The 144,179-nt window shown below is 37.2% G+C and overlaps 2 protein-coding genes across 2 annotated transcripts; both read right to left on the bottom strand.

The window, feature by feature from the left end:
- Nucleotides 1-64,713: 64,713 nt before the first annotated feature.
- LOC104590861 (uncharacterized) lies at nt 64,714-98,305 on the bottom strand. The gene is made up of 3 exons (XM_088896559.1): nt 96,150-98,305; nt 81,539-83,191; nt 64,714-64,980 (listed from the first exon to the last, which is right to left on the bottom strand). The coding sequence occupies exons 1-3, from the start codon at nt 97,870-97,872 to the stop codon at nt 64,889-64,891; spliced, it is 3,468 nt and encodes a 1,155-aa protein (XP_088752685.1). The 5' UTR covers nt 97,873-98,305; the 3' UTR covers nt 64,714-64,888.
- Nucleotides 98,306-119,831: 21,526 nt separating this feature from the next.
- Nucleotides 119,832-123,367, bottom strand: LOC148803073 (putative disease resistance protein RGA3). Its single transcript, XM_088902630.1, has 2 exons — nt 120,524-123,367; nt 119,832-120,087 (listed from the first exon to the last, which is right to left on the bottom strand). The coding sequence occupies exon 1, from the start codon at nt 123,350-123,352 to the stop codon at nt 120,581-120,583; it is 2,772 nt and encodes a 923-aa protein (XP_088758756.1). The 5' UTR covers nt 123,353-123,367; the 3' UTR covers nt 119,832-120,087; nt 120,524-120,580.
- Between the last annotated feature and the right edge of the window lie 20,812 nt (nt 123,368-144,179).

The raw sequence follows: 144,179 nt of genomic DNA, 5'->3' as shown, positions 1-144,179 counted from the left end.
CATTTAATAAATGAACCATGCCCATCAAAAGAGGGCCTAGTAATCTTGCTTGACATGTTATGCAATCCACATTATATATATATACTATCTATTATATTTTATTAATTTTAGTGATTTTTATTTTATCTATTCTATCCTTCTCTCTCTTTCTCCCATGTCAGCACCCTCTCTTTCTCCCATTCCCCCTTATCTGATGTTTCCTTGAACCTCTCACCATAGTCTCTTGGACTCTTATTATTTCATTCATTCTCTCTTTTTTTTTCCTTCCCTTGCCCATGCAACCCATTAAGCCACATCATCAAAGTTCTATAATTGTGATAAAGAAGGAAACTTCCTTATGATGCGCAAACTGGTTTTCCTGTTGGTAGACAGTTCAGACGTTACACTAAGCAGGTCGCCTAGTCGAACTGTAAGAAAGTGATTATTAAAGTGTTTGGATAGCTTAACCCGGGGTAGGCATTCCGATGCTTAATTTAGCGAGGTGGTAGTTGTTTTGTAAGAAAGCAAGAGAGCTAGAGAATTACTTGAACTAAATCGTGCATACCTTATGAGGTTGGAGGTTAGGCTATTATATAGGCGAGTTGTCACAAGCCTCATGAAACATGTCCAAGATTTTCAGCTCGTCTAGTTCGAAGGTGGTTTCAAACATGGAGGTGGACTCCGCCTAAGTAGGTAACATTTATCTAATCCCACACGAAGTGGGTGGGGTGATTATCGGCTCTTCTGATGTGGCGTTGTGATCTCGGGGAATTCAAAGGTAATAGCCCGCTTAAGGGGAAGGTTGCTCGACACGTCAAAAAGGTCGCTAATCAGAGTCGGTTCAGATCAGTGGAAGTAGGTCGCCTCTTACACCGACCTAAGGTCTTGCCTAGTTGTTCGCAGTTTGACCTACCAGAGTGGTGCAGAGGTCATCAAGGTAGTTATGAAGTGTCCAATGTGCTCCTAAGGTCTGCTTATGTGGTGTTGAGATGTCACTCCACTGTTCTATAAAGCCACGTGTCGTGATATCATTGGATGACTAAATTACCCCTCATCAATTGCCCTCCACACTGGAGTCCAGTGTGATTAATCCAGTGAGGTAGTAGTCCTAACCCGAGGTGATATGGTTTGAGTTCCATACTCGATCATAGTCCAACCAATGGCTCTTGATCGAGTTGGTTCGATTGGTCTGGCCTAGGCACGAGATAGCGTACTAGGGCAGGGACGCGTGGATGCCTCGCAACCATTAGGTCGCATAGGCATAAAAAATGCACTAAAATGATTTTGCCTCAAAGTACGAATCGTCGTGTCCTTGGGAACTTGTTGGACCCTATTGATCTCAACCGTCCATAGTTCGGTTCAACTATCTATTAATAGGATCCTCAGGGGCCCATTTCACTCACGAGTAGCATCTCGGTGAATTAGGCGGATGTCGAGTCCACCTTGATTTGTTCTTTGCTTTTATCATGTTGGATGTCGAGTCCGGGGAAGAGAGGGGTCTGTCGTGCTAGGCCGAGGAGGGGTCCTCAGCCCAGGAATGACAATGTACCAATAAGGATACTAGATCAGTTTGGTTCCACTGAACTAACTGCCAAGGACATTTACGAGCTTGTAGACTGGTATAGGATACCAGACTAGTTCAAATATTCCCTTACCCTTGGGCATTTCCCATGGGAGCATGAAAATGACAAGGTCACTATCTTCAAGGAGGCCTTGAAAGCGGGTCTTTGGTTCCCCCTTCACCCCCTTATTCCCAATGTACCGAACTACTTCAATGTTAGCCTAGATCAACTTCACCCCAATTCTATTAGGACTCTGGTCAGCACCATCTTCTTTTGTCACCATGTTGGCTTCCCCTAGTTCTCAAGACCTTCACTAGCATATGCCACATAAAGTGAAATCCCTCTAGTACTCCTGAGATGTATAGCTATTACCTGTCCTACCAGCCTAGGTGTAAATTGCTGCACAACTTTTCTTCCAAGGTACCAGACTAGAAGAGGAGGTATTTCTTTCTCGACCGAAATGGTGGATGGTTGTTCTCCAAGACCTAGAGAGTGGGGACTAGGGATTCCGGGGAGGATACATGAGTAAATGGATGCAAATTAGGGAGCAGCTCTTAGTGGAGAGGAGGTCAGAATTGAGTGAATTCTTGACCAAGGAAAAGCTGATCCAGGTTGGGCTGAGTCCTCCAGGTAGGTCATCTTTTCAAGTTCTAGCATACTTCTTTCTCCTTTTGGTCTTTACTTATCATTGGACTTCTCGTGTAGGATGCATGTCAGGCATGCCAACTTCTAGGTTGTTCCAAGCTACGAGTAAAAAGAAGAGGAAGGAGACTCCCCAAGAAGCTCCTTAGGTCGTAACTTCTGAGCCCATTGGACAGAGTGCAACTGAAGCTCTGTTGGTGGTTGACCTCGTCGAGGAGGAATGGCTAAAGGGGAACTTGCTCAAGCCTAAGGCTGCTCGGACTTCTGAGGAGCCTCTTCCATAGCTTGGGGTAGAGGCAACCACTACTTCGAACGTCATGGCCACTTCCCATGAACTTTTAGACAGCCCTTAGTAAAGAGCAAGGAGACCATCTTTTCGAAGGAGGTTGCAGAGCACCGTGAGTCGCACCCCGACGAACTAGGCGGGAAGCTTGTGTGCTGCCTCGTGGTGGTATGTACCCGACCTCTTCCTTCATACTTAGCCAAATTTTAGCTTGCTATTGATACACTATTTTTTTAAGGTGAACACCATGGCCCACACACTACTAGGGTAAGCTGAGAAGGGAGCTACTAGAGCCCAAGTTTTTGAGGAGGAAGTGGTGGAGAAATGATTTTGCCTAGGATGATCTACCTGTCTTGTCCATGAATTGAAGGTTGAGATTGTCCAAGAGCAAAGTCAGAGTTCCAACCTGGCAAGCGCCCTTGAGAAGTTGACCGACGAGCTAAAAGCCAGAGGCTGCGAGTTACGAGAGATGGAGTTCAAGCTTGCTGAGCTTCAAGGGAAACTCCTCGACGGCAATCGTGCTATCAAGGACTTCAAGACTTCACCCGACTTTCTAAAGGAGAGAGAGGAGTTCAGGATAGGCACCTTCTGTTAGGGCTTCAAGCTATATCGGATTCTAGTGGCCCCGATGTGCCCCGGCTTCAACTTGGAAAAGCTAAAGAGTTCAGTGTGCACCGATGAGATGTTGACCCATGTCGATCAGAAGCTTAACTCCAAGGAGGAAGACGAGGTTAGTGGGGGAGTTGAGGGCAGCGTAGACAACGGAGCTAGTACTGGCAGCAATGGGGTCAACAACGTAGGTATCAAGGAGCTTGTGGATATTTAAACTTCTTGCCTCTTTTCTTGGAGCCCCCTATATATATGTTATACACTGAACCTCGAGCCTAGCGATCTTAGAAAGATTTGTTTCTTTTTCTTCTTTTCATTTTTTTTTGACCTATTTACAATGTACTTTTACATTACTCAATGAAATTGACTTTTTTGCATTTACTATGCCCTTTTTTCTCGCCTTCTATTTTCAATCACTAGAAAATGGGCTAAGTGTTAAAACACGATCTTATGTTGCTAAGGTGCACCTATGCCTAGATCTCGAAGTAGCTAGGCTTATGATTTCAACTAAGTCAAAACGTTGCTGATGTGTTGAGCTGCCAACATCTTTTAGGTCAGCGTAGGGGACCTTAGAGCTAAAAGTGGTTTAGGTTCCCCCCTGTTCGTTTGACTAGGTCACCGTAGCGAGCGGTTATACTTTTGTTCTTGTGGATACAACTCGATACTTCCGAACTCCTCATAAGTTATCTCCTTAAGTTATCAACATTCTACACATGGGGTACTTGCCTCCCCTCCAATGTTTCAAGTTCATACATGCCTTCGCGGATCAGCTTGAGTACTCTATAGGGGCCTTCCCAATTTGGACTTAGCTTTCCTACACTGGGCTTAGGTATCATAACCTTCCTAAGTATCAAGTCGCTAACTTGAAATTGTCATCATTTAAATTGGGTGTTGTAGTACTGAAATACCGTTGTTGGTATGTTGTGGTCCTAATGTTGGCTAAGTCACAGACCTCCTCCACTAAGCCGAGGTTAGTGCACAACTTGTCCTCGTTAGCCTCCTCGTTGTACATCTTAGAGATTAAGATCGGCACTTTGATCTCGGTTGGGATGACAACCTCTGCCTCATACGTCAGGTTGAAAGGAGTCTCATCGGTCGCCATCCTTATAGTAGTTCGATAAGCCCAGAGAACACTAGGCAACCCGTCCACCCACAAACCCTTAGCTTGGGAAATCTAAGCTTTTAGTACGCAAAGGATCACCTTATTCGTCACTTCGTCCTAATCGTTTGCTTGGGGATGGGCCATTGAGGTGAAGTTTTGCTAGATTCCCATCTCGACACACTAGTTTTGGAACTTGATGTCTTCGAACTATTTCCTGTTGTCCATTACTTGTACTTTGGGGAGTCCAAATCTATAGACGATGTTCCTCCAAAACAAATTATGGACATTGCAAGTTGTGATGGATACCAACAACTCGGCTTCCACCCACTTAGTTAAATGTTTCATTGCAACCACCAAGAGCCTCCTCTGCCTGGTCACAGGTGGGAAGGGACCGAGAATATCTATCTCCCACTATGCGAGTGGCAACGGGCTAGTGAGGTACCTTAGGTCAGTGGCGGGTTAATGTGGTATGTTAGCCTGCCGCTAACACTTTCCACACTTCCAAACTAACTCCATTGTGTTCATCTTCATTGTGGGCCAGTAATAGGCTTGTCTTAGAGCTTTCTTGGCCAACGCCATACCCCCGAAGTGTCTTTCGCAAAGATGTTTGTAGATCTTACGTAGCACCTGGTTTGCTTCTATTGGTCGCAAGCACCACAAGTAGGGGAGGGTGAACAACTTGCGATAGAGTTGCTTGCCAATGATAAATAGAGAGCTGACTACCACTCTACCCCCCGAGTTGCATTTCGTTTTGTTGGTAGTGTCCCATAGCGTAGATAATCAATGAGCAGGTCGATCCAGGTTGGTTTTGCAGTCAAAACAGGAGTGACTTCTTCTGCCACCCTTTCTATTCTAGGTCATGGTAGGTCTTCAATGTAGACCATTCTCTTCATGATGTCCGTTGCAATAGCCAGCTTCGAAAGCGCATCAGCTTCAGTGTTCTAGGACCTCAGAACTTGCTAGATATACCAAGAGTGGAAGTCAGGCAAGACCTCTCTGACCTTGGCCAGGTGGTTAACATGACGGGCTCTTAAGCCTCATATTACCCATTCACTTGATTCTCCAGTAGTTGAGAGTCACTGCACACCACGAGATGTTTTGTACAACCTCCTTTGCCAGCACTAGCCCAACTATCAATGCCTCATAATCAATTTCACTATTTGAAGCTCAGAACGTGAATCGAAGAGCGTGCTCTAGTTTCACTTTTCTAGGTTCGTAGAAAATTAGTCCAGCTCCACTTCCGCATTGGTTGGAAGAATCATCCACATGGAGGGTTCAGGGCTCCTCGTCCCACGTTAGGTCGGGTGTTGAACTGGTAATGGCCTCCGAGGTAGTCATAGGATCCTTAACCTCAGGGGTTGGCATGCTAAACGTACACTCAGCGATGAAGTCTGCTAGGACCTTCTGCCTTGATCGTTGGGCGTGGCTTAAATCGGATATTATACTCACTCAGCTTGATTGCCCATTTTGTTAACCTTCACAGACCTCAAGGTTAAGGATTACAATGGTGTGGGTCTGGAAGTAAGGGCGTTGTTTGTGGGATGTTAGAACTAGTGAAAATGCTAGCTTCTCGATATTGGGATACCTAGTCTCAGTGACGTGTAGGACCTTGCTCACATAATAGACTAGTTGCTACACTCTGTCCACTTCATATATAAGGACCAGAAATTATGAATAATTATTCAAATTTACTAGAATTTAAATCTGGCTTCACAATGGTTGTGCATGGCATGGGGCTTCAATAGGGTTATTTTTATTATTAAATTTATCTATGGTAATAGAAAAAAAGAAGTAAACTAAAATAAATTCTCTCATGTCAAGGAGATATGTTCATTGATTCAGTCGAGTAATGGAGAGGGGTATGCTTGAATTTTGATAATCTTCGGACTTGGAACATGAAGCAATGACTTCTGAGGAGTCGATGGTCATCAGTGAAAACTTGTAGTACAGCTAGCTCATTACCAAGTGGAAGAGGCTCCAATGTCCACCTCCGACATTCTCTAGAAAACTGAATTATCGATGGAGCAGGGTGTGGATGAATGTCAAGATCCACATGAGCTTGGGGTGAGCTAGAGCATCGACTTGACACACTGTTGTGATCGTTCTGACGATCAAAACACCATAGCAGTATGTCGGGTCAAGAAGATGAAGCGTTTTAGGTCGGCAAGTTGGCTCTTGGGTTGGCGGGTTGAGTCATAACTAATTGTAATTTTAATTAACAGTAATTTAAATTACTGTAATTAACATGTTACAAAATTTAATTAAAGTGCATTAAATTTAAATTACTGTTAATATTGAATTAACAGAATTTAACAAGTGTTCACACTAATATTAATAGTAAGTTTAAGAATAAAAGACTTAAATTAATATACCCTGAGTTTTTAGAAATTGACTTAATCATAAACTATAATATTAAAATAGACTTAAATATACCTATGGGCCGAGCCCACAAGATTTAAACATACCCTAAAGTCATATATACAGTCATAAAAATTTTAAAATCCTATTTTGTTTATTCACTCAAATCAATTGCCTGTGGATTCTTTCTTTTCTTTTCTTTTTCTCCCTCCTCTCCTGTCGTTACTTATTTGACCTGGTGTTGAAAATATTATGAGCAAAGTTAACCCGGTGGGTGAATTAATAATTCAATATATAGGATCTTCGCCGGAGAGAGCAGCACATGACCATCCACCCGTAGATCCTAATCTTTAGTCAATTGGACGAAAAGCCAAATTTGATGTGTCAATTGGAATGAACAGTACAGTTGTGGGCATATCTCATGATTTGATGAAGCCCCATTTTCAATCTAATCTAGTCAAATAGATTGAAGTAAGTCTGGTTTGTGGAACAAAAAATTAAAAAAACAGACAATCTTATTGTCATGCTTAATTAAATAATTAGCACAAATTAATAAAAAATAATAAAACCTGTCCAACCTAAAAATAAGGATTGTACTTCCCCTTCCCTTGACAAAGCCTGTACATTGCACATGGCCCCATTAATATGTATATATATTAAACCAAATAGATAAAGAAAAGCAACATGACCCACTAGCTCCTTTTATTTCATGTCGTTTTTACAAGCAACAAATAGAGAAAGAAATCTGATATCTAGCAACATGACACCATCATCTCCCACTTTCTCCTAAATATCTTTAATTCTTATTTGTCTCTTAAAATAGATAATTAAGAAGATAAATATCTATCTAAAGAAATTTTGAATTAAAAATTTAAATATTATACTAAAATTATGTGATAACTTTAAAATATCTATTAAAAATAAAAAATAATTATAATAGATTTAATAATATTCAAATTATTAATAATTTTATATTTCTATAAAATTCATAATAAAATTATTTAATAACAATATAAATTATAATTTCATGAATTATCAAATTTAATAACTAAATAATATTTCAAAACTTTAAACAACAAAGTTATCTAAATGTTATTTATATAATAATAATTTTAAAAATTAAAAAGAATATTATTTATAGGGTATATCTCTTAAACTACCCCTACTCTTCATGAAATTGACAAACTGTACCCTTACCGTTTACATTTTGTCTTAAGCTACCCTTAAGTTTTCTGACAATTGACACGCCATTAAACACTAATAGAAAAAAATGAAATATCGAATTTACCCCTTCACTAATCATCAAAATTTCAAAATAAAACCCAACTGGCTGTGTAGACCAGTTCATTTTGCCCTTGTTCTCTACTCAATGAACACGACTCCATTCTCGGTGGCCTCTTCTCATTGAGCATCTTCTTAGTGACCTCAAGAAAGGATATTATAAGTTGTAGGGATAATGATCAGCTAAGGCTCCTTTTCGCCAGGCCTATTCTGTTTTTGAGACCTAACCTTATCGTGAGTACAAGAGATTGTCCATGGCAACGATCATGGTGGACCAACCAGGAGGGTCGTATAGTAGATATCCCCGCTTCCATGCCTTGCCAATCTTCTTGTAATAACCTTTGCCTTTGCTGAAAGTGAGATCATCGATGATCTCTTGCTTCTTGACGGGGACCATCGCCAATGTGTTGAAGGCATGTTGTTCGACCATGCCTTGCCCGTAAGCTTATTGTTTGAGAGATCTATTGATTTCAAGCTCTTCAGCTGCCCTAACTCGGGTGTAAAACCCCCAGAAAGGCCATTCACCTGAAGAAACAATGTGTCCAATTTTTTAAGCTTACCAAGCTTAGGAGGAATCTCACTGGACAATCCACAATTGGTCATATCCAATCGAACCAATTCCGTGAGGTGAGCTACTAAAGCTTGGTTAAGTTGTCGATTTTGGGTGGTATAGTACCACCAAGCTCGCTTCTAGAAAGTGCTAGATACACAAGGAACTCCCAGCATTTGTACTTGGACAGGATTCATCAAAGAAGAAGTTGCCGCCAAGGTGGAGATGTCACAGATTGGGCATCTCAGACACACCGATAGGTAAATCTCCAGTCATGTTATTGTTGTACAAATTGAGAACTTCTAGCAACTTGAGACGAGAGAACTCAGAAGGAAAGGGGCCATTGAAGACATTATTGGAGAGGTTCAACAAACGGAGGTCGGAGATGTCAGAGACCTCTGAGGGGACGGGTCCAGAGAAGAATTTAGCAGCGGTGGTTAGGTTGATGAGGTTGCGAAGCTGGCCCACATCAGGTGACAAAATGCTAGAGAGGTTCATATTGGAGAGATCAAGAGAAACGACTCGATTGAAGGAGTCGCAGGAGACACTGGTCCATGTGCAATGGCTGGTGGAGAGATTCAAATTCAAAAGGGAAGCTTGGGGGTTGTCAGAAATGGCGGTTTTGATGGATAGTAAAGCATGGTATTCCGGAATGCGGAGTGGTCTACCGGTAATGCGGTGGTTGTTAAGGATGTAGAGGAGAATTAGAAGAAGAAGATGGAATCGCATTTTTATCCCCTATTTTTGTTATTTTTTCGAGGGAGCTAAGAAGAAGAGAAGAAGGTAGAGATGGAAGAGTAAGGGGATGGAGTGATAGAGTATAATGGGAGAGAGTCAGTGAGCAGAAAGTCCCATTTGAGTAAAAGAGAGACTGAGAGAGAGAGAGAGAGAGAAAGAGAGAGAGAGAGAGAGAAGAGAGAGGGGGTGGGGGCGAGGGCGCACTAGGAACTAAGTAGGCAGACATCAGAATTTAAATCAATTGATGATCTCTGTTTGTTGGCAATGACATGTTGGATTGAAAGACGGGTGAGGTGAGTTGCTATCTCAATACCAAGGTTGTATATCCGGCAATAGTATCATTCTGTACCAGGAAATCCAAACAACGTCATTGATGTGTCTTTCAGCTTCCAGTTCCAACGATTCATGGGTGGTGGCATCATTAGCTTGGTCTTCGCCAGAGCCTCTACTTAAGAAGAGCAGAGCCCATGAGCAGCATATGGGTTTGCCTCCTTTCAGCTGAGATCATGGACGTGCTTAGCAGTCCTAGTTAGAACATAGAAATTAGAAAGCAGGTCATGCTGTCTCTTTAGAGACATCAAGGTGGTCGTGGTGTTCCATCGTCACTGTAATTGCCACCGGTGATGGTGTTCCAATAGCGCCAATGAACAATAAGGGCATTTTAGGAATTTTAAAATAATTAACACTCACGTGATGTCACATGTGAATGGAGTGTGGTGGAAAATTAACTGAAAGGGAGGTGTTAGACAATTGTTAGAAAATTTGAAGGTAGTTTAAGAGAATATGTAAACAATAAGGGTATAGTTTGTTAATTTTGTGAACAGTATGAGTAGTTTAAGAGATTTACCCTTATTTATATACAATTAAATAAATATTTTAAATAACAAAATATTTAATATTATGTAACAACTTTAAACTAAATGAAATTTAAATAACAAAAACATTTAAATATTTTAAATATTATTTAAATATTCAAATAACAAAATACTTTAAATAACCAAATGTCTAACATAACTACATTTTAAATAGTTAAAATAACAAAAATATAAAATAAATTTGAGAAGAAAATTTCTTAAAAATAAAAATATAGTTATAATAGATTCCATAGTATTCAAATTGATAATAATTTTATATTTTACAAAATTAAAAATAAAATTACGTAATAATAGTATAAATTATAATTTTCTGGATTATTAAATTTAATATATAATTAACACTTTAAATATTTAAATAACAAACTTCTTTAAATAACTAAATAATGTTATAAATAATGAAATTTTAAATATCAAAAAATTTAATAACTAAATTATATTTGAAATATTATACACAAAATAAGAAGTAGATTAAATAACAAAACTATATAATAACTTTAAGAAATTATCCAAAAACACAAAAATAATTATAATAGATTTAGTATTATTTTATAATAAGACTATAAAAGATGAATTAATTTAAAAATTTTAAATATTATTGAAGATTTGGAAAATAGATTTAATAATTTATAGGTATTTATTCTTCCAAAAAACAAAAATATGTAATAACTTTCAAAAGAAATATTTTTAATAGATATTAAAAAAAGAATTATAATTGCAATTATAAATGTACTAATAATAAAAACATTATTTCACTCATATCGATTAATAATTCTAGAATATAATTTTCAGAAAAATTAATATTTATTGATAATAGTTTTAAAATCTTTATCTATATCTATTATACATTTATATATACTAAAATTAATATTTATTTTATTTTCAGTAATTATTTATTTTATTTTTGTGATAAGTATATTTTCAATAATTATATATAAATCTATTTTTGTTTTGTTAGTTAATAGTAAATCTTCAACAATTTTGAAGTATAAATGATTGTTATTTAAAGTTTTGAAATTTAATTTATTATACTTATTGGATTTATTATATTTTCTTCATAAATGAATTTTCAGAAATTATGTATTTTTTTATAATTTATTGATTAATAATTATTAGATATTAAACTATTGTTGGAGATTACCCTAGTTGTTGATTAATTTAATATATTTACAATATTTAATCTATTTTTATAATTATTGTAATTATTGTATTTTTGTTATAAATTTATTTTCAATAATTGTATAAATTTTCAAGGTAAAATATAAAAATCTCCCCTATAGTTACCAGACCTACAATTACCTCCCTTCAATCTTTGTTCCAGTAATAAAGACTTATAAATTATGTAATTACCCTTTCAACTTATTAGGGAATCTTTTAATATAATTTAAAACACCAGATTTACCCTTCGAAACTTCACTAGACCTAATGTTTTTATAGAGTAAAGTTATTTTATTCTTTTCGGTTTAAATCAGAGATTTTTATTAATTAAAAGTGAAAAATTATTTTAGAGTATTTTAGTAAATTTTCATGTAAATTGATAGATGTAAGGGTAAAATGGGTATTTTTGAAAAAAAATAATACATTAGACCAACATCTTTTGTCCATCACAATAAAAAATTGAAGATAGCTGCATGTTTTTTCAATACTTATAAAAAATATATATAAGTAGTGTATAAAATATAAAATATAAAAAATTGTCTTCTCTTATCTGTTTCTATTGTTTAATTATCGCTTAATGTTAAGTTCACGCATCACATGGGCCCTGCTAGTATATATATATATATATATATATATATATATATATATATATATATATATATATATATATACAATTATATTGTCATATAAAGCCTCTTCTGGAAGAGAATCTTATACAATCCAGGCCAAGTTGCAGACTAAATATATGTTTTTCAGTGAGAAGGTGATAGTTTATTAAACCTTGCACATGCAAAAGAAATCTATCCATTAATTTGCTTTCATTGTCAATATTGATGTTTAAAAACAGATGCAGGCATGTCAGGCCACCCCAGTGAAATATGTATTAATATATTTCTTTAATACATTTCACCAGTCCCGATTACTAATAGATTGGGATTGGTTTTGATTGTTTCAAAATATGAACAATATTGTATTTGATATTGGCATTAGTACGTAAAACGATCGATTAAATGAAATGTTTATAACGTATCACCAAATACTAAAGAAAAAGAAAAAAAATAACACCACCCTGCCATATCCAATGGTTAAATTTAAATGAATATTTTCAGATGGTTGACTTATCATTATCTATGGATTAACATCTAAATGGCAGATTTAATGTTCTATAGAACTAAAAATAGTAACCTTCTAATTTTATTTTAGAAGTTGCACCATTTCTTCTTTCCCCAAAACCCCCTCGCCTATGTTTTTAGTAGAAATGTTCTGACTTAGAACAATCTCAACAAAACTGAATGAAAATTGAAGTTTAAACTCAAACAAGAGCTTTGATCAATCAACCTTGACTCTTGTGTACCTTAGAGTGTTGGACGGTGAATCTTAGACAAGATTATCTTTCAACTAATGAAAAATAAAAGTAGATAATGATAGACGGGGTCGGGGTTATGGGACATTATTGATAGGAAAATATATGATGGAGACATGATACCAACAAGTGGACAAAGGAGTTATGATTTAGAATATATGAAAATTGAAGGAGAATATATTAATAGTGAAAACCAAATCAAATAGAAAGGATATAAGGTCATGTTTGAGAGTGCTTACAAATAAGTGTTTATTTGGGCTAGGATCACATCATTAAACATTTATGGGTGTTTAGGAAATAAGCCTAAAATAAGTGTTTATTTTAAAAATAAGGGCTTATTTTTTTAAGCCCAAATTTCAAGCTTTTTTTGAAGTGTTTATACAATAAGCACTCATTCAATTTTTTTTCAAAGTTATCCCTAGTTGAATTTTAAAAATAGCACTTATAAAGCTATCACTAATTAATTTTATAAATGTACTTTTGTAAAAGTGCTTTCGTATAAGTATTTTTATAAAAGTGCTTTTGTAAAAGCACTTTTATAAAAGTGCTTCCATAAAGTGCTTTATAAAGGCACTTTCATAAAAGTGTCTTTATAAAACCACTTTCATAAAAGTGCTTTCATAAAAGTATTTTCATAAAAGTACTTTTATAAAAGTGCTTTCACAAAAGTGAATTTATAAAAAATGTTTTCATAAAAGTACTTTTGTAAAAGTGCTTTTGTAAAATTACTTTTCTAAAAGTATTTTTATAAAAGTGTTTTCATAAAGTACTTTATAAAAGTACTTTTAAAGTACTTTTATAAAAGTGTTTTTGTAAAATTTGAAACAAAATGAAAGACAAAATAATTACAAATGATTATTTAAGTGTTTATTGGAGAAAAAAGACTACTAAATGCTCAATATGAAACAAGTGCTTATTTTAAAAAACAATCACTTGAAAATACTTATTCAAATAAACACTTGTTTTAAAACAATTATTCTATAAACACTTATTTTTAACACAAATAATTCCAAACACAGCCTAAGTAATACAATAGATTAATGTTGAGAATTGACATTACTGTAAGAAAGTCTAGAAACTTGAACAGTCAATTAAAAACCCATTTGATTAGATAGATTGAAATGTTCAATGGAACATGAGACTTAGCAAAAGAATAAAATATAGAAAAAAGATCAATAGAATAAAGGTCCCCCCCCCCACAGTTCCAATTTTAAAGTTGTTTTATAGGAGAATAAATTTTAAACAAATATTATAAATTATGCTAATTTGGACAAAAAACAAAAGAAAAGAAGAGATCTATGTGTAAAGCGCAGATATGACAAACAAGTGAGCAGATTAGAACAAACTTATTAGGGAAAATTTTCTATTAGTATCCTGTACTTTGGCCCTAATGCCACTTTGGTCCCCGGACTTTAAAATGCGACAATTCAATATCTAAACTTTTAAAGCGTGACAATTCAGTATGTCATTAACTAGCTGGTAATCAGCCGTTAAGGGTCATTTGAAAAAGATACAAATGCCCTTCAAGTGTAATTTAATTTTCTTTATCAACCATCTAAACGTTGACAAAAAATTAACAGCCCTAAATCTTTGCTTTTCCATTCAAGAAAGTTGGAGTCACGTTTGAGTGGGCATTCTGGTGACCCTAACTTTCTTGAATAGAAGAGACAAAGATTGGAGACTGTTAATTTTTTGTCAATGTTTGGATGGTTGATAAAGAAATTAGATGATACTCGAAGACATTTGTGTTTTTATCAAATGCCATTTAACCGCTGGTTAATAGCTAGTTAACACTAGGTACTGGATTATCATGTTTTGAAAGTTTAGATACTAAATTGTCACATTTTAAAGTTTAGAAACTAAAGTAGCACTAGACTAAAAGTACAGGGTACTAATCAGGAATTTTTCTGACTTATTATTATTATTATTATTATTATTATTATTATTATTGTTGTTGTTGTTGTTGTTGTTATTGTTGTTATTTATTATTTGTGGTTTGAAAATTTCATGATTCTTTTATTTGATATTTATAAGACCGGCTTCAGTTAAGGGAAATCCACCCTTCTAACAATCTTTTCCAACCTTGCATTGAGAATATATCTCTATTAAATAAAACATTGAGATATTTGCCCTTACCGAAGCCGAAGGGATTCATGAATTGACTTTATTAACTGAGCCACCTAGCATCTATTTTTTTTTTGTCACATCATTATTTTCTTCTGACTCAGTTCATTTCTGCGTATATGTCGGATATGTACGTTAGAAATAAAAAACTCCACGAAATAAGATAGTATCTTGGAAATTAATTACTCTATTATTTTAACCAGAAGCTAGAAACCTTATTAATTTTAACCAGAAGCTAGAAACGCTATTGGAAATAAATTAATCCGATCCAGTTATTACATGATTCATGATCTTAGATTCTTAGCTGATTTAGAAGCACAGATGTGACACTGAATTGTCAAATTTCCCTCATCTCATCCGTTCAAATGTTTTTCATTGTCCCAACTCCCAATTCCCGGTTGGCCAGTCTCTTTTTACAGCTAGGCTAGATTCTAGAATCCTTTTTCTTTTGGGTTTGCTTCTAGAGAAAATCCTACATAAGTTAAAGGCCACTGAGCAACATTGCACCCTAAAATGTTAGACACTCCACAATCTCCCCATCATCTATACTTATCCCAACTATGCAACTCTTGTCAAAGTTGATTTTAAGCTTTGACACTCAGAAAGTTGCACCAAACATTCTAGGTTTCTAATCCAATCTAACTCATCTCCATCGTAAAACAAAATGGCATCATCTACAAATTGTAAATGAGTTACTGGCTAGTGCAAGTCGGGCAGGTTGAGTTGCATCCTAAAATTTAGGCTTAAGGCTCAAGCTCAAGGTCAAACCCGATCTTCCCATCCCGAGCCCAGTCCACACTATAATTTAATGCACTTTAGTTGGGTTTTAGGCCCAAGCTGGGCTCAGGTTGACTAATGAACCTGCTCTAAAATTATAAATGTATGCATGCATTTATGCAAATATGTATAGATATATGTATGTATATATATAAATATGTATATAAATGTGTATATATGTAAATATGTATGCAAAATTTATATATATATATAGTTGGGCCTGGCTCGAGCTAGGTTTGGGATACCTAAGGGCTAGGCCCAGGCCCCACCTGAAAAATAAAAAGGCCTGACTTCTTGGGCCCGAACCCAACCCGATGATCGAAAATCCAAGCTCATCTCTTGTAAAATTTCAAGTCGGGCTGATTCGGGCTTGGGTTAGGCCCACGCAAGTTGCACCCCTAACTGGCACGTTGTCTCTCCCCACTCTCCAACCCCAAATTAGGCACCTTGAATCAATTAAGATGAGTCTACTTAAGACATCCACTACTAATGTGAATAGAAAAAGGAAATAGAAGATCTCCTTGTCTAATACCACGTCTCGCAAAGAAGAAATCCATTACTGTGTCATTTACTAACACTGGATAATGACAAGTTTTTAAGCATCCCCATATTCATTTGCACCATCTCTCCCCAAACCCATATTGCCTTAAGACTTGAACCAAAAACTACCAATCAACCAAATCATAGGCTTTCTCTATATCTAATTGTTGTATGATTTATGCATAGTTAATTCAGGCAAGTGTACCTTAGTCAAATGTGCGTATAATGATGAGAAAAGTGTCGATCCCACAGAGACTAAATCACAATATCAAATCAATTTTAAACTAACCTAAGTTGAACTCGTGAATCAATTGAATGAATAAAAACTAAAAGAATTAATGCAAATCCAATAATTTAATAGAAACTGAATTGATGGATGAATGCAGCTAGGGTTTAAATTTCATTAAATCAAGGTTATATAATTATCTATTTAATCCAACTCAAGACCGAAATTACCCTAAGATATATTAAAGTTACTTGCATGTGATGGTGGATTTCCCTAAATTAATTAATAAGTTTTCTCAAGTCATGTTAATCCTTTATTAATCCAATTCTACCATCAAATTTCTAAGTGGTTGTCAAAAGGAAAAATAAGTATTAATTTCTTTGGAAACCTCTAATCGTAGAAGGGGATTTGACTCACTAAGCTTCCTTGATTCCCACACATGAGCTAATCATCTTTCGATATCATAGTCTATCATGCGATTTTTATTGCCTAGGGATGTAATTAATAACAATCCTTTGGTCAGTCATGCATGAATCATCAAATCATTAAAGGATTGGCCAATTCTTTTAAAGCATTAAGCATAGCAATAAAAAATTCCTCATGCAAATAATAAAGGTCTTGAATTGAATTAAACAAATAATTATATAATCTTAAGATCAAAATCCATATAAACCCTAACTAAGAGAATTTAACTAGACATCATTAAATTCAACATACTCAAAAAAAAAATTAAAGGGGAAACATAGCAAGAACACATCAAAGAATGAATAGAATAACAAGAAAACTTTAGCCTTTGAAGGTAGAAGACAAGTGCAGCAACTAAGCCTTTCTCCCTCTTGAATTCAGATTCTTCCTCTCCTCTCGCATGCTGAAATTGCTTCCTTTTCTCTTCTAATGTGTTGAGACTGCTTCCTCTTCTGTTCTCTGCTGAATTCTCCCTAAGGATGTGCCCCTTTGCCTTGAGTATATGGTCCTTTTTATAGTCAGCCTCCCCTCAATTTTTTCTCAATGCAAACTCCTAATTCAACACAAATTAAGTCACTTAGTCTTTATCTCAGTTGAATTCCTATCTCTTCTTCATTGCCAATTGCCAGACCCGAAACTTGTAACTCGAATTTCACTTGGTTGGCGGCGAAATCAGGTTGAGTGATAAACACAAGAGTTACAGCCCTATTTCTTAGCTTTAATTAGCCATTTGAATCACCTCCATTCGAGTTGTAGGTAAAACGTTATGCCCAAAATACGGGAACTATATCAAAACAGGAAATTTCCCGATTTTTGTGCATAACATATCAAATCCGATTTCAATGGATTCTCTCCTTCATGGCTATATCATAGAGAATCATTGCTGCATGGTCCTCATCTATGATTATTTTGATCAATTAAATCGAACTCCTCCTTAAAATTGTATAATTAAGTTCCGAATCATCTTGCAAGACAATTTCATCATAATTAGTGCAATACCATGCTAATTCCAAAAACATTATTACCCAAAATCATCAAATTAGAGGTATGAAAATATGTACAAATATAGGCATATCAAATACCCCCAAACTTAGCTTTTGATCATCCTCGATCAAAATATGAATAAAATCATACCTAAACTCATGAATTGATCATGCATTGTTTATCTTGATTTTCCAAAGTATGTGCCTCAAAGATTGTATAAGGTATATAACTTAGAAAGCATTCAAAATACCATCCAAGAATTATCATAAATCTTATGCTAACAAAATCTCATCATGAAAATTGAGTGTGTATGTGTGTTTTGCCAATTTTTGAGTGTCCTGCATATTTCTTAGCTCAAATTTTGCAAACCAATGGGTCTTTAAAATTTTTGGATATTCCATAGGTGTGCTCTTCACATTCCTTCTCCATTAATGTAGACAATCATAAAACTTTAGATCAATAGGTCTTTATTAAGTTTGTAGTTTGAGGCCTAGGTAGGGGCTAACAAAGAAAGGATAAGGGATTACAAAGCAGGAGAGAATAGAAATGTATGCACATATAAATGTACTCTCTAGATATCCGCATATTCTTTATTTTTCACATGTATTACAACTCCCAAACTTATTTCTTTTGATCTTCTTAGGTAGTGAATAAATTTTTTAGCACATAATTTTAGCCTCATGATATATTTCTGATGCCTCTTTTCTTTCTTTTTTAACACTTTTTTTTTTCATCTTCCCTTCTTTCATTCATCAACATCATTGTGCAAAATTAAGCTCTCTTGAATGGTAGATCATGGTTTTTCAGGTTTGATAGGTTAAGTACAATGAATGTTAAAGAAAAGAATTTGAATGGTGGCTAATCATATGCTTTGCAAATGCCATGCTTTTGAAAAAGCTCAAAAGGGTAACTAAGGATTGAAATATATCAATATTGGCTTGAAAAGGCTCAAACAATCCAAAAATGGTCTAAATCATCTCCAAAGTAATATGTTGTCTAGGATTTCGCCTCAAAGGCTAATCAAACAAGTTCTAGAATATCACATAATGATCATATTGTTCCATATAGCTCACATAATCATTCACCAAGTTGCACACAATTCACAAGATCATGACATAATGTGCTCAAGAATTTCAACTTTCATGATACAATAGAGTTAACACGAGAATCAATCAATCCTCAGGATTAGCATTTGTTTTCCTTTTCTAAGTCATATTCGATTTTAGTCAAGAATTTATCATAAGCTTTTAGTCATCAAGAAAAATTTAGCAATCACAAAATTAAGCTAAAGCATATTTCAAAAGGATTTTTTTTTTGTGCAATCATACTATGCTCTCGGGTTCACAAAAATTTTCACAAAATTTGCAATCTTCTCCCCCACAAACTTAAATTTAACATTGTCCTCAATGTTAAGTAAATTAAAGGGCAAAAAGAAGGGAAAGAAGCTTCCTTTCGAGTTGGTCTTGGTTTCGGCTATACATGCTGAAATTTCCTATCTATAGACTCCAAAATTGCAACTTACCTTTCATCAATCAAAAGAGAAGAAGGAAAAAAACAATAACAAGAAAAAGCAAAAATTAAAGCAAAACTTAAAAGAAATAAATAAACATGAAACAACTAGAATTCCTAAAGTGCATAAATGAAAAATATAATTCTAAGTTATAGTCGTTAGCTTGACTCTATTTCCATTTTCATGGATCTTTCAAGTGAAAAATTGCCTAGACAAAGTAGCTAAGAATCTTGCCTCGAAACGTTTGGGTGATAGGGCTTCTGAGGCCCGTAGGAGGGACTATCAGGAATGGGAAGAAAAAAAATCCCTAGCCCGCTACTACATCATTGCCTCCCTAGACAATCCGATACAACGACAGTTCGATCAGATCGAATTGTCCAAGGATATCTTGGATAGTTTGAGGACGATGTACGAAGAGCAGAATCGTTCTAATCGATAAAAAGTCTTGAAGCAGTTCATGACCGCGCAGATGTCCAAGAACCAACAAGTTCATGACCATTGTATTCGGATGATGGGTTATATCAATGAATTTGAGGCCCTTGGATTCGGGCTTGACCATGTCACCAAGGTGGATGCCATCCTAAACTCTCTACCTCCTTCATTCAATTAGTTCATCATGAACTACAACATAGCATCTAGGAACTCAGCCATATGTTGCAGAGGGCCGAGGAACTGATTAAGAAGGATGAGCCCATTGCTATGCTTGTTGAAGCCGGAAAATCGTGCAAGAAGAAGATGAAGGCAAAGAGAAAGCCTCAGAAGAAAGCTACTAAGTCCAAGAAGCAGAAGAAAGACAGAGCACCGGATGCTTATCACTTCTGCAAGCAGACCGGCCACTAGAAGAGGAACTGTCCTCAGTACCTGGAATCCAAGAGACAAGGAAATTCGAATCCTGTGTCATAGAAACCAATTTGTTGGTAACTTCTGCTTCCTGGTGTATTGACTTCGGGGCTTCGACTCATGCATGTAACTCATTGTAGGGGTTCAGGATAAGCAAAAGACTGAGTGACGGAGAAATAACCCTTTACTTGGGGACTTCTGCAAGTGTTGCAACTGCGGTAATAGGAACCGTAGAGTTATTTTTCAGAGAATGATCAATTATACTGAAAGATTGTCTTTATGTACAGAATTTGAAAAGAAATTTGATTTCTGTTTCAAAATTGTGTACACATGGGTATTATGTTTTCTTTAGTAATACGATTACTATCAAAAGAAATGACAAATTCCTCACATACGGAAAACTTGAAAATGGTCTCTATGTTCTCTATCCTTCTCTGGAGACTAACATAACTGAAACTACGTCGGGTGATATCCCCAAGAAAAGAACCCGTGATACAGTTAATCCCACGTGCTTGTGGCATTACAGACTTGGCCATATTAACATAGATCGTATCACAAAGTTGGTAAAGGATGGTTCTTTGGATTTTCTAACTGTAGAAGATCTTCCAACCTGTGAACCTTGTCTTCAGGGTAAGATGATGAAACGACCATTTAACGGTAAGCTTGAAAGATGTACAAGCACACTTGACCTTATACATACTGATGTATGTGGTCCCATGAGTGTTAGGACACGTAACCAGCATGTTTATTTTATAACATTTTCCGATGATTACTCTCGGTATGGTTACGTGTACCTAATGAGACACAACTCTGAATCCTTTGAAAAGTTCAAAGAGTTCAGACAAGAGGTTGAGAAATAGTTAAGGAGAGAAATTAAGACCCTTCGATTGGATCGAGGTGGCGGGTATCTCTTTGACGAATTCAGGGACTACTTAAAGGTCAATGGGATAGTATCACATCTACCTCCTTCTGCTACACCACAACTAAACAGTGTTTCAGAAAGGAGGAATCGAGCGTTGTTGGATATGGTCCGATCACTTCTCGTGCACTCAGAGTTACCCACATCCTTTTGGGGTTACGCATTGGAGACTGCGATATACATATTGAATCGGGTTCCAACCAAATCAGTTCCGAAGACTCCCTATAAGCTTTGGACTGGTAAGAAACCAAGTGTGAGACACTTGAAGATTTGGGATTGTCTGGCACACGTTAAAAGAACGAGTGTGGACAAATTCGAATCCAAGACCAGCCATTGCCTATTGATAGGCTACCCCAAAGGTTTTGTAGGTTACCTATTCTATGACCCAAGAGAATAGAAGGTGTTTTGTAGTCAAAATGCCCATTTCTTGGAAGATGATTACATCCTGAACAATCACCGTCAGGAAGTTTTCTTGATGAGGAGAGCTCAGGGGTAGTGGAAGGTATCCCATAAGTTCTAGGTAATGACCAACCTAGAAGATGTACCCAGGTTTCCAGGCCTCCAGTTCATTTCGGCTATGACTAAGATAGTTACTTGGTGAAAGTTAAGATCAGTGAGGAGGATCCCGTGACTTATATGGAAGCTATGTTGGATATAGATTCTTTGAAGTGGGTAGATGCCATGAGAGCTGAGATAGACTCAATGGAGACCAATGGAGTCTGGACTCTAGTAGATCTGCCCCCTGGGGTAAAAGCAATTGGTTGCAAATGAATCTATAAGAGGAAGAAAGGCCCCGATGGTAAGGTTGAGACCTACAAGGCTCGTCTAGTGGCGAAAAGGTACACTCAGAAAGAGGGCATCAATTATGAGAAAACCTTTTCGCCAGTGGCCATGTTCCTCTCTTGGACAGGGCGTCGACTCTCATGTTCTTCAATGGGACTTATTGTAAGGAGAAATGTTGGAAGTTGTGGGGTAACTCTTAAACTTTGGCGAGGTACATGGCCATGTTCTGCTCTCTAGCTTCATACTCGCCGTTGACTTGGTTCACCACCAATTGAGAATCATTGAAGACCACGATGTGATGTGAGCCGAGGTCCTTTGCGACCTGCAATCCGGTGAGGAGGGCTTCATACTTAGTTTCATTGTTGGATGTTGAGAAGTCAAACCTTAATGTGTACTCCACTTCGGCGTTATCTGGGGTGAGAAGGATAAGACCAACTCCACTTCCTTAGGCATTAGATGATCCATCAACAAAAACGATGGTTGCTTGCATACTACGAACTACGGTTGCAAACTAAGCCGCAACTCTGTGCACTGTGCTACGGTGATCAGTGGCAAGCAGTCGACGGTTCTATGGTGGCAAAAACGCTCGTTGGTTGGCGGTTGTGTTGTGCGACACTGTGGTTCTACGAAGGTTTTGTGAGCAAAGAAGTTGAACAGTGAAGTGTGAACTTCCGTCGACTAAATACAACTCTTACCCTAATAATTTTATACACTAATACACTATATATAAGGGGTATAATTGTAAATTATAACCGGGGTCGGGGCAAGTTTGGGGATTTATAGGTAGACTCCATCCTTGCCCCGTCCCCGATACGAGGCAAAAAAAATTCCTTGAACCCGACCTACATTCATTTATTACCGGGAAAATCCACCCCGTTTAGGGCGGGTCGGGTCGAGGACCCAGTTTTGTAGGTAAAATTGCCACTCCTACTGGCGGTTGTTGCCGGACTGAGTTGATTCTTCTTCCCTTCGGCTGGGAGGTCTTGCATCCCGAGAGGGCTAACTCCCACTTCGGCTGCTACTAGAGTCGGAGGGCTCATCCCGATGGGAGTCGGCGGAGGCGAGGGCTAGCTAGTCCATAGACTCCTGCTGCCCCCGCTGGCCCGATGCCCCGGCAGGGCGGCCTCCTGCCTGGGGATACACCTCCTCAACATGCTAGGCAAGGTGGTCCAAACGGTCGAGGACCACTTGAAACTGTTCACTGTTGACCAGGTTCTGGGTGTTCCTAGTGTTTCATACCATATTGATTGGAGGTTAGGATTGCTCTTGATTGCAAGTTAAATTGGAGGAAGTCTTAGCGACATTCCCATAGACGATGCCAATTGTTGATGCTCGGATTGGTCGAGGTCAACATTGTCAATTCACTCCTGAGTCCAAGTGGATCCAAGGCACTAGAGGCCCGAGGACCGATGTGACTGAGGAGCATAGTCCAATATGAGGATGATCTGAAGTCTGAGGTCCGAGGTCCATGGTGTCCGGTGTTTGGGGCGAGTAAGGATCTCAGTGTCAGTTCTGCAAGGATAGGAAATGTTAGAGGCCTCAGGTGAAAATCCGAGGTGAGGACTCCGATTATCAAATTAGCGAGGAGGTATGAAGTGAGTGAGGTTTGAGGTGCTAACACCCAGACGAGGCCACAAGAAAGCAAGTGATCTCAAGAGCAACCAAGGAAGCTTGAGTATACAATCCTTTACCTGGAGGGGGTTGCCTCCTATTTATACTTGAACTCGCTTGGAGGTGAGCTCGGATGGCGGGGATTGAGTCCGTATGCGGGGTGTGCAGCCATCGGAGGGCGCCAAATGACCCCACGCCATTGATTGAACACTTCCTGCCGAGCTGGGTAGCGCATGCTCACTGATTGGCTCTGCTCCCATGCGTGCCACCCAACACGTGTGAGTCACCTTGATTGGTTCGGGCCATCTGTGCCTACCTCACTTCCCTAGTTCCAAAACACACGCTTTGACATATGATAGACCAATCGCTTCGAATGAACTACTGCTTCGACCCTGATTATTTAAAAACCATCGATCCTGACCTGTCCTTGTCTCCTTTGAAGCATAACCTTGGACCTCATGAAGTAACCTTGACAACTAAGGTAAAAACACTAGAGAAACTTGGTAATCTGTCCAAAGATTTGGCATGGAGGTCTGGCTTGCTTCTTTCTACTACTACTGCGGCTGTTATTTGTTAACATTGGTATTTGGTAGTCGACAATCAAACCTCACCCAAGATGATTCAGCACTTAAAGAACAAACTCTCACTTGTATTTTGAATATGTTGACTTTCAACAAACTGGGTTATCTAGATATGCTCAAAGAAGAATATCATTTCGCAGCGTTCCTGGTTTTACTAGACCAGGGCAATCTCAAGATCAAGACCAGTTTGTGTCTCATGGTGGAGGCAATTGCATCGTCTTCAAAAACCAAAGAGCTTTCTCTGATGCTTGGAAAAACCTGAAACCTCTTGCGAGGACTGTTTATTCTCCTAACTCAGAACTCTGAAACAACTGATGCTGCAGTAAAAGCCAAACATAGCCTATCAAGAAGGGAAAGGCAAGGAAACCTTTACAAACTTTGTATAGATTTTCGTACCTTTTCCTTCCTTTCCCTACCTTCAAGGCAAACATAACCTATCAAGAAAATATTATTGAAGAAGGCGGAGTGGACAGCCCTCGTGTTTTAAGTTTTTTGTCCTTTTGTATCTATCCGGTTCAAAAGTTGGTGAATTTTAAACTTATCGATGTGGGCATTTCTGGTTAGTGGGTTCAGAGGATGTGAATTCTCAAAGAACGACTGGATAGGTGTCGTGTGGATTCAATGCTTTCCTGATGCACATGTATTAAGTAAATAGTCCAGTTATTGAGATCATGTCATGTTATTTTTGGAAATGAGACGTTAAATAAATTAAAACTGAAAATGAGCAAATTGGAGGAGGGAAACACAGATCCACAGAATTCCCAAGAGCTTCTTCTATCATTACGGAGGGAGTTCGATGCTTGGCTTCATAGGGAAGAATTGTGGAGATTAAAATATAGGGAAATCTGGTTATGTAAATAAGGGGATAAAAATACTAAGGGTCCGTTTGGTTTGCAGGAATAGGGGTCTGGAATCAAAATCGGAATGGGCTATTTCGATTCCAACTGTTTGGTTGGGCGGAATCGGAATCCCATTTTTATTCTTACTGGAATGGCATTCCCCCATTTGAGGGAATGGCCATTCCCCTTTCTTAGGAATGAAATTCCATTCCTGCTGATTTTAATTCCCCTTCCTATTTCTGTCTGAACCAAACTGACTATGGGAATGGAGCATTCCAATTCCGACTCTGACTATAAACCAAACGGACCTGAAGTTTGTTTTCACCAATGACAAACATAAAGAGAAGAACAAATTATTATGAGGGTATCAAGAATTTGAATGGTCAGGCCTTATCTATGGAAGACATCCCAAGAGCTCTCCAACGTCTGGCACAACATATAGATGGGGAGAAGCATAGAATTTGGCTGACTGACCTTGCCGAACTTAACCTTCCAGTCTTCCACAACTAACTAAAGAGAAGAAACAAGACTTACTATTAGTTCCATCATTTCAAAACATTTGGGTGGTGATTAAAAACATGGAACCACACGCCTCTCCCGGACCTGATGGGTTTTTCCCCTTCTACCAAAAAATTTGGAATATAGTTGGAAGGGAGGTTTATGAATTAATCATTGATTTCTATAGGATAGGCAATTTACCATGGGAGATAAATTGCACAAATTTGATTAGGGGTGATCCTTGTTGGCTTGGCCCAGCCTAGTCTACAAATTTCTAGGCTTGGGCCTAGGCTTTTGTGTTAGACAGTGTATGCCCTTAGCTCCAATCAGAATGATGTACATTATGACATTTATTGTAAATGAATAAACTACATATTTGATTCATATTATTGTGGTGTGTTTCTGTGTAATACTCTTAAACTGGACACATATGAGACTCGTGTTAGTTTAGAATCTTCATAGTCATTGGATAGATCTGGGGAGATTTATCCTGCCAAGGCTGACACTGATGTGCCGCCAAGTTGGTTGAGGTACATGCAGTGTGGGTTTTCTTGAAATCCTGAACCGGACCAGAATTCCAGTATTGCCCTAGACCTTGGAGATTGATGGGAAAAACTGGAATGTTACACCTGACCCCTAGACTCGATTATGATACTGCACTAGGTGTTGGATTGGGCTGTCTTTGATATGCCAATCAGTGAGATCCTTAGAGGGGGTCAAAACTTTGGTATGTTGGGACAATATGAGAATTCATCTGAATGGGTGATCATAGTGACAAGATCAGCCCCTTTGTCGGACAAAGTGAATGATCGGGGATGCACTCTCTCTGATGGAAACCAAAGCTGCCGGCAACCAATTTCAATCGTTGAAATTTGTTTTTGCAAAATATATTTATATAAAGATATACATATATATTTCGGTTTCAAAATATTTGCAAAAGGTTTTAATTCTTGGGATCCATGTGAGTAGAGAGTGCAGCATTATACCTTGCAGTCGATGGAGAGGTTCTCTCTTACCGGTCAGTGTTTGATTATTATGGGCTGAGAGGTTAAATGTAAAACCATTGAGGGTAATATCTGATGGGCTAATCTTGCATCTGCCCACAGTCCTTGGGTTTTTATAAGGTGGCTTGACACAGGGACCATTTAGTGTAAATGTTGGGCCCATTAAGAGCCCATGGCGATGGGCTCAGGGGTTCACTGTCACCTATAGTGAATTCGGCCAGGCCTTGTAACAGAGGTTGGGCTGAACCCATGTAGCTAATGTGTAGATCAATGTTTGGGTCCCACGCCATACAAGGATACCCAACTGGGCATCAGTTTGGAGGATAAGGGAGCACATGGACTTAATGGGCCTAAAGCCCAAATCGAACTGGTTTAATTTGATTAATTAAAGAGGGGCGGTTCTAGGATTTAGATCTGCAGATAGGATAGGGAGTTATCCGTATCCACTCAGAGAGTCTAAATCCAAATAAAGATTTGGATTAAGAAACTACTAATAAGATTAGGAGGGTTGATCTTTATTTGTAGATAAGATAAGGATTTATCCTTATCTCTTAAAGGGAGTCCAGATCCAAATAAGATTTGGATTAGGAAACTCCTAATGGGATTACGAGAAGATCTTTTTAAGGCTATAAATAGAGGAGGAGAGCGAACCCCAGTTCACCCCAACAAGATTACAGACTCAAGAGAGAAGATAGCTCCAGTGAGACTGACGCCACCTTCTGCTCTTGCCTCCTATTACTACCGCCATAGCCAGTTCGATCTCCACCTGTAGAAGCGATCAAGAAGCGTTCTTGATATCAGTTTTTGGTGAAAAACTGATCTGAAGTCGTGCTCACTCACCTTCCATCGAATTTTTGCTGAAGAGTTCGGTTCTTGCTGAAGAACCACCAGCTGATTCTGCTCTACCCTACGCTGTGTCATTTTCAGTGGGAGCGGTCTTTGACGTTTTCCTTGGGTGTGAACACCTTTGTTGGGAGTTACTGTTACTCCGTATCAGATACATCCCTCTCCTACCTTTTGGTTTCAGATCTGGTCCGGTTTAGGTTCAAGATTGATCATTGAAAATGCATTTTTCTAAAATAGGGAATGTGATTCCCATATGGGAGAAAGATAAATTTTTTAAATTTCGCCCTACCTACCTGTAGGGTTCGGCTATCCATAAGATGGATCTCTCATCCCTTCATTTTGTGTGTAATCTTGGCTAGGCCCTGTCCCACATAATGCCTAGAAGGGGATCCTTTATCCCCTCCATGTTTATTTATAATGGCCATGCAAGTCATCTCTTTGCTTTTGAATGATGAAGAAAGTCAATGAAGTATAAAAGGGATTAGTTTGGAAAGAAGTTGCACCCCAATAAACCACTTTTTTTGTACAAATGACTGCATTATTTTCTACAAAGCATATATGGAAATGCTACATGTCTTAAAACAAGTGATTAATAAATTTGAACTGCTCTCAAGGGGAAAGAGTAAATAACCGAAAGAGCTCCATCCTCTTTAGTACAAACATACACCGAAGGAAGAAGAAATTCATACTTCAGTCGTTTGATATGAAATAGATGAATATAAATGATAAATACCTGGGATCAAGATTATGGATTGGCGCAGAGTATTATCACGCCTACAGGGAATTCTTCTTATCTCTTGTAAATTATCAAGTTGTATTCTGATTTATCTTGTGACAACCCGATAGGGTTTGATCATTCTTGTATATAAACTCAAGGAATGAAATCTTATTAGAATTACAAATCAAGTTACATTAAATATTCGTTCATGGTATCAGAGCCCAGCTCTCACACTCTTGACATGTCCAACAATTTGAACAATTCCAGCGAGATGATCACCTCTCCTTCTCAGGTATCTTTCGGCACTTCCAATCTTGTCTTTGCTAGAGGTAATCTCAGCAATCTCATATTGGTGAAAATGGACGACCGAAATTACCTACTATGGAGATTTCATGTCCTACCCATTCTCAATGGTTTGGAGCTCACCGGATTTGTGGATGGTACTCACAAGTGCCCTCGTCACTCATCGGAGAACAACTCGGCTGCCAACCCTGCTTACTCGGACTGGGTCAAGCAAGACCAGCTATTGATGGGTTGGCTTTTCATTTCTCTCATAGAACTTGTGATTGCACACTCGAGAACCTGTATGCCTTCAAGTCCCGATCTCATATCACCCAACTTAGGAATGAGTTCCTCATCCTAAAAAATGATGTCTCCACCAACATGCAGACTTATCTATAGAGTATTATATAGCTCCTGTACTACAGCAAAATGGGGCTATAGCTACTATATTTTAGCTACGGACATCAAAACCATAGCTAAAAGTTGGGCTATAACCACGGATTTCTTCCTGTCTGTGGCAAAAGCTTGAGCTTTAGCTACGGTCATTCTGTCCGTAGTTAAAAGCAGTTTGTCCGTAGCTAATAGCTACCTATAGCCACGGTTTGTGTTTAGGCATCCGTAGCTATAAGTTAAGCTGATCTATTACTACGGTTTCTTTTCCGTGGTTAAATACCACCTTTTTCGTGGCTAAAAGCTACTTATAGCTATAGCCACGGATTTTAGTTATCCGTGGTTATAACTATGAAACTGATCTTTAACTACAACAATCTTATTGGTGGCTAAATAACACTTGTCTGTGGCTAAAAGCTATTTATAGCTATAGCCACGGATTTTAGTTATGAGTAGCTATAAGGTCATATAAATATGATACCATAAATGTTTAACAATCCTACCCTTGAGGAACAGAATATATTTGGAAACTATTTAATAAATTAATTATAAAATAGTATAAAATATTAAGAAATAAGAAATACATTACAAAATAATTAAATATTAAATAACGAATAAATTGATAAAAAAATAGTAAACTAGTAAATATTTATTGTAATGGTTAAAAATGTAATTGATGTATGAAAAACTAATAAATAATAATGATATATTATTGATTAAAGATACTAAGTATTTATTAATTACTATTAATAGTTGAGAAATTATTAAAATAAATACACGTGATTAATAATTAATAAATTATTATTAATTCAATATTGATGAAAACAATAATAATTAATAGTTACTATTTAATAATAACTAAAACCGAAAATAAATTATTAAAAATTTCATAAATACATAAATAGAAAGATAATAATTTATAGAATACAAATAAATATTTCAATTATTATGTAATTAATTAAAAACTAATCATAAAAAAATTAATTTAACTATTTAAATAAATTATTAATGAATATCAAATAATTATATATGACTCATCATTGCTAATTAATTAATTAACTAATAGTAAACTAATAGTTAATTATTAATGAAAAAATAAAATTTATTATTAATTAGTTAATGATAATTAAACTAAATTATTAACAATTTCATAAATAAATGATTATAAACTAATAGTTATAAAATATAAATAAATAAATCACTAATAATTAATTAATTAATTAATTAATAATTAAATGTTGATTTAATAAATTAATAATTAATATAGTCATGTTTTGGAGATGACCATATCAAGGGTAGTCACTAGTTTGACTATTCAGTCCAAACAGATTGGACGTGACAATTTAAAAATAAAAAATGGCCCAAAATCGTTGCTGACTAATAGCCTATTTGCCAATGATTTTCAGTCTGCCATTGACCCAAATAGTCAAACTACTCAAACCATCACCTGACTACGGGTGCTTATAAAAAATAAAAAACTGAACCATCAACTAGTAGGTAATTAACAAAATTATTAAAACACAATATAATAGATACAAACTTAATAAATAAATTTTAATTAGTAATTTATACTTTATTAATTACTATTAATAGTTACTAATTATTCTTCACCAAATAATTATTAGTAATTAATAAATATTATTATTAGATAATTATTAACAAATCATAATAACAATTAATGATGATTAATTAAAACTAATTAAATTAACAAATAAATTGTTAATATTTTCATAAGTAAATTACTAACGAACAAATAGTTTATAAAGTGTAAATAAATAATTAAATATTAATTAAAATTAGTAATGAATAATTAATTACTTTATTTAATGAATTATTAATCCAAAAGAAAATGATAATTATTAATTTATAATTAAATTGAATACTTAATTAATAGTCATTATTACTTAATTATTAATTACTAATAGTCCAAATAAAAGATTAACAAATTTATTAATATATTAATAACTTAGTAATTTAATTATTACTAATTTCATAACAAGTCATACGTAAATAAATAAAACATAATTATTATTTAATTACTTAAAAATTAATGATTTAGTTGTTTACGTATATATTATATAATTAATTAATTATATATGGACAATTTACCCATTCAGCAATGGTAGTTGAACTGGTGACTCGCAACCTAGAATGAAATGTGGTTCAGCTTAGGTTCAAAATTTCGTCACGTATCGGCCGATACGTACTGTATCTTAGGGTTTCTGACATGGGGAATGGTCCAAAATCAATCGTACTGTTCCTTTTCGTCATGCTGAAGGCGTATCAATGCCGTATTGGTATTGTATTGGTGAGTTTTTGTCGTGTATCGGTCGATACACTATTAATATGGTAGTGTATCAGCCGATACATGACAATTTTATTGTTGTGAAAACACAAATAGAAGTGTTTTCAAAAGAGGGCTTCTAAACCCATTTTAGAAGCCCTCTTTCTTTCCCAAACCCTCCAAAAAGCTTTTTAACCTTTCTAAAGATTCAAATCTTGTAAAAATTTGCTAAAACATCTACAAATTTGCAATATTCAATAAGTTTTTCAAGGTTGTGAAAAAAGGAGAGAAAATAAATTTGTTTTTTCAAATTTCTTTTACATTTTCAGCCAATGTTAGAAAAGATAAGGGGAAGAAAGTGGTTTGCTCCATGTCCCTTCGGCTAGGGGGCGAAGCCCCCTAGAGCCCCCCGTCCCCCTTTTTCGATGTAGCCCAATTTATTTTTTTGAGTTAGGGGGGTCTTTCTCCGCTTTGGCCTTCGCTTCAAAAAGACCCCCCTTTTAAAAAATGTTATGCATTTTTATTTTTATTAAAGATAAAGAAAAAAAATGAAATCCCCCCTTCCTCCTTCCTCCTCTTAAGGAAGCTTATGCCTCCTTGTGTTCGAGAGGCTTACGCTTCTTGCATTCTGAACTATGCTTCACGCCTCTAGGTAGTGAAATGCCTCTGTGTTTTAAAACATTAATATTTTTTTTTTAATTTTTAGAATAAAATATGCAAAATAATTATTTCATCTATTATGTCCATAAATACATTCAAATTTTTGTTACATATTTATTTTTCTTAATTTTAATTTTATGTTTAGAATAAAACGTGCAAAATAATTATCTTAATAAAAATAAATAATTATTTAGTTTTTAGAAAATTAGAATAAAACATGAAAAATAATTACTTGATTTATTATCTCCATAATTAGATAGTATGTTTCTATTCCTCACTTCGCGTTTATTGATTATAATATGTTTTTTATAAAATCCACTAAAACGTGTTATTTTTATGCATGAATAGCTCATTTATGTCTTATATTTAGTGATATTGATGTTTATTTATGATTTATTAGAGTATTTATAGCATTTCCATGTGTTTCCATGCGTATCTTAATTTTTTGTCCGTATCCATGCGCATCCAAAGTGTATCCCAATTCGTCTCTTAAATTTGTCTTTCCGATACGCATAGCGTTCCGATACTTTGAACCTTGGGTTCAGCCTTAGGGTTGGTCATTGCACAACAATAACATTGACCCACAACCTGGTCACAATCTCGACTAGAGTTAACATATATGTATTGAGGCATGCCATATCCATATTGGTATACCCATGCATGGATATACACTGATACAATATGATTTGACAAATTTTAATGTTTTACAGATGTGGGCCATCCCTTTAATGATAAAAATGAAAAAGTAAAAAAAAAACTTTTAGGGCCTAAAAATGTATATATTTTTAACATAAAAACTAAGAATTGAAATAAAAATATAAATTAGACCTAATATAAACCATATATACATGTAATTATATATATAATATAAAATATATTTAGACATGTATATGATATATATTTATACATATATATATATAATATATATATATATATATATATGTTTATGACATGCCACAATCTCACTTGTCTGACCCAAAGAGTTACCTACGACCTAAAGGCATGTAAACCTCCCTAGTCCTAAACCTATTCATGGGTTTGGACAAACCTCCTTATAAATAGAAAATGACTAGATTCAAGACCAAGCCCGGCCTATATAAAGTACAAAGATTGATTTGGACAAATATTTTATAATATGCTAAGTATATATTATAACAATATATTATATATTTTATAATATTTTGTATATAATATTATTGGATTGGACTTATTTGGGAAAGCCCTAACTTGGCTCAAAAAGTAGTTGGACTTGGTGTTTAGAGCCCAAACCCAAGTTTGTGGAATTAAATAACACACAGACACACACACACATCTATCTATCTATCTATCTATATTTGTTTATTTAAATAATTTCTTTATTTAAATTATTATATTTTTTGTTTTTCTTTTAATAATTTATTATTTTTAAAAATTAAATCGGATCAGATCAAGTCTAAATATTCGACTTCCTCATCAGATTAGAATTCAAATCCATGTTTGTGAGATTGGATCGAATCCGCTCTCTGTAATATCAGATCAGATTCAGATATACTATGATTCAAATCTGATATGATCTGCTTACATCCCTAGATCCTATTATCTAATTTGATCCAAGGCCTAAAAGTTTTGTGTTTGTCCAAGTTCAATATAGGTTGGGATTAGACCTGTTCATGGGTCGGGTAGCCCAATGGACTGGCCTGACCTGTTTCGATATAAGTTGGGCTTAGACAAGATTTCAGGCCCATGGGCTCGGGCTAGGGCCTAAAACATTGGTCCCAACCTTTTTTCAGTACAGACTTAGGCTTTCTCTAAAAAGCCCAACCCAAGCCCGAGTCCAGCTAGGGTGCAACCTTTATTTATTTATTTTTTTTTTCAAGTAGGAGTGAGATGTTTTGTTTTTTTTTTTTAAGTTTTGAGGTCTTTTAATATAAATAAAATAGTTTTTAATTTAATAAAAAAGAAAAATATCTTTTCCAAATTTTTGGCTGGGATTAGGCTCAGGCTCAAGTTTCGGGCTTTATATGAGGGCCGGGTTCAGGCTCAAGACCTAGGCTCAATGGTCGGACCAGGCTCGGGCTCGGATTTGAGCATATTCTGTTAATGTAAAGACAAAACCCGGCCTGGCCCGATCCATGAACAGGTCTAATTGGGATAGGTCGAGCCAACCCACCGGCCTGTCCCAAATTCATTTCGTTGATGTATGGTAGAATGAAAAATGAAAAACAAAATATTTAAAATAGCCGCGCGCGGGCTCTACCTATACCACTTTTCCGCGAGCTTGCGCGGGTTACTCTTGTTTAGTCTTTGTTTCCCTCATGGCTCATCGAATCATAGTCTCTTCTTCGCTCTCTCTACCATCTCTGTTCTTCTCATCTCTGTCCCTCAACTTCCCTCCGTTCCTCTCTCTTTTATTTTCCTCCACCGAACACTTAAATGACAGAAACCCTATTGTGTAAGAAACCATGGTTATAGATTGAAACAATTGTGTAATATAACCACAATTATTTTCCTCCCCCGAACACTTAATTAGAATATAACCACAATTATTTGAAAAAAGTATGGTTATCAATTGAAATAATTAGCTACGATTGTGTATGAAATCATGGTTATAGATTGAAACAATTAGCTATGGCTTTGCAAGAAATCGTAGCTATAAATAGAAACGTTTAGCTACGGATTTTCCAAAAACCATGGCTATAGATTACATCTTTTAACCACGGTTTATCAAAAAACCATAGCTATATGTTGTAGTATTTAGCTTCAGTTTTAAAGAAAACCGTGGTTATATGTTACAACTAGCTACTGTTATATAACAAATTGTGGCTATAAATGGTAGTTAGCTACGGTTAGATGAAAATCCGTGGTTATAAATTTGGTTTATAGCTACGGACAATTTAAAAACTGTAGCAATATATATCCTTTAGCTACGGTTCAGTCTGTGGTTAAAGGCTAATTTGATGGTGCATCAATTTTTTAGCTACCGACAACTACCATAGCTATAAATAGGCTATAGCCACGGATTATTTGAACCGTAGTCGTAGGCTATAATTATGTGAATTTCTGTCAGTAGCTAAACGGTAGCTATATGTCTATAGCTATGGTTTTTAGACCTTTAGCCACGGTTTTGTCCGTAGCTAAAGGTCATTTTTTGTAGATTAAGAACATCTCGGACAACCTTGGAGCAGTAGGATGTCCTCTATCTGCATCAGAACTCACCCACTACACCCTCAATAATGGCCTGGGAGTTGAATATGATCCTATCGCTACTTCATTCACACTATCCTTATCAGGTCTGTGGAAGAAGGAATCACTCTGCCTTTTGGTGTAGAAATCGCTATAACAAGGATTTCACGCCAAAATTCCATGAGCCTGAGTCTTCTTCTTCACGGGCTGCCTACAATGCATTCACTAATGGATCCAGTTCAGCTCCAGATGATGGTTGGTACCCTGATTCAAGGGCAACCAATCATCCCACAGTCGATCTCAGCAAGCTATAGATTCACTCTGATTATGCTGGGCCTGATGAAGTAATAGTAGGTAATGGATGAGCAGGTATAGATTCACGGGCTGCCTACATTTCTTGGGGTTTGAACCTCTCTCGATGGCTGGCTTTGCAGACTTGGTCATGCATCTATTTCAGTAGTTAAACAAGTTGTTACAAAACATCGGCTTCCTACTTCATTAGATCGGTCTTCCTTTTGCACCTCTTTCCCGCTTGGCAAAAGTCATCGTCTTTACTTGCCACAAAGTCTAGTTCCTCTTTGTCTTCTCCACTCGAATTCGTTGTATCAGATCTATGGGGACCATGTTCCGTTGCCTCATCTAATGAATTTAAATATTATATTTCCTTTATGGATTGCTTCGGTAGATTTGTATGGATCTTCTCATTATTTTAGAAATCTGATGCTCTATTTGCCTTTTTATCAATTTTAAATTACATATTGAAAAGTTGCTCGGATCATATATTAAAATTTTACGATCAGATGGGGGAGAATTTCACAAATTCGCTGGTTTTCTTGCTCAACATGGGATCACTCATTGGTTTCTTGTCCCAGTATTCCTGCTCAAAATGGAAAAGTGGAAAGAAAATACAAATATAAATATGTACAATACAAATATATACCAAATAATACACTGTACATATTTGTATTTATACCCCCTTCCAAATTGAGCCTAATGTCTCATGGTTGGGTTCCTATGAAATTCTGGTAGGAGGCATTTGAAATGGCAGTATTCCTTATCAATAGACTTCCCATACCACTCTTGCATGGGAAATCCCCGTATGAAGCACTATTTTAGAAGTCGCCTGATTATTCACATGGTGTTTGGATGTGTGGGCGTTTTTTGGAATCGATTTTCACAAAAATGCTTCTGTCATATAGGCAGTGAGCAATACTATACTGTTTGGTAAGGTGATTTTCATCATCATTTTTCATGTATGTACTGACAGGTACGCACCACATAGGATACGCATCAGTCTTTTTGAGGCATGTCCAATTTTTTAATAATCGGCTGAATCAAACAATGAGATACATGGGCGTTTGTTGAAATACCTATATGGATCCAACATAACACCGTTTTTTTAAAAAACAGCCACGGTTCCAAACATCCCCTCATTTGTCAGAACTTTTGGATGTTAGCCTAGAACCTTATCCGTCCTCATAATATGGCATATCGATTAGTGGCTTGCATTTTTATAGGCTACAACCCTAATTATCATAAGGCTATAGATGCCTTGACCTACGGATTGGGTGCCTATACATCTCTGTTCACGTGCACTTCAATGAGACCCATTTTCCCTTCTCGTCGAACCCATTCACTGCTGCAGCTCCCTTGCAACATAATTCAACCATCCCGATTGGGCCTCCACCACTACCTCGGCCCACATTACCAACTTCCCGGACCCAAGCTTTGCCCAGTCTTGAACCCTCTCTCTCTTCACCTTCATCTGATCCCCCACCGTTCTCTATCGACCCTCCAACACCCGTCGAGAACCATCACACAATGGTTACAAGATCCAAGTCGAGGATCTTCAAATCTGTTTCTTGACTCTCCCATGGCATCAAGACATCAAAAACAACCGTGATCCCAACTGGTGTCCCGCCATACAAGAACAAAGAAATGCATTACTATCTCTTAACACATGGGAATTGGTGCCACCCGTGCCCCATGCCAATATAGTCGGTTGTAAATGGGTATTTCGAATCAATGAAAGGGGTTGGATTACATAGAGACGTTCAGTCCTGTAGTTAAACCCACCACCTTATGGGTTGTTTTTACTATGGCTATCTCACATGGCTGGCCTTTACATCAATTGGACGTTCAGAATGTGTTCTTATATGGTGATCTCCATAAAGAAATCTACATTTGCCAACCACCAGATTTTGTTAATTTTGATCGGTCCACCTATTTATGCAAACTGTGGATGTCCCTATACGGGCTCAAGCAAACTCTCCATGCTTGGTATGCCAAACTCAGTTCATTCCTCATCTCCTCGGGTTTTGCGCACACGTTTCAGACTCTCTTTTCAGCTATCGGTCCAGTGATCAGCTTGTTTTGACTCTCGTCTATGTAGATGATATTGTCCTCACAGGGTCAGATGCCACCTTCATCTCTCACATTCTCTCTGCCATCGGGTCCCACTTTGCTCCCAAGGGCAGTTGAATTATTTCTTGGGCCTTGAGACCACTCTCTCATCGACTGACTTTTCTTAAGCCAGAGACGTTAGATGGTGGATCTTCATCAGTCTCTCTCTTGATGGAGTGAAGCCCATCAACACTCCCATAGTCACCTCGATCTCTCTCTCTCCAAGCACGATGGTGACCCACTGCCTGATCCAATCTCCTATATCATAAAGCAGTTGGTGCACTCCAATACTTACTCATCACTCGTCTCAATCTGGCTTATGTGGTCAACAAGGTGTACCAATTTATCCACTTACTGACCACGACCCATTGGGCGTTTGTGAAGCGCATTCTGAGGTATGTTAAGGCCACATTCTACCTCGGCCTTCTAATTACACCATCCTCCTTGCTTCAACTGCATGTGTTTTCAGTCTCGGGTTGGGTTGACTGCCCTGATGATTATCGCTCTCAAGGTGGCTGTTGCGTGTTCTTAAGGCCCAATACTCTTTCCTGGTCCTCTAAGAAGCACACTACTGTACCCCAGTCCAGCACTGAGGCGGAATATACTGGAGCTTGGCCTTGACTACATCTGAAGTTCTTTAGACCCTTTTTCTTCTCAAAGAACTTTGGTGCAACCTACAACCCTGTCCTTCACTCGTGCACCCAGTTTGGATTTCCTGTTAACCTCTTTCTTCTCTCCTCTCCACTAACCCACTCAAATCAGGTCACCTGTCCCTATCTGTCCAACCTCCCAACAAATGTTCAAAACGTTTTAGTACCCTAATTATTACAATTGCAGAGAAGCTTTAATGCACGCTAATTATTACAAAAACAAATTGCCATCTCCAACCTCTCACTCCTATCAAACACTAGCAGTCTAAAATAACTTGGCCAGAAACAGTTCGAATCAGCCCCCACAAGACTGCCCCCCACAACTGGCGCAGCGTGAGTTGCTCGAACAGCGATGGTTCCACGAGCGAACTCTACGGCCGAATGTTGGTCGAGAGACCGACCTCACTCACGAAGAAAACTCAATGTACGACTTCGATAGAACAGCAGAATGAACTGATAAAGAAAATATTATTGTTGTTCTTAAAACTTAAAACAGAAAAAGTATTTATAACGTGTCTAAGGACAAATTGTAGAATAAGTAAAATAACAGTCTTTGATACTAGGTAGAAGTCTTTGATACTAGGTAGAAGTCTTCGATGCCCCTCAACCGACGATGGATATCTAGCATAGGAATTCCTCCCTAAGACGGATCTGGCGTCGGCTGGTCACAAGCTGGCACTCCATCATTCACCTCCACTTGGAAAAGACTCGACCTCGAGTTATGATCAGGATATGCAAGCGTCACCTCAGGCAAATAACGATGAAGATCAGCCACATTAAACGTTTTGGAAATACCCATGTGATTTGGCAAGTTCACTACGTAAGCGTTATCATTGATCTTCTTAATAATCTTGTACGGCCCATACTTCCTAGGCTTTAGCTTGTTATGCTTCCCAACAGGTATGCGCTCCTTCCTTAAGAACACCATGACTTCATCACCGACTTTGAACACCTTGTACTTTCGATGCTTGTCGGCTGCCAGTTTATACTTCTCATTGGCTCTTTGAAGTTTTTGCTTTACTTCCTCTTGTACTGACTGAATCTGACCTGCCAACTACTCAGCTGTAGTACTAAGACTTGGTACCCTGGGTAGCTTCACCAAATCCAAAGCATGGTTAGGTACTTTCATATAAACAATAGAAAATGGTAACCTACCTGTAGAGCTATGAACTGCATTGTTGTAGGCAAACTCTACTTGAGCTACAACAAAGTCCCACTGCTTTGGCCTCTCTCTACAAATACTACAAATCAGATTACCCAGAGTTTGACTCACCACTTATGTCTGTCCATCAGTCAGTGGATGAGCTGTACTGCTGAAATTCAAAGACGAGTCAAATAACTTCCACAAAGTCATCTAGAAGTGACTCAAGAACCTCGTATCTCTGTCTGACGTAATGGTCTTAGGTACTCCATGCAAACGGACAACCTCCCTGAAGAATAGTTTGGTTGTTGTTGTTGCGTCCGCGGTCTTCTTACATGGAAGGAAATGCGCCATCTTGGAAAACTTTTCAACCACCACAAACATGGAGTCCATGTTTCGTGGATTTTTTGGCAAACCCAACACGAAATCCATCGAAAAATCTTCCCAAATAGCAGTAGGAACTGGTAAAGGCATGTAAAAGCTAGTATTCTGAGCCTATCCCTTAGCTGTCTGACATATATAACACCTACTCACGATAGTAGCCACATCTTTCCTCAACTTGGGCCAATAGTAACGCCCCTTGACAACCTCAATCGTCTTGTCCCTCCCAAGGTGTCCTACTAAGCCACCACCATGCAAATTCCTAATGATTTTCTCGTGAAGGGATGTGCAAGTAATACACAATTGGTCTCCCTTCATAAGAAACCCATCATGCACGTAAAAGTCACTTGATGGTTGCCTGGCCATGCACTTCTCCCAAACCTGCTTGAAGTCTTCATCTTGAGCGTACAAATCTTTCAAACACTCAAAACCCACAATCTCAACGCTAAGGGTCTTAATCAGAGCCACACGTCTACTCAAAGCATCCACCACCGTATTCTGCTGTCCTATCTTATACACAATTTTGTATGGGAATTTATCAACAAAAACAGACCACCTATCATGCAGATCACTCCTCAATTGTTTTTGATTGCTTAGATACTTAAGGGCTTGATGATCGGTGTAAAGGACAAATTCTTTAGCAATCAAATAGTGTTCCCATGTCTTCAATGCCCTCACGACAACATAAAACTCTTTATTATAAGTAGACCACTTCTTTCTAGCCTCACATAGCTTCTCACTAAAGAAAGCAATTGGTCTCTTCTCTTGTGATAATACAACCCCTATGCCCACTCCACTAGCATCACACTCGACCTCAAATAACTTGTCAAAGCTTGGCAGAGCTAAGACAAGAGTGGTACATAACTTCTCCTTTATTAGAGCAAAACTTTGCTCTTGTTCCTCTCCCCAATAGAACATACATTTCTTCAAACACTCAGTAATGGGAGCCACTATACTACTAAAATGTCTAATAAACCGCCTGTAGAACATTGCTAGCCCATGGAAACACCTCACATCGTTCACATTCTTTGGAGTTGGCCACTCTCTAATGGCTCACACTTTCTCCTCCCTTTCTACTATGTTAACTGCTTTCCTCCTGGGACAATCACTAGACCTATGTCCAATCTCATTACACTCGAAACACTTAAAAGGGGCAGGTTTTGCATAAGGATTAATATTTTTAAGAGGGTTTGAAGTGTTACCTCGAGTGCTTCCTCCCGTTGCAGCCTTATTGGTGTTAACTACATTAGGTGAGTTGGGGGGTTGCACCGCGACATGCCTATTACCGCGACATGCCTATTATCATTCCCACTATACCGTCGATAATTATTAGCCCGGGTCTTCTCTTGAGACATCAACTCAGCTTTCAAAGCTAAGTTCCTCGCTTCCTGTACACTCATAACCATCTAGACTCCAATCTTGTCTCGAATAGCGGGCTTCAAACCACTCAAATAACGAGCTGCTTGTTGATTGTCATTTTCTGACAATTGGTTTCTCTCGGCCAGTTTCAGAAACTCCGAGGTGTACTCATTCACACTCCTCATTCCCTACGCATATCTTTGATATGATTCAAACATGTATTGTTCGTAATCAGGAGGCAAAAACCTACCTCTTATTAATTGTTTCATGTGTCTTCATGTTCGAACTGAACCTCTTCCTTCTCTAATATGAGTCTCCCTCATTTGTTCCCACCAGACAGATGCTCCTCCCTTCAATCGAAAAGCTACTAGTTTCACCCTTCTTTCTTTTGGGATCTCCATGTACTCAAAGAAGCGATCTACCTCGGTAATCCAATCTAGAAGACCTTCTATATCCAGATCTCCATTAAAAGTAGGGATATCCACTTTTAGCTTAAAATCATCATTATTTCGGTGTCGATTAAAATTGTCGTGATATCGCCAATTCCTATCAGTCCTAGCATCATCGGGATTAACTAGAGCAATGCCGAACTCTAGCTCATCATCGCTATCATCATCAATAATAGGGCTCCTGGGTAATGAAGGTATAGGATCAATAATTGGTTTCTCTCGACCAGTCTCAGAAACTCCGAGGTGTACTCATTCACACTCCTCATTCCCTGCGCATATCTTTGATATGATTCAAACATGTATTGTTCGTAATCAGGAGGCAAAAACCTACCTCTTATTAATTGTTTCATGCGTCTCCATGTTCGAACTGGTCCTCTTCCTTCTCTAATCTGAGTCTCCCTCATTCATTCCCACTATACAGATGCTCCTCCCTTCAATCGAAAAGCTACTAGTTTCACCCTTCTTTCTTTCGGGATCTCCATGTACTCAAAGAAGCGATCTACTTCGGTAATCCAATCTAGAAGACCTTCTATATCCAGATCTCCATTAAAAGTAGGGAAATCCACTTTTAGTTTAAGCTCATCATTATTTCGGTGTCGATTAAAATTGTCGTGATATCGCCAATTCCTATCAGTCCTACCATCATTGGGATTAACTGGAGCAACGCCGAACTCTAGCTCATCATCGCTATCATCATCAATAATAGGGTTCTTGGGTAATGGAGGTATAGGATCAACGATTGGCCTACCGTGGTTGTCTCTGAAGGGGTGAGAGATCCATCGTATGGATGCCCAAATCTTGCGGAATAAGGTGGGCGAATTTCAAAAAAAAAAATTCTCTCCCTTTCAACTAGGAATCGAATTTCCTATTTAGAAAATCATATTTTCAATGATCAATCTTGAACCATAAACTGAACCAGATCTGAACAAAAGCAGTAGGAGAGAATTATACCTGATACGGAGAAGCAATATCTCCCAATGGAGGTGTTCACGCCCAAGGAAGAATCCAAAGACTGCTCCCACTGAAGATGGCGCAGTGCAGGATGGAGTAGAATCAACCGTGTTCTTTTCCAAGAACCTTGTCCTTCACAAGAAACAACAGGATGGCACGTGAGCACAACTTCCTATCTGTCCTTTCACAAAAAAACTGATATCAAGATCAAATCTTGACTTCTCCCACAACTGGAGATCGAACTAGCAAGGTAGGCAGCAAGAAAGAATTCTACAGGGTTGCTTAATTCTTTCTTCTGTGATTTTAGCTCTCAAGAGGATGTGAACAATGTGTCTTCTAAAGGCTGCCGCCCCTTCCTTCTCTTGTAACCCTAAAGGATCAGTTCCTAATCCAATTAGGACTTGCTGATCCAAATATGATTTGGATCAGACATCCCTTTAGGTGATAAGGATAAACCCTTATCTTATCTGCAGATTAGATTAGCCTTCTTCTAATCTCATTAGGAGGTTTTTAGATCTGAATCACATTCAGATATGGACTCTCTGAGAGGATAGGGTTAAGACCCTATCCTATCTACTAATCCATCTCAGAATTTGCCCCATATTTAACTCATTAAATTAGCCCAGTTTGAAGTGGGCTTAAGGCCCATTAAGGTTATGTGCTCACTTAACCTTCCTAACTACTGCCCAGTTGGGCTTCCTTGTATGGCGTGGGACCCAAGCATTGATCTACACATCAGCCACATGGGTTCAGCCTAGCCTTTGTTACAAGGCCTGGCCGAATACACTGTTATGGACAGTGCACCCCCTGAAACCCATCAAATGGGCTCTATGGGCCCAACACTTACCCTAAGTGGTCCCTGGGCCAAGCCACCTTGTAACACCCAGGGACTGTGGGCAGATGCAAGATTAGCCCATCAGGTATTATCCTCAATGGTCTTACACTCAACCTTTCAGCCCATAATGATCAAACACTGCCTGACAAGAGAGGACCTCTCCCTCGACTGCAAGGAACAGTGTTGCACTCTCTGCTTATATGGATCCCGGGAATTAAAACATTTTGCAAACATTTTAGAAACCATAATATATATACTTTTATATCTCATATAAAATATATTTTGCAAAACAAATCTTAACGATTGAAATTGGCTACCGGCGGTCTTCATTTCCATCAGTGAGAGTGCATCCCCGATCATTACCTTTGTCTCACAAAGGGGCCGATCCTGTCACTATGATCACCCACTCAGATGAATTCTCAGACTGTCCCAACATACCCAGGTTTTGACCCCCGCTAAGGATCTCACTGGTTGGTACATCAAAGACAGCCCAATCCGACACCTAGTGCAGTATCATAATCGAGTCTAGGGGTCGGGTGTAACTTTCCAGTTTTGCCCATTAATCTCCAAGGTCCAGGGCAATACTGGAAATCTGGTCCAGTTCAAAGATTCAATCAATCCTACACTGCATGTGCCTAGGGTTTCACCCAAGCAGCTGAGACAGGCCATCCCAACCGACTTGGTGGCACAACTGTGTCAGACCGACCCACTAGCTGTGAACATTCTAAACTAACACAAGTCTCATTAAGTGTCCAGTTTAAGGGTATTATACAGAAACATATCAAGGGAACATGAATCAAATATGTACTTTTATTCATTTACAATAAACTTATAAAGTACATCATTCTGATTGAAGCTAAGGGCATACAAAACTGTCTAATAGATCCCACTTGCACTTAGGTCCAATCAAGTACAAGCCGGAGTCCCATGCTTTCCACGTGTTTCTCAAACACTTTCTGTGATAGTGGCTTCGTCAATGGGTCTGCTACATTTTCCGCTGACGCTACCTTCTGAATCAGGGTGTCCCCTCTACCAACAATCTCCCGCAGTACATGGTAATTCCTCTCGATGTGCTTCGACTTCGAGTGGGCTCGTGGCTCCTTAAACTGAGCAATGGCTCCATTGTTATCACACAACAATGGGATGGGTGATGTGCTGGATGGAACTACTCCCAACTCATGAACGAACTTCTTCATCCACACGGCTTCTTTAGCAGCCTTACTTGCGGCAATGTACTCGGCCTCGGTCGTGGAGTTTGCAGTGGACCCCTGCTTGCTGCTTTTCCAGCAAACCGCACATGATCCTATCGTGAAAACATATCCAGATGTAGACTTTCTATCATCTAGATCCGACTGGAAATCGGCATCTATATACCCATGGATCTGTAGTGAACTACTATCGAATAACTGACAAAACGTTTTTGTCCTTCGAAGGTACTTGAGTATGTTTTTCACAACAGTCCAGTGCTCCTGCCTTGGGTTGGCCTGGAATCTACTTACCACACTCATTGCCTGAGCAATGTCAGAACGAGTGCACAACATGGCATACATGATGCTCCCTACGGCAGAGGCATAGGGAACGTCCTTCATGCCCTCAATCTCCTCAGAGGTCTTGGGAGACATCTTCTTGGAGAGAGTGACTCCGTGTCTGAAAGGAACATTTTTTTTCTTGGAGTTCTCCATGCTGTATCTTTTGACTATTTTGTCAATGTAAGTAGATTGGGATAATCCTATTATTCGCTTCGATCTATCTCTATAGAGTAAAAAACCTAGTATATAGGAGGCTTCTCCAAGATCTTTCATGGAGAATTGCTGTGAAAGCCATACTTTCACTATAGTTAACATTCCTACATCATTACCAATGAGTAGAATGTCATCTACATATAGAACTAAGAAGGAAATCTTATCTCCACTGTACTTCCTGTAAACATAGGGTTCATCCGGATTCTGCTTGAAGTCAAACGATTTGACAGCAGAGTCAAAATGGATGTTCCAACTCCTAGAAGCTTGCTTAAGTCCACAAATGGATCTATTTAGTTTACATACCATGTGTTCCTGACCAGCAGCAATGAAGCCTTGCGGCTGCTACATATAGATATCTTCAGTAAGATCTCCATTCAGGAATGCAGTTTTGACATCCATTTGCCAAATCTCATAATCATAGTATGCTACTACAACTAGTAGGATCCTAATGGATTTAAGCATGGCCACAGGCGAAAAGGTTTTTTCATAATCGATGCTCTCTTTCTAAGTGTACCCTTTCGCCACCAGACGAGCTTTGAAGGTCTCAACTCTACCATTGGGGCCCTTCTTCCTCTTGTAAATCCATTTGCAACCGATTGCTTTTACCTCGGAGGGCGGATCTACTAGAGTCCAAACTCCATTGGTCTCCATTGAGTCCATCTCAGCTCTCATGGCCTCCACCCACTTCTGGGAATCTATGTTCAACATAGCTTCCACATAAGTCACAGGATCCTCCTCACTAGTCAAGGTTTCTACCAGGTAACTATCCTGGTCATAACTATAACGGACTAGTGGCATGGATACCCGAGTGGATCTTCTAGGTTGGTCACTACCTGGAACTTGTGGGACATCTCCCACTGCTCCTGAGCTCTCCTCATCAAGAACTACTTCCTGACGATGGGTGTCCAAGATGTAATCGGTTTCCAAGAATTGTGCATTTCGGCTGTAGAACACCTTTTGCTCACTCGGGTCATAGAATAGGTAACCCACAAAGCCTTTTGGGTAGCCTACAAATAGGCAACGACTGGTATTGGATTCCAACTTGTCTGCACTCGTTCTTTTAACGTGTGCTAGACAACCCCAAATCTTCAAGTGTCTGATACTTGGTTTCTTTCCGGTCCAAAGTTCATATGGAGTGTTCGGAACCGATTTGGTTGGAACCCGATTCAGCACATAAATCGCAATCTCTAATGCGTAACCCCAAAAGGATGTGGGTAACTCTGAGTGTATGAGAAGTGACCGGACCATATCCAATAAGGTCCTATTCCTCCTCTCTGAAACACCGTTAAATTGTGGTGTAGCAGGAGGAGCTAATTGTGATACTATCCCATTGTCCTTTAAGTAGTCCCTGAATTCGTCAGAGAGATACTCGCCACCTCGATCTGATAGAAGGGCTTTAATTTCTCTCCTTAACTGTTTCTCGACTTCTTGTCTGAACTCCTTGAACTTTTCAAAGGATTCAGACTTGTGTTTCATTAGGTACATGTAACCATATCGTGAAAAATCATTTGTGAAGGTGATGAAATACATGTGTTGATTCCGTGTCCTAACACTCAGGGGACCACATACATTAGTATGTATAAGGTCAAGTGTGCCTGTACATCTTTCAGGCTTACCGTCAAATGACCGTTTCATCATCTTACCTCGTAGGCAAGGCTCACAAGTGGGAAGATCTTCTATAGTTAGAAAATCCAAATGACCATCCTTTACCAACCTTGTGATTCGGTCAACACCGATGTGGCCAAGTCGGTAATGCCACAGGCATGTGGGATTAACTGTATCACGAACTCTCTTCTTGGGGATTTCAGCCGACGTAGTTTCGGTTATGTTAGTTTCTAGAGAAGGATGTAGAACATAGAGACCGTTCTCCAGTTCCCCGTATGCGATGAATCTGTTATTTCTTTTAATAGTAATCGTATTACTAAAGAAAATAGAATAACCATCTGCAGACAGTTTTGAAACAGAAATCAAATTTCTCCTTAAATTTTGTACATAAAGACAATCTCTTAGTACAACAATTCATTCTCTAAAAATTAACTCCACGGTTCCTAAGGACGCAACTGCAACAGTTGTAGTAGTCCCCAAGTAGAGCGTAGCTTCTCCTTCACTCAGCCTTCTACTTACCTTGAACCCCTGCAGTGAGTTTCACGCATGAGTTGAAGCCCCGGAGTCAATACACCAGGACGCAGAAGCTACCAATAAGTTGGTTTCTATAACACAAGTTTCGAGATTTCCTTTCTTGGATTCCGGGTAGGCATGACAGTTCCTTTTCCAGTGGCCGGTCTTCTTGCAGAAGTGGCAGGCATCCGATGCCTTGTCCTTCCTCTGCTTCTTGGGTTTGGCAGCCTTCTTCTGGGGCTTTCTCTTTGCCTTCCTTTTCTTGCCTGATTTGCCAGTTTCAACAAGCAAGACAATGGGCTCATCCTTTTTAATCAATTCTTCAGCCCTCTACAACATATTGCTGAGTTCCTGCAAGCTGACGTTCAGCTTGTTCATGTTGTAATTCATGATGAATGGATTAAAGGATGGAGGCAGAGAGTTGAGAATAGCATCAATCTGTATTACCAGATCCAGCCCGGATCCAAGAGCCTCCAGTTCGTTGATATTACCCATCATCCAGAGACAATGGTCGTGAAACTATTGGCCCTTGGACATCTACGCGGTCATGAACTGTTTCAAGACCTTCTGCCGAGTAGAACGATTCTACTCTTCGTACATTGTCTTGAGACTGTCCAATATGTCCTTAGCAAGTTTGATCTGATCGAATTGCCTCTGAATTGAGTTGTCCAAGGAGGCAATGATTTAGCAGCGGGCAAGGGAGTTTTTCTCCTCCCATTCTTGGTATTCTCTTCACCGGGCCTCAGAAGCCTTATCTCCCGGACGATCCGGGCAGGATTCTTGGCTACCTTATCCAACTTTTTAGAGGTTAAGACCAACATAAGGTTCCTGTACCAGTCGGCATGGTTTGGGCCCTTCAGCTTGTTGTCATCAAGCAGCTTTGCAAATTGTCCGTTTGCCATTTTCTGATAAAAGAGTAAACATTAGTCCACTACCTAATTTGATTAATGTTCATTACATAGATATGGATTTTAATCTATGTTCCATTCCCATTTATTCATCTCTAAGATTTCCCTCCTTTCTCAGTGACGGAGACTACGGGTTGTCTCTGGAAATGTGGGAAATCACATAGGGTGCATGGAGCCAACTGTTTCAGCTGCATAATCCCACCACCTTTCTGTGAATGATCATATCCACTCATCATATGAGCTTTCCCTTTGGCCTTTGTCAGACAAGGTTCAGAACCGTTTTCAGGTAAACCTTTATGTCCAGTGAGTGCTTACCCATCATATTCGTGAACGCCAAGGTACCGTGAGAGAATTCCCATTTTCTGGTGAAGACCCTCTCACATCGGTCTATGACGCCCCTATCATCTTATGAAACACTCAGACAAGCCCAACAGCAAATGGATAGCCCATTTTCTGGTGTGTTTCCTCATTACTGAATGACCCATCCTCATGTTAATGATGGAAGGCCTTTAGAGAGTTCATCACATGAATCTCCAGAATACATGCACTCATATTAACTGGAGGGAACAATCAATTACGCCCTATTTTGATCTAGGTCAAACCCAAGTGGCTCCCACTGACTTTCATAAAGTCAGATTTCGGTGGGCCCAAATCGGCTAGGGTCCCGCACGTAACCTCTCCATGAGGTGTGGGGCCCACCACTGAGGGAGGTCATCCAATGACCAAAAGGGACACCATGGCAATGATGTGCATTCAGCCATGGTGTGCGCAAGAGCCACTGTCGATTGAGCATGGGCCAAGCACTTATGGCCCATGTACGTAGCACATCACACATCCATACATCACATGCAAGGATAAATTGATCTAATCAATTAATTATCTGTAAAGCCCATTTGAAGCACATATTTAAATCCATAATATTAACCATTAATATTATCTACGTATATGGGCCGAATTAGGGTTGAATCAGTTCGGTCCATATAGCTTTATCCGCAAAGTGGGCTTTTAGCAGTTTTAACAACTTAAAACTAGGCATTTACAGGTTGGGCCGAATTAACTATATAATTAATTATCAATCCTTAGGCCTATTAGTGGGAAAATTAGGGCTGACTTTCAGCCTTGATCGAACTCTAGATTCGGTCCAACCAATTTGAACCAATCTTGGTTCGAATGGGTGTAGGGTTTGATCTTTAATTAAATCTTTAATTCAAGAAAATAATCTGAAATTAAATACTGACAAAAGAAAAGCAATAATCAGTCTCATAGGGCTGTTCGCACACTCCATCCTGCAAAACAGAGGTTAGATCACAGGTTGCAGTTTCATAAACTACAAATCGCAGATTGCAATTCTCCCATCTGCGAAATCTCCTTTTCTGCGAGATCTCCTTCTTTGCGCTGCCATCTTCGATCCAAAAATAACATAAATAGAAATCCTAATTTCTATTAATAATTACATCAGATAGAATACCTCTACATTCAGTCTAAAAATAAAAAAAAATTATTTTACAGACCAAATAAAACAATCCATAAACTGCAAAATCACAGGTTCCCAGCGCAAATCAAGAATTCGATCTCCTATTGTACGAACAACCCATAAACCAAGAAAATCATAAAGAATAATTCTAAACAATAATCAGATTTATGTAAAAATTAATTTCAGATTATTCGCCCATAATTTTGGGAACAAATTTCCCAAAACCCTTATCCGCACAAATCGGGTAGAACGCCTTCTGCCCATTTGCGTAGATTCAGATCTGAAACAAATTGGTTCAAGATTTGAACCATGGCTCTGATACCACTGAAGGGGTGAGAGATCCATCGTATGGACGCCCAAATCTTGCGGAATAAGGTGGGCGAATTTCAAAAAAAAATTTCTCTCCCTTTAATGGGAATCGAATTCCCTATTTAGAAAATCATATTTTCAAAGATCAATCTTGAACCATAAACTGAACCAGATCTTAACAAAAGCAGTAGGAGAGAATTATACCTGATACGGAGAAGCAATATCTCCCAATGGAGGTGTTCACGCCCAAGGAAGAATCCAAAGACTGCTCCCACTGAAGATGGCATAGTGCAGGATGGATCAGAATCAACAGTGTTCTTCTCCAAGAACCTTGTCCTTCGCATGAAACAGAAGGATGGCACGTGAGCACAGCTTCCTATCAGTCCTTTCACAAAGAACTGATATCAAGATCAAATCTTGACTTCTCCCACAACTGGAGATCGAACTGGCAAGATAGGCAACAAGAAGAAGCAGGCGACAAGAAAGAATTCTGTAGGGTTGCTTAATTCTTTCTTCTGTGGTTTTAGCTCTCAAGAGGATGTGAACAATGTGTCTTCTAAAGGCTGCCGCCCCTTCCTTCTCTTGTAACCCTAAAGGATCAGCTCCTAATCCAATTAGGACTTGCTAATCCAAATCTGATTTGGATTAGACATCCCTTTAGGTGATAAGGATAAACCCTTATCTTATCTGCAGATTAGATTAGCCTTCTCCTAATCTCATTAGGAGGTTTCTAGATCTGAATCACATTCAGATCTGAACTCTCTGAGTGGATAGGGTTAAGACCCTATCCTATCTGCTAATCCATCTCAGAATTCATCCCATATTTAGCTCATTAAATTAGCCCAGTTCGAAGTGGGCTTAAGGCCCATTAAGGTTATGTGCTCACTTAGCCTTCCTAACTACTGCCCAATTAGGCTTCCTTGTATAGCATGGGATCCAAGCATTGATCTACACATCAGCCACATGGGCTCGGCCCAGCCTTTGTTACAAGGCCTGGCCGAATACACTATTATGGACAGTGCACCACCTGAAACCCATCAAATGGGCTCTATGGGCCCAACACTTACCCTAAGTGGTCCCTGGGCCAAGCCACCTTGTAACACCTAGGGACTGTGGGCAGATGCAAGGAACAGTGTTGCACTCTCCCTTGGCTGTAAGGAACAGTGTTGCACTCTCTGCTTATATGGATCCCAGGAATTAAAACTTTTTGCAAACATTTTAGAAACCATAATATATACACTTTTATATTTCATATAAAATATATTTTGCAAAACAAATCTCAACGATTGAAATTGGCTGCCAGCAGTCTTGGTTTCCATCAATGAGAGTGCATCCCCGATCATTACCTTTGTCCGACAAAGGGGCTGATTCTGTCACTATGATCACCCACTCAAATGAATTCTCAGACTGCCCCAACATACCCAGGTTTTGACCCCCCGCTAAGGATCTCACTGATTGGTACATCAAAGACAGCCCAATCCGACACCTTGTGCAATATCATAATCGAGTCTAGGGGTCGGGTGTAACTTTCTAGTTTTGCCCATTAATCTCCATGGTCTAGGGCAATACTGGATATCTGGTCTAGTTCAAAGATTCAATCAATCCTACACTGTGTGTGCCTAGGGTCTCACCCTAGTAGCTTAGACAAGCCGCCCCAACCGACTTGGTGGCACAACAGTGTTAGCCTTATCAGGATAGGTCTCCCCAGATCGACCCACTGGCTGTGAACATTCTAAACTAACACGAGTCTCATTAAGTGTCCAGTTTAAGGGTATTACACAGAAACATACCAAGGGAACATGAATCAAATATGTACTTTTATTCATTTACAATAAACTTATAAAGTACATCATTCTGATTGAAGCTAAGGGCATACAAAATTGTCTAACAGTCTCCTCCGACTTGATTCAATGTATTATTCCCATTCCTTGGAACATCCTCTCGCAACACAGTTCGTAGTTGTCCAGCGATCTCTGCCAACTGTTGCTCAATGTTACGAGTGGCTGTTCGCTGCTCTTCAATTGCTCTCCAAACAACTTGTAACCCCTGATCTCCGTCACGGGGTTGGTTGCGACTGCTACCGTCTTGGTTGGCCATCTAATTGGGCGAACTCCCACTCTGGTACCACCTGACGCAGCGTGAGTTGCTCGAACAGCAATGGTTGCACAAGCGAACCCTCCGGCCGAATGTTGGTCGAGAGACCAACCTCACTCACGAAGGAAACTCAACGTACGACTTCAATAGAACAGTAGAATGAATTGATAAAGAAAATATTATTGTTGTTCTTAAAACTTAAAACATAAGAAGTATTTATAATGTGTCTAAGGACAAATTGTAGAATAAGTAAAATAACAGTCTTCGATACTAAGTAGAAGTCTTCGATGCCCCTCATCCGACGATGGATATCTAGCATATGAATTCCTCCCTAAAACGGATCTAGCACCGGCTGGTCACGAGCTGGCACTCCATCAACAACCTTCCACGGCACATCCCCGCCCGTGAATTGGAAACATCTCCCAATAATAATATCAGGAATGATGATGTCATCATTGAGAAATATTCCTAATATTCGGCGGGGATGTGTCATGGGAAGTTGTGGGGGCTGATTCGGTCTCGGCCAGAAACCCCACTTAAATGCAACTTTATTTGCAGAAGACGGCAGTGCCGAAAACCAACAAAGGAAGGGTGAAGTGTCGAATCAGAAAGATAAAACAGACCGTTTCGGTACCATTTCGTCAAGGTTTGCAGAAAGACGGGGAGAAGAGGAAAAAGACTCTTTTATAGGCCAAAGACCGCTCCAAACGGTTCTGGCAAAATTTAATGAAGGATTTAAAATCTCTCCCTTTCTTCTGTTAGTCTCTGTAATTTTTGTATATATATTTGATTTGTAGCAGAAGCGTCCAGAGATCTTTAACTACTAAGTCACTGATTCTCTTCTCTTCTTCATGTCTCTTGTCTTTCTAACTACAAAGCATCCTTTCAAAAAGCAACGCTCAGATCCAAATCCCACTCAAATTTTAATTTCCCAATTAATTGTCATGGATTTAAAATAAAAATTTAAAAACCACTACTGCATATTTGCATTATATGTTCCTCATAAAATGAATTTTAATTGAATCGAGGCTCCATCAACCTCCCAGCTGTGGCCATGTCTAGAATCCAGTCCCAGTCGAGACTCGAGAGAGGGAGAGGTGATGGGTTGTGCATCATGGGCCGCCTAACCCCAGTTCGGATATTTTGCTAATCTTTTCCCAAAAGATTAATGCATAAAAAATAAAATTAAGGGAGGATTAATCTTTGTTGGATATTTGTTGAGAGGTTGAACAGATAGGGACAGGTGACCTGATTTGAGTGGGTTGGTAGAGAAGAGAGGAAGAAAAAGTTAACAGGAAATTCGAACTGCTCGTGCACCTACCTTGGCACTCTCCATGAAAAGTACATATCCACACTTTGTGTTACCGCTGGCCCCGCTGCGTTTGAAAGGGGTGATAACGATAAGAATCCTGACGTGCATGGATTTCTTCACCAACAATTAATGATTCTCTCCTATTATTATCTCTTACTGTTTTCTTTCATTTATCTTATGTTTGGAATCGTGGCCGTTTTTAAAAAAAGCAGTGCCATATCAGATCCACATAGGCGTTTCAATAAACACCCATTATCTCATTGTTTGGTTCAGCTGATTATTAAAAAATTGGGCATGCCTTAAAAATTGGGATCCCACTGATGCATGAAACGCCAAATTTTTGTGAATCGTTTCTCCCAATGATTGATTAATGTATATCCTATGTGGTGTTTATCTGTCAGTACATACATGAAAAACGGTGATGAAAATCACCTTACCAAACAACATAGTGTTGCTTACTGCCTAGGTGGCAGAAGCGTTTTTTTTTTTGTAAAAAATGGGTCTTAAAAGCATGAGCATTTTTTCTTAAAAATCGGTCCCAAAAAACACTCACGCTTCCAAACACCATGCAAGTTAAATTAAACATTTGTTAACAACTCCACTATAACGAATGTAAAAGATTTGCTCCATTTGGATGGTTGATGGGATAAACAACTTCTACTTCAACTCTTCCTTTCAAGCACAATTGTAGAAATATTGAAAGTTAAAACCTACCTCTCACTTATACCATGATTAGCTCGTATGCTTTCTCTCTCTCACACACGCACGTAGTAAAATCAGCCTAAACTACTTGTTTCTATATGGAATGGGCATCTTCCTAACAACTTGTACCATGGCAACTCATATGGAATAAAAAAAAAATCCTTTTAGGTTCCACATATTTCTGTGGAAGCTGTCCTCACTATAGATAAATTAAAGTTTCTAAAGGAAGAAAGAGGAATTAAGAATCCTGCATTGCAATGAAGCTACTGAAACAACCCATCATTTATTTTTCTTTTGCCTGTTTGCAAGGGCAGTTTGGGATGGATTACAGGTGGGATTCAACGTGGAACATGATGTTGCATGAAAATATCTCTCCAGATCCCATATCTGTTCTGAATTAATATAGACAACTATCTCTGTACATATCCCCCCTTGACAAGGAAAATATGGAGTATTCAACAAATAGAAGAATCCCAATTCTGCATTTATACTGACGGTTCATTCATGCCATCGTTGAATCGGGTAGCTGGTTCATATGTTTTGAATTCAATTGGACGGATTTGGTCCAACCCAATTCAGTCCAATGACAGTCCACTTATAAATGCACTGGATCCAATCCAGTCCAAATACAATACAAACCAAATCCAATCCAATCTATTAAAATGTAATTGGATTGGATTGGATTCAATTCAAACTGAATGAAATATCAAAAAATATATAAAAGCATTTTTAGCATTGAAAAAACACTTTCGTAAAAGTACTTAGATAAAAATATTTTTCATAAAGTGCTTTTACAAAAGCTCTTTATTGAAAGTACTTCGGAAAAGTTCTTTTGTAAAATTACTTTTATAAAAGCACTTTCGAAAATTACTTCCATAGACACTATAAAAGTACTTTTGTAGATGTGCTTTTATAAAAGTACTTTTATAAAAGTACTTTTGTAAAAGTGCTTTCGCAAAAGTATTTTTATAAATGTACATTCGTAGAAGTTCGGAAAAATGCTTTTGTAAAAGTACTTTTATAAAAATACTTTTGTAAAAGCACTTTTTGAAAAGTACTTCCATAGACTTTTATAAAAGTACTTTTGTAGAAGTGCTTTTGTAAAAGTACTTTTATAAAAGTACAAGAGCTTTCATAAAATTCATTTTCTGAAAGTGCTTCCATAAAACTACTTTCGCAGAAGTGCTTTTATAAAAGTACTTCTATAAAAGTGCTTTCGTAAAAGTACTTCTGTAAGAGTTTTTTTGTAAAAGTGATTTCATAAAAGTGTTTTATTCTTATTGTCTTGTTTATACATGGTGTTTTGGTTGGATGGGTGGGGTTTAAGCATTCAAGCCCTGAATATGGCCAATGACTTGGTTCTTTTTTCTTTCTAAGAGGCTAGTATATACATATACATATATATATATATATATATGTGTGTGTGTGTGTGTGTGTGTGTGTGTGTGTGTGTGTGTTTTGCATATGACAAATTTTGTGATGATGATAGTATATATTATGTTTCCAAAATTTTCTATAATTCTTTTTATATTTTTTATGTTTATAAATTAAAATTATTATTATTTGTCAAACTTATTATGGTTCATTATTATAGAGATATGCCCAAATAATTTCTACATAATTCATATATTTTTTGTATATTTTTGTGTTTTATCTTTCTAAAATTTTATTAGTTAATTATAACCTCATGAGTTGACACATTTGACCTAAAATGTTGAATTTATCTACCACCAAAAAGGGAAACAATTTCATTTTTAGGTTAGTTTTGAATTTTGTATTTAATTTATATCATCAATAAAAAATAAAAACAATTCTTGTTTATCGTGCCTAAATTTTAATATGAAGGTTGAACTGTTGACCCGCCACTAGGAAAACAATTTCATTTTTGGGTTGGTTTTAAATTTTATATTTTATTTCCAATATCAATAAATCAATTATTATTTATCATATTTCTTTTTAATATGATTAATATAAAATATTATATAGGTTCCTAAGGGTCTGTTCGTTTGCTTTGAAATCTAACATCTGAAAATGCAATAATTACATTAAGAGGTATATTGGTATTGGTAAAATTTTCTTTCCTCTGAACTCTGAATGCAGAGAATTTTGTTTTGAATTCTGAATTCTAAAAATTATCAAATGTCCATTTTGACCCCATATATGGGAGATTTTGTTTGTCTTTTTTGGGGTATCATTGGAAAACAAAAAATTGTATGATTGCACTTTAAGAAATAAGAGATAAGAGGAAATGAACAACCGGTTTTCTCCTAAAGTTAAAAGATTCCTCTTAAGAGATTTTTGGATAGTGCATTATTGACTATTAAGAGGAAACAAACAGGCCCTAAATGTTACTTGTAAAATTTTGTATTATTACATAATGTCTTTGTCTTTTTATATTTTTCTGTTTTTATTATATCAAGGGTTGACACAATTGACTAAAAAGGCTGAATTATTGACCTGCCATTACAAAAATAATTTTTATTTTTGGATTAGTTTTAAATTTATATTTCATTCTAACATCAATAGGAATAATTATTATTTATCATACTTATTTTTCATTAATATGATTAATATATATACAACATTAGAGATATGCTCAAATTTTCTATATTTGTTATTTATTTATATTTTAAAGTTTTTACTTAATTATGACATTATGGATTGGCCCACTTGACCTAGATGGTTGAATTATTTATTTGCCACCATGATGGAAAAATAGTTTTATTTTTGGGTAAATTTAAAAAAAAAACATGTATTTTATATCATTAAAAGTGTTGGATATAGATCTAATTGATAGAATTTATTTGTTAAAACCTTAAGAATGGGGGGTTAATTCCTTGAGATAAGACTTAATGAGAGGGAATTGAATGAGGAGAAATGTAGTAGCTCAAATTACATTTTTTTCCTCACAATTAGAGAGAGACCAAATTTAAAAACAGGGGTATTCTAGTCAAAAAATGATTCAATGAATATTAATGGGATTTAATAATTTAAATATAAGACTTAATGAAAGGGATATGAATAAGGAGAAAAGTGGTTTTTCAAATTACATTTCCATCCTTAAAATTAGACAACAACCAAATTCAAAAGTTGGGGTAATTTAGTCGAACAAAAGTTTCACACCATTATTTACACTTTTAATAATAGTATAAATAAGCATTAAATGAAAGATGTAAATAACATTTTTGATATAGTTTGTTTTCCAATTATTGAACAAAAGAAGTACTTTTATGTATTTTTATCAAATAAGCATTACTAAATGAAGATGTAAAATGACAATTTTACCTTTGCTTATTTTTCAATTCAAACTTTAGAGAGGGGGCATTTGTTGTCAAAATGGAAGATGCACTATTCGAATTCATAAGATATCATTTAAGGAAGAAATTCTCTAAAAAAAGGGTGTCCATCTTATATAAGCTTACTTGTTCTCTTATCATTCTAGCCAGATATTGTGTGTGGTAAATTGCTTAAGTTTGCAATTTTTATATTCTATAGGTGAAAGATTGTCTAGGATGTGGTACTGTATGGCAAAATATTTGGTGTCCAAAGTGGAAGCATGAGAAGAGGATGAGGTTCATGAGGAGATTGGACCAACTCAAAGTGAACCATCTTCTTCAGGACCTTCAATGCAAAAGCGGCTTAGAAACAGAGAGAGAGAGAGAGAGAGAGAGAGAGAGAAATACAAGGGTATGCCTTTCTCAAGCTTCCTCACGTGCCATTGATACTAGGGCAATTCGAAGTTCTGACCTTCTATGGTAAATATGCTTGTACACCATTATTTTACCATGATAGAAATTGTTTTGATAGGTAAGACTTGCATTCTTTTGTGAGTTGAAAATTTATTCTGGCTGAGATGGACCGTTGCATATTATCCTCCAAATATGTCAAATTAATTTGCCATGTGGAAGATTTTTAGTCATTTAGATTTCTTCACTAAAACACATAGCTTGGGCCAAATAAGCACTATACAAGGTGGGATTGTTATTAAATAATAATAGCATTAACTATTATTACATAAGTTAATTAACTAATATAATTAGTTAATAATATTAGGAATTGAGTATTACAATAAAGATTATAATCAATGTTCAGAGAAATAGACCGATCATTGAACCAGAGAAGGGAGTGGTTCATGGGTCAGAGGTTCAACCGGGGTCGAACCATGATGACATGGCATATACATATATACTATAGGTTATATAAATACTACATATAATATATTTTACAACTTTTAATGTACTTAAATATAGTGGATGGATGGTAATATTCTTAAACTTTTAAAACAAACGAATAGGGTTTAAGTCTTTTAACTTACACTAGTAATTACTTGTGTAATTTATTTAAATATATCATATTAATTACTTGTAATTAATTACACTAAAATTTCTTCATATTAATTACTCAAAATTTATATATATCATAGTTAAGATAGAAATTGAAATTTAATAAAAGTAACACTATAATTAAAAATTAACTTAAATGCTTGTAGTAAATGTGCATGTTCATTGCACATGAAAATTTTAAATTACAATAACAATTATTATTATTATTATTATTATTAAATTTTTTATTCCATTTCTGTTATAAATAAAAACAATTTTTATTTTAACAACTATTTTTATTTAATATGATGAATATATAACATTAGAAATGTTCCCAAATGTTTTTGACAAAATTCTATACTTTTTCATTTTTTGTGTTTTGACATCATGAGTTTCTTTGGAATTTTGGATCATTTACCCACCATGTAGATCAGAAAATAGCTTTGTTTTTAGATTAATTTTAAATTACATATTTCATCTACATTATATAAATAATTTTTACTTATCACACATAATTTTTTTTGATATAATTAATATATAATTTTTATATATTCTTTTGATTACTTATACATTTTTTATTATTTAACTATCATATTATTAATTAATCCAGTTTATTCAAACCACTAACTCACCACCCAAAAAGAAAAATAGTTTGGTTTCTAGGTTGACATAAAATTTTGTATTACATTTCCATCATTGACAAAATTATTTCTTATGTATAATACTTATTTTTGTTCAATATAATGAATGTATAATATTAAAGATGTACCCAATATTTTATTTGTATAAATATATAATATTAGATATGTGGCCAATTTTTTCTCTACTTTTTATTTTTGTGATTCTTTGTATTTTCTATTTTTAAAAATATTATTATTTGACTATGATTTCATTTCAATTTTAGGTTGATTTTAAATTTGTTATTCCATTTTTCCTTAATAAAAATACTTCTTACATTTCATACTTATTTTTGTTTAGTATAATGAATATACAATATTTGAGATATGCCCAATTATTTTTATTTTCTGTATTATATATTATATATTTTTTTAATTTTTTATTATTTTATTATGGCCCATTTGACCCCAAATGGTTGAATTGTTTACCCACCACGAGGAGGGAAGAAAATGTTTTTTTTTTCAAATTACTTTTCAAAATCTTTATTTTTATACTATTAGAATTAATGTTATGGATTTAATTAATAGAATTTAATTATGCAAAAAATATATCTCAAGTATAGCATTTAATGAGAGAATATACCTTAGATATGAAACTTAATGTGAAAGAATAGGAAAATAGTTATATTTCCAATTGGTTAGGGCTTTTTAGAAAAATATTAATAAAGTTTCATGAATTTGTAAATTTCGATGCATTTTGAAATATGTTATAAAAACGGTAAGCAAGATTTTTTACCAAATTGCCCCTTTTCATCAAATTGAGAAAGGAGATAGAACTTACTATTCATGTTCTTCCTCCTCTTGAACTGATCTCTATAAAACTTAGAGACATGGAATTGATGAAGAAAAAAAGTGATTCATCTTCATTAAAACAATCAAGTATATATAGGCATTTATTACAAGAGGCTGGCATGGAAAATACAAAGGAACAAACAAAACAAATCCGTAACCAATTAACGAAAGGGAACAAATTCGTTCCCGAGAGTGAAATCCATTGCAACTGTAGCTTTATCGCAGGAGTCAGGTTCATCGCAAGTTGCTTCATCGCAACTTGCATCAACTTGGTATTCTCCTAATTCCCCCTTCAAGTTGGAGCATGAGGGTTAAAAATTCCCAACTTGGGTAATAAAGATACAAATCTATCTTGGCCAACTGCTTTACTAAAGATATCTACAGGCTGAGCTGATGTAGGTAGACGAGTAGTTGTAGCTTTGGACTGAAGGTGTTCTCGTATGAAGTGGAAATCTATTTCATTGTGTTTGGTGCGCTCATGGAATACCAGATTGACGGCGATGTGGAGTGTTGCCTTGTTGTCACAGTAAAACTGCATCGGTTGTGGATGAGAGAGACCAAGATTAGAGAAGATTTGCTTTAGGCATAATAGTTTGCTGGTGGCGGCTGCCATTACGCGGTACTCTGCTTCAGTAGAGGAGTGGGCCGTTGTTGCTTGCTTCTTGCTCTTCCATGACAAAGGAGATTGTCCAAGAGTTTTGAAATAGTCGATGATGGATTTCTGAGTGGTTGGGCAACCAGCCCAATATGAGTCACAATAAGCTCGCAATTGGAGATCACAATCAGCTGGATGAAGTATACCTTGCTCAGGTGTAGCCTTCAGGTATCGGAGGACGTGTACTACAACATCCAAATGTTGTTGTCTAGGATCACTCATAAATTGACTTAGAATGTGAATTGAATAAGTGAGTTCTGGTCTCGTAATAGTGAGATAGAGAAGACGACCCACAAATCGTCTGTACTGATTGGGTTGAGCAATTGGTTCACCAGATTTAGGTCCCAAATGATGTTGTTGTGCAATGGGAAACATACTAGGTTTGCATCCTAGCATGCCTACATCTTGAAGGATGTCAAGGGTATATTTGCTTTGACTGAGAAAAATGCCAGAAGAAGACTGAGAGATCTCAAGGGCAAGAAAATATTGAAGAATGTCAAGATCCTTGATTGGAAAACACTGCCATAGGTAGTCCTTAAGAGCAAAAATGCAGGTTGGGTCATTTCCGACAATCACCAAGTGATCAACATATGCAAGTACCACTAGAATGCTTCCTGATTGTACTGAAGTAAAGAGAGTATTATCAGCAATGGATTGCTTGAATCCTCGTTGGCGAAGAGCATGAGCTAGAATTTTAAGCCAATTGTACAAGGCTTGCTTGAGGCCATAAATGGATCTGTTCAAGCGACAGACTCACTGATCCTTAGGAGGCAGGAGTCCTGGTGAAGGCACCATGTAGATTTATTCATGGAGAGTACCATGCAGGAACACATTGTCTACGTCCATCCAATGTAATTCCCAATTTCGGGATGCACCTAGAGCAAAGAGGCAGTGTATAGTTACTAACTTAGAAACTGGGGCATATGTCTCTATATAATCAATGCCTTCAGTTTGAGTATAGCCTTTTGCTGCCAAGCGGGCTTTGTAACGCTCAATAGTTCCACCAGATTTGCACTTGACTTTGTAGACCCAACGACACCTAATGGGAGTCTTTCCCGGTGGTAGGTTAGTCAAGGTCTAGGTATGGGTGCGATCAGGGGCATCTAGTTTAGGGGACATGGCTTGTTTCCAATAGTCATGCTTGTTGGTTTCATCATAACAAGACAACTAAGGTTGTGTAGGGGGGATTGAATTCATAGATAAAAAATTGGAGATTGGGTGGTGGGTGCTGTATGAGTTAGTTTGTGACTGAAGTGTTGGGCAAATGTAGTCAGCCAGGTGTGGAGGAGGTCTTTTGGATTGAAGTGGGCGATGGTTATGTGAGGTTGGAGGGCTAGGAACAACTGGTTCAGAGGTTGGCGAAGTGACTAAGTCTATGTTACTAGTGTGTTCGGTCAATTCCGAACTAATAGGGGGCTGTGAACTGTCACAAACTAGTTCAATTCTAGGTGTTTTACTAAGAACTGTATCAACCATTGTATCATTGACTGTCGTTAGAGACACAGTTGATGGTTGAGGTGGGTCCAAAGAAACGTTTTCATCAACAAAAGGAAATTTGTGTTCAAAGAAAATCATGTCTCTGGACACAAATATCCGCTTGGTTGTCAAGTCATATAATCTATATCCTTTTTGACCATTAGGATACCCGACAAACACACATTTTGGTGGCACGAGCATCAAATTTATCGCAGCCACGTCAGGATGTACTCGCATAACAGAGGCAGCCAAATGTTCTGAAATGATTATATGAAGAAGGCTTGTTGAAAAGAAGTTCATATAGTGATTTCCCAGCAAGTAATCAGAGTAGGCAAGTGATTAATGATGTAAGTTGCTGTCAGGATACTTTCTCCCCAGAAATCGATTGGCAGGTGCACTTGGAATCATGAAGCCCTTTCTATTATCTCAAATAAGTGTCGGTGCTTGCGCTCAACGACCCCATTCTGTTGAGGGGTGTCTACACAAGATGTTTGGTGTAAAATTCCATGTGTTATCAACGAATATAATTGTCTCCATTAAGAAGACAAGAAACAAGCATTGTGCCAATGCTATCAAAAGTATGGAGGTAGAGAGGTGAATTCTGATCACCGAAAGAAGAGATCTGATCAACGATAGTGAACATGGTGCTTCCACTTCTATTCACGACCATTCTTGTTGATATTAGAAAAGGGCAAAACAAGAAAAGGAAGGAGACTGGAGTCAAGAAAGGCAAAACAAGAAGTAGAAGAGGACTAGAATCAAGAATCAAAATTTTCTGCAAGAATCAGAATTTTCCGAGAGGAACTATAGCTCTGATACCATGTAAAACTCAGAGACACGGAATTGATGAAGAAAAAAAGTGATTCATCTTCATTAAAATAATCAAGTATATATAGACATTTATTACAAGATGCTTACGTGGCAAATACAAAGGAACAAACAAAACAGATCTGTAACTGAATCGTAACCGATCAACGGAAGGGAACAAATTCATTCCCGAGAGTGAACTTCATCACAGCTGTAGCTTTATTGCAAGAGTCAGGTTCATCGCAACTTGCTTCATCGCAACTTGCGTCAACTTGATATTCTCCTAATAATCTCTGGTTATTGTTTATACTCAACTGAGAATAGAGATGGATGAAGAGTCACTGTTTTTTTGTTTGGGTCTACAGAAATGATGACCTAGCTTCACTTGGTCTTGAATGTTGACGTTGAAGAGTAGTCTCAGTGTCTGGTTCGTTGGCAAATCTAGAGATCTAGCCTAGCTCCTCTACAAGTGAGCTGAGAGTACTTCAAACAACATGTGAGGGGAGGAGGAAAGTTCATTCGTGGACGAGGCAATCTTCTTGAGTTCGGTTAGAGTGATTTTGTCAGAGCAGATAGAGGTTGGAGATAGTGATTCTCAAGGGTACTTATAGACCAACCAAGCTATGTCTTGGACGCAATCAAACTCTAGATGTGCAACCGGGTGTCAAGCTAAGGCTGGTGTGGGGCCACGAGATCGAGAAGGTTTCGATTCGAGATGGCTTTGGGTTTGAAATTCATAAGCCCTGTTCGTTGTTCAGCTACCAAGTCAGCGAACAAGTTGAGAAACTTGGCGTTGTCTACTCCATCATAGATGCAATGACTAGTGCCGATGCCAATCACAACAGTGTTGATATTCGTGGTCTGAGATTTGGGAGAGAAAGTAGACGTATATGATTTTTAGTTGGGGGTATTTTAGTCTAGAAGAAAACAAAAATTCTCCCGCTCACTTTTTGGTTATTTTTTCGAAAACCTATTTCTTTTAGCTAAATGGCCACACTTCATTTTTTATGTAAAAAGCCCTTTTAAATTTTACGTTCCATTTCGGTCATTAATAAAAACATTTGTTATTTGTCACACTTATTATTATTTAACATGTCAAACATATGATGTTAAAAATGTTTTTCTTTAATTTTTATATTTTTTTTTGCATCTTATCTATTTATTGAATTTTATTTTTTAATGTGGCAATATGGATGGCCCATTTAACCCAAAATGGTTTAATTTTTTACCATTAGTAGATGAAAACACTATTTTTTCTAAGTATATTTTATTGGAATTATTAATTTATTATGTATGGATTTAGTTAATAGCATTTAATGATGAAAATAAACGAAAGTGCCTTAAAATATGATTCAATAAAGGTTGATGCAAGTTAATTCCTTAAATGTATGATTTAATGAGAGGGAATTGAATGCATTGAATATCTTTTTTTTTTTTGAAAAGCCTCTAGGCTGAATTATCTCATTGCATCTTTAAATAGTACAAGTAGTAGAAAATAAGGTGGGGTAAACCAAGTCTTTGGCCTAGACAAAGAACAAGCCTTTTTTGCAATTGAATGAGCCACACAATTACCCGTATGATAAACAATTGGGACAGAAGAAAGAGAGAAACTTCACAAAAGACTCCACTCGGCTATCAAGTGGTGAATGCTCCAAGGAACCACTAAGGAGGGGTTCAATAGTTGAGAGACTATCTTTTGCGCATCTCCTTCTAAAATGATGGAAGAGATCTGTAATTCAATGGCGAGCCCGATGCCCTCAAGGAAAGCTAGAGCTTCAATCTGTTCTGAGGTGCTACGTTCAAAATTCATGGCTCTAGCCATGTTAAAATTACCTATTTTTAACTTATTTAATATCAATAACTGATTTAGACCTCATTTTTTATCAATAAACTTAAATAAGGAAGGGTAAATTTTGTCCTAAAAAAATTCCAGAAATATTCTTGAGGCTATTCGTGCTTTTAAAGTTGTATAGATTTTCTTTAAAATATGTGCATAATAATGTAATATGTAATTGAATAGTCATTAATTGGCATAAGTAAAGAGGTGGATTAGTAATAAATAAATAATTTATGAAAATAAAAAGTCTTAGAGTTCAAATTTTCTTAACAATATTTTAAAATTTCACTTATGTATGGACCCGGGTGGTTTCATGAAGCCAAGATCTGTTCACCGGTTTCTTTGTTAAACCGATCGGTCAACCGGTTTTCAATGGGTTTTGAGCAAGTCCAGTTATTCGGGTGTGACCAAACTGGTCAGAGCCCTAGGTTATGGTTCAACCAGTTTGACCAGCCGGTCCAGTCTAGTTTTCTAAACCATGATTATAATTTTTAATAAAAAATTTATTGCTATAAACAATTACATCCATTATAAATAAACTTGTAATTATATTAATTAATAATTTTTAAAGTTAACTAATAAATTTATTAACAAAATTATAATTGTTAATAAAAAAATTTGTAACTTTCAAAATTAAAATTTAAAATTCAATTTAATTAAAATTTAATATTCATTTAAAAATGATTATGTCAATAATAAATTAAACTTGATTAACAAAATATTAAAATTATAACAATATAATTGCTAAAATTACAATAATATTACGATTGCTTAGTTATAATAATTACTTAACTAAGAATGTTATAAGTCTCCTTTCTCATTATTTCTCAATAAAGTTTGTGAATCACAAGGGTACCAACTAGTATCTATTGAGAATTAAGTTGATAAAATGCAATTACAGAATCCTGATTATGTTTTTATTGAAAATATGGAAAGTTAAAAGCCAATAGCTCCTCATTTTTCTTCACCATCATCATCATCATCATCATCATCATCATCATCATCATCTTCTTCTTCTTCTTCTTCTTCTTCATCAGAAAAAACACCTGCAATGGTTAAATCTTGCTATATCAATATCTAAGTATTAAGATTAACTAGCTTTAGGCTATAAGAAGTGTTTAAGGCTATGTTTGGTTTGAAGGAAAAGGTAGGGAAAAGTAGAAAATCTATACAAGGTTTGTAAAGATTTCTCTAACTTTCCATTTCCCTATTCTTCCCTTCAAACCAAACACAAGGGCTTTGAAAGTCTCATGCAATTGAAATGCCTTATATATCCTAATAAATACCTAGATTTAATTGTATGACCTTAATTGAGGATTCGATTTACAACATAAGACTGATAATAAGGTCAAAATCTACAATTTTTCTCATATCGAGAAACCATCCCCATTTTGACTTATGGCAAAAAAGAGAGCTATTCTCTCCCAGTTTAAAACCCAACATTGAGTTAGTAGGTTTAACAATATAAAGCTTAAGAGAATAAGGAAAAACTATATGTAACAAGAAAGTCTTGAACTTGTTTTAATATTCTCAATTGCTTAATTATAGCCACCAAAAGTCTATTTTCAATTGTACTAGTTTTTTGACTGTTAAAAAAATGATTCAATGTATGAAGTGGTCGAATTTTCTAAATAGCTTTTATGGCAAAAGCTACAGAAAGTGCTTATTAGGGCTCAGTTTGAAAGGAGTACAAATGCAAATATGTAAAACGTAAATACATACAAAATAATAGAAAATATAAGGTTTTGCACTCTATATATTTGCATTTGTACTCCTTCCAAACTCAGCCTAAACTGTATTATGTCTTGTTTCAATGTTAATAAAATGTTTTGATGGCAGCCTTTTCTACAATGAGTAAAGCTTGGGACTAAAATAAAATAAATTGCATTGTCATAACTAATAAAATTCTTTAGTAGAAAATCTTTGAAGTAGGAGTTAGAGATTGAATGATTAAGATTATTAGTGCAGGTAACTCATAATATATTAAATTAATTACAATACCAAAAGCATAACAATGTGGGATACCTAATATGCTCCGCATTGAAATTAATTTTCTTTTGGTAGGAACTTTGAAATTAAAATGAATGCAACATAAGACTGCATTTTGGATTTTTAATGAACTCAATTACAAAATAGAAAGAGGAGTGTAACTACGTTCTTTCTATTGCCGTTCAGAAAAATAGATACCAATGAATTGTAATTAATATAAATGACTTTCATTAGCAAATTAATTTTTGGAGTAATTTGCTAAAACCTCTGCTGAAGATTCTAAGCGATGCCATGAAGTTTGGCAATTGCAATCATCTCCTCCGATTTTTTTGACATAGTTGCAAGTAGATTCTTTTTGCTAAAATCCTCTAACAAAGTAATAGGAAAATGTCCAAAATACTCATATAGTTACTATTGCGACTGTTTTCCAGAGAAAACAACATTGTAAACAAAAAGATAAAAAGACTAAGTTGCAGCTTTACCTTTGAGAGGTTGATATGAAGAGAAAATCTGAAAAATAAAACAATTTTGAAAAAAGAGATTGAAGGGTTTGGGATAAAAATTGATATGTTTGGAAAATTTGGAAAATAAAGTTTCAACCCAAAATTCCCCCTTTACCCTTCCATCAAACCAAGCTCTATTCCAGATCTTCTCGTTGATCCAAATTCCTACAATCTTGACCCTCATGAACCAATCAGACATTTCCACCACACCCTGGATACCCTAAAATACCCACATGTAAAATTTCAGTCCAAAATATTTTTGTTTGCTTCTTCATCACACCAAGATTCTATTTCAAAGCCCTAGGTTGGTTAAACCACTACCCCTCCATATCAGCTTGATTTGTGCCCAGTTGAGCCAACTCAACCTCATTAATCAACTTAGAATGTCCTAAGACCCCGCCTTGCCAAATTTTAGCCTAAAATACCCCAATTTGCCCACTCATTTAAAAAGATTTCAGTTTAACCAATCTCACTGGCCCACACACACAAAACCCCTCTCTATGGTTGGACCTATCTCAACCCTCTAATCTTTGACCTAAAAATCCCCACCATTCAGCCCCCCTTAGACCTGGTTTGACCCACATCTCTCAAAATTACCCCTAAATACCCAAAATTATAAGTCTGCCACCCCCTTCCTATAAATTTTAACATACGTCCCGAATCCCTAATCAATTCAAACTAGTCGAATTCTGGGGGACACTGTTCACTTTCTTGAACCTTTAGACCTAGCAGTAAACAGGGTGATGGTTTTTCTCCCTCAGAACTCTTCTCTCCAAGGCTTTCTTTTTTCTTTGTTTCTTCTCTCTCTGTCTCTTTCTCTCTCTCATCCCTTCACCCCTCCATTTTCCTCTCTTCCCCATGGCTGCCATTGCAACTCTCTTCTCCATGATGTAGTCAATTACCCAAAATTAATATAGTTGACTACTTGTGACAATCGGGACATAAAATGTCCTAGATACATGATATAGTCAACTATTTGTGACAGATGAGGCATTAAAATACTCAAACTATATGTAGTAATTGACTACACAAAACTATATAGTCGTCTGACTTTGATAGGCTATGTCAAACCATATATTGATTGATTGACTAGTAGGAGTTAATTGAGTAGAGTAGAAAAAAGATTCATTTTGTTTGTTTAATAAAAGACTTCTAAGATATTGTAGTCAATTACTTTGATGAAATTTGACTATTTGAAGGCTTAAATGATTATTATTATCTTTAGCAAGCCTTTTATTATGTTGGAGACATTTTGAGTCATTACTCAGCTTAATAAAAGTCCTTAAATATCTATAAAATGGTCACTTGGTCTTAAAACCACTATAAAAAGAAGTCCGTAGATTGATTCAAAGCAAGAAAGAAGAAAGAAAGTGAAACAACATGTACTATCATTGTATATAGTTTTTAGTTGTTTTTGTGATAATAAGTTAGCAAGAGTCTTTATTTCTTAAAGAGATATTTGAGCTTCCATAGTTTTAGAAGTGAAAATAAAAACTGAGAATCCCTAGAGCTTGCACGGTTCCACCTATCTATTGTGTGTCTCTTCTTTGAGCTAAGCATCTAGAGTCCAAACTCTCGTAACTAAATAGTTTGAGTTGTATATTTTTATATCTACCTACTAAGAGACTTTGTATCATACTTTCTTGTGCTATACTTATAATATCTTTGTGATAGGTGTTTTGGTTATTTGAATACCATTGTAGGTTTTATTGGGACCTTGAAGGCTAATCATTATTTGGTAGAGACCTTAAAGATCTACAAATTTAGGTTGGGTAGGTACCCGCAAATTTTGTCAAAGTAGTACAAACACCCACAAATCCTATTGTTGTAAGGTATTGCAGGCACTCACACGTCTTATTGGTTATAAGGCTTTGCTAGTGCCTAAAAATCCATCTTGTTGTATTAGTAGAAATCTTCAAAGGGTATCTAAGGTACAAGACAAAGGAAAGGGGTTTTTATCAAATCTCTATAAAAATCCTATGTGCCTCTTTCTATGGTTTTCTTGTTTTGTCTTTTCTTTACTTTCAAGATTTCGTAGTTACTTTGCTATTCATATTTACTAAATTTTAGCCAACTACTTAAAATTGAATATCTGTTGATCTTGCGGTCATTGCACTTTACATTGTTTATTTTCTTTTAAACTACAAGATATTTCTAGGTATAGTTACTAAGCTACTAACTTTATTAACCCTATTGACTACACTAATATTTACATTCAGTAGTTTTAGAGTTTCATTGGTTACTAACTTCTACTAATTGCTAGCTACTAACATTTAAGTGTTAGACAGTTTATGTATGCCCTTAGCTTCAATCCGATTTGATGTACTTTTGTTATTTAGTGGAAATAAATAAAGTGCATGTTTGATTCATGTTGTTTGGTTTAATTCTATGTAAAACCCTAAAACTGGACATTTATAGAGATTCGTGTTAGTTTTAAATGTTCACAGCCATTGGATAAGTCTGGGGAGATTTATCTTGCCAAGGCTGATGCTGGTGTGCCACCAAGTGTTGGGATGGCCTGTCTCAGCAATCAGGGTAAGACCCGAGGCACATGCAGTATGTGATTACTTGAATCCTTGAACCGGACCAGATTTCCAGTCTTGCCCTGGACCTTGGAGATAGATGGGCAAAACTGGAAAGTTACACCTGACCCCTAGACTCGATTATGACACTTCACTAAGTGTCGGATCAGACTGTCTTTGATATACCAATCAGTGAGATCCTTAGCGGGGATCAAAACCTGGGTATGTTTGGATAGTTTGAGAATTCATCTGAGTGGGTGATCATAGTGACAGGATCAACCACTTTGTCGGACAAAGGGTAATGATTGGGAATGCACTCTCTCTGATGGAAACCAAACTGTCGGCAGTTGATTTCAATCATTGGAATTTTGTTTTGCAAAATTAATATATTTATATTTATATGTACGGTTTCAAAATGTTTGCAAATGGTTTTAATTCTCGGGATCCATGTGAGAGGAGAGTGCGGCACTGTTCCTTGCAGCCGAGGGAGAGGTCCTCTCTTGTCGGGCAGTGCTTGATCATTAAGGGCTGAGAGGTTAAGTGTAAGACCTTTTAGGATAATACCTGATGGGCTAATCTTGCACCTACCCACAGTCCCTGGGTTTTTATAAGATGGCTTGGCCCAGGGACCACTTAATGTAAGTGTTGGGCCCATAGGGTCCATATGATGGACTCGGGGGCTCATTGAGTTTTTTCAGTGAATTCGGCTAGGCCTTGTATTAAAGGCTGGGCCGAACCCATGTGGCTGGTGTGTAGATCAATGCTTGGGTTCCATGCCATACAAAGAAGCCCAACTGGGCAACAGATTGGAAAGTAATTAGACACTGAACACTTAATGAGCCAAAAGCCCATTTTGAGATGGGCTGATATGATCACCCATCCATGGGGCGAATCTGAGATTAATGTTAGTAAAAGGATTGGGCCTTTAGCCTTATCCACTCTTGGAGACCAAATTCAAATTAGATTTGAATATGGTAACCTCCTGATAAGATCAGGAGTAAGCTAACTTTATCTGCAGATAGGATTAAGATGATCCCCTATCCAAATACTGATTTGGATTGGGATAACTCCTCATTGGGAGGTTTCTTAATCAAGAAGAAAGGAGGAGAAACCCTAAGAGAGAGAAATCATTAGATTTCGAACCACCTTTTGAAGAGATATAGGATATCTCCTGCGATTTGAGATAGGATCTCATTCATACTCCAGAGAAAGAAGAAGAAGCGGTTCAGCCCTTTTTTGCCCTTGGAGTTGTCCTCCTGCCGCCGCCATCTACCTTTGCAAGATTTGATCTTTGCAGAAATAGAAAGTCAAGAAATCTGTTCTTGACATTAGTCTTGCAACAAAGACTAAAAAGATTCAGTGTTTAGTGTTTCCAGAGGATTCTTGTGAATGATCCAGTGTGTAGGACGCACCCTGCTGGTTCTGTTCCATCCACAGCTGTGTCATCTTCAGCAGGAACGGTTCTTGGTGCATTCTTTGGGTGTGAACACCAACTTTGGGAGATACTGCTTCTCCGGATCAGGTATATTCCTCCCATTTGTCTTTTGGTACAGATCTGGTTTGATTATGGTTCAAGTAGGATCCTTGAATATTGTATTCTAAATTTAGGGAATATGATTCCCAGTTGGGAGAAGGTAGGAAAATTTTTGAAATTCGCCCACCCATTCCGCAACCTTTATGGCGTCCATTAGATGGATCCTACCATTCTTTCATTAAGTACTTTGCTTTTACATTTTTATAGATGTTTAATTCACAAATTACATCCTAAGTATGTTTTGGATTATTTGTAATATTAACAGATGACATAGTTAGCCTTCTCAATAACAAATGCTTACTAGTGCTCGACTTGGGTTTATAGATGGCATAGTTAAGTACTCAATCACAAGAGGTTACATCATAGATGCCCTTCTACTATCTTTTTCTTGCACTAGGAAGAGGCGATAGCAAGAGGCAATGCCTACACTAAGAATATGTTGCCTATTGAAGTCAAACTTAGGATTCAAGCTAGTTAGGAAATCAAAGACTTTATTATCCTCAATATACTTCTGGTACTACTCACTATCTTTAAGATCCTTCCATTCCAAGGCCTTTAAGTGATCCATTTCTTCCCAAAGAGACTATAGAGAAGAAAAATACATGGCCACTATTTTATCTCCCTGATCCATACCGCAAGTCTCTCTTTAAAGTTGATACACTTAGCTATATTATTAACTTAGGACTAGGGGGCAATAACTCTATCCCAAATATCTTTGATAGTGGAAAGGAACATATAGTTATGAGACGTACGAGGTTGCATTGAGCAAACCAATCATGACATTAGCAATGAGTTGTGCCACTCCCACTTTGCAAATTTTAGGTTTTTTAGGTTTTGCCTTCACCTATTTACCTATAATGAATCCCAACTTACATCTTCTTGAGATAGTAAGCTTCGCCGATTGGGACCACTCTAAAAAAATTGGTCCCATCAAGTCTTATAGTGGTTATCAATCCATTAGAAGTGTCTATGTTTCCTATAAGCACATTAGAACCCATATAAACATCCTTTGATGATTCCATACTTTGTCAAAAGGGTTTCTCAACAATCAAGAAGAAACATAACACCCAATTGGCACAAAACATACCCAAGAGGACATTTCAAAACTCGATTGAGAAATAAACAAGGGGTTGAAACCTACAAAACTTTGTGGGAATGTTATGGTTTAGTAAAACTCCAAAGAATAAAATCTTCCAAAAGAATGTTATGGTTTAGTAAAATGCAAAACCACTTCCTGTCATTCCCAAAATATAAGAAGACTCAATTAGACTAGATTTTATAGGAAAAAATCCACCAAACATGCAAATCAAGCTTACACATGAAATCTACATTTTTTGCAAATATTTCCTTAAAAAATCCACAAAAAATCACAGAAGCTTCAAACAACCACAAGATTCATGAAAAAATCTTCTAAAATCAGGATGAACTAGACTAGATAAGATTTAAGAGTTTCCGTTATCACCTATACCGACTTCTGACATCATCCGAAGGTGGTATGATTTCAATTGGTCACCCTTTGAGTGTAGGTTATCACCTTGATTGACTACTGACATCATCTGGTGGGAAAGAGCATTGTGAAAAGCAAGTGGTCCTGATGTTGCTCGAGCTAGATCATCCAGGTGGACCTCTCTATTGTGGAAGTGCTAAAAGTTAATGTAGATGCAACTTTCAGGGCCCACTATGAAAAAGTGGGCATTGGTTATATAATCACATACCATGCAAGCCAGCTCTCTATTGGAGGTTTGGGGTAGCTCGGGTAAACTCGATGGAGGGTGCTGAAGCTCTTGCCTTAAGACCAGTTCTTGATTGGGCCTAGCAGTTGGGCATTAGTAGGATCAAGGTGGAGTTGCATTGTTCTACAGTTTTTAGTGTTTTAGTTAGCAGAAACAAGGAAGTTTTAAAGGCCATTTCCTTGTCATCGAGGGCTTTGTTGAGATTTCCTTGCTTGTAAGGTGTTATTTGGAGTTTGTGTCTAGCTAGGTTTGGTGACCCCCTCCCCCAGGTGGCTCTTTTGTTGCATTGAACACCATGGGGTTGTCTCTATTGTAAGGTGAAGTTTTGTTAATGAATCCCACTTCATCCTTTATCATTTTGGATGTTCATTAAGTGGGTAAGATCCCATTTTTTAGAAGGTTATAAGACTTTTGTTTGAACAACAATGTCTTTTATTATTGTATTTGTCTCAAAATGATGGCTGACCGTATTATTATCAATGTTAGAGAACAAAAATCTATTCAAGGACCTCACCTAACACCTTAAACTCTTAGGTTGAAGGGTTCCTTGAGATGGTATATGAGCCTATTTGAGCAAGTGGTTTAGTGTTTGATCCTCATTATCCCCTTTGTCATAATTAATTAAATTTTAATACAAGGTATGAATGGACCTATTCTTATCCACACTTTGGCGCAGTATAGAAACAAAACACATGAGAAAAGCTTTAAAGAAAAGAGCAAAAGTCAAACTACTAGGAGGAAGAATTCTTTACCGAATAATTAAGAGAAAATTTAATATAAAAAATTGTCTTACCCTTCCCCTAGTTACTCTTTATATATGCATACACCCTTATGGCTCCTACAAAAAAGCTTCCTATCCTATGAAAACACTCCATAATAGAATCCTACTAAAACTCTTCAAAACGAAAGTTCTAATTGAACAAAACTTCAAAAATCATGATCTAATACTAATTTGGTAATTATGAACTACAATAGAAGTACTAGCTTGGTAAATTCGAACTAAGATAGAAATTCCGTGCTGGCGCTGTCTTGGTAAATTCGAAATAAGATGGAAATTCTGTGCTGCCGCTATCTTGATAAATTTCAACTAAGATGGAAATTCTGTGTTAACACTAACTAGGTAAATTCAAATCATCATGTGATTGATTACCAACATATGGTATCAAGTGTTTGACATTGAAAACATCATGGGTATGTATATGGCTAGGTAGCTTTAGTGTGTAAGCATTCTCATTGATTACTTCTACTATCTCGTATGGTCCAACCTTCCATGGTGCCAACTTTCCATATTGCCCAATCGGTAGGCATTGCTCTATTAAAATGGCCCAAACATAGTCTCCCGCATCAAATACTACTTTCATCCTATATGTATTAAGATAGTTATTCCAAAATCAACTTTGTAAGTATTTACTCAATTGTTCTAAATCCCATATTGCATCATTCTCTTCGGGTTGGAGAGAATCCGATCTCGGATTCATGTTACCAGTTGAGAGGCTACCAACATATGCTATTGCACTTCCACTGTGCTTCTTTGTTTCTAATCATTTGATAGATAATTAGTGATGTAAGCCTCCAATACAATTTGAGATTTCTTCATTGTATACCTTAAATTTCGAAGTATATTTCTTGAACTTCATAGAACCTAAATCTTCTTCTATTGACCATTTTGAACATTGCAAGAGTACTTGCCAATAAGGATCTTTGTAGACATGCATGTAGACAATGTTATCATAATCCCCGAGATGATAAGTATTAATCCTTTGATAGATAATTAGTGATGTAAGCCTCCAATACAAATTATGATTTCTTCATTGTATATCTTAAATTTAGAAGTATATTCTTGAACTTCATAGAACCTGAATATTCTTTTATTGACCTTTTTGATCATTGCAAGAGTGCTTGCCAATAAGGATCTTCATAGACATGCATATAGACAATGTGATCATAATCCCCAAGATGATAAGTATTATCTCCATTATATTGAAATACATAATGAATGATGGCATATTCTTTCTTAGTAATTGGTTTTTCATCATAGATTGGAGGTTTGTTCCAATCAACAAGTTTCTCTTCAAGAGACATTGTTGAAGAGAATGACCACACCTCCTCTAGAACCTCCACACCTTTTATCTCTAACCCTTTATTAATTAAAGCATATGCAACACCCATCTCCTTTAGGGCGCTAGTGAATTCAGTCATGGCAAAAAGGCTAAAACCCTCATCAGGTTTTGGTTTAGGTATAGTCTCTTGTGATGGTCAGCCTTTTCCCTTTAAACTCAAAAGAGTAGTTGTTCTTTCATCCATCATGGACTACGTAGAGGTTAAATTGCCATGGGTGCCTAAGTAGAAAATGGCAAACGTCTATGCATACAACATCACACCATACACGATCACTATAATTATTGCCAATAGAAAAGCTCACTAGACACTATTGTGTGACTGAAACCTCATTCTTTCTTTTTAGCCATGCAAACTTGTAGGAGCGAGGGTGTTGTTGAGTTTTTAGGTTTAGCTTACGAACAGCTACTTCCACTATAACATTCTCACAACTCCCGCTATCAATTGCAAACCTTGCAACCTTTCCACCCATAATACACATGGTGTGGAAAATATTATTTCTTAGCCAATCCGATGATTCACCCCTAGGAGTTAGGAATGGTCACTGCATTACAAAAGCCTCTCCCACATCCCCATACACCGTTTCTTCCTCTAAGTTTTCTTCATCATAACATTCAAACACAGGTGGGGTTGAATAGTCAAATACTTCCAATTGGGTTTCACCCTCATCTTCTACAAACACCGCCCCCTTTTTTTATCACTCTTTGCACATTTAATAGATTTATGGCCTGGTTCACCACACTTAAAGCACTTCAGTCCAGGTTAACCCACTTGGTTTTGATTAAGCCAACATCCTTGGTTTTGGTAAATCCTATAGGACTATGGATGAGTAGTTGAATTTAGAGGCGAGTTGGGATTACTATGTAGAGGTGGTCTAGCCACATCAATTTGGGTTTGGCCAAATTGGTTAGGTTGGCTGCTTCGCTTTTCTATGGTTAGAACATGTTGATGTGCCATAGAAACAATATAGCAGTCAAATAGGTTTAATATATCCTGGATATTTGGTCTCAACCCACCTATATACCTAGCCACCAATTGGTGTTCCATTTCAGCTAACGCATTCCAAGCTACTGACAGATGAAACTTCTTTATATACTCATCTACTCTATCAATTCATTGCTTTAGAATTTGTAATTCTTGATAAACAAAATCACGTGAGAAAAGCTTTAAAAGAAAGAACAGAAGTCGAACTACCGGGAAGAAGAATTCTTCACTGAATAATTAAGAGAAAATTCAATATAAAAAACTGCCTTACCATTCCCCTAGTTATTCTTTATATAGGCATACACCCTTATGGTTCCTACAAGAAAGCTTCCTAATCTATGAAAACACTCCATAATAGAATCCTATTAAAACTCTTCAAAAAGAAAGTCCTAATTGAACAAAAATTCGAAAATCATGATTAAATACTAATTTGGTAATTATGCACTAGAATAGAAGTACTAGCTTGGTAAATTTGGACTAAGATAGAAATTCCATGCTAGTTCTATCTTGGTAAATTCGAACTAAGATAGATATTCCGTGTTAGCGCTATTTTGGTAAATTTGAACTAAGATGGAAATTTCGTGGTAGCGCTAACTTGAGAAATTCAAACCAGAATAGAAGTTCTACATTGGCGCTAACTTGGTAATTGATTACTCGATTGGATTAGTGACATCATCTAAGCTTCTTTATGTGTCTTGGAGTGGTCCCAACATGCATAGAACTTATTGACCTTCTCCTATACTGCTTGATCCTCCCCGAGTTGGGGAGAATCCGTCCTCATTATCAAATCATCATGTGACTGATTGCCAACATATGATACCAAGTGTTTGACATTGAAAACATCATGGGTATGTATATGGCTGGGTAGTTTTAGTCTGTAAGCATTCTCATTGATGACTTCAACTATCCCGTATGGTCCAACCTTCCTTGGTGCCAGCTTTCCATGTTGCCCAATCGATAGGCGTTGCTCTATTGAAATGGCCCAAACATAGTCTCCCACATCAAATACTACTTTCCTCCTATTTGTACTAAGATAGGTTTTCAAAGACCAACTTTGTAAATGTTTACTCAATTAGTTTGAATTCCCTACTGCATCACACTTCAAGCCAAGTAGATTTTTTCAAGTGAAGAACATGTTAAAGAATAAATACTTGGACCTCACCTAACAGCTTAGGCTTTTAGGTTGAATGGTTCCTTGAGAGTCAAAAGACCATTAAGTAGGTAACTACCATTCATTCATATTGCAAATAATGTAGAGAAACAAGGCATGAGTATATTGGACTTTGGAGTGATGACTTAGAAGTGGAAATAAAGATTCCCTAAGATCAAGACTGTTAAGTCGGTTGCTGCACATTTATGGAGAATAGTATTAAGTTGGTTCCAAAATCAACTCAAAACTCTTGGTTTTTAAAAGTCTCACGTGGCAACTTAATAACCAAATTTTCTAAACCGCCTTTTTGTAAAACATTTAGCCCAAATATAAATAATGATCACCCACCTATGGTTGAAAATGAGATACAAGTATTACTTAGAGAAACTAAAAAAATCTTGCTACTTTCTATCATATTTCTACTCTTCTACACCCACTTTTTCCCTTCCATTTGCAAATTAATCTGTTTATCTCAAGTTAAATATACCATCACTGGTATCAGAGCCAGGTTTGATCAACACTGGGCGTAGTCCTTCCTACCCATTATGAATACCGATTCCAGCCGCTCTTCTCTTTCTCTTCCAATTTTCCATGGAGAAAATTATGATTTTTGGTCCATCAAAATGAAGACCTATTTTCAATCACAAAATCTATGGAGATTCAGTATCCCTGAAGATACTTCTGCTCTCTCAGCAAACCAAAAGAAGGTCTTAGAAGAGAGTCAACAAAATGATTCTCAAGCGTTATTTTGCTTGCAGCAAGCAATGGCAGACGATATATTTCCACGAATTATGGGCGCATCAACTACAAAAGAAGCATGGGATACATTGCAGGGGGAGTTCCAAGGAACTATCAAGGTATGCACTGTTAAATTGCAGAAGCTTAGAAGAGATTTTGAAAATCTTAAGATGAAGGATAGTGAGACCGCAAAAGATTACTATTCTAGAATAAAAGAAATAGTAAATCAAATGAGAGCCTATGGGGAAATAATTTCTGACAAGAAAATAGTCGAAAAAATACTAATTTCTTGTACAGAAAAATATGATGCAATAGTTTCCGTTATAGAAGAAACAAAGGATTTAGAAACTTTATCACCAACTGAATTAATGGGCTCTCTTGAAGCATATGAAAATAGGCGAGACATGCAGAATGAAAATTCGATTAAAAATGCCTTTCAGTCTAAAGTTAATTTGTAGTGTCATAAATCAAAAGTTGATGGGAGAAAGCCACAAGAAAATCTGAGAAACAAGAGCTATCAAGGAAAACAAAAAGGAAATAACGACAAGTATCCTCCATGTGGTATTTGTAAAAGAAAAAACCACTTGGAGAAAGATTGTTGGTTTAAAGAAAAACCTCAGTGCCAAAATTGTAAAAATTTTAATTTTCATGGGTTAAAGATCCTTCAGTAGAAGAATATGATGCGAGATCTACCAACAATCAAGGAACTCAACTATGTTTGTGAAGGGTATATGCTTGGGAAACAACATCGACAACCTTTTCCATCCGAGAAAGCTTGGAGAGCCAAATAGCCACTAGAGTTAATCCATATAGACATTTGCGGTCCAATGCGTACTCAATCAAATAATCAAAATAGGTACTTTATTCTCTTCATCGATGACTATACTAGAATGACATGGGTTTACTTTTTGCGAGATAAATCGCAAGTTTTTGATATTTTTAAGAAATTCAAAACTCGTGTCGAGAAGCAAAGTGGTCATAACATCAAGATGATAAAAAGTGACGAAGGCAAAGAATACACTTCTAATGAATTCAACAAGTTCTATGAAGATGAAGGCATGTAGCATCAACTCACAGTCAGATACGCACTAGAACAAAATGGAGTATCAAAAAGAAAAAATAGAACAGTTATGGAGACAGCAAGAGCTATGCTCATGAAGAAGGGTCTTCCAAAAACTTTTTGGGCAGAGGCAGTAAACACTACAGTCTACTTGCTCAATAGATGTCCAACCAAAGTTGTGCAAGATAAGACACTGATCGAAGCTTGGAGTGGACAAAATCCATCAGCAAAGCATCTCAGAGTTTTTGGCTGCATATGCTACACTCACATTCCACAAGAGAAAAGAGGCAAGCTGGACGAGAAGACTAAAAAAGAAATCTTCTTAGGTTACAACACTCAATCTAAAGGCTATCGAATTTATAGCTTAAGAACAAAGAAGTTCATAATTAGCCGAGACGTAAGATTCAACGAAGACGCTGCTTACAATTGGGAGACAAAAGAAGTTGAAAGAAAGAGTATCAACATGCCCCTATTACCAAAACAAGAAGTTGAAGAAGGCCATGATCAAACTAGATCACCAATTCAACCAACAACACAATTAGAACCAATACAAGCCACAAAATCTCCTCCAGACTCGCCACCAAGACGGACTAAATCCTTAACAGAGATATACGAGACATGCAACTTGATGCTTATGGAGCCAGAAAGCTTTGAAGAAGCTTTTAAGAAAGAAGTATGGAGAATAGCTATGGATGAAGAGATGAAGATAATCGAGAAAAATGAGACATGGGAGCTTGTAGATCGTCCACAAGACAAAGACATTATAGGAGTTAAGTGGGTTTACAAGACAAAGATTAACTCAGATGGCTCAATCCAAAAGCATAAAGCAAGGTTAGTTACCAAAGGATACTCACAACAATACGGTGTTGACTACAATGAGACATTTGCTCCAGTTGCACGCCTCGACACAATCAGGGCATTAATTGCACTAGCTGCACAGAAGAAATGGAAGATTTTCCAACTAGATGTGAAGTTAGCATTTCTCAATGGCTATCTTAAGGAAGAAATCTACGTGGAACAACCTCAAGGGTTCGTGGTGCAAGGATAAGAAGATAAAGTTCTCAGATTAAAGAAGGCATTATATGGCCTAAAGCAAGTTCCGCGAGCCTGGTACAATAGAATTGACAGCTATTTCACTGAGTAAGGTTTCAAGAGGAGCAAAAGTGAGCCAACACTCTACATCAAGACTCAAGGTACAAATGACACACTTATTGTCTCTTTATATGTTGATGACCTAATTTACATAGGAAATAATGAGAAGATGATCATGAAATTTAAAGAAAACATGATAAAGACTTTCGAGATGGCCGATTTAGGTTTAATGCACTACTTTCTTGGGATCGAAATAACTCAAGAAGAAGATGGGATCTTCATCTCACAAAAGAAGTATACATGGACTCTTTTGAAGAAATTTAAAATGGAAGGCTGCAAGACAGTATCAACTCCATTAGACAACAATAAAGCATTCAAGAAAGAAGACAGCTCACCAAAAGCAGATAAATCACAATTTCGAAGTTTAATTGGAAGCTTACTCTATCTAATAGCTACAAGACCAGACATCATGTATGCAGTTAGTCTGCTATCAAGATTCATGCAGACTCCAAGTCAAGTTCACTATGGAGCAGCTAAGAGAGTACTTAGATACTTGCAATGAACAAAGAACTACGGAATATGATACAAAGCCATGCATGACTCAAAACTAATTGGCTACACAGATAGTGACTGGGCAAGATCAGTAGATGACATGAAAAGCACATCAGGATATGCTTTCACAATTAGATCAGGGATATTTTCTTGGGCATCAAAGAAACAAGCAACAGTTGCAAAATCATCAGCTGAAGCAGAGTATATTGCAGCAGCAATGACAACAAGTCAAGCTATATGGCTGAAAAGAATACTTGCAGACATGGGAGAACCACAAGTAGAAGATACAGAGATCTATTGCGATAACAGATCAGCTATAGCAATGACAAAGAATCTCGTATTTCACAGCAGAACCAAGCATATAGGCATCAAGTATCACTTCATTAGAGAAGCTGGAGCAAACAAAGAAATAGAACTCAAATTCTGCAAGACTGAAGAACAGTTAGCAGACATATTCATAAAGGCACTACCAAAAGGCAAGTTCAAGCTATTACGAGATATGATTGGAGTTATTGAAATGTGCACCAAGGAGGAGTGTTAAGTCGGTTGCTGCACATTTATAGAGAATAGTATTAAGTTGGTTCCAAAACCGACTCAAAACTCTTGGTTTTTAAAAGTCTCACGTGGCAACTTAATAACCAAATTTTCTAAATCGCCTTTTTGTAAAACATTTAGCCCAAATATAAATAATGATCACCCCCCCCCCCCCATGGTTGCAAACTAATCTGTTTATCTCAAGTTAAATATACCATCAAAGACAAACATTTAATTGTGCTTTGATCAAACGACATGTCTGATTGGTCTAAAAAGAAAAAATGCAATGGAATTGATGGAAGTACGTACACCGAGTGAATATGCTTCAATTTATAATTATAGCTCAAGGTCAAGGATCTTGGGATTTAAGTTAGACATGCCACCCCAATACAAACATGAATATTACACATTTGTTACAAGGAGTTAAGGCTGCGTTTGGGAACAATGCAAATGGAGTGCAAATCCTGGTTCAGGGTAAGTTTGCACTCTAGTTCACTTTTACATTTATGCATTGACAAATGACAGACCAATGTTTATTTACATTGATAATAATATGTAAAAGTATATCAATAAAAAATAAGTAAATTTGCATTCAAGTGAGCTTTTGATGAAAAAGCATATGCTTTATTGGGATTCATGTTTGCATCCATTATAGGTAAAAATCTGTTTGGTAAGAAGATAAATTTGTTAGTACAAAACTAACTAAATTTTACAATTTATATGAACCGTTTTACACTCCACATATTTATATTAACATTTATTTGCATCATTTCCAAATACAGCCTAAGTTATCAAGATATGAGTGCATATGCTGGGAACCTTGCGCTGATGGATGTAGCTTATATATCAAAAGAGGCAAGTGCATGCAAGTAATTCTGGTAATTAAGTTATTATCCTAGTTTCTGTGTTATTTAGACTCAGTTGGGAAAGAGTGCTCAGTGCAATCTTGTATTTGGCATTTTTAAACCTTATATTTGCATGTCTAGCTATTTGTATCTGAATCTACACTCTTCCCAATCGAGCCAAAGAACTATGTATGGATAGCGGATTGTTTTTGGGAGTCGGACTAAAAAGAAGAAAGTTTTACGGTCATACCTGTCGATTGTTCTCGTTTTCCGGTTCCAAAAATACGCTTATCATTAATCCGAATAATTGGGATGCCTGTTATCTTGTCCCAATCCTTCCCTCTTCCCTCCTGACACTGTATTTCAAGTTCCGGACAATTTCTGATACTCAGCGATAGAAGGTTTGGTAGCCCTTTCTCTGGTAACGAAGAGATTTTACGACAGTGAGTCAGTTCCAAGTGTCGGAGACTTTTGAGGCATGAAAGCACCGGAAGAGAAGTAAGTTTAGGGCAATATTTGACTTTAAGATAGCGGAGGCAAGGCATGTCACCAGCTGCTATTCCCGTCCATTCCTTCAACATCCCCATGAAACTAATCTCTAGCGTCTCTAAGCTTGGAAATGTCTGTGCGCTGCCAGCAGTGCCATCGCCGCATAACTCTCGCTGATCTATTCGCTCCATTGCATTGATTTGCTCTATGAACAAATACTTGAGAGATGGAAGTAGTCCCAGAGGCGGGAGCTCGATACAATTTTCGCAACGATATAGGATGATTGTTGTAAGATTGGAGAATGATGAGCTCCACAACCAACTTGGAAATTTGGCACCACCGTAATTTGTTATATTCAATACCCTGAGATTTTTGTGAGGTTTGAGGCATGCAAGGACCTCCTCGGCATTATGGGCACGACCATTCCATTGTAATTTTAAAATGCTCAGTTGCTTTTCTTCTAATCTTGCTTGCTTAGCCTCAGATCCATCCAATACATTTTGGAGGTTTTCAATCGCCAGTGATCCCTCTAGTTCATTAAGGTCCTCCAACTCTCCAATTCCAAATCCTTTCCCCCTTTCCAGAAAAAATCTGTCCAAAGTTCGAAGATTGGTTAACTTACCAATACTCGGGCTAATAATGCATGAAAATTCACATTGTAATTCGAGATGTTGAAGACTGATCAGCTTAGATGTGTCATTGGGTAAGCCAATAAGGTTCCGACAATTTCTGAGTTTCAATGCTCGTAGATTCCGTAGTGTGCACATCGACTCCGGTAGCTTTTGGATGCAGGAATTGGAGAGGTCAAGGTAGCGTAGTTCATCCAATAAATCAATAGAATCAGACAACAAACGGATATTAACGGATCTCAGGTCCAGCGCACGTAAGAATCTCAGTTTGTGAAACAGATCATCAAGATCTAGCCAGATTCCGCTGTGGTACACTCGTAATTGAAGCGTGCGTAGCATCTTGGCTTTGTAAAGGAGTTTGGGGTTCGGCTCGGGAAACGGTTTAAAGAACGACGCGGAGCAATGAAAGGTCCCTGCGGGCACATTAAATCTGGATCGTCTATCATCTACTCTGGCGTATTCATCTCCACAATGTTCTACTCGGACTAGATCACAGACGTCTTTGTTTGTGAAATAAAGTGTGAGAGAGGAAGAAGACCGTTTATGTGCGGAGTATATAGGTTCCTCCTCAAATAGAGAACATGACAACAAGTGTTGAAAATAATTGTCAGCTATACCCTCCAATCTTAATCCATCTTGAGGGAGAACCATATCAACGGCCATCCATAACTGTATTAGTGTATTCTTGTCAAATTTCTCATCTGTCGGAAATAAGAAACAAGCATGCAGAAAGCACCTCCTTAGATGTTCGGGTAGGAGGTAGAAGGCAGCGATGACATCTGACGCTGAGTTAGCAGCCAATTAACAAGGATGAAAACCAAAATAATTATTTCCGAATTAAGTCAGAATCAATATCAATCACATAATAAAAATCTATAAGAAAATGGACAAAACATTGCTATTTTGAGTAGTAATGACTTGTATTTGTGAGTCATTTCATAATATTTGTAGAGAGGTGTTGTACACAATCTCTTTTACCTTTTTTTTTTTTTCTGTTGATAGTGAATCATTGGCTTGCTGGTTTTGTTTGTTGTTGTAGCCTTCATTGGGTGAACCACATAAATCTCTTGCCTTTTGCCTTTTATATTTTATATCTTACTTTCTTCATAATTTTGATTTACTACTTCTATTGCCTAGTAGTTGTTGGTATTGGATTATTTTAAGTGTTATTGATGCTAATAGCTTGTTTAGGTCCTTGGGCAAAGCCTATAACAAGTGGTACCAAAATTCCAATTTCAGGTTGAACAGTTTGATAGGTCATAGAATTTCGAATTATAGAAAATTAAAATCCATGACATTCTTGTTTAACAAAGGGCTGTATAAAGCTTTTCTTGGAAAGGATATAAGAAGCCAGAAAGTGTGTCAACTGATGATTTGGATGACATGGACATGAAAATGGCTTCTACAATTTACTTGTGTTTGGCAGATGATGTTATCTGCAATGTCAAAGGAGAATATTGGACAAAGATAAGACTCGCGAGAGTCCTGGATAAGAAGTTTTTTTTGTTTTGCTTTTCTTTTTGGATTAGGAACACCTTGTTTTTAGAAAGTTTTGGGGAGCAAGGAACTCCATCGTTTGTATATAAATATCATAAGGTATCAATGGAAAGGGCAACCTTTTGGCTTCCGAAATTTTTCATGGTATCAGAGCCATAACAAACAGGAGCGAGAGGTCTGTGTTCTATGATCTGGAGATCAGTAGCGGTAGCAACGTTGCTCGGTGCCGACAGCGTGGGGACTGTGTTCTAAGTTGATACCAGTCTGTGTTCTACGATCTGGAGATCAGTAGCGGTAATGAAGTTGCTGAGAGCAACACTGCATTCGCTTGGCGCCGGTAGAGTCTAGACTTTGCACTCCAGTTTCTAGTTCGACACTTCGTCTTCCTCATCATCTGTTCCAGTCGACTCCAGAGCAAGAGCCAAAAGCAGACCCATCACTCCAGAGAGGCAGAGATCGAGAATCCTCCCAAGCAGAGTTCTTCGTCTGTCGCAGTCAGGCAGGCACTCTGCACTCAGGTAGAGACGCAGAGTTCTTCAGTTCTTCTTCTTCTTCAGTCTTCACTGCCATCTGACTTCTGACTGTCGCAGTTCAGGCAAGAACTCTGCACTCAAGCAGAGTTCTTCGGTTCTTCTTCTTCTTTAGTCTTCACTGCCATCTAACTTTTGACTGTCGCAGTTCAGGCAAGAACTCTGCACTCAAGCAGAGTTCTTCGATTCTTCTTCTTCTTTAGTCTTCTTCCAACAGCGGCGATACCGGATAGTTATTCCCTTTCCTTTTTCGAAGGATCGGAATAGTGCGCAACAACAGCAGTAGCCGAATGGGAGTACGTGAGTTTGAACCAACGCCTTCTTCAGCATAAGCCGAGAAAGGTTGTCTACGTCGCTTATCATCAGCGTCTTCTTTAATACCTTGGGATCTTCGTGCAGCTTCAGTTCTGTTGATATACCAAAGTGATCATCGTTTAATCCTCTGGGGCGATCATGGTAGCGATTCATCCTTTCAACTGCGGCAGGGTCAATCCGGAATAACTCATCACTTTGATCTCCTCTCTCAGTGCGGTTGTGGCAAGGATTCATCCTTTCATCAGCTGCAGTAGCATGGACGACGGGGAATATGATTTCTTATAGGTTTCCGTTGTTGCTCTCCTCGCCGACAAAAAAACCGGAGAAGGTGACTTCTTGTGTTTCTGCAGAAACATGGTGAGAGTAAAATAATCCAACTGAAAGGGAAAGAGAAAGTCATTCCTTGGGTACAGTTGAAGAATCAACCAACTTTTTTTAGCACCATTGTCCAAACCCTTGCAGCGCTGACTTCACCTTAGATTATATTAGAGACAGTACTGATCGGTCGCTCAACTCAAGTAGTGTTGCTGATCGGTCACCATGGCTACCAACAACGACAGGAACGGTGAGAGCTCGAGTAAGTCTGTTGGTCCCTCTGGCAGATGTGGTTGAGGTACGACAAAGGCTCATACTGCTCAATCATCAATGGGGCGTGAGGTGGCTAGTAATGCAGTTGTGACTGACGAAGACAAGACCGGACTGAATGGGCTTAATGATGAGCAATGGCAGACTTTTGTAAGCATGCTTAATGCTTACAAAACCAGGACTAATGAAAAACTCTTTGGTAAAAATTACTCCACTGAATGGGTTGTTGACTCTGGGGCGTCACATCACATGACAGGGAATTTAAATGTGCTCGTTGACACCTATGATGTTGCACCTTGTCCTGTTAGCTTACCCAATGGTGCGCACACCGAGGCCGTGAAAGAAGGCACTGTTAAACTTGGAAATAATTTTAAATTGCTACACGTATTATATGTCCCAAAACTCAATTGTAATTTATTGTTACTATGTCGGTTACTTCGTGACACAGATTGTATTATGACGTTTACTAATAAGTTGTGTGTGATACATGATCGCATCTCGAGGACTCTGATCAGTGCGGGTGAACAACTTGATGGGGTCTATGTCTTCAAGGGTGTGGCGTTGGCTCGTGCTTACAAGACAGAAAGAATTGGATCATGCGATTTGTGGCATCGGAGATTGGGACACCTTTCTTATCAAACGGTTAGTTTGCTTCTTAATATCAGTAATAGTAAGAACAAAACCTGTGATGTTTGTTTGAAGGCAAAGCAAACTAGAGATGTTTTTATCCAAAGCGACAATAAAGCAACTGATTGTTTTGCATTGATTCATTGTGACTTATGGGGTTCTTATAGAGTACCTGCATCTTGCGGTGCTGTATATTTTTTGACAATTGTTGATGATTATTCTCAAGCGTTTTGGATTTATTTGCTGGCTGAAAAAAAGTGAAGTTGGTCGAACACTCAAAAATTTCTGTGCAATGATTGAACGACAATTTAACAAGAAGGTTAAGGTGGTGAGAAGTGATAATGGAACAGAGTTTAAATCCTTGAAATCATATTTTGACGAGCAAGGGATTTTATTTTAGACTTCCTGTGCTGGAACACCACAACAAAATGGTCGTGTGGAGAGAAAGCATCGTCATATCTTGAATGTGGCAAGAACACTTAGGTTTCAAGCACATCTTTTGATCAATTTCTGGAGTGAGTGTGTTTTGATCGTAGGGTACTTGATTAATTGGACACCTTCGACCCTTCTTGGTGGTAAAACACCTTACGAGATGCTGTTTGGACAAAGTCCTTCTTATAAACATCTCAGAGTTTTTGGTTGCTTGTGTTTTTCAAATACTCGGGACCGTGACAAATTTGCCGCTAGGAGTAGGAAATGTGTCTTTGTTGGGTATCCTTTTGGGAAAAAGGGATGGAAATTATACGATCTTGAGTCTTGTGATTACTTCATCTCACGAGACGTGGTATTTAGTGAGGCCGAGTTTCCCTTTGCCACTCCAGAACATCAACCCTCAGTAACCAGTCCTCCTAGAGCCAAAGAAAATGTTGGTTGCCTTGGGCCACTCCTCCTGACATGGTATCTGAGTCACCTCATATAGAAGTCAGGGGGAGCAACACGATCAATGAAGAAGGACATCAAAACACGGGTAATGATGAGGAGGCAGATCCTCTTGATGAGACAAGGAGCCATACAGATTGCAGAAGTAATGAAACTTCAGCTGCTCCTCAGCCCATCACGGAGTTATTAAGCCGCGGACATCGAGAAAAGCGCCCCCCAGCTATTTACAAGACTTTGTCACACACATTGCTCATCATTTAGACCCCTCTGCCGTTCTCAGGTACTCCTTATCCCATAATTCATTATGTGACGTATGATAATTTTTTTGTGAAACAAAGACATTTCTTGGCAGATGTTACTGCAGGCTAAGAACCTACTCGTTTCTCTGTGGCAATTACTGATGCTCGGTGGTGCGAGGCTATGCGCCAAGAGATACAGGCTTTGGAAGACAATGAGACATGGACCTTGGAAGACCTCCCACTTGGAAAAAAAGGCAATCGGGTGTAAATGGGTCTACAAAATCAAGTACAACTCTGATGGATCCATTGAAAGATTTAAAGCACAGTTGGTAGTCCTAGGCAACACTCAAGTTGAAGGTCTTGATTACAACGAGACCTTTGCCCCTGTGGCTAAAATGGTCACAGTTCAAACCTTCTTAGCAGTTGCTGCGACCCAACATTGGGAATTGCATCAGAAACTCACAATGAGCTCCAAGCCGGCACCATTGCGCCTTCCTATGTACGTACCAGTGAACAAGTTGCCGACATTTTCACAAAGGCTCTCAGACAAAAACTGTTTGATTTTTTCCTTCCCAAGCTAGGCATTCGCAATCCTCATGCACCACCTTGAGGGGGAGTATTGGACAAAGATAAGACTCGCGAGAGTCCCAGATAGGAAGTAGAGTCCCGGATAGACTCGTGTAAGTCCCGGATAAGAAGTCTTTTTTGTTTTGCTTTTCTTTTTTGATTAAGAAGACCTTGTTTTTAAAAAGTTTTGGAGAGCAAGGAACTCCATTATTTGTATATAAATATTATAAGGTATCAATGGAAAGGGCACCCTTTTGGCTTCCGGAATTTTTCAGAAAAAAAATAGCCATGAGATTGTGGACAAAATTAGAAAGCTTATATCAAACCAAGTCATTCCTAAATCATGTACTTTTGAAGATGTTGTATAGTTTGAGAATGAAGGGATGAAGGTTTCTAAACACTTGAACATCTTCCATTATATCATTGGTGTGAGGATGGAAGAGGAAGATAAGGTGGCACCTTTATTTTGTATTTTTCCAAATAATTACAACAGCTTGGTTAGAGCCTTGAGTTGCACCAAAGTTCACACTCTTTGCTTGAACGATAAGTGCAGTACTTTGCTAGCAAACAAGCTTCAAAAAACGGCATCTTTAAAGAGTTTGGAGGATAGTGAAAATGAACCATTATGGCTAAAGCCCAACAACTTGAGCAGGATAACTCTTCAAACAAGAATTTAAGAAGTAAATCCAAGTACCTTTCAAAATGCAAGGGCCGACAAGGAAATGATAGTTGTTTGAATTATGGTAAGAAATATCACATGATGAAAGACTGTTGGAAAAGGAATAATTCAAAAAACAATTCAAACTGCGACAAAGGAAGTAGTTGGGAGAAGGATGGGACCGAGACAAAGGATGAAGCCAACCAGGTTGGTCCAAGAGTCAAAATTCGGGATAATTGAAGATGAGGTACTTATAGTTCATAGTAATATCATTTTCCATAAAAATAATTGAATTCTTCATAGTGGTGCTACTCATCACATGTGTTAACACATTCTTCGTTTTGCTCTTATCAACCTTGTTAAGTGGTTTCGTTTTGAAGGGAAATTGTAAATATTCAATTGAGGATGTTTGATGGAAATATTAGAAATCTTAAAACTGTGAGGCATGTACTAGGCTTGAAGAAAAGTTTGATTTCTTTATCAAAATTCCATTCAAGTGACTACAAATTCATCAGGTAAGGTGGAGTTCTTGACATTTCTAGTGGTGTTTTGGTTGTGATGGAAGGCATTTAGGTTGGAAATTTGTATAAGTTTCGTAGGAATGAGGTGGAGAAAGGATTGTACTAGGAATGAGCAAAGTATTTTGAATTTGTACGAATCATGTAACTCCAAAAAGTGACATTCAATTTGAACATGATGTGGATAGGAATGGTGGTGAAATTGAAGAAGACACTGAAAATCATCAGTAAGCACCATTGCTTTTACAAGACCATCCAAGAAGAGAGAGGAATTTACCAACTCTTCTCAAAGATTGTGTAGATCCTGCTACCATAGAAGCTTTGTAATAGAGGATAGTCAGCCTACTTGTTTTGATGAAACTATAGATGATAGTAATTTTTCAAATTGGAAGCAAGAATGAGTAAAAAAATTAATGCTTTTCACAAGAACCAAACTTAAGAGCAAGGTTATTTTGGAACACAAAAGAGCATAAGTAAGGAAAACTTTGCTGGAATTACGGTAAAATTGTTGCAATCATGTAGGGGTGGTTGGAAGTAGATTTATCCATGGGTCAAGTTTAGGCCAAGCTATTTATTGTTGTCATCTTGGATCATCATGCCTAGATCTTTAATTGGCGACTGACCCTTATATAAAGCCCAAAGCTTGAGCCCAAGTCCAAAGTTCGATAAGGACATAAAAAATTCTACTTATAATCTAATCTAATAAGCTAATAATATATTAATTTAATAATAATTTAATAAACTAATATTATATATATTATATATTATTAACATACATTTTTATTATATATTATACTATCAGGCTGGGATTATTTGATAAAGTCAAAGTCCAATGCAAAACATAATTAGGCATGGTGCTTAGAACCCAAACCTAGGCCATGGCCCTAAAATTTTTTCCAAACATGATAAAAATGAGCTAAGTTGGGCCAGCCTGCTGAGTTACCTAGCCCATGAACATGTCTAAATAAAAGCTTAAAAGAAAAAAAAAAAAAATAGTTGAGGAAAAGAGTGTCAGTGGTGCTTAGTTCTCTAGAAGGTAAAAATAGGTAGTTGGAAGCAAGAGGAAATTTGGGTAGGAAAGGAGAAAGGTGTGTATAGTTGGTGGTATTGGCCCAAACCGGATTTCCTACTCACTACTCTCTACCCACACTCTACTCACCTTGAATTGCAACCATACATTACCATCTCATTTTGTGAGATGTGCGGCTTTGATAGTGGGATTTCCAAAGCTAACTTAGTTCGTATTTACGAAAGATAGCATCAATGCAGGATTTTTAATAACATTGTCTTCATAATGAATTTCAAGATGATGGAGACAATATTTATCATATAAGAGGCCCTGATATCATTGTCTTCATACAAGTCTACGATGATTCATTTGGCATGCATTTTTGCAATGTTCAAAATGGTCAATAAAGGAGGGATTGAATTATTTGATGATTAAGAAATATAGTTCAAAGTTTAAGAAATGTAATAAAGAAATCTTAATTCATATTGGAGGTGTACACCACCAGTTATGTATGAGAGGGTTAACAAACAAAAAAGCACAGCGGAAGTGTAATAAAATATGTTGGCGGCCTCTCAAATGGTAACATGAATATGAAGTTGGATTCTCTCCAACCCGGGGAGGATGATGTAGTACGAGATTCGGCCCAACTAAGTAAACAATTAGCAAGTTGGCTTCAACAAGCCATCTTAGTTCGTTTTTACCAAATTAGCGCCACTGTAGAGTTTCTATTTTAGTTCGTATTAACTAACTTAGCATTATAATGGGAGTTTTGGATGTGTTAATTAGGACTTTCATTTTGAGAACATTCAGTATGATTCTAATAAGGAATATTCAATTAGATTAGGAAACTTCCTTGTAGGAGGCATAAGGGTGTAAAGAAATCTATATAAAGAGAGCTAGGGCAACTTTATTGATTTTCTCTTAAGTATTCACTGGAGAATTGTTCTTCCTGTTCTTTTCGGCTTTGGTTCCTTTCTTTGAATCTTCTCTAAATGTGATTTGTTTCTGAATTGTGCCAACATACTAGGTTTCAGCTTAGTAAACATCTAGTAAACATTTACTAGGTTGGCTTCTGATGACCTATGTTAGTTCAAATTTACCAAGATAGCATTAATGCTGGATTTTTGTATCTATCTATCTTGGTTCACAGTTATCAAGTTAGCATCACAATGGGATTTCTGAATTTTAATTCAATTATGACAATAAAGAGTGTTTTATAAGATTAGGAAACTTTCTTGTAGGAGGCATAGGGGAGTAAAGAAGTCTATATAAATAGTAGCTAGGCCAAAAGCTAGGTAGTTTTGTTGATTTTCTATGTGTTTATTAAAGACTTGATCTTCCTATTTATTTCAACTTTGGTTTTATTTGTAGCTTCTCTAAATGTTATTTATTTTCGAATTTCACCACTAATGCAGTACAGGATTCGGTCCAACTGAGTAAACATTTACTAGGTTGGCTTTTAACAACTTTAGTCAATTTGTATTTACCAAAATAGCATTGACGCCAGATTTTTGTATCTATCTTGGTTCACATTCACCAAGTTAGAGTTACTACAAGATTTCCAAATTTGTATTCAATTAGGACTTCTTTTGTAGGAGACATAAGGGTGTATAGAGAAGTCTATATAAAGAGTAGCTAAGCCAAAAGCTAGGGTAGTTTTGGTTGATTTTCTTTTAGGTATTTAGTGAAGAGTTGTTCTTTCTATTTATTCTGGCTTTAGTTGTTTTCTTTGAAGTTTCTCTGAACGTGATTTGTTGATGAACTACACTATTTGGCATCCGAGCACAAGTTTGATCATTCTCTGGATTATGGTTCTTAAAAAGAAACAAGTGGTTCACATCATGGAATAGGAAATCAACAATAAAACACAAAAAGAGGTGGCAAACTTGAGAAGACAAGTCTATGCACTTGCTCAAGAGTTTAGATCACTATCGTTCTTGTTCCAAAAAAGGGGATAATGGTTTCAATGTAAGTTCCTCCACTCGTTCCTTTTCATCATCAAGGTGATCAATTGTAGTTGTGGATGGTAACTAGAAAAAGTGGGAAACGGGTCTCAAGATTGAGATCCCAAAGTTTCATGGAGGTTCCTTCACTTTTTATTAATCATCTTCAAGACAAGCAACTAAGGTGGCTGTAGTTGCAAGTGGTGATCATAAGCAGTGGGAAACAAATCTCTAAATCGACTTTCCAGAGTTTCATAGAGGTATAAATCCAATCGAATTCAAATCTTATGACTTTATTGATTGGTTTAATATTGCTGAGGACTGTAATAAAAATATTGTGTGACCATTCTCCTCAACATATGTTGAAGAACAATATATTGGTTAGAAGAAACCTCCAATCTATGATAAACAACCCATTACTCAAGAGGAATATGTTATCCTTCATAGTGAATTTCAAGATGATGGAGACAATATTTATCATACTAGAGGCTTTGACAATATTATCATCATACAAGTCTATGAAGTTCCACATTGATATGTAACTGTACATTATTCAAAATGGTTAATAAAAGAGGAATTGAATTATTTAAAGATTAAGAAACATGGTTCAAAGATTAAGATATATAATGAATAAATCTCAATTCATATTGGAGGTTTATATCATCAATTATCTATCAGATGGTTAGAAACAAAGAAGTACAGCATAAGTGCAACAACATGTGTTGGTGGCACTCAAATGGTAACATGAATATGAGGTTGGATTCTCTTCAACCTAGGGAGGATGATGCAAAATAGAAGGAGGTTAATAAGTTCTATGCAAGTTAGGACCACTATAAGACACATAAGAAGTGGAGATGACGCCACTAACCCAAATTAGTAAATATTTATTAAAATAGCATTATTATGGAATTTCTATCTTACTTCACATTACCAAGTTAGCGTCAATTTCTATCTTAGTTTGTATTTACCAAGTTAGCATTACAGTGAGATTTTTGAATATATATTCAATTAAGGACTTTCTTTTCGAAGAGATTTAGTAGGATTATAATGAGTGTTTTATTAGATTAGGAAACTTCCTTCTAAGAGGTATAAGGTTGTAAAGAAGTCTATATAAAGAATAGTTAGGGAGTTCTGTTGGTTTTTTTCTGAAGTATTTAGTGAATTACATAATTGTTTCATATTCTAAACAATATATTTTCTCTGAATTACTGCTTAAATTGGACACTTATGAGACTCATATTAGTTTTAGAATGTTCTTAGCCATTGAATAGACTTATGGGGGTTATCTTGATAAGGCTAACACTAGTGTGCTGCTGAATTGGTAGAATAGCTTGTCTCAACTACTAGGGTTAAATCTCAAGCATAGCCAGTGAGTGTTTAGAAAAAACACTAAAATCGGACCAATTTTCAGTTATGTTGTAGACCTTGGAGATAGATGGGCAAAACTAGAAAGTTGCACTTAACTTTAGATTTGATTGTGATACTACACTAGGTATTAGACTAAGTTGCCTTTAATGTACTAAATAGTGAGATCCATCAAGGGTCAAATACCTGGATAAAGTGAATACCAGGCTTTACAATCTTTCTAATGGATGCCTAAACTGTCGACAGTGAGTGTGACATTACATTATGAAAAATGTATTTATATGCTATATTATTATTTTATGAAAAAGATTTGCAAAAGGTTTTGATCGTATGATCAATCTATGCAGAGAGTGTGACATTACAGTTAGGGAAGAGATTCTTTACTATGGGTAGTGTTTTCATAATTATGGGCCAAGAGGTTAGGTGTAAGAAACCATTATTAAGCTGATTACCTAATGAACTTTATTATACAAAAGTCCATTATCCTTAGATCTTCATAGAATAGTTGAATCCAATGATCATTTATGTGTAAATGTTGGGCCCAAACTGAGGCCAAGTTGACTGGGTCAGGGGTTCATTGCCCTTGAGCAGTGGATTCGGTGTAACCTCTACCAAAGGTGGGGCCAAACCCTTATGGACTAGTATAAGACCTTTTTGGGTCCCACGCTATGCAATAATCAAGCCTAAAGTGGCCATGCAACACCTTAGGACGTGAATGGTCATAGATCTGGGTGTGGATCACCTATCCTCTTAACAAGATAATGCTTATCAATTAAAGATAAACTCCTTAGCCAAATTTGATTTGGATCAGCTCCTGAGAAAGAGGGGAGAGTCCAATTCAACTACTTTTCTCCACTCTCTTGCTCTCTTCTCTTCTCCCATGCTTTCCAGAAACCTTAAGTTGATCTAGCCTTGATAAGGGCTGATTTTTATCAGTCATCCACTATGATTTTGCAAAAAAAACATCAAGGTATAGCAGGTTCACATACTCTCGTTGATTCAAGCAAGTTGGGGACCAGTTTTTGTTGAAACGGTGCTATTGAATCGATTTTACATACACACTACCCCATTTTCAATGGAGGCCAATTTTAGGACTACTATTGGGCGTGAACTATCACTTTGGGAGTTGTACACTGTGGTCTCTATAGGCACAATCAATTTTAATTTGGGTTTCAAATTTGGCCCAGTTCAGTGTAAGATCAATCTTGAAATTTCAGATTTCAAAATCATCGAGATATTAGTTACTAGGTTGGGTTAGAAAATTTTTGAAAATTCGACCATCCATTAAACTAGATTCAGCCATGTCAATTTTGATTTCTAACCCTTCCAACATCTTCTTCATAGATTGAAGGTTTGTTCCAATCAACATATTGTTCTTCAAGAGAATGGCCACATATGATTTTCATTACAATCCTGAACAATATTTTAGACCAATAAATAAAGTCATTAGATTTGGATTTGTTTTCCACTACTTTTGATCACCACCCTCAAATATAACGACCTTGGTTGTTTGCCTTGATGATGATAAAGAACAAGTGAAAGAACCTCCATGAAACTTTGGCATTTCAATCTTGAGTTGCTTGCCTTGATGATGAAAAGGAATGAGTGAAAGCACTTGTGTCGAAGTCACTATGCTCTGTTTTAGAACGAGAATGTAGCGATCTTAACTCGAGTAAGTGTATTGACTTGTCTTCATAACTTCATCACTTCTTTTTGTGTTTTGTTATTGAGTTTCTACTCCAAGATCTGAGCCACTTGTTTGTTCTGATACCAAATGGTGTAGTTTGGAAAAAAATCACGTTTAAAGAAGATTTAAAGAAAACAACTAAAGCTGAAACAAACAAGAAGAACAACTATTCATTGAATAATTAAGAGAAAATCACCAAAACTACCCTAGCTTTTGACTATTCTTTATATGAATTTATTTACACCCTTTTGCCTCCAAAAAGGAACTTTCCTAATCTAATAAAACAATTGCAATCTTATTAAATCTTTTTAAAAAGAAAGTCTTAATTGAATACAAATTTGGAAATCCTACCATAACTCTATCTAGGTAAATGTGAATGAAGAAAGAAATTCTACAATGGAGCTAACTTCGTAAAAACGAACTAAGATGGTTGTTGAATCCAACTTAGTTGAGCCGATTCCCATACTGCATCAGGTTTGTACTGGTTTGGCAAGTGAGGCGAAAGTGTAGCCAATTTTGGGGAAGGTGATAAGCAATCTCTAACAAAATAAAAACACATGGTCTGGGCTAGAGAAGGAATAAGGGGAAGAGATTGAAGAAGAGCTAAAGCTTAGAAGAGGATCTCTTTGAGTATGGGGAACTTATAAGGATGTTGAAAATTAAGGAAACTCATAGATCTTTATGTGGACATGGTCCACACTATCTGACCATTGTTGTTAACTAACTTTTGTTTGGGTGTGGTTTTTGATCGGAGATTTTCTGTGAGCAATTGTTTTGACATGGGCCATGTTAATTTGGGTCAGACCCGGTTGTGTTTTGGTTGTTGGGTCTTGTGGTGCTTTTTTGAGTAGATGATATTTAGCATTTATGTTAGGCCCTTGCTTGTTTTAATTGGGTTTTGAGGACCAATCTCTCTTGTATCTAGTATTTTTTTTTTCTTTTTTTATTTAATAAATTATTGTTATTCATGTGAAAAGTAACAAGAGTACAAAGTGTTGATTGGATGCTTACTTTGAACTGCTGATTTGTGTCCAAAGTCCCAAAGAAGTAGAACGATGAACAGTGAAGAAAGAGAATCAAAACATGAATACTTTCATAATTTTATCTAGTTTATGGGAGTTATGCTTAAATGTATATTTCCAGAAATTCAGATGCTAGTACATTTAAAAATTAAGCATGAATATCCCAAAGTACAGGGTACCTATATTAAATTTAGCCTATAAAAGAAAATAAAATTGTGTCATGATGAAAATAAAAGAAATCTTAATAAAGTTATATGCTTATGTAATTAAAGTAATCAATATGGTAAGATCAGGACTCATACCTTGAGAATGTTCTGTTTTGATACCAGAAATCTGTTTGTAATGAATCCATATATCTGGGACTCTAGCTATCTTATGCCAATCTTCGCCTTTTCCCTTCCGACATCGTTTTTCAAGTTTTGGGCTCTCCGCGATAATTAGTGATCGAAGATTTGGTGGTGCTCCATCTGGTAGTGATGAGATTTTAGGGCAGAGAGTAACTTCTAGATGTCGCAGAGATGGGAGCCATTCAAGCATCGGAAGAGTAGTGAGCTTGGGGCAGTCAGTGATGGTAAGTTTGTGGAGGCGAGGCATGTCACCCACTTCTATTTCCCACCACTTCCTCAATTCGTGCATGCCATCAAGTTCCAGTTTCATCAACCTTGGAAACTCTGGAATCCCAAATTTACGCAACCCATAATTATTTATTTCTTTTAGTGCATGCATTTCTTCAATGCACAATGATGTGAGGTTTGGAAGTTCTCCCAAAGACGGAAGATGTGTACACCCCCCGCAACCGATAAGGATGATTGTCGTAAGATTTGAGAAACTCAACCATTCTGGAAATGTGGAACCACCGTAATGCAATATCTTTAATTCTCGGACTTGAGAGGGAGGCCGAAGATTGTTAAGCACGTTCTCTGCTTTACGCCCCCACTCTACCCCACTCCATTGGAACTCTATTTTTCTAAGGTACTTTTTGCCCCGTAACCTCACTCTTTTAGCTCCATTTTCATCCATAACATTCTCAAGATTTATGATGGAAAGCGATCCTTCAAGTTTGTTTAGGTTTCTCAACTCTTCAATTCTACATCCTTCCTCCCTTCCCACGACGAATGTGCCCAATTTTCTTAGGTTTGTTAACTTACCAATGCTTGGGGGCATGGATGTTAGTTGACGAGCTCCCTCTAAATCAAGATGTCGAAGGCTCAACATCTTTGATATGCTATTGGGTAACTCAATAAGTTCTGAACAATATCTGAGGTTCAATGTTAGGAGATGATTGAGGCTACATATGGAATCTGGTAAGATTGTGATGGGAGTATAGGAGAGGTCTAGAAATGCTAGATGCTTCAAGTTTTCAATGGATGTTGGTAACTCCATGATGCAAGTGCCACTCAAATCTACAGCACTTAAGAATCTCAGTCTGAGAAAAAGATCGGGAGGGACTTGCCTGATGCGGCTCCGGTGGTTTTCTTCGTTTAGTAAAATAAGGGTTCGCAGCATCTCGGATTCATAGAGTGATTTAAAAATCGCCGTATCATTACTGTGGTGGAGCAGCAACAAGGAATGCAACGTCGTTGCAGTTGGCTCGCGGTCCGCCGTTGTTACAAACACATCTGGACAGCTTTGCTGGACTAGATCATACACATCATCGGGGACTTTGTACCTCGGAATACCGTTTGGATACACAAGAGATGATCTCTGAAACAGAGAATTCCACAACAATTTCACAAAAATATCTCTACCTTTATCCTCCTTCAGATATCGATCAGGGAGTACAAGGCCTCCGGCAATCCATAACTGGATCAACTTTTCCTCCTCAAATTCATACCGTTTAGGAAATAGACAGGAATAGTAAAAGCACCTCTTTATAGATTCAGGTAGCAAGTTGAATTTGTGACCAATCTGCGGTGTGGTAATAATTTGTGTAGATGCTACTCGACTAGTACTGGATGAGTAAGGTAGCTCTTCTTTGGATTTTTCCTCATCTGAAGTTGCAGCTTTAATTTCCTTTGCAACCATTTCTAGTAGGCCGGAGAGGTCGTCAAACACAAATATTTTTTCATTAATTGTGTTGATGTGGTCAAGCAGATCTTTTCTGTCCCTTTGATTGCTTGGCACTGACAATAAAACTTCTCTAATGCCGTCAAAAATTTCCCATAGATTTTGAAGGAGAATATAGAACTCTATAGGCTGAGGCTGAACATCAGATGGGATTTCTAATTTTTCTTCGGCCACGTCCTTGGTTGCTGACGGGAAGCTCAGCAGAGCCTCTTTTAACCTAGATAGACGAGGAATTACGGTGCAGATAAGATTTAAATCCTTCCATTCATCTAGCTTTTCTGTAATAGTGCTGATATGTCCGAGTAGATCTCTCCAACAATGGAGTCCGAGCAGATAAAAGGACAGTAATGGAGTCCAGAAGCTATTGACAAACTCCGGCAGGATAGATCTCTCCAACAAGCAAAATCATGAGAAATTTTTGGCTGTTTGGAGAAAAAACAGCCTGGGCTGTTTTAAAGCCTCATGGCACGTTAATCGAGTCGGGATCTGCTAACGATAAAATGTTCAAAACTGTTCACACATCTCACCATGAGTCTGTAAGACTGTAGCCCACCATACCTGTGATTTGTGGACACGGTCCACGTTGGAATGAGACCGGATCTGCTCCTCACTACTGGCGCCTCACACTCACATCCTACCACTTATTAATTATTATTCACGGGGATGTTCTCAATGCACGGTGGATGTACATGTAAAGGCGCCCATTCGTGAGAGCAGACCCCGTTTCCGTCGGAATGTGTTAAAATAGATTTTTTTCTTTTTTTTTTTTTGTGAGTAGATTTGGCGGACTCACCTCAACATGGTGGAAGGGGGGTATTTCACCCTTTTATAACATATTGGTAATTGCTTCGGTAAAAAAAAAAAAAAATCAGACTAGTCATTTTAATTCTTTTGCACTTAATAGCCAATACCAAAAAAATTCTATCTATTAATGGTATATTCTAAAATGTAATTATCCATGTCAACTCACAATAAGAAACTAGGTTTGGCCTGTGGAAATTTTAGAGAGTTATTTAAGGGAATATTCTGTAATATGGACTTATAAATAGGAATTGGTGGATATAGATTGATTCATGCTACACTTTGTGGTAAGGATCAATCTATATGACACCATCTACAACTGTTTAAATTATGTGGACTGAATCAATCAATATTTTGCACTCATTTGACAAATAATTATTTTGGGGTTTTTTCGGTGTCGGTCGCTATGGCCTGGAGGCTGTGTCGGCTAGAAAAGGCCTCATCCTCGACATGGGCGGGAGTGGTATGTTAGCCTATGTCGCGCTCATGAGATCAGGTTGGACATCAAGTGGGCATTCGGCCATTTCTTTGACATGATGCGTGATTGTCTCTCTGCGTGGGCTAACATGGGCCATCTCAAGAACAAGCTGATTGCCCTTGGATGACCAACTTGTGCATGGACTAATCGCCCCTCAAACGAAAGAGGTCTCTTATCCCTAAACCAATTTGGATAGACCAAGGGAATCGGTAGAGATATGGGGGCTATGATACCACAAAGATCTCCGAGGGGCCTCCAAATGATGCCCAATCATGATGAATTTAGAATGAGGTGACAACCAGGCTGATGTTGCAACTCCAATGGAACATGCCATCTAAAGACAAGTAATGCACCACTTGGCGAGCCAAGCATTGCGATAATAGGTATGATGGATTGACTGCACACACACGAATTTTCAGAAACATGTAGAAATCTTTCTACCTTTCAAAAGATATAATTCAAGAAAAGACATGACCTTTCGTTTTAGACCTCCCAAGCTTAATCGCAAAGGAATAACATTGGAAATTGATGTAATCGTTTCTGGTTACGTATCAATTTTTGTGATGTATCAATTTTTTTTGGCTAAGTGCCTTGTCATTTGACCTATTCCCAGGAGAGGATGGTGGAGCTCCCTGATGGTGAATTGTCTGATGGTGAACTGCCTGATGGTGAGCTACTTGGTGACGAACTCCCTGGTGGTCAGCTACCTGGTGACAAGCTACTTGGTGACGAGCTCCCTGGTGGTGATCTACCTGGTGACGAGCTACTTGGTGACGAGCTCCCTGGTGGTGATCTACCTGGTGACGAGCTCCCTGGTGGTGAGCTACCTGGTGACGACCTCCCTGGTGGTGAGCTACCTAGTGACGAGCTCCCTAATGGCTAACTGCCTGAGGGAGAGTTATGCCGAGCTGGGGGAGAGCTATGCCGAGTTGGGGAGAGTTATGGCGAGCTCCCTGATGGCGAACTGCCCGGGAGAGAGCTATGCTGAGCTCCTCGGTGGTGAGCTACTTTGGTGGACTCGTCATTTGACTTGCTCCTAGGTGGCCTGTAACTCAGAGGATGGTGGAGCTCCCTGGTGTAGCGCAACCCAACTGCCCTCTGCATGAGGTGATCTCCTCTCCTTTGTAGGCGGCGGGAGCTGAGGGACCTCCGAGAACTCCATCTTTTCCTCCTCTTTGTAGGCGGCGGGAGCTGAGGAACCTACGAGAACTGAACTAGGGGGCCCAGGGGTATTTACCTGACAGGGACTCTCCGATGCCTAAGTTAGCACTCTGATTGTCGAGAGCTTGAAGATGATATTAGAGGAATGAGAGAGGTAGAGAGCAGGGATTAGCTCCATTTTTTCATTCTCTTCCCTTGCCTTTGAGGGTTGGAGTCCTTATATAGTGGTGTCTTGTCAAATTAGGCGTGACCACCTCTGTCAAGTCAGGCATAATTGCCTCTGTTTCTCTGCCACAGTCGTCACTGTCAGAGCTGAGGCGGCGGGTGCAGGCAACTGTAGCAGAGTACGGCTCTACCAGGCAAGGCGCCGCTTGGCGAGAGACGTGGGCACAGGTCTCCAGATCTGTCAGGTACGGTTGTCAGTAGGAGATCTTCCTGTGATACGCCAAATTGCTCTTCTGTATCGAGCTACCCTACAAGTGGCGAGCTGCCGGGGGAGCTATGCCGAGCTGCTTGTGGCGAGCTCAGCCGAGCTGCTTGTGGCGAGCTCAGCCGAGCTACCTGGCTCCTTGGTGGCGAGCTCCTTGGAGAGCTGCCTAGCTCCTTGGCGAGCTCTTTGGTGAGCTACCGAGCTCCTTGGCGAGCTCCTTGATATCGGTGGGCATATCTTATGGGTTGCCAGGTCGGCTAGGTCGAGTCGTGTGCCAAGCTGATCCAGGTCGGATCATGTGTCGGGCTAATCCAGGTCGGCTAGGTCGGCCAGGTCGGATCATGTGCTAAGCTGATCCAGGTCGGCCAGGTCGCGCAGGCCACGCCAGGCCGGTGCCCGGGTGGGACACCAACTTGGTAAGTTGTTGCCTGGGTGTCGCCTAGTTGTCACGAGGTGCCACGTGTCACAATTTCACTGGAGGGCCAAATCTGCCCTCATCATTTGCCCCCCACTCCCGAGCTGAGAGTAACTCAGTGAAGGGAGTATTCTTCTTTTGGCCTGTAAGTCGACGAGCTAGTAAATGCCGATCCAATTCCTTAGGCCTTGGGAGTCGTCTGTATGTGGCGAGCTGCTTGCAAGTAGCAAGCAGCCTGTAAGGTGAGGAGGTCTCTGCCAGTTCAGTAGTGTAGCCCTTAGGCTTTGGGGGCAACTTATAGTTCACTTTTGCTGATTTTGCCCATGCTGAGGAAGCAACTGGGTATTTAGCAATAATGTGGCCTGTAGGCTTTGGGAGCGACTTGTAGTCCACTCTTCTTGACTTTGCCCTTGCCGAAGAGGCAACTGGGTCTTAAGCAGTAATGTGGCTTGTAGGCTTTGTCTGTGAGGTGCCGAGCTACCTGTGAGGTGTAGGGCTAACCAGGTGCCGAGTTGACTAGGTGTTGAGCTGCCTGTGAGGTGTCGGGCTGACTAGGTGCCGAGCTACCTGTGAGGTGCCGAGATACCTGAGGTGTCAGGCTGACCGGGTGTTGAGCTACCTGTGAGGTGCCGAGCTACCTGAGGTGTCAAGCTGACCAGGTGCCGAGTTACCTGTGAGGTGCCAAGCTGACCAGGTGCCAAGCTACCTGAGGTGTCGGGCTGACCAGGTGCCGAGCTACCTGTGATTGTGATGAATCAGCCTTGTAATGCGGTCACCCACTCCTACAAGAAGCTACTAGGAGCTCGACCTTCAGGGGCAGCACTACTAACTTTAGGTCACCAACTCACACGGGAGCCTTGGAAGGCTCTACCAACATGGGTGCCTATTTAGTTCGTTGGCTGCCAACCCCCGCGGAAGCAATGAAGAGCTCATCTTTGTAGAAGGGACCTTGCGGAGAGGACTGATGAGGTTTTATCTGAATTGAAAGTAAGGTTGGTAGAGCTACTTAGTCTGTTAGTTCACTGCATAGTCTTTGAGTTCATAAAAAATGTAAACTATAAAGTGATAGCTTCAATTTCTAAAAAGTGAGAACTTAGCTTTCTGGGACTTAACTTTGGACTGGAAAGAAACCAAGTGTCAGACACTTGAAGATTTGGGGTTGTCCAGCACACATTAAAAGAACGAGTGCAGACAAGATGGAATCCAAGACCAGCCGTTGCCTATTAGTAGGCTACCCAAAAGGCTCTGTAGGTTACCTATTCTATGACCCAAGTGAGCAGAAAGTGTTATGCAGACAAAATGCACAATTCTTGGAAACCGATTATATCCTGGACACCCATCGTTAGGAAATAGTCCTTGATGATGAGAGTTCAGGAGCAGTGGGAGATGTCCCACAAGTTCTAGGTAGTGACCAACCAAGAAGATCCACTCGGGTATCCAGGCCACCAGTTCGTTATGGTTATGACCAGGATAGTTACCTGGTGGAAACCTTGACTAGTGAGGTGGACATAGATTCCCAGAAGTGGGTGGAGGCCATGAGAGCAGAGATGGACTCAATGGAGACCAATGGAGTCTGGACTCTAGTAGATTCACCCTCTGGGGTAAAAGCAATCGGTTGCAAATGGATTTACAAGAGGAAGAAGGGCCCCGATGGTAGGGTTGAGACCTTCAAAGCTCAACTGGTGGCGAAAGGGTACACTCGGAAAGAGGGCATCGATTATGAGGAAACCTTTTCGCCTGTGGCCATGCTTAAATCCATTAGGATCCTGCTAGCTGTAGCAGCATACCATGATTATGAGATTTTGGAAAATGGATGTCAAAACTGCATTCCTGAATGGAGATCTTACTGAAGATATCTATATGCAGTAGCCGCAAGGCTTCATTGTTGCAGGACACGAAAACATGGTATGTAAACTTAACAGATCCATTTATGGACTTAAGCAAGCTTCTAGAAGTTGGAACATCCGTTTTAACTCTGCTGTCAAATCGTTTGACTTTGAGTAGGATCCAGATGAACCCTGTGTCTACAGGAAGTACAGTGGAGATAAGGTTACCTTCTTGGTTCTGTATATAGATGACATTCTACTCATTGGGAATGATGTAGGAATGTTAACTACGGTGAAAGTATGGCTATCACAACAATTCTCCATGAAAGATCTTGGAGAAATCTCCTATATACTGGGTCTTCGACTCTATAGAGATAGATCGAAGCGGATAATAGGATTATCCCAATCTGCTTACATTGACAAAATAGTCAAAAGATATAGCATGGAAAACTCCAAGAAAGGAAATGTTCCTTTCAGGCACGGAGTCACTCTCTTCAAGAAGATGTCTCCCAAAACTTCTGAGGAGATTGATGGCATGAAAGACGTTCCCTATGCCTCAACCGTAAGGAGCATCATGTATGCCATGCTGTGCACTCGTCTTGACATAGCCCAGGTAGTGACTATAGTAAGCAGATTTCAGGCCAACCCAGGGCAGGAGCATTGGATTGCTGTGAAAAACATACTTAAGTACCTTCGAAGGACAAAAGAGCTTTGTCTAGTGTTCGACGGTAGCTCACTGCAGGTCCAAGGGTATACAGATGCCGATTTCCAGTCGGATCCAGATGATAGAAAGTCTACATCTGGATATGTTTTCACGATAGGATCATGTGCTGTTTCCTGAATGTCAGCAAACAAGGGTCCTAAGTAGCAAATTGAAAGTCCACAACCAATGCCGAACACATTGTCGTAAGTGAGGCTGCCTTATGAATGAAAGTGTTTATTCCTAAATTTGGAATTCAGCACATCATCCATTCCACTGTTGTATAACAACACTGGACCTACGGGAGGATGATGATAAGAGGTAGCATCAGCGGAGAATATGATAGACTCATTGACAAAGCCACTATCACAGAAAGTGTTTGAGAAACACGTGGAAAGCATGGGACTCCGGCTAGTACCTGATTAGACTTAAGTGCAAGTGGGATCTGTTAGACAGTTTTGTATGCCCTTAGCTTCAATCAGAATGATGTACTTTATGAGTTTATTGTAAATGAATAAAAGTGCATATTTGATTCATGTTCCCTTAGTATGTTTCTGTGTAATACCCTTAAACTGGACACTTAATGAGACTCGTGTTAGTTTAGAATGTTCACAGCCAGTGGGTCGGTCTGAGGAGATCTGTCCTGACAAGGCTGACACTGTGGTGCCACCAAGTCGGTTGGGGTGGCCTGTCTCAGCTACCAGGGTGAGACCCTAGGCACATACAGTGTAAGATTATTTGAATCTTTTAACTGGACCAGATTTTCAGTATTGCCCTGGATCTTGGAGATTGATGGGCAAAACTGGAAAGTTACACCCGACCCCTAGACTCGATTATGATACTGTACTAGGTGTCGGATTGGGCTGTCTTTGAAATACCAATCAATGAGATCCTTAGCGGGGGTCAAAACCTGGGTATGTTGGGACTGTCCGAGAATTCATCTGAATGGGTGATCATAGTGACAGGACCAACCCCTTTGTCGGACAAGGTAATGATCGGGGATGCACTCTCACTGATGGAAACCAAGACTGTTGAAATCGGCTGTCTTGGTTTCCATCAGTGAGAGTGCATCCCCGATCATTACCTTTGTCCGACAAAGGGGTTGATCCTGTCACTACGATCACCCATTCAGATGAATTCTCGGGCTGTCCCAACATACCCAAGTTTTGACCCCCGCTAAGGATCTCTCTGATTGGAATATCAAAGACAGCCCAATCCGACACCTAGTCCAATATCATAATCGAGTCTAGGGGTCAGGTGTAACTTTCCAGTTTTGTCCATCAATCTCCAAGGTCTATGGCAATATTGGATACCTGGTCCGGTTCAAGGATTCAAGTAATCCTACACTACGTGTGCCTTGGGTCTCACCCTAGCGGCTGAGACAAGCCACCCCAACAGTTGGCAGCACACCAGTGTTAGCCTTGGTAGGATAAATCTCCCCAGACTTATCCAACGGCTATGAACATTTAAAACTAACACAAGTCTCATTAAGTGTCCAGTTTAAGGGTTTTACACAGAAGTATACCACACAACATGAATCAAACATGTACTTTATTTATTTACATTAAATATCAAAAATACATCAAAACTGATTGGAGCTAAGGACATACAAAACTGTCCAACAGAGATAACTTGATATTGATATAATGTGTAGGGTAGGACCCAGATGAGTAAAAAAGAGAAGCAATTTAAATGACTTGTCTTCTTTCTTCTTTTTCTTTTAATCTTGAGAACCACTTTTCCAGAAAACATATGAGGAGAAACAGTAATTGTAAGTTGTTTATGTTAGGCTAAACACCAACAAGAGGCCGCTACAGCCGGATCCTATAGCTTGCACAAATGTTTATGTTAGGCTAATGCAAATGTACTAGAAATCACCTAACTTAGAATAGAATAGCTGTGAGCAGTAGCATTGGTAGGTTTGCTGATGCCTGAAAGGTAGATGTCATTAGAGGATCTTAACCCTAAGTCTAGCACCACGCACCTACCTGTTGGAAGTTATTATTTACTACTAGACTATCATTCTGAAAAAGTACTTTCTAAATCATGGTCTTGGGAATATTTGTTCCTTGGGAAATGGGGCTTTTTTTGTCTAGGTGAACCATTTGTTTCACAGCTAACATACAGTCAAATTCTATTCTATGCACACGCACATGAATACTAACTACTTTACATTTCTATTCTATGCACACGCACATGAATACTAACATCCAAATTAACAAGAGAGGGAAGAGCTGTGATGGGTATCTTTCATACATAGTGAAAAGGAGATTTTATGAGTATCCTATGAAGGGTACATAGTAGAGATTTTTTTTTTACTTTGGTAAAGTAGTGTTTGGCATCAAAGGAAGAGGTGGATGCGGTATGGTGCTGAGTATGGACCAAGTGATGTGACTCTTAAGTGGTTGGATAAAGGACAAGCTTTACAAAAGGATGGTTGGCTTTTAGCTGGTATCCATGAATTTGATATAAAGGAGTTGTCATGCTCTTATCATAAACATAAAGAGGAGTTAGTGCAGTAGGTCACTCCCATCTTTTGCTCTTCCCTGATTGGCTCACAATAGCACATACAAAGAAACTTTAGTGTCCCCTGTCATCCTCCATTATCACTCTGCACTGCTGCAACTTAGTGCTTTCCAATGCCAACATTATCCCCACCTCAGGACATTTAGCCAATTAGCCCAACAAACAATAAAAGCATTCCACCCCAATAAACAAGATAAACTCTACACATATTATATGGCTTCCTTGGTGTATGGGGTTGGATCTGACTGGCTATCTGTTTGGGGAACTGAGTTTCCCCTTGTAATGGCGGTCTGAAGGTGGAGTTAGAGATGGTGACTGAACTGGTACCCCCGAGGGTGAGAATAGAGGTCCTCAGGAAGGAAAGGGACTGAAACTGAGGCTGGGATATTCTGTTGTCTGAAAACATTGTATGCTTTGGGGATCTGTCTTTTTGAACTGTAAGGTAAAGTAATTCATTAAAAACCATAAAGCAAAGATACGATAGAACCCCGGTACATTGAGAAGCTGTACAGAGGAAAACCAGTATGCCCAATACAACCAACCCCAAACCAAAAAAAAAAAAACTCTAAACTCCTTGCAAACAGGAAACAGAGTTTTCAAAATTTCTTTGGTTTGATGTAGTGTACTGACATGACTGACCCTAAATAGGTGGGGTTGAGGCTGATTTGAGTTGATTGGAGTATACTATCTTTTGATAGGTTGTTGATAAAGGGACTTTGGGGGTTGTTGCTGAGTGAATTAGCTAATTAGGTTTTTCTTACTTCCATGTAAGTTCCTTTCTTGTTTTATACTGCATGGGTACAGATCCTCTCCTTTCTTAACCAAAATAGAATGGTCCTTTGTTAAGATGTCTACACCCTTTCTTAACCAAAATAGAAAATTCTAATGGGGACTCAAAATACATAACAGGAACTGATTCTATTAATAATTGGGGATTAAAATACAGATCCAGCTCCATATAATAGATTCAGATCAGTTCAGGTCTGTTGGTCCATACCATTGATAACCCTAATGGTCCCCATGCAAGTTTGCAAGTTCAGGTCTGTTGGTCCATACTACATCATATATGAGAATAGGGTGCTCTTCGTTAATGAGCCCTTGGTAGGGCAGATGGTACAAACCCCTGGATGAGTTGGAGTGGGGATGCTGACTCTTGTGGTGGCATTAGACTTCCAATATTTGGGAGTATGGATGGTACCAGCCCTTGCACAGTTTGGGGAATGAAATCTCATTCTTGCTGATTCTAATTATCATTCCTATTCCTGTCTGAACCAAACAGACTATTGGGATTGGATCATTCCAAATCGGAATCCAAAGGAAACTAATTTAAAATGTTTGTTTTCTTTCTCGTAGGAAATTATGGTTGAAGATGTTGTTGGATCAATTGGTATTATTTTATGAATAACTTTTTATTTTGGGCCTTATTTTTATCATATTCACTTTGAATGTTTTAACTTCTTGTGTACTATGAAATAGATGCCTCAGTGCAAAGGAGGGGCAGGGGCCCCATAAGAGTTGTCGATATTTGGAACTTGCCAACAGGAGAAAAAAATACCCATAACATTAAATGAGGTAGGCCAAGGAATTGGAGAAAATACAAAGAAAATAGTGAAGTTTAAAGGAACAATTGCCAGGAACAGCGATCTCTGTCCTCTAGGTTTCAAGCAGTGGACTTTATTTCCAGTCCCGTAAAGAGGACATTTGGAACCTTGTACTGGTATATGATTTTTTTATTTAGGTCTGCTTATTTGTTTGAATTCATACATTAATTGCTAATACATTGGCTTAAATGTGTTCTTTGTAGGGTAAATTTGAGATAGATAGTACAGGTAAAAAGTGGGTATTGTCCTCGATTGGAAAAAAATGGAAAGATTACAAGTCAGATTTGAAAGCCATATACTATGATCCAGTTACCCCTGATGAGGCAATGCGGAATTGCCCAAATAAGGTTCCTAATGATCAATGGCAGATTCTTGTCATTTTTTGGAACTTTGATGAGGGCAAGGTATTATCTCTTAATTATATTGATTAACCTATATTGTTCGAGTGTCACAATATATGTGGCCTTACACTTGTAGTTTTCATAAAACTGTAGATACAGAGTGCTATAGCTAGAGGAAATCGGTCCTAGCAAAAATACGCACACTCTGGGGGGACCAATAAGAGTAATGCAAGATTGCGTCATGAGATGGTAATACAATCAGCTAACTATACTACTACTTGAAAATGATGATAATGTCGAATGCTTAGTATGGATATAGATGCAGGAAACCAGTGATGGGGCACAACCAAGTAAGGGACTTGTGTGGATCAAAACACATAAAAGGAAAGATGGGGCGCCTGTAGATGCAGAATCAAGAAGGGCAATGGTTGATTATTGAACACACACACGTATTTAATGTTAATTATATGTTTTAGTATAAAAATCCCATATTAGCCTCACAACAGTTGTGTTGTATTTTGTAGGAACAATTAGAGAACCTAACATCACTATGGACCACGACTTCTGGTGGGTCCTCAGTCCCTAATGACGACGACTTTGATCAAATGTTTGGAGCGAAACGACATGGGTATGTGCGAACGTATGGATTAGGCATTACTCCTTCCACTTTGAGCATGAGTTGTAGAAATAGAGCATCAGAGTTTACATCAACAAGAGGAGGTTGGGGGCATGAGGATAAAGATGAACGATTCAAGCGGATAGAAGATAACCTTGAAAGGGTGTCTAGAGCATGTAGTGATGTACAACACCGGGTGGGAAGGATAATATCTGTACTTTCGCAAAATCTTCAGGACATGCTAAACGATGATCGGGATTTACCTTCAAGAGGTGCAGAGGTAATATGTGTCTCAAAGTACAATTCCAAGATTGGCATTATAAGTGTGTTTACTGATATGCTTTTTTGTTTACTATTATTGTTAGACTCTTAATCGATCATCAATCATCAATATGACTGTAGAAATTTCTTCCTCCTCTGCCTCTTCCTCATCTTCTTCATTGAGTGGTCATGGCTTCTATACTTCCTCAGGCTTTCTCTTTCTCGCTTCTCTTTTCTCTTGTTTCTCTTCTGCCCCACCTAGACTTCTGCTCGTGCTCCAATCGCAAACTTCTTAATGCCTCTAACAGAAATTCCAGTTGGTTACTGGGTGGAGCCACATGGTATCAGCTATGGGTATGGGAATTCTGTGAAGCAACATTACTGAATGGTTTGCATTCTATCCACATTAAACTAAAGTTCCTAAATGGGTTTTAGAAAAGATGTATGCAGTCCTAAATGGGCTTTAGAAAAGATGTTTGCAGCCTTACCCCTGCAATGTGCCATAGCCTGCCTGCAATGGTAGCAAAAGCTCTAGTAGCAAGACAGAAATGTCCCGCAGGATCCACTTATGCTTTGCAACAAAGAAGGTGGTAGCCTGTCATGCTTATTTATTCTCTGTTTTCAACTAGTCTGTGTGGTACAAAATGCATGGCTATCTCCTAACGTGAGTGCACTCTTGCAGGTCAAGCAAAGTTCTGCAACTTCTTCACAGGAGGAGGTTTGATAATGGTATATGCACCAGCACTTGTTGCAGCAACTGTGGGTATAGTGCTTGCTCAACGTGCCAGTGCAACTGCTATAGCTGTTGCAGATGGTTTATTGTTGCAGGATAATATTTCTGGTGTACCATTTTGCATTACTAAAGCTCGTCAAACAACATCACTGGTATTCATCAGTCCACTGCCATTTATATTTCTGCAGGAACTGCAGATCATGTTAATTAATCTAATCTGAATGCACTCTTGCAGGTCAAGCAAAGTGTGGTTCTTGCTCTATCTTGCATTGTTTTTGCTTCTCTTCCATCTGTTTTGGGTTTCCTCCCACTGTGGTTGACGGTATGTTTCATTTTGTACAAGATGTTGACTAGTACCAATTTGAATATGTTACTAGTATGCCCATGGATAGTTCTCCTTATGTTATTTTCACTATAACAAAAGATCTTCATTGGAGAGTGATTTGGGGCTGCACCTAATATGACATAAATAGGATGTGCCCAGATCATTTCCAATTTATTTTAAATAAAAATTCATTTCAGATAAAGAAGGAAAATCCAAGTTTAGAAAATTGAGAAAATATATATGCCTGCAAAGAATTCTCTCTGGGCTCTAACTAATAATGCAATCACATTGTTGTATTAACAAAAATGTCCGAGTTTCTGAACATAATGGTATTGTCCAATAGTTAGAAACTTCTTTTTCTATGCTGATTTGTTACGAAGGTTCTAATTGTGGGTTCTAATGACTTATGAGTTTATTGGTCTTTGGATGTGTTATAGTAAAAGAAGTTTATATTTTTCAGCCTTTCTCAGTCTGGAAATTTTCTTGCTCTAAAACCTAGACCATTTTGTTTCAGGCACTTGATTGGTTTCTTCCTTTTCCTTTTCCTTTCCCTTTTCCAGAAGTTGTGGATCTCCAATCCCTGCATCACCTGCCTGAAGTGCTGAAAAAAAACTGATCTGCACGAGCTCTTGACTTGCCTTCCATCCATGCCAAATATGCCCGATTTGTGAAGGCTCCAGGATGAGTTTAAGCCATCCTTCAGTGGAAGTGCTTCCATCACTGTCCAGTTGGTATATTCTAGAACTTCTCACAACTTGTTTGCCCAAGCGGTTCTTCCACAGAAATCACAGTGATACTAGTGTTCTGGTAATGACCTCCTTCCTTTCTTCTCTGTTTGAATTGATTGAAGAAAAATTACTTCTTCAATTTGTTTCCTGCAATCCTTTCTAGTGCTAGAAAAACTATCCAAGAGAAGTGTTGATGTTAGAAGCTTGTGAATTGACTTCCGTATCTGAGGAGGATTATATCGACTTGGGAAGGGCTGGTCTAGGTGCCTGCTTGCTTGCTGGGTTACCTGATTGACTTATTGCATATTCAGCCCGTCTGGTATATGTTGTTACCTTATAATTTGTCACAGAATTGATGCTTCTCTGGTTTGTTTCTGAATGTATTTTATACGAATTTGAATGAAGGTGAGGTTTATAAATTTTGAAAGAACAAAGCTTCTTGAGGAGATTCTAAGGCATAACTTGGAAGAGAAGAGGAAAATTTTCCTAGATATTTCTGAAGAAGTTGAGAAAAATGAAGCTGAGATTCAAGTGACTATTGGTTATGATATGTTTATATCATATCATTCATTGCATGTTTGCAGACTCTGCACATTGTTATGTGATGCATGGGTGGACATAAGCTTATGAATGTTATGCTTGTGGGTTGATGAATGATTTTATAATAACTTGTGTCTTATCTCTTCTTGCATGATACAGGCTGAGGGGGTCTATAACCAGAGGCTTCAGAATTTGGCTCTTACTCTTGATAAGGTGCTTACCTTTCTATTTTTACTTGAGGGAGGGAACCTCTCTCTCTCTCCCCCCCCCCCCCCCCACAATGCTTGTCTTTCATTGTGATCTGAATGTAATTCATGTTAATAGGTAAGGTATGTAATGAGAAGTGTATTTGGTGACCCAAATAAAGCTCCACCCATACTTCTGGATCTGTAGATCTCCGGAGAGAGCTGTAGAAATCTTTATTATGGTAAGCAGTGTACATACAAGGTTGAGGGATGAAGTTTGAAGTTCTCCATGTATATACAAGTGTCGGCATGATGTAGCTGCTGATTTGATCCACCTTTATGCTTATACAAAATATTTTTCTAGAGTTCGGGTTAGTTGAAATTTTGTAGCAGTGTTCTCCTGTATTTGATTAATATGGAGGTGATTTTCTTTGCTTTGACTAAAAAGAGTTCTTCACATGCAAGCATACAGGATGTAACTTCTCCTCGTGACTAAAAAGAGTTCTTTGCTTTGTCCTTTCTTTGCCTTTTTGGGTTTGCTAATTTTCTTCTAATGCTTCTTCTTTGCCTTTCTCTTCTTTTTGTCTGATTTGCCACTTACAACAAGCATGGCAATGGGTTCATCCTTCTTTATTAATTCTTTAGCCCTCTGCAATATATTGTTGAGTTCTTGGATGCTAACATTAATAGTTTATTCATGTTATAGTTTATGATGACCTAATTGAAAGAAAAAAGACAAAGAATTTAGGATGGCATCAACTTTGGTGACATAATCAAGCCCAAATCCAAGAGCCTCTAGTTCATTAATGTATTCCATCATCTTAAGACAATGGTCATGAACTACTTAGTTCTTGGACATTTATGCAGTTATGAACTGTTTCAAGACCTTCTGACGAATATAATGATTATGTTTTTCATACATTGTCCTTAGACTATCCAAGATATTTTTGGACAAATTGATCTAATCGAATTGTCGTTGTATCTGATTATTTAAAGAGGTTATGATGTAATACCGAGCAAGATAGTTTTTCTCTTCCCATTTTTGATAATCCCTCCTATGGGCCTTAGAAGCCCTATCACTCGGATAATACAAGGTAGGGTTTTTAGCTACATTGTTCAATTTTTCGGATGTCAGGACCAACATAAGGTTACGATACCAGTTACCGTAGTTTGGGCCCTTAAACTTGTTGTCGTCTAACAATTTAGCGAATTGTCTGTTTGTCATTTCTGATAAAGGGCAAAGTAAATATTAGTTCACAATCTTATTTAATTCATGTTATCTATATAGATATGATTTTTAATCTATGTTTTATTTTCATTTATTCATCTCTGAGATTTTCCTCCCATCTCAGTAGTGACAAAAACTATGAATTGTCTCTAGAAATGTGGGAAATTACATAAGGTGCATGAAACCAACTGTTTCAGTTGCATAACCCCACCACCTTTTGTAAAGGATTACATCTAGTCATCTTATGAGTTTTCCCTTTGGCCTCTGTCTAACAAGGTTTATTACCATTTTAGGTTAAACATTTATATCCAGTGAGTGCTTACTCATCATATTCATGAACGCTAAGGTACCGTGAGAGAGTCTTCCATTTTAGGATAGGCCCCTCCCACATTAGTCTATGATGCCCTTATCATCTTATGAAACATTCCAACAAATCCAACAGCAAATGAATAACCCAATTTTATGGTGCGTTTTCTCATTACTGAATGGAGCATCTTCATGTTAATGATGGAAGGCCTTTAGAGAATTCATTATAAGAATTGCCCTATCACATGCACTCATATTTCAATGGAGGGAACGGAATATTATGCCCTAGTTTTATTTAGGTCAAACCAAAGTGGCTCTCACTGACTTTCTCAAAACCAAATTTAGATAGGCCCTAAATGGCTAGGGATCTACACAGTTTCTCTTCGAGGGGAAAATGGTGTGGGGAACACCACAAAGGGAGATCATCCAATGATCTTAAGGACACCATGACAATGATATGCATTCAACCATGGTGTGCATAAGAGACACTTAACGAATCAGCATGGGCCAAGTGCTTATGGCTCAAGAACGTAGCACATCATACATCCATACATCACATGCATAAAAATCATAATTGATTCAATCAATTAGATAACTGTAAAACCCATAATTAAAACACAAGGTTTTACACCTATGGACCGAATTGCATATTGCAATTAACCATCAATTCATTGATCTATGTAGAAAATTTTAGGGCAGATAACAACCCCCATAGAACCACAGATTCGATCTAACCAGTTTGGTTCAATCTGGTTCGAATGGGTCTAGGATTCGATGTTTAATTTTAAGATTTAATTCAATATAATGATTTGAAATTAAATAACTGATACAAGACAATCAAGAATCAGTAGGAGGGTTGTTCGTACTACTACCCTACAAAAACAAAGATTAGTTCGCAGTACATAGTTTCCAAAACTGCAAATCATAGATGGCCGAACCCAAATCTGCGAAAATCTCTCATTTGCGCTTTTTGCTTCGACTTCGAATGAAATAAAATAGAAAACTTAATTTTCTATTAATATTACATCAGAATTGAATTCCTGTACATTCCATCTACAAATTAAAAATAATTAATTACAAACCAATAATGAATAGAATAGTAGGTGTATAGATTTCTTGCACCATTAAAAAATTCAATCTCCACCATACGAATAGCCCAAAAATCAAGAAAAATATATAGAACAGTTTTAAATATTAATCAGATTATTAAAGATTTAATTTCAGATCAATCGCCCAAAAAAATGCAAACACTTGATGGAAATGACATAATTTTTCAATATTAGATGAATGTTCATTATAAATTTTGGGGGAATGTTTTATGCATGTTACAATTCTTCTCACTCTCATATCATCTAAATCTAGGGGTGTAAATGGGTCAAATTCAAACCGGATCAGGTAATATCCAAATTCGAATCCGATATCTGAATTCGATTCGATATCTGATGGATATTGGAAATTAATATCCGAATTTGAATCCGATTAAATATTCGAATATTCAATTTAAACTTGATTAAATTATTTTAGATAATTAATAAATATATAAAATAAATATTTTATTGATATAAAGTATATAAATATATAAATTATTTATATAACTTAATTATTATATAAAATATTATATATATTATATATAAGAATTAAATAATCAATCGAATTTAGATATTTATCAAATCGAATCAGGTCATATCCAAATTCGAATCTGATTAACCATTCGGTAAGCATAGGATATCTAAATCCGACCGATTAGATATTCGAATTATTCGAATTTGATTCGATTATGTCGAATATTGAATTCGAAATCAGATTTTCGAATACCATTGACACCCCTATCTAAATCACCACATTTTCAATCCCTTCATAACCTTTTTTGTTTATTCGACTTAGTTTTGAAGGAGTACAAATACAAATATGCATTGTGCAAATATGTACTAAATACAAGGTTTTGTACTCTGCATATTTGTATTTGTACTCTTTCCAAAATAAGCCTTAGTGAATCAACCTCTTATTTTCCTTAGGGGTGTTTAATCATGTCTGCTTCATCCCTATTTTAGGTCTTGGTGGGATATCTTCTATTCAAAAATTCAAAAAAGGGTGGGTGGGTGTGTGTGTATATATACATACATATATATATATATATATGTATACATATATATATATATATATATATATATATATATATAATATATATATATATATAGATATATGTGTGTGTGTGTGTACACACACTAAAAGAAAGAAGTTCCTATTTTTTCTCCTTTTTTTTAATTTTATATTATTAAAATCCATGTCATTTTCAAACTATCCAATCATATTTAAGGTATCATCTCCCTTCTCACGTAGAATACTCTCCTATGAATTCATTAGCCTCCCTTGAATGCTCCTACAATTTCTCTCTTAGGCCCCTTTTGCATTTCAATAAGTTACTTATCCGAGTAGATACACTTACCTAGGTAATTGTTTCCTAGGAATGATTTACATGGGTAAGTGCATTTACCCATGTTCTTTTATTTTCCATGTAAATAAGGCAATGGCCATTTTTCCATAATATTTCATTGTCACAAGGGGCATTTTTGTCCCTTTCAAGTGTTGGTAACTTTTCCCCAAGGTGGGAAGGTTATTTACCCACCTAAGAGATGGGTATCACTTACTACATGAATTTGAAAAAAGGACATGGGGTATTTGGTCAATGAGAATCAAAATCCCATTGACCAACTTTCCCCTCTCTCAAAATCTAGAAAAAGAACGCCCCCTTATTCTCTCATGAATTAGTTGGAGTCGCCTAAGATATATGTTTCCTTTTTTTTACTCTTTCTTCTTGGTTAGATACCATTTCCCATTATGCCAAATCAGCAACCTCTCTCTCCATTCCTCTCTAGCAATTCGTTAGTCTCTTTTTCATAAATTTCTGAAACCTCCCTTAAATTTTCTGGTTGTTGCTGAAACCTCCTCTAAACTTTTTGACATAGTTGCAAATAGACCCCCTATGGTAGAATTTTCTAAAAAGGCATTAAAATGTCAAAAATACCCATGTAATTACTTTTAAGAAAAATGTTTTTAAATTTTTCTCTTCACATGAATCACTACCCCAAACCCTTCCAATCTCTTTTTTTTTTTTTGAAATTGATTTATTTTTCAAATTTGCCCTTCATATCAATCACTCAAAGGTAAAGCTACAAGTATAAAATATCTTTGTTTTTGTTGTTTACAAAGTTTGTATTGTTTTTGTTTTTTTTTTTTTTTTTTTTTGGTCCATAGGAAACAGTCTCAAAAGTAAGTGTGTGGATATTTTGGACATTTTCATGCCCTTTTTTTTTAAGGTTCTACCAAAAGGAGTCTACTTGCAACTGTATTAAAAAGTTAATGGGAGGTGATTGCAATTACTAAACTTCAGGGAATGTTTCAACAACGATCAGAAACTTTAGGGGAGGTTTCATCAATTTACCCTTTTTTTCCTTTTTCATCTCTTAAGATTTAGGTTTCCACACCTTCCATTATGCAAGTCTGCAACCTCTCTCCATTACTCTTTATGAATTTGTTACTCTTTTTTTTTTTTTTTTTCCTTTATCCTCTCCTAAGATATAGGTTTCTACACCTCCCATTATGCCAAGTATGTAGCCTTTCTCTGCACCCTCTCTATGAATTCATTAACCTCCCTTTTTCTCCTTGTTCCTCTCCTAAGACATAGGTTTCCACACCTCCCAATATGCCAAGTTAGAGGCCTAGTCTCTCTCTCTCTCTCTCTCTCTCTCTCTCTCTCTCTCCATTCCTCCCCCTTCCCAAGTAGGATGCTGTTTAATTTCATTAGTCTCTTCTTTTAGGTTTCCTTATTCCCTTCTTCACCTCGTTGTTTTTAATAATTGACTTGAACAAAAGGTAGACTTTCCTTCTTGGAAATTTGTGTTGAATCCAATTTTTTAATCAAAACAAGTACATACTTTTATGTTTGCTTTATTGTATTAGAGATTATTTTCTTTTCAGTAATTATGTTTTTGTTATGCTATTTTTTTTCAACTTTAATTTAACGTATTGTGGAATTTAATTATTGATTTGCACCAATTTAATTCAACATTTTAAAATTTAATATATTGAATTTTTGGAATTTAATTTAATATTTACCAGAGATTGACTTCTTATTAATAATTATGTAATTTCATTATGCTATTTTTGAAATTTAACTTATTGAATTTTTAGAATTTAATTTAATATTTATATGAATTTAATTTATTTAATGTATTTTGTGGAATTGAATTATTAATTTTCACTAATTTAATTCTTAAAAATTAATTTATTGTATTTATTGTATTTTTGTTATAAACTTATTTTCAGTAATTATGTATTTATTGTGTTCATTGTATTTTCAGTAATTATTTTTTGAATTTTCATAACTATTGTATTTATTGTATTTTTATTTTTTAATTTTTATTGTATTTTTTATAAATTTATTTATTCATTGGAATTTAATTTAATATTTATTAGAGATTAATTTATTATCAATAATTATGTACTTTTGATATGATATTATTTAATTTAATTTAATTTATTTTGTGGAATTTAGTTATTGATTTGCACTAAATTAATTTAAATTTTTGAAATTTAAATTTAAATTAATTTAATATTTATTGAATATTAATTTTTGTTATGATTTTTTTTTGAAATTTAATTTATTGTATTTATTGCATTTTCATCATATTTTTTAGTAGTTATATATTTATTGTATTATTATAATTATTGTACTTATTATATTTTCAATCATTATATATTTTCATCATTGTTTATTTTTTTAATATTTATTAGAGATTAAACTATTATTGGGAATCACTATTTATTGATTAATATTTATTCATTAATTTAATGTATTTTCAACAAAAAATTGTCTACTCTTATGTGTTTCTATTATTTCACATGAAACCTGTCAATAGATATATATGTTAATGGATGTCAGCTTTTTTTAAGTGAGAGGCTTTATGGAAAAGGGATCCTCTCCTCTCTTCTTCATATTCCTGTTTTTTTCTCCCTACTTTTCCTTTATCTCAACCTATTAATACTAATATTTCATCCTCCTAAACTATTAAGGTTAGGTTAATGGCAAAAAGTTCTCAGGAAAGCAAGGGAAGTTCTTAATACTCTTTAGGCTCAACTAAATATCCACCTAAGGAGACTAAAATCCTATTTCACCTGTTGATTCTATTACTACTACTGATCTAATTAGTCACGTTACCATTGTAATTAAAAATGATACATGTAGATAAATATTATTACCATTTGTGCCATATTTCTCTTTATCTTCTTTCTATAATTTTGTTTTAGCTATTTCTTTTGCTTCAATACCTCACAATCCTGGAAAGGCAATGCCCATATATACTGATTCTATCTCTCTCAGCTAAAGATATTTATGATCAGCTATATCAACTAAATGGTCATGAATGTGTTTCTCCATGGTGTATCCATGTGTTCTACAAGTAAGCAACCTATTTATTAAGAAGGGTCAACCCTCTACGTTCCTAATCTTTCTGGCTCGGTTTTGGTAGTGTTTGGGCAAAATGCCAATATTGTTTCCTTGCCTGGTTTTGGGGGGATATCTAGCTTTTATTTTTCTCCGTTTTGGAGATTTTACACTTCTTTTCATGGTTTTTAAAACCGGACTGTACCCAGACAGTTGGATCAGAAAAACTGGGAACCAATCAGGTGATTGATCTCTTTTTATCCCAAAACTGTTATTTTACTAAGAATTGTTGATTTGATCAATAAACCACTGACCCATACAATTCAACCATTCAAACTATCTAACAGTTTTAGCTATTGTTAGTTTTCTTGTCAAAACTTTCATTCAGTTCAAACGATCAGACTGTTCAACCCAAGAGACAGACCCCTGACCGGTTCAATTTTAAAAACCTTCTTTTCCTTCTTACTCGGGACTTTTGCTTTGTCACTGTTCCTTTTCTTCTCCTTAATTCAGCTAACCACTCTCCATTTACTACAAACAAGGTATAAAATGGACTTTGACGCCCAATCAGAAGTTAACATGTCGACAGTTTATACGTGTTCCTAAATGTAACAGCAAGTGACGTGTTCACTCCTAATTGGTTATGGTAGCCGATTCTACAATTTACTTATTTGTATTTTATTTTATGGTTATTACTGGCAGATTACAATTGTAATCTTAAAAATATATGAAATTTTCTGCTTTTTGGAGGGGCTGCGAAGTGCGAATTGGTTGAAATAAATTAATGACAACTGTAAGGGTGTCATAACAATATGTAAGCAACACGAGGGGTGTTTTGACAGTTTTGAGATAATTACAAGAATATGCTTTTGAAATAAATTAATTAAATATTTGAAAGGGGTGTAATAAGAAATGCCCATGAGAATTTAAAGAGATAAACATCAAATATAAAAATAAATTAATATAAATATAATATGTTAAAATTTATTTTGCATATATTTTAGTATATAATATAATATATAAAAATATTTGTTTATTATTTTAAATATAATTATAGATATTTTATATGTTAAAATCTATAAATACTATAATATATATAATTACATTAAGATTTAAATTGAATCAGATGTGTTTTATGTTAAAATCTATAAAAACACATCATTCACATCAGATGATAAAACTGGTGCCAAAAATAGCTAATCTCCAACTCGGTTTTATGAAAAAAAAAAAAACTTTATATAAAAAACAGACTAACAATCAGCCAATACGAAAATTTCACTGTCTAGAAAAGGCAGAGGCTCATTATCCATGCCATCAAATATAAAGACATCAATATTTATATCGTCTAAGTAATAAAAAACATTTCATTGTTTACAGATGCAATCAATTAAAAAGAAATGGAGGCTCATTGAAATGAGTCAAATGACACTGACAGCACTCAGCCGTTTGATGTTGCAATCGAATAAAAAAAGTAACAGAGGCTCATTGAAAGGACACGAGCCTCGGGGCATAGCCTTGAGCCTCTACATCTGTGAGAAATGAAATAGACTAATCACTAACAACTGTGAGAAATGAAATAGACTAATCGTATTAATATATATAAAATATATAAGATAATTATATCACCTATTTACCACTATGTGCGAACATTTTTCTCTTCTTTTGATGATGAATGACAAAAAACTTAGGTAGTATACATGACCCCAAAAGATATTGGACTGATGAGACTTTCATTTTAAACTAAAACATCTTAAAGGTTTATACATCAAAGAGTTCCCCCTTGTCCGGCTGAGATATCAACTATCCCCCTTTTTCGGTGGCGATTCAATGGTTTGAATCCCCCCTAATAATAATGATCTAAGTGTGCGAGTTTAGCTCGTGGTGTGCTTCAACCATTGTTTCTCTTCCAGAAAAATTATGATTAATTAGAACCATGCATACAGAGAAAAGCAAGATTTGTCATACCTCAAGAACGTACGGAAAACCCAACTTCAAAAGTTCAAAATAAGTAGGAATTTTACTTCATGGCCTATTCATCCGCTGATCTCTCCAACTTTCTAGTAAACCGGAGTTGTTAATTTCAGCAAACTCGAGCCATACGAGCTTTGGAAGTTCAAGTAGCCTGGCGCAATTGGTAATTATAAGCTTCTGAAGCTTAGGAAAGTCACCCTCCTGTACACCATTCCACGTTTCGAAATTGCACATGTCAACAAATTGTAGTGTCGTTAGAGATGGGAAACCCGTTCCTGGGTGCTGTATTCTACAAAATCCATTATCCACTTCCTCCACATTCCTCATTTTATTTATACTGAGGGATTCGAGGGACGGGAGCTGTCCTAGCGGAGGAAGGACTGTGCAATTATTGAAGTTGCATAAGGAAACGTTCACCAGATTGGAGAAACTTGACCCGCCCAGCCATTGTGGAAACCTGTTGCCACTATACCCAGATATATGCAGCTTCTTGAGGTTTTCATGAGGTTTAAGGCTCCTTAGGACGTCTACAACGTCTAAATTGGGATTTAATAACTGTTGCGAGTTCCACTTCAATGTCAATTCCTCAAGATACTGTTTATTATCCAGTGCTGCTTCCGTAGCCTCTTGTGCATTACTGACACTCTCAAGCTTTAAAATGCACAATGATCCTCGAAGATTCGTCATGTTTTTCATCCCTTCAATCTTTTGTCCATCCCCCGTTCCCATAAAGAAGTGAGAAAGCGTCTCCAAGCTGGTTAATTGACTAATTCCTTCTGGCATGGAACATATCTGAAGCTTTTCGTCTAGATGAAAGTGTCTTAGGCTAGATAATTTCTTCATGCTCGGCAAATAAGTAATGCTTCCACAATTTTTGAGCTTCAATCTATGTAATCTGGGAAGTCTAGAAATAGTTTTGCAGAGTTTCTTGATTGGAGTATTTGAGAGGTCAATGTGCCGGAGTTGCTTCGCACTACCAATAGACTGTGGCAATTCTTCGATCTGAGCACCACTTAAGTCTAACACGCGTAACTTTCTGAACTCTGTACCCAGAGAGTAAGGGATACTATGAATGTTATTATGATGACCACCACATTGCAGTAGGATTGTTCTTATTCTCTCGCAGAAACTGACCTCCTCAAGAACTTTTGGCGATGTACTTTTGCAAAGTATTGACAAATGGCGTACGCCTGAATCAACGACAAGCCTGTCCGAAGAGTCTGAGTCTTCAATTCTCAAACATTCCGTAAGAAAGAGCCAGTGTGCAAATTCATGGATTAGATCATGCATTCCATAGGCGCCATTGTTTGTGTTTTGAAAGAAGGACCTAGAAAACAAATCATTGAAGTAACCATTTCCTATATTTTCTATTCTTCTCTCTCCTTGCGGCAAAATAAACCCTTCCGCCATCCATAAGTGGACTAGTTTATCCTTGTCAAACGCAGAACCTTTAGGAATTATGGAACCATATGTAAAGCATAGCTTTACCTGTGTAGAAAGGGCTAGATAGCTTTCCCACAGAGCCCTAAAAATCTCATTGTTGTCTTCAAGCAGGTCCCATAATTCACTGTTCAAGATATCTGTCCAGTCTTCCTCCTCGGTAATTTTGGAATTCAAGAAACGCCCGAGGACCTTCGCTACCAGGGGGAGACCAGCACATTTGGTTTCAACTTTCTTACGCAAGGTCGAGCCTATCTTTGCACATGTCCTTTCGTTTGCAAACGCCCCTTGAAACAATGACCAACAAGCATCATGAGGTAATGCTTTCAATAAAATGGTACTATTACCATCCGTGATCATCGTCGCTACTTTCTGACTCTGAGTGGTTACTAGAATTTTGGTTTCACTGGTTCCGTCTTTCAATGAAGCTATTAATGGATCCCAATCTTCAGGTTTTATATTCAACACATCGTCTAGAACAAGAAAAAACTTCTGATTTTTCATCACTTCCCTAAGTTTTAGTAGTAATGCCTGTGTATCCGTTGTGGCATCAACTGAAAACTTAGTGGCAGTTACTTCTTTCTGGGAGCCATTATCAGACACTCCCGTCGAAACTGTAGAAGTGGCAGTCATTTCCCTTTGAGAAGAAGGGCAAAACTCTGTTGAGTGTAAGATCGATTTGATGTGTCTATCTAAATTAAAATCTTTGCCGACAGAAACCCATGCTTTACTTGTAAAATGGTGCTCTAGATTTTCGTCATTGTAGATGTGCTGGGAAAGGGTTGTCTTCCCTAGACCCACCATACCTACTAATGATATTACGGAAACATTTCCTTTACTTGAGTCGCCAGATAACAACCACTCTACTATGTCCCTTTTAACATCCTCTCTACAAGGAACAAGGGATTCACCAGTAAAGGAGCTTGTTTGTGACCTCCGGTTCGCTTTATGATGATCTCCGTTGTTTTCCGGCTGATTGTTTATTTGTTTTGAAATCTCATCTAGTTTCCTCACAATACGTTCTAGGGTTTCTCTGTAAGTAGGACCTTTGCGTACCTTTTCTACGGTGCTTTTGATTTTGCCGCTGAAAGAATTTTTGCATACATGTGACGGCAATTCTTCAAGGAGGTCACTCGTGTCATAGGCTGCGCTCTTAAGGTCTCTCAGCCAAGATCTCCCCTCTTTTCGATATATTTGCCAGCCATCTATCTTTTCCGTCAAGCTCTGTATACGAGTCATCGTCTCCATCAGCGACTTGAGCATGTCCTTCTCGTTGTCATCTAATTTAATCTCACGATGCAGCAGGAAAGAGGCCAATCTTTCACATACCACTTGTGTTATCGGAGCTAGAGCACTCACCACAAGCGTTGCAACTTCAAGCATCGTGCTCTAAGGAATTGGAGGAGCCGGAAGCTGGTAATTTGTTATCCTGTAGGATCTCAACACCCACCACCTACTTTCGGGACGCGCCTTGAATCTCTGATCAATAGAATGGAGATATGCCAAGACAGAAGTGCCATCAGAATGGGTGACCACTCCACTGTATACCCACTACAATTTTGGTTAAGCCACTATTTTTTTAATATGTTTTCAAATATTTATTATTTTATGTTTAATTATTTTTAAATATTGTAAGCAGTTAGTGTCGAGTGCAGTAGGCGGTAATCAAATCTCCTAAGGTCCAAACCAATGAAAGTTGCAGAAATATTAATAGTGATCGAGAGAGGATTTGGATTCTTAATGCATTCGGGTCTTGGGTCTCCATTTAGGCATAGGCCCCCTAATTTCATGGGTTTTAACTCCTTTCTTGAATGGGATGTAAGCTCGATTAGTCTCATGAGTTTCAGAAAATCAAAATCGAAATAACTCGTAATTTGTAAGAAGTCTGATTCATGTTCACCCCTAGTTTACGCTATACTTTGGGCTACAAATAGCAGCCATGTTGGTTGTGATGCTAAATTAAAAGCCCATTTAATAAATGAACCATGCCCATCAAAAGAGGGCCTAGTAATCTTGCTTGACATGTTATGCAATCCACATTATATATATATACTATCTATTATATTTTATTAATTTTAGTGATTTTTATTTTATCTATTCTATCCTTCTCTCTCTTTCTCCCATGTCAGCACCCTCTCTTTCTCCCATTCCCCCTTATCTGATGTTTCCTTGAACCTCTCACCATAGTCTCTTGGACTCTTATTATTTCATTCATTCTCTCTTTTTTTTTCCTTCCCTTGCCCATGCAACCCATTAAGCCACATCATCAAAGTTCTATAATTGTGATAAAGAAGGAAACTTCCTTATGATGCGCAAACTGGTTTTCCTGTTGGTAGACAGTTCAGACGTTACACTAAGCAGGTCGCCTAGTCGAACTGTAAGAAAGTGATTATTAAAGTGTTTGGATAGCTTAACCCGGGGTAGGCATTCCGATGCTTAATTTAGCGAGGTGGTAGTTGTTTTGTAAGAAAGCAAGAGAGCTAGAGAATTACTTGAACTAAATCGTGCATACCTTATGAGGTTGGAGGTTAGGCTATTATATAGGCGAGTTGTCACAAGCCTCATGAAACATGTCCAAGATTTTCAGCTCGTCTAGTTCGAAGGTGGTTTCAAACATGGAGGTGGACTCCGCCTAAGTAGGTAACATTTATCTAATCCCACACGAAGTGGGTGGGGTGATTATCGGCTCTTCTGATGTGGCGTTGTGATCTCGGGGAATTCAAAGGTAATAGCCCGCTTAAGGGGAAGGTTGCTCGACACGTCAAAAAGGTCGCTAATCAGAGTCGGTTCAGATCAGTGGAAGTAGGTCGCCTCTTACACCGACCTAAGGTCTTGCCTAGTTGTTCGCAGTTTGACCTACCAGAGTGGTGCAGAGGTCATCAAGGTAGTTATGAAGTGTCCAATGTGCTCCTAAGGTCTGCTTACGTGGTGTTGAGATGTCACTCCACTGTTCTATAAAGCCACGTGTCGTGATATCATTGGATGACTAAATTACCCCTCATCAATTGCCCTCCACACTGGAGTCCAGTGTGATTAATCCAGTGAGGTAGTAGTCCTAACCCGAGGTGATATGGTTTGAGTTCCATACTCGATCATAGTCCAACCAATGGCTCTTGATCGAGTTGGTTCGATTGGTCTGGCCTAGGCACGAGATAGCGTACTAGGGCAGGGACGCGTGGATGCCTCGCAACCATTAGGTCGCATAGGCATAAAAAATGCACTAAAATGATTTTGCCTCAAAGTACGAATCGTCGTGTCCTTGGGAACTTGTTGGACCCTATTGATCTCAACCGTCCATAGTTCGGTTCAACTATCTATTAATAGGACCCTCAGGGGCCCATTTCACTCACGAGTAGCATCTCGGTGAATTAGGCGGATGTCGAGTCCACCTTGATTTGTTCTTTGCTTTTATCATGTTGGATGTCGAGTCCGGGGAAGAGAGGGGTCTGTCGTGCTAGGCCGAGGAGGGGTCCTCAGCCCAGGAATGACAATGTACCAATAAGGATACTAGATCAGTTTGGTTCCACTGAACTAACTGCCAAGGACATTTACGAGCTTGTAGACTGGTATAGGATACCAGACTAGTTCAAATATTCCCTTACCCTTGGGCATTTCCCATGGGAGCATGAAAATGACAAGGTCACTATCTTCAAGGAGGCCTTGAAAGCGGGTCTTTGGTTCCCCCTTCACCCCCTTATTCCCAATGTACTGAACTACTTCAATGTTAGCCTAGATCAACTTCACCCCAATTCTATTAGGACTCTGGTCAGCACCATCTTCTTTTGTCACCATGTTGGCTTCCCCTAGTTCTCAAGACCTTCACTAGCATATGCCACATAAAGTGAAATCCCTCTAGTACTCCTGAGATGTATAGCTATTACCTGTCCTACCAGCCTAGGTGTAAATTGCTGCACAACTTTTCTTTCAAGGTACCAGACTAGAAGAGGAGGTATTTCTTTCTCGACCGAAATGGTGGATGGTTGTTCTCCAAGACCTAGAGAGTGGGGACTAGGGATTCCGGGGAGGATACATGAGTAAATGGATGCAAATTAGGGAGCAGCTCTTAGTGGAGAGGAGGTTAGAATTGAGTGAATTCTTGACCAAGGAAAAGCTGATCCAGGTTGGGCTGAGTCCTCCAGGTAGGTCATCTTTTCAAGTTCTAGCATACTTCTTTCTCCTTTTGGTCTTTACTTATCATTGGACTTCTCGTGTAGGATGCATGTCAGGCATGCCAACTTCTAGGTTGTTCCAAGCTACGAGTAAAAAGAAGAGGAAGGAGACTCCCCAAGAAGCTCCTTAGGTCGTAACTTCTGAGCCCATTGGACAGAGTGCAACTGAAGCTCTGTTGGTGGTTGACCTCGTCGAGGAGGAATGGCTAAAGGGGAACTTGCTCAAGCCTAAGGCTGCTCGGACTTCTGAGGAGCCTCTTCCATAGCTTGGGGTAGAGGCAACCACTACTTCGAACGTCATGGCCACTCCCCATGAACTTTTAGACAGCCCTTAGTAAAGAGCAAGGAGGCCATCTTTTCGAAGGAGGTTGCAGAGCACCGTGAGTCGCACCCTGACGAACTAGGCGGGAAGCTTGTGTGCTGCCTCGTGGTTGTATGTACCCGACCTCTTCCTTCATACTTAGCCAAATTTTAGCTTGCTATTGATACACTATTTTTTTAAGGTGAACACCATGGCCCACACACTACTAGGGTAAGCTGAGAAGGGAGCTACTAGAGCCCAAGTTTTTGAGGAGGAAGTGGTGGAGAAATGATTTTGCCTAGGATGATCTACCTGTCTTGTCCATGAATTGAAGGTTGAGATTGTCCAAGAGCAAAGTCAGAGTTCCAACCTGGCAAGCGCCCTTGAGAAGTTGACCGACGAGCTAAAAGCCAGAGGCTACGAGTTACGAGAGATGGAGGCCAAGCTTGCTGAGCTTCAAGGGAAACTCCTCGACGGCAATCGTGCTATCAAGGACTTCAAGACTTCACCCGACTTTCTAAAGGAGAGAGAGGAGTTCGGGATAGGCACCTTCTGTTAGGGCTTCAAGCTATATCGGATTCTAGTGGCCCCGATGTGCCCCGGCTTCAACTTGGAAAAGCTAAAGAGTTCAGTGTGCACCGATGAGATGTTGATCCATGTCGATCAGAAGCTTAACTCCAAGGAGGAAGACGAGGTTAGTGGGGGAGTTGAGGGCAGCGTAGACAACGGAGCTAGTACTGGCAGCAATGGGGTCAACGACGTAGGTATCAAGGAGCTTGTGGATATTTAAACTTCTTGCCTCTTTTCTTGGAGCCCCCTATATATATGTTATACACTGAACCTCGAGCCTAGCGATCTTAGAAAGATTTGTTTCTTTTTCTTCTTTTCATTTTTTTTTGACCTATTTACAATGTACTTTTACATTACTCAATGAAATTGACTTTTTTGCATTTACTATGCCCTTTTTTCTCGCCTTCTATTTTCAATCACTAGAAAATGGGCTAAGTGTTAAAACACGATCTTATGTTGCTAAGGTGCACCTATGCCTAGATCTCGAAGTAGCTAGGCTTATGATTTCAACTAAGTCAAAACGTTGCTGATGTGTTGAGCTGCCAACATCTTTTAGGTCAGCGTAGGGGACCTTAGAGCTAAAAGTGGTTTAGGTTCCCCCCTGTTCGTTTGACTAGGTCACCGTAGCGAGCGGTTATACTTTTGTTCTTGTGGATACAACTCGATACTTCCGAACTCCTCATAAGTTATCTCCTTAAGTTATCAACATTCTACACATGGGGTACTTGCCTCCCCTCCAATGTTTCAAGTTCATACATGCCTTCGCGGATCAGCTTGAGTACTCTATAGGGGCCTTCCCAATTTGGACTTAGCTTTCCTACACTGGGCTTAGGTATCATAACCTTCCTAAGTATCAAGTCGCTAACTTGAAATTGTCATCATTTAAATTGGGTGTTGTAGTACTGAAATACCGTTGTTGGTATGTTGTGGTCCTAATGTTGGCTAAGTCACAGACCTCCTCCACTAAGCCGAGGTTAGTGCACAACTTGTCCTCGTTAGCCTCCTCGTTGTACATCTTAGAGATTAAGATCGGCACTTTGATCTCGGTTGGGATGACAACCTCTGCCTCATACGTCAGGTTGAAAGGAGTCTCATCGGTCGCCATCCTTATAGTAGTTCGATAAGCCCAGAGAACACTAGGCAACCCGTCCACCCACAAACCCTTAGCTTGGGAAATCTAAGCTTTTAGTACGCAAAGGATCGCCTTATTCGTCACTTCGTCCTAATCGTTTGCTTGGGGATGGGCCATTGAGGTGAAGTTTTGCTAGATTCCCATCTCGACACACTAGTTTTGGAACTTGATGTCTTCGAACTATTTCCTGTTGTCCATTACTTGTACTTTGGGGAGTCCAAATCTATAGACGATGTTCCTCCAAAACAAATTATGGACATTGCAAGTTGTGATGGATACCAACAACTCGGCTTCCACCCACTTAGTTAAATGTTTCATTGCAACCACCAAGAGCCTCCTCTGCCTGGTCACAGGTGGGAAGGGACCGAGAATATCTATCTCCCACTATGCGAGTGGCAACGGGCTAGTGAGGTACCTTAGGTCAGTGGCGGGTTAATGTGGTATGTTAGCCTGCCGCTAACACTTTCCACACTTCCAAACTAACTCCATTGTGTTCATCTTCATTGTGGGCCAGTAATAGGCTTGTCTTAGAGCTTTCTTGGCCAACGCCATACCCCCGAAGTGTCTTTCGCAAAGATGTTTGTAGATCTTACGTAGCACCTGGTTTGCTTCTATTGGTCGCAAGCAGCACAAGTAGGGGAGGGTGAACAACTTGCGATAGAGTTGCTTGCCAATGATAAAATAGAGAGCTGACTACCACTCTACCCCCCGAGTTGCATTTCGTTTTGTTGGTAGTGTCTCATAGCGTAGATAATCAATGAGCAGGTCGATCCAGGTTGGTTTTGCAGTCAAAACAGGAGTGACTTCTTCTGCCACCCTTTCTATGCTAGGTCATGGTAGGTCTTCAATGTAGACCATTCTCTTCATGATGTCCGTTGCAATAGCCAGCTTCGAAAGCGCATCAGCTTTAGTGTTCTAGGACCTCAGAACTTGCTAGATATACCAAGAGTGGAAGTCAGGCAAGACCTCTCTGACCTTGGCCAGGTGGTTAACATGACGGGCTCTTAAGCCTCATATTACCCATTCACTTTATTCTCCAGTAGTTGAGAGTCACTGCACACCACGAGATGTTTTGTACAACCTCCTTTGCCAGTACTAGCCCAACTATCAATGCCTCATAATCAATTTCACTATTTGAAGCTCAGAACGTGAATCGAAGAGCGTGCTCTAGTTTCACTTTTCTAGGTTCATAGAGAATTAGTCCAGCTCCACTTCCGCATTGGTTGGAAGAATCATCCACATGGAGGGTTCAGGGCTCCTCGTCCCACGTTAGGTCGGGTGTTGAACTGGTAATGGCCTCCGAGGTAGTCATAGGATCCTTAACCTCAGGGGTTGGCATGCTAAACGTACACTCAGCGATGAAGTCTGCTAGGACCTTCTGCCTTGATCGTTGGGCGTGGCTTAAATCGGATATTATACTCACTGAGCTTGATTGCCCATTTTGTTAACCTTCACAGACCTCAAGGTTAAGGATTACAATGGTGTGGGTCTGGAAGTAAGGGCGCTGTTTGTGGGATGTTAGAACTAGTGAAAATGCTAGCTTCTCGATATTGGGATACCTAGTCTCAGTGACGTATAGGACCTTGCAAACATAATAGACTAATTGCTACACTCTGTCCACTTCATATATAAGGACCAGAAATTATGAATAATTATTCAAATTTACTAGAATTTAAATCTGGCTTCACAATGCTTGTGCATGGCATGGGGCTTCAATAGGGTTATTTTTATTATTAAATTTATCTATGGTAATAGAAAAAAAGAAGTAAACTAAAATAAATTCTCTCATGTCAAGGAGATATGTTCATTGATTCAGTCGAGTAATGGAGAGGGGTATGCTTGAATTTTGATAATCTTCGGACTTGGAACATGAAGCAATGACTTCTGAGGAGTCGATGGTCATCAGTGAAAACTTGTAGTACAGCTAGCTCATTACCAAGTGGAAGAGGCTCCAATGTCCACCTCCGACATTCTCTAGAAAACTGAATTATCGATGGAGCAGGGTGTGGATGAATGTCAAGATCCACATGAGCTTGGGGTGAGCTAGAGCATCGACTTGACACACTGTTGTGATCGTTCTGACGATCAAAACACCATAGCAGTATGTCGGGTCAAGAAGATGAAGCGTTTTAGGTCGGCAAGTTGGCTCTTGGGTTGGCGGGTTGAGTCATAACTAATTGTAATTTTAATTAACAGTAATTTAAATTACTGTAATTAACATGTTACAAAATTTAATTAAAGTGCATTAAATTTAAATTACTGTTAATATTGAATTAACAGAATTTAACAAGTGTTCACACTAATATTAATAGTAAGTTTAAGAATAAAAGACTTAAATTAATATACCCTGAGTTTTTAGAAATTGACTTAATCATAAACTATAATATTAAAATAGACTTAAATATACCTATGGGCCGAGCCCACAAGATTTAAACATACCCTAAAGTCATATATACAGTCATAAAAATTTTAAAATCCTATTTTGTTTATTCACTCAAATCAATTGCCTGTGGATTCTTTTTTTCTTTTCTTTTTCTCCCTCCTCTCCTGTCGTTACTTATTTGACCTGGTGTTGAAAATATTATGAGCAAAGTTAACCCGGTGGGTGAATTAATAATTCAATATATAGGATCTTCGCCGGAGAGAGCAGCACATGACCATCCACCCGTAGATCCTAATCTTTAGTCAATTGGACGAAAAGCCAAATTTGATGTGTCAATTGGAATGAACAGTACAGTTGTGGGCATATCTCATGATTTGATGAAGCCCCATTTTCAATCTAATCTAGTCAAATAGATTGAAGTCTGGTTTGTGGAACAAAAAATTAAAAAAACAGACAATCTTATTGTCATGCTTAATTAAATAATTAGCACAAATTAATAAAAAATAACAAAGCCTGTCCAACCTAAAAATAAGGATTGTACTTCCCCTTCCCTTGACAAAGCCTGTACATTGCACATGGCCCCATTAATATGTATATATATTAAACCAAATAGATAAAGAAAAGCAACATGACCCACTAGCTCCTTTTATTTCATGTCGTTTTTACAAGCAACAAATAGAGAAAGAAATCTGATATCTAGCAACATGACACCATCATCTCCCACTTTCTCCTAAATATCTTTAATTCTTATTTGTCTCTTAAAATAGATAATTAAGAAGATAAATATCTATCTAAAGAAATTTTGAATTAAAAATTTAAATATTATACTAAAATTATGTGATAACTTTAAAATATCTATTAAAAATAAAAAATAATTATAATAGATTTAATAATATTCAAATTATTAATAATTTTATATTTCTATAAAATTCATAATAAAATTATTTAATAACAATATAAATTATCAAATTTAATAACTAAATAATATTTCAAAACTTTAAACAACAAAGTTATCTAAATGTTATTTATATAATAATAATTTTAAAAATTAAAAAGAATATTATTTATAGGGTATATCTCTTAAACTACCCCTACTCTTCATGAAATTGACAAACTGTACCCTTACCGTTTACATTTTGTCTTAAGCTACCCTTAAGTTTTCTGACAATTGACACGCCATTAAACACTAATAGAAAAAAATGAAATATCGAATTTACCCCTTCACTAATCATCAAAATTTCAAAATAAAACCCAACTGGCTGTGTAGACCAGTTCATTTTGCCCTTGTTCTCTACTCAATGAACACGACTCCATTCTCGGTGGCCTCTTCTCATTGAGCATCTTCTTAGTGACCTCAAGAAAGGATATTATAAGTTGTAGGGATAATGATCAGCTAAGGCTCCTTTTCGCCAGGCCTATTCTGTTTTTGAGACCTAACCTTATCGTGAGTACAAGAGATTGTCCATGGCAACGATCATGGTGGACCAACCAGGAGGGTCGTATAGTAGATATCCCCGCTTCCATGCCTTGCCAATCTTCTTGTAATAACCTTTGCCTTTGCTGAAAGTGAGATCATCGATGATCTCTTGCTTCTTGACGGGGACCATCGCCAATGTGTTGAAGGCATGTTGTTCGACCATGCCTTGCCCGTAAGCTTATTGTTTGAGAGATCTATTGATTTCAAGCTCTTCAGCTGCCCTAACTCGGGTGTAAAACCCCCAGAAAGGCCATTCACCTGAAGAAACAATGTGTCCAATTTTTTAAGCTTACCAAGCTTAGGAGGAATCTCACTGGACAATCCACAATTGGTCATATCCAATCGAACCAATTCCGTGAGGTGAGCTACTAAAGCTTGGTTAAGTTGTCGATTTTGGGTGGTATAGTACCACCAAGCTCGCTTCTAGAAAGTGCTAGATACACAAGGAGCTCCCAGCATTTGTACTTGGACAGGATTCATCAAAGAAGAAGTTGCCGCCAAGGTGGAGATGTCACAGATTGGGCATCTCAGACACACCGATAGGTAAATCTCCAGTCATGTTATTGTTGTACAAATTGAGAACTTCTAGCAACTTGAGACGAGAGAACTCAGAAGGAAAGGGGCCATTGAAGACATTATTGGAGAGGTTCAACAAACGGAGGTCGGAGATGTCAGAGACCTCTGAGGGGACGGGTCCAGAGAAGAATTTAGCAGCGGTGGTTAGGTTGATGAGGTTGCGAAGCTGGCCCACATCAGGTGACAAAATGCTAGAGAGGTTCATATTGGAGAGATCAAGAGAAACGACTCGATTGAAGGAGTCGCAGGAGACACTGGTCCATGTGCAATGGCTGGTGGAGAGATTCAAATTCAAAAGGGAAGCTTGGGGGTTGTCAGAAATGGCGGTTTTGATGGATAGTAAAGCATGGTATTCCGGAATGCGGAGTGGTCTACCGGTAATGCGGTGGTTGTTAAGGATGTAGAGGAGAATTAGAAGAAGAAGATGGAATCGCATTTTTATCCCCTATTTTTGTTATTTTTTCGAGGGAGCTAAGAAGAAGAGAAGAAGGTAGAGATGGAAGAGTAAGGGGATGGAGTGATAGAGTATAATGGGAGAGAGTCAGTGAGCAGAAAGTCCCATTTGAGTAAAAGAGAGACTGAGAGAGAGAGAGAGAGAGAAAGAGAGAGAGAGAGAGAGAAGAGAGAGGGGGTGGGGGCGAGGGCGCACTAGGAACTAAGTAGGCAGACATCAGAATTTAAATCAATTGATGATCTCTGTTTGTTGGCAATGACATGTTGGATTGAAAGACGGGTGAGGTGAGTTGCTATCTCAATACCAAGGTTGTATATCCGGCAATAGTATCATTCTGTACCAGGAAATCCAAACAACGTCATTGATGTGTCTTTCAGCTTCCAGTTCCAACGATTCATGGGTGGTGGCATCATTAGCTTGGTCTTCGCCAGAGCCTCTACTTAAGAAGAGCAGAGCCCATGAGCAGCATATGGGTTTGCCTCCTTTCAGCTGAGATCATGGACGTGCTTAGCAGTCCTAGTTAGAACATAGAAATTAGAAAGCAGGTCATGCTGTCTCTTTAGAGACATCAAGGTGGTCGTGGTGTTCCATCGTCACTGTAATTGCCACCGGTGATGGTGTTCCAATAGCGCCAATGAACAATAAGGGCATTTTAGGAATTTTAAAATAATTAACACTCACGTGATGTCACATGTGAATGGAGTGTGGTGGAAAATTAACTGAAAGGGAGGTGTTAGACAATTGTTAGAAAATTTGAAGGTAGTTTAAGAGAATATGTAAACAATAAGGGTATAGTTTGTTAATTTTGTGAACAGTATGAGTAGTTTAAGAGATTTACCCTTATTTATATACAATTAAATAAATATTTTAAATAACAAAATATTTAATATTATGTAACAACTTTAAACTAAATGAAATTTAAATAACAAAAACATTTAAATATTTTAAATATTATTTAAATATTCAAATAACAAAATACTTTAAATAACCAAATGTCTAACATAACTACATTTTAAATAGTTAAAATAACAAAAATATAAAATAAATTTGAGAAGAAAATTTCTTAAAAATAAAAATATAGTTATAATAGATTCCATAGTATTCAAATTGATAATAATTTTATATTTTACAAAATTAAAAATAAAATTACGTAATAATAGTATAAATTATAATTTTCTGGATTATTAAATTTAATATATAATTAACACTTTAAATATTTAAATAACAAACTTCTTTAAATAACTAAATAATGTTATAAATAATGAAATTTTAAATATCAAAAAATTTAATAACTAAATTATATTTGAAATATTATACACAAAATAAGAAGTAGATTAAATAACAAAACTATATAATAACTTTAAGAAATTATCCAAAAACACAAAAATAATTATAATAGATTTAGTATTATTTTATAATAAGACTATAAAAGATGAATTAATTTAAAAATTTTAAATATTATTGAAGATTTGGAAAATAGATTTAATAATTTATAGGTATTTATTCTTCCAAAAAACAAAAATATGTAATAACTTTCAAAAGAAATATTTTTAATAGATATTAAAAAAAGAATTATAATTGCAATTATAAATGTACTAATAATAAAAACATTATTTCACTCATATCGATTAATAATTCTAGAATATAATTTTCAGAAAAATTAATATTTATTGATAATAGTTTTAAAATCTTTATCTATATCTATTATACATTTATATATACTAAAATTAATATTTATTTTATTTTCAGTAATTATTTATTTTATTTTTGTGATAAGTATATTTTCAATAATTATATATAAATCTATTTTTGTTTTGTTAGTTAATAGTAAATCTTCAACAATTTTGAAGTATAAATGATTGTTATTTAAAGTTTTGAAATTTAATTTATTATACTTATTGGATTTATTATATTTTCTTCATAAATGAATTTTCAGAAATTATGTATTTTTTTATAATTTATTGATTAATAATTATTAGATATTAAACTATTGTTGGAGATTACCCTAGTTGTTGATTAATTTAATATATTTACAATATTTAATCTATTTTTATAATTATTGTAATTATTGTATTTTTGTTATAAATTTATTTTCAATAATTGTATAAATTTTCAAGGTAAAATATAAAAATCTCCCCTATAGTTACCAGACCTACAATTACCTCCCTTCAATCTTTGTTCCAGTAATAAAGACTTATAAATTATGTAATTACCCTTTCAACTTATTAGGGAATCTTTTAATATAATTTAAAACACCAGATTTACCCTTCGAAACTTCACTAGACCTAATGTTTTTATAGAGTAAAGTTATTTTATTCTTTTCGGTTTAAATCAGAGATTTTTATTAATTAAAAGTGAAAAATTATTTTAGAGTATTTTAGTAAATTTTCATGTAAATTGATAGATGTAAGGGTAAAATGGGTATTTTTGAAAAAAATAATACATTAGACCAACATCTTTTGTCCATCACAATAAAAAATTGAAGATAGCTGCATGTTTTTTCAATACTTATAAAAAATATATATAAGTAGTGTATAAAATATAAAATATAAAAAATTGTCTTCTCTTATCTGTTTCTATTGTTTAATTATCGCTTAATGTTAAGTTCACGCATCACATGGGCCCTGCTAGTATATATATATATATATATATATATACAATTATATTGTCATATAAAGCCTCTTCTGGAAGAGAATCTTATACAATCCAGGCCAAGTTGCAGACTAAATATATGTTTTTCAGTGAGAAGGTGATAGTTTATTAAACCTTGCACATGCAAAAGAAATCTATCCATTAATTTGCTTTCATTGTCAATATTGATGTTTAAAAACAGATGCAGGCATGTCAGGCCACCCCAGTGAAATATGTATTAATATATTTCTTTAATACATTTCACCAGTCCCGATTACTAATAGATTGGGATTGGTTTTGATTGTTTCAAAATATGAACAATATTGTATTTGATATTGGCATTAGTACGTAAAACGATCGATTAAATGAAATGTTTATAACGTATCACCAAATACTAAAGAAAAAGAAAAAAAATAACACCACCCTGCCATATCCAATGGTTAAATTTAAATGAATATTTTCAGATGGTTGACTTATCATTATCTATGGATTAACATCTAAATGGCAGATTTAATGTTCTATAGAACTAAAAATAGTAACCTTCTAATTTTATTTTAGAAGTTGCACCATTTCTTCTTTCCCCAAAACCCCCTCGCCTATGTTTTTAGTAGAAATGTTCTGACTTAGAACAATCTCAACAAAACTGAATGAAAATTGAAGTTTAAACTCAAACAAGAGCTTTGGTCAATCAACCTTGACTCTTGTGTACCTTAGAGTGTTGGACGGTGAATCTTAGACAAGATTATCTTTCAACTAATGAAAAATAAAAGTAGATAATGATAGACGGGGTCGGGGTTATGGGACATTATTAATAGGAAAATATATGATGGAGACATGATACCAACAAGTGGACAAAGGAGTTATGATTTAGAATATATGAAAATTGAAGGAGAATATATTAATAGTGAAAACCAAATCAAATAGAAAGGATATAAGGTCATGTTTGGGAGTGCTTACAAATAAGTGTTTATTTGGGCTAGGATCACATCATTAAACATTTATGGGTGTTTAGGAAATAAGCCTAAAATAAGTGTTTATTTTAAAAATAAGGGCTTATTTTTTTAAGCCCAAATTTCAAGCTTTTTTTGAAGTGTTTATACAATAAGCACTCATTCAATTTTTTTTCAAAGTTATCCCTAGTTGAATTTTAAAAATAGCACTTATAAAGCTATCACTAATTAATTTTATAAATGTACTTTTGTAAAAGTGCTTTCGTATAAGTATTTTTATAAAAGTGCTTTTGTAAAAGCACTTTTATAAAAGTGCTTCCATAAAGTGCTTTATAAAGGCACTTTCATAAAAGTGTCTTTATAAAACCACTTTCATAAAAGTGCTTTCATAAAAGTATTTTCATAAAAGTACTTTTATAAAAGTGCTTTCACAAAAGTGAATTTATAAAAAATGTTTTCATAAAAGTACTTTTGTAAAAGTGCTTTTGTAAAATTACTTTTCTAAAAGTATTTTTATAAAAGTGTTTTCATAAAGTACTTTATAAAAGTACTTTTAAAGTACTTTTATAAAAGTGTTTTTGTAAAATTTGAAACAAAATGAAAGACAAAATAATTACAAATGATTATTTAAGTGTTTATTGGAGAAAAAAGACTACTAAATGCTCAATATGAAACAAGTGCTTATTTTAAAAAACAATCACTTGAAAATACTTATTCAAATAAACACTTGTTTTAAAACAATTATTCTATAAACACTTATTTTTAACACAAATAATTCCAAACACAGCCTAAGTAATACAATAGATTAATGTTGAGAATTGACATTACTGTAAGAAAGTCTAGAAACTTGAACAGTCAATTAAAAACCCATTTGATTAGATAGATTGAAATGTTCAATGGAACATGAGACTTAGCAAAAGAATAAAATATAGAAAAAAGATCAATAGAATAAAGGTCCCCCCCCCACAGTTCCAATTTTAAAGTTGTTTTATAGGAGAATAAATTTTAAACAAATATTATAAATTATGCTAATTTGGACAAAAAACAAAAGAAAAGAAGAGATCTATGTGTAAAGCGCAGATATGACAAACAAGTGAGCAGATTAGAACAAACTTATTAGGGAAAATTTTCTATTAGTATCCTGTACTTTGGCCCTAATGCCACTTTGGTCCCCGGACTTTAAAATGCGACAATTCAATATCTAAACTTTTAAAGCGTGACAATTCAGTATGTCATTAACTAGCTGGTAATCAGCCGTTAAGGGTCATTTGAAAAAGATACAAATGCCCTTCAAGTGTAATTTAATTTTCTTTATCAACCATCTAAACGTTGACAAAAAATTAACAGCCCTAAATCTTTGCTTTTCCATTCAAAAAAGTTGGAGTCACGTTTGAGTGGGCATTCTGGTGACCCTAACTTTCTTGAATAGAAGAGACAAAGATTGGAGACTGTTAATTTTTTGTCAATGTTTGGATGGTTGATAAAGAAATTAGATGATACTCGAAGACATTTGTGTTTTTATCAAATGCCATTTAACCGCTGGTTAATAGCTAGTTAACACTAGGTACTGGATTATCATGTTTTGAAAGTTTAGATACTAAATTGTCACATTTTAAAGTTTAGAAACTAAAGTAGCACTAGACTAAAAGTACAGGGTACTAATCAGGAATTTTTCTGACTTATTATTATTATTATTATTATTATTATTATTATTGTTGTTGTTGTTGTTGTTATTGTTGTTATTTATTATTTGTGGTTTGAAAATTTCATGATTCTTTTATTTGATATTTATAAGACCGGCTTCAGTTAAGGGAAATCCACCCTTCTAACAATCTTTTCCAACCTTGCATTGAGAATATATCTCTATTAAATAAAACATTGAGATATTTGCCCTTACCGAAGCCGAAGGGATTCATGAATTGACTTTATTAACTGAGCCACCTAGCATCTATTTTTTTTTTGTCACATCATTATTTTCTTCTGACTCAGTTCATTTCTGCGTATATGTCGGATATGTACGTTAGAAATAAAAAACTCCACGAAATAAGATAGTATCTTGGAAATTAATTACTCTATTATTTTAACCAGAAGCTAGAAACCTTATTAATTTTAACCAGAAGCTAGAAACGCTATTGGAAATAAATTAATCCGATCCAGTTATTACATGATTCATGATCTTAGATTCTTAGCTGAGTTAGAAGCACAGATGTGACACTGAATTGTCAAATTTCCCTCATCTCATCCGTTCAAATGTTTTTCATTGTCCCAACTCCCAATTCCCAACTTCAATCTAATGAATGTTATTATTTAACCCAAGGAGAGGTATCCCTTTTTCCGGTTGGCCAGTCTCTTTTTACAGCTAGGCTAGATTCTAGAATCCTTTTTCTTTTGGGTTTGCTTCTAGAGAAAATCCTACATAAGTTAAAGGCCACTGAGCAACATTGCACCCTAAAATGTTAGACACTCCACAATCTCCCCATCATCTATACTTATCCCAACTATGCAACTCTTGTCAAAGTTGATTTTAAGCTTTGACACTCAGAAAGTTGCACCAAACATTCTAGGTTTCTAATCCAATCTAACTCATCTCCATCGTAAAACAAAATGGCATCATCTACAAATTGTAAATGAGTTACTGGCTAGTGCAAGTCGGGCAGGTTGAGTTGCATCCTAAAATTTAGGCTTAAGGCTCAAGCTCAAGGTCAAACCCGATCTTCCCATCCCGAGCCCAGTCCACACTATAATTTAATGCACTTTAGTTGGGTTTTAGGCCCAAGCTGGGCTCAGGTTGACTAATGAACCTGCTCTAAAATTATAAATGTATGCATGCATTTATGCAAATATGTATAGATATATGTATGTATATATATAAATATGTATATAAATGTGTATATATGTAAATATGTATGCAAAATTTATATATATATATAGTTGGGCCTGGCTCGAGCTAGGTTTGGGATACCTAAGGGCTAGGCCCAGGCCCCACCTGAAAAATAAAAAGGCCTGACTTCTTGGGCCCGAACCCAACCCGATGATCGAAAATCCAAGCTCATCTCTTGTAAAATTTCAAGTCGGGCTGATTCGGGCTTGGGTTAGGCCCACGCAAGTTGCACCCCTAACTGGCACGTTGTCTCTCCCCACTCTCCAACCCCAAATTAGGCACCTTGAATCAATTAAGATGAGTCTACTTAAGACATCCACTACTAATGTGAATAGAAAAAGGAAATAGAAGATCTCCTTGTCTAATACCACGTCTCGCAAAGAAGAAATCCATTACTGTGTCATTTACTAACACTGGATAATGACAAGTTTTTAAGCATCCCCATATTCATTTGCACCATCTCTCCCCAAACCCATATTGCCTTAAGACTTGAACCAAAAACTACCAATCAACCAAATCATAGGCTTTCTCTATATCTAATTGTTGTATGATTTATGCATAGTTAATTCAGGCAAGTGTACCTTAGTCAAATGTGCGTATAATGATGAGAAAAGTGTCGATCCCACAGAGACTAAATCACAATATCAAATCAATTTTAAACTAACCTAAGTTGAACTCGTGAATCAATTGAATGAATAAAAACTAAAAGAATTAATGCAAATCCAATAATTTAATAGAAACTGAATTGATGGATGAATGCAGCTAGGGTTTAAATTTCATTAAATCAAGGTTATATAATTATCTATTTAATCCAACTCAAGACCGAAATTACCCTAAGATATATTAAAGTTACTTGCATGTGATGGTGGATTTCCCTAAATTAATTAATAAGTTTTCTCAAGTCATGTTAATCCTTTATTAATCCAATTCTACCATCAAATTTCTAAGTGGTTGTCAAAAGGAAAAATAAGTATTAATTTCTTTGGAAACCTCTAATCGTAGAAGGGGATTTGACTCACTAAGCTTCCTTGATTCCCACACATGAGCTAATCATCTTTCGATATCATAGTCTATCATGCGATTTTTATTGCCTAGGGATGTAATTAATAACAATCCTTTGGTCAGTCATGCATGAATCATCAAATCATTAAAAGATTGGCCAATTCTTTTAAAGCATTAAGCATAGCAATAAAAAATTCCTCATGCAAATAATAAAGGTCTTGAATTGAATTAAACAAATAATTATATAATCTTAAGATCAAAATCCATATAAACCCTAACTAAGAGAATTTAACTAGACATCATTAAATTCAACATACTCAAAAAAAAAATTAAAGGGGAAACATAGCAAGAACACATCAAAGAATGAATAGAATAACAAGAAAACTTTAGCCTTTGAAGGTAGAAGACAAGTGCAGCAACTAAGCCTTTCTCCCTCTTGAATTCGGATTCTTCCTCTCCTCTCGCATGCTGAAATTGCTTCCTCTTCTCTTCTAATGTGTTGAGACTGCTTCCTCTTCTGTTCTCTGCTGAATTCTCCCTAAGGATGTGCCCCTTTGCCTTGAGTATATGGTCCTTTTTATAGTCAGCCTCCCCTCAATTTTTTCTCAATGCAAACTCCTAATTCAACACAAATTAAGTCACTTAGTCTTTATCTCAGTTGAATTCCTATCTCTTCTTCATTGCCAATTGCCAGACCCGAAACTTGTAACTCGAATTTCACTTGGTTGGCGGCGAAATCAGGTTGAGTGATAAACACAAGAGTTACAGCCCTATTTCTTAGCTTTAATTAGCCATTTGAATCACCTCCATTCGAGTTGTAGGTAAAACGTTATGCCCAAAATACGGGAACTATATCAAAACAGGAAATTTCCCGATTTTTGTGCATAACATATCAAATCCGATTTCAATGGATTCTCTCCTTCATGGCTATATCATAGAGAATCATTGCTGCATGGTCCTCATCTATGATTATTTTGATCAATTAAATCGAACTCCTCCTTAAAATTGTATAATTAAGTTCCGAATCATCTTGCAAGACAATTTCATCATAATTAGTGCAATACCATGCTAATTCCAAAAACATTATTACCCAAAATCATCAAATTAGAGGTATGAAAATATGTACAAATATAGGCATATCAAATACCCCCAAACTTAGCTTTTGATCATCCTCGATCAAAATATGAATAAAATCATACCTAAACTCATGAATTGATCATGCATTGTTTATCTTGATTTTCCAAAGTATGTGCCTCAAAGATTGTATAAGGTATATAACTTAGAAAGCATTCAAAATACCATCCAAGAATTATCATAAATCTTATGCTAACAAAATCTCATCATGAAAATTGAGTGTGTATGTGTGTTTTGCCAATTTTTGAGTGTCCTGCATATTTCTTAGCTCAAATTTTGCAAACCAATGGGTCTTTAAAATTTTTGGATATTCCATAGGTGTGCTCTTCACATTCCTTCTCCATTAATGTAGACAATCATAAAACTTTAGATCAATAGGTCTTTATTAAGTTTGTAGTTTGAGGCCTAGGTAGGGGCTAACAAAGAAAGGATAAGGGATTACAAAGCAGGAGAGAATAGAAATGTATGCACATATAAATGTACTCTCTAGATATCCGCATATTCTTTATTTTTCACATGTATTACAACTCCCAAACTTATTTCTTTTGATCTTCTTAGGTAGTGAATAAATTTTTTAGCACATAATTTTAGCCTCATGATATATTTCTGATGCCTCTTTTCTTTCTTTTTTAACACTTTTTTTTTTCATCTTCCCTTCTTTCATTCATCAACATCATTGTGCAAAATTAAGCTCTCTTGAATGGTAGATCATGGTTTTTCAGGTTTGATAGGTTAAGTACAATGAATGTTAAAGAAAAGAATTTGAATGGTGGCTAATCATATGCTTTGCATATGCCATGCTTTTGAAAAAGCTCAAAAGGGTAACTAAGGATTGAAATATATCAATATTGGCTTGAAAAGGCTCAAACAATCCAAAAATGGTCTAAATCATCTCCAAAGTAATATGTTGTCTAGGATTTCGCCTCAAAGGCTAATCAAACAAGTTCTAGAATATCACATAATGATCATATTGTTCCATATAGCTCACATAATCATTCACCAAGTTGCACACAATTCACAAGATCATGACATAATGTGCTCAAGAATTTCAACTTTCATGATACAATAGAGTTAACACGAGAATCAATCAATCCTCAGGATTAGCATTTGTTTTCCTTTTCTAAGTCATATTCGATTTTAGTCAAGAATTTATCATAAGCTTTTAGTCATCAAGAAAAATTTAGCAATCACAAAATTAAGCTAAAGCATATTTCAAAAGGATTTTTTTTTTGTGCAATCATACTATGCTCTCGGGTTCACAAAAATTTTCACAAAATTTGCAATCTTCTCCCCCACAAACTTAAATTTAACATTGTCCTCAATGTTAAGTAAATTAAAGGGCAAAAAGAAGGGAAAGAAGCTTCCTTTCGAGTTGGTCTTGGTTTCGGCTATACATGCTGAAATTTCCTATCTATAGACTCCAAAATTGCAACTTACCTTTCATCAATCAAAAGAGAAGAAGGAAAAAAACAATAACAAGAAAAAGCAAAAATTAAAGCAAAACTTAAAAGAAATAAATAAACATGAAACAACTAGAATTCCTAAAGTGCATAAATGAAAAATATAATTCTAAGTTATAGTCGTTAGCTTGACTCTATTTCCATTTTCATGGATCTTTCAAGTGAAAAATTGCCTAGACAAAGTAGCTAAGAATCTTGCCTCGAAACGTTTGGGTGATAGGGCTTTTGAGGCCCGTAGGAGGGACTATCAGGAATGGGAAGAAAAAAAATCCCTAGCCCGCTACTACATCATTGCCTCCCTAGACAATCCGATACAACGACAGTTCGATCAGATCGAATTGTCCAAGGATATCTTGGATAGTTTGAGGACGATGTACGAAGAGCAGAATCGTTCTAATCGATAAAAAGTCTTGAAGCAGTTCATGACCGCGCAGATGTCCAAGAACCAACAAGTTCATGACCATTGTATTCGGATGATGGGTTATATCAATGAATTTGAGGCCCTTGGATTCGGGCTTGACCATGTCACCAAGGTGGATGCCATCCTAAACTCTCTACCTCCTTCATTCAATTAGTTCATCATGAACTACAACATAGCATCTAGGAACTCAGCCATATGTTGCAGAGGGCCGAGGAACTGATTAAGAAGGATGAGCCCATTGCTATGCTTGTTGAAGCCGGAAAATCGTGCAAGAAGAAGATGAAGGCAAAGAGAAAGCCTCAGAAGAAAGCTACTAAGTCCAAGAAGCAGAAGAAAGACAGAGCACCGGATGCTTATCACTTCTGCAAGCAGACCGGCCACTAGAAGAGGAACTGTCCTCAGTACCTGGAATCCAAGAGACAAGGAAATTCGAATCCTGTGTCATAGAAACCAATTTGTTGGTAACTTCTGCTTCCTGGTGTATTGACTTCAGGGCTTCGACTCATGCATGTAACTCATTGTAGGGGTTCAGGATAAGCAAAAGACTGAGTGACGGAGAAATAACCCTTTACTTGGGGACTTCTGCAAGTGTTGCAACTGCGGTAATAGGAACCGTAGAGTTATTTTTCAGAGAATGATCAATTATACTGAAAGATTGTCTTTATGTAC

This window comes from Nelumbo nucifera, chromosome 1 (genome assembly GCF_055504915.1).
Source record: "Nelumbo nucifera cultivar China Antique chromosome 1, China Antique-T2T, whole genome shotgun sequence".
Taxonomy (NCBI): Eukaryota; Viridiplantae; Streptophyta; class Magnoliopsida; order Proteales; family Nelumbonaceae; genus Nelumbo; species Nelumbo nucifera.
This window is presented reverse-complemented; position numbering and strand designations above follow the sequence as displayed.

What these genes read in the sequence shown, in the direction of transcription:
- LOC148803073 (XM_088902630.1), bottom strand. Translation starts at nt 123,352, where the DNA reads ATGCTTGAAGTTGCAACGCTTGTGGTGAGTGCTCTAGCTCCGATAACA.
- LOC104590861 (XM_088896559.1), bottom strand. Translation starts at nt 97,872, where the DNA reads ATGGTTGCAAAGGAAATTAAAGCTGCAACTTCAGATGAGGAAAAATCC. An exon ending in CAAAACAGAACATTCTCAAG is followed by an intron (nt 83,192 to 96,149) that starts GTATGAGTCCTG and finishes CTGCTAACTCAG; the next exon opens with CGTCAGATGTCATCGCTGCC. An exon ending in AAAACGAGAACAATCGACAG is followed by an intron (nt 64,981 to 81,538) that starts GTATGACCGTAA and finishes TAACCATTGCAG; the next exon opens with GTGTTTTTTCTGATGAAGAA.